The sequence below is a fragment of the Anabrus simplex genome, chromosome 8, assembly GCF_040414725.1.
Source record: "Anabrus simplex isolate iqAnaSimp1 chromosome 8, ASM4041472v1, whole genome shotgun sequence".
NCBI classification, from domain to species: Eukaryota; Metazoa; Arthropoda; class Insecta; order Orthoptera; family Tettigoniidae; genus Anabrus; species Anabrus simplex.
In genome coordinates, this window is record NC_090272.1 from 124,271,253 (window position 1) to 124,415,431 (window position 144,179).

Genomic DNA, 144,179 nt, shown 5'->3' on the forward strand with positions numbered 1-144,179 from the left:
ATCTCTAAAGAAAGATAAGATGCTATTGTCCTTTGTTGAAAGGTATGCCATTCATTATCCATCCGAGATCCTTTATTATTTGAGATTTCAGAGTTTATTATTTTAAATAATATTATATATATATTTTCAAGTAATTCCGGCACTTGTTGTTTATGAGTGTTATACCCATGATCCTATACTACAAACCTACAACCCTAGTTCCTTGGAGAAATCTACGAACCTATGATTACTTACCCTACACAGTCCATCGTTTGCCTGAACACCCTTGGCAGATATATCTCATTACATGCTGGTGCTGAGTTTAGTGAGAAAGAAAAAGTACAGTCAAGACCGTACCCAGGGGGTGGGTCAAAGGGGGTTCAAATAAAAATGGTGACAAATTTAAACAGCACATACGGGTTTTGAAATACAATAAATTAGACCTGAAAACAAGCATTTGCAAAAATTAAGCAATTTAAAATATCCTATAACTTCTGTGCCATCTTTAAATATTTCTCTCTGAATATAGTTAACAAATTTTCTGAAAAAAAAAACAACAAGCAATAAGCAAGAAAACATTAATGAATATGTTAATTTGACGGGATATGCGGACGGTTTGTTTTTAATGTTCTTAATGAATTTTTATGCCTCTTCTGGCAGGACCTAGTGTTTACAGTGCAGTACGTCCTCTGGTATAGGCTAGAGCAATTTTGTTACTTTCATAGATCTGTCTCTGTCTTATCCTTGGCTTTGACAATATGAAAGTGACTGAGGTACGAGCGATGCTAGTAATGCCTTTCCTTATGCAGCCAGTCCCTGCTATGAATGGTGTGAAAATGTTGCTCATAGGGTCAGTTGGTGCATGCATTTCAGTGGGCTTGGCAGACTGATCTGTAATTGCAATTCCTGGCTCGGTGAGGAAAGCAACGGGAAACTACCTCACTCCTCATTTCCCTAGTACGCCTCTTCAGTGATGCCTAGGCCATTTATGACAGCTGATGGTGGAGCTGTTGAGGATCCAACCAGCCTTAGGGCTGTGGACTGAACATATATACATAATTAATTTTGCACCATTATTTTAATATTTTCATTCCACACTAAGTTATTAATTCTCAAATGTTTTGCTTGGACATGTTATTAGCCGGCCCCGCGGTGTAGGAGAAACGTGCCTACCTCTTATCCGGACGCCCCGAATTCGATTCCCAGCCAGGTCGGGGATTTTTACCTGGATCTTAGGGCTGGTTCGAGGGCCATTCAGCCTACGTGATTACAATTGAGGAGCTACCTGACGGTGAGATGGCGGCCCCGGTCTAAAAAGTCAAAGTATAATGGCCAAGAGGATTCGTCGTGCAGACCACACGACACCTCATGATCTGCAGGCCACCGAGATCGGTAGCTGCAGTCGCTTAAGTGCGAGTATCCAGTATTCGGGAGATAGTGGATTCGAACCCCACTGTAGGCAGCCCCACACCAGGCAAATCCTGGGGCTGTATCTTCATTAAGGCCACGGCGCCGGTTCCTTCCGACTCCTAGCCCTTTCCTATCCTATCGTCGCCGTAAGACCTATCTGTGTCGGTGCGACGTAAAGCAACTTGTAAAAAAAAGAAAAGAAAGAAAGCAGGCCTTCGGACTGAGCAACGGTCGCTTGGTAGGGTTCTTCGGGGCTGTTCCGCTATGTTTTTTTTGGCACTTTATTAGCGTCATCACAAATAATGAAAACGGAAAACATGAAGTCTATTGTCTTAATATCATAAGTATTGGACAAGTGTCAAATCAAGTCATTACAGAGATACAGAAACAAGAAGGAACATAAAATAGGACGAACATAATGGCAGGTCGTTATGGAAGAGGGAGCAACAGAAAGAGGACACAAGTAAAAATGTGAAAACATGTTCTTATCTCTCTAAACATGGCTTGTCTTAATACTACAAACGTTGCAAGAGCCTACTTATAAATCGGAAGGGTTATGAGCCTAACCTTTATAATTGTTTTGTCTTCAGTGTTTGACACATTTGTTATCAATTCATGTGGATCACGTTTCCAGGTATACTTAAGAGATTCCTATTTTTTTCCTGACGTTTTCCCCAGTTATCTCGGGTCAGGGCTGATATGGATTAAGCTCTGTTTTGCGGCAGAATGATCTTCGTCTGTGTGGAGAGATGTATCCATTATTGCGTGTTTATGTGGTGGTTAGTAGCATATGTTGTGTATAGGCGACTTGCATTAAGGCGATCACAACTACCCAATCTCCGAGCTGGAGGAAATAATTAACCAAACGTGATTAAAATCCCCCGACCCGGTCAGAAATCGAACCTGGGGCCTTATGAAAGTAAGTGCACTACGCTATCATTTCAGCCAAGGATATGGGCTTAAAACATGTTCTTGATGATGATGATGATGATGATGATGCTTGTTGTTTAAAGGGGCCTAACATCTAGGTCATTGGCCCAAAACATTTTCCACGGCCGATAGTAAATAATTCAAATAACAGATTACTGTAGGTTTTGTAAACAAATATATCCGCTTTTAGCCTCAGATTTTACAGTGTCGTATTCGAATTCAGGGGCTGCCTGGCCGAGGCGGTAAAGGTGTGCTCGGTTCACGTGCGTTCAAATCTCCGTCGGGAAGTCGAAAATTTAAGAAGCGAGGTTTTCAGTTCTCGAGGTGCTAATGGCTCTGAGCCTACACCAAAAATGAGTACCAGGTTAATTCCTGGGAGCAAAAGAGTCCGGGCGTGGAGCTAACCACTCTACCTCATCAAGTGCCGAGGTTACGGATAGTGGAAGCATTTACCTTCCATCCCTCCAAGGGCCTTGTTTTGCTTCCTACTATATTTTGTTCCGAGCAATTTTCGCGCATTCATGCTTTTAAATGAAAATTAATTACCGGCACTTTTAAATAGGTCATGATAATCACTAAGAATTTTTCATCATTTCGAATTTTGGTCAGCGTAATCGCACTTGTAAAACCCTTACCGAAGTCAACCTGTTAACAAAAGGCCATTCCCTGACTCAGAAGCACGAAAATAAAGGCTCGCAATAAGAACGTCTAGCCGAAGAAAAATCCAACATACAGTATGTAAGACAGATTCAGAGCCATAGAAGAATTTGCTTTACGTCGCACCGACACAGATAGGTCTTATGGCGGCGATGGAATAGGAAAGGGCAAGGAGTAGGAAGGAAGCAGCCGTGGTCTTAATTAAAGGACAACCCCAGCATTTGCCTGGTGTGAAAATGGGAAACCACGGAATATCATCTTCAGGGCTGCCGACTGTGAGGTTCGAAACCACTATCTCCTGGTTGCAAGCTCACAGCTGCGCGTCCCTAACCGCACAACCAACTCGCCCGGTTAGAGCCATAGAAAAAAAAAGTGCTCACTTCGAACATTGATATAGGAATTAGAAAGATGTTCTTGAAGATTTTCGTCTGGAACGTGCCATTGTATGGAAGTGAAACATGGACGATAACCAGTTCAGAAAGAAAGACAATAAAAGCTTTTGAAATGTGGTTTTACAGAAGAATGCTGAAGGTGAGATGTATAGATCGAATCACGAATGACGATATACTGAATCGAACTGGTGAGAGGAGATCGATTTGGCTAAATATGACGAGAAGAAGAGATATTATTATAGGATCCATCGTAAGACACCCAGGACTTGCTCGGTTGGTTTTTGAGGGAAGTGTAGGCGGAAAGAACGGTAGGGGTAGACCAAGGTATGAATATGACAAGCAGATTAGAGCAGATGTAGGATATAGCAGTTACGTAGAAATTAAAAGGTTAGCACACAATAGCGTGGCATGGAGAGCTGGATCAAAACAGTCTATGGACTGTTGACTCAAACACAGGAATTTTTGCAAAATCCCAACAAATATTGGGCATATTTTTCCAGTATACTTACTTTTATGCTGGGGCTGTACCTTAATTAATGCAACGATTGTTTCCTTCCCACTGCTAGCCCTTTCCTATCCTATCGTCCTCGTAAGACTTCAAATGAAATAATTTCACACTTCTTTAATAGTGATGTTTTCACTCAATGTCAGTCAAGAAAAGAAAATAGCAATGAAATAATTCATGTTAAAATTTTAATAGGCGTGTTCAAATGATAATATCAAAGTATTTATTGCCTCACGGCCTAGAAAGCCAAGAATAACTGCCGAGAGGATTCGTCGTGCTGACCACACGACACCTCGTAATCTGCAGTCCTTGGGAATGAGCAGCGGTCGCTTGGTAGGCCAAGGCCCTTCAAGGGCCGTAGTGCCATGGGGTTTGGTTTGGTTTTATTTATTGCCTCAAATATTGATGTTAAGTGCATGTAGATATACTTTATGTGTGAATAAGTTCCTAGCAGTGTACAGTACATGTTTAATATTTTTACACAATATCTTTTCAGTTGTATATGCTCCTTTAGTTATTTTCTTGAATTTAAAATGGAAAATCTAGAAAAGCAAGCAGTTGTTACGTTGAGATGTTAACATCCAGTTCTCGAATCGAATATATCACTTCCATCGTAATACGTTACAAAAAAAAAAAAAAGCTACGTGATTTAATAATGACAGAAAATGCTAAATTTACTTTCTAGAATGCTAACTTTTTAGTTATGGTAAAATTTACCATGTAGAGTTATTAAATTTTCATTCAGATCAGTCCTATCCTGCCTTATTCTGTCTCTCAGTAGACGATCCGTGTACAATAAGACTGAAAACTTACGGCCTGCACGATTGCAGCGATTTTTTATTTTTTTTATTTTTAAGAAATTCGAAAACAATTTGTATGCATCCTGCTTTCGTGAACAAACGTACATACGCCGCAGTGTTGAGTAAAGGAAAGAGACAAGAGAATATTTCCTTCTCTCGGAACCACGTTCTGCCGCACAGATATACGTCAAAGAAGAAGAATTGTATACTATTTACCTATGAATCTGCTAACTGATGATGCCATTCTTTCATCACTCTGGTGAAGTTCTTTGCAGTTACAACAAGCAAGAACTACTGTCTTAGGTAACTAGCTTCACCTTGTTTTGACGCAACGATAGCACCTCTGCGTCTGCGCTTTGCACGGAAGTCGATCGACGCTTGAGGTCAAGAATTTATGAGTAGGAACTCAAAATATGAATGTCAACTAATGGTATAACATTCGTATGAATGAATAACTTGCCACTTAAACGAAATAATATTCTTAAACATACTTTAGAAGATGCTTTCATTATAATACAATCCCCTGTATTGTTTTTCTATTCCATAGATTATTACATTCTCTCCCTTTCAATGATAGTAGTATTGATAGAGTCTTGCTCCTTGAGTGAATGATTCCGGCCGATGACCTTCTATGTTAGGCCCCTTTAAACAACAAGCATCTGAGTGAATGATCAGCGTGGTGGCCTTAGATTCAGAGGATCTCAGTCGGGTCGGGGTTTTAGTCGTGACTTGTTAATTCCTACTATTTATTTATTTATTTATTTATTTATTTATTTATTTATTTATTTATTTATTTATTTATTTATTTATTTATTTATTTATTTATTTATTTATTTATTGATGCAAAAATATACAGACGTTCGTCCACAGAGTTCGAAACTCTTTCAACATGTCCTGGGAGCCTGGCCACATGGTGATTTATTACGCACCTCACGCCATAATGTAGCCAGATCAATGATAGCTAACGCTTTGAGAGGACAAGGTTATAACGTCTATGAAGTACACAGTCTCTCCAACAGAGGAAGCAACCGACGCGTTGACATTATTGCTTTTAAGCCATCCTGTTCTGAAGGTTTCATCATTGATCCAACAAATCGATTTGAGACCAACCAAAAACCAGCCAGAAGAGGTCGATGTGGAAAAAATAAGAATTTATGAATAAACGGTGGACTTCTATAAGCAAAGGTATAGGGTATAAGCTCTCATCCATCTCTGTAATCGGCTTGATGTTAGGTGCTCGAGAAAACCATACATACATTTTTTGTCAACTTTTGCAATACCTTTGGGCAGAATAGAGATTTATTCTATAACATCGCCATTACTGCTCTCAAGAAGTCCATCATGATCTTCAAGAACCATGCTTGCGGATCTCAGATAAATGTTTGACGTGCCTAACTCTTTTGCCTACCCTTAACTCCATACTATCTCGTGTATCTATCTGTACCTGTTATTATTGTTAAGGTACTCTTGTCCTTGGGCAACCTGCAGCTGTTGCAGGAAGATTGTATAATAAAAGAATATTTGCTCATAACTTCTAATATTATTAAGTATAAACACAAAAACCAAAAAAGCAATATATACAAAAATAAAAAGTAACAAACTGGATACAAAAATAAATCTGAGAAATAAATAAAAAATAGGTCCGCCTCTGTGGTGTAGTGGTCAGTGTGTTTAGCTGCCAACCCCGGAGGCCCGCGTTCGATTCCCGGCTCTGCCACGAAATTTGAGGGCTGGAACGGGGTCCACTTAGCCTCGGGAGGTCAACTGAGTAGAGTGGCGTTCGATTCCCTCCTCAGAAATCCTGGAAGTGGTTTTCCATGGTTTCTCACTTCTCCTCCAGGAAAATGCTGGGATGGTATCTAACCTAAGGCCACGGCCACTTCCTTCCTTCTTCCTTGTCTATTCCTTCCAAACTCCCCCCCCCCCACAAGGCCCCTGTTCAGCATAGCAGGTGAGGCCGCCTGGGCGAGGTACTGGTCATCCTCCCCAGTTGTATCCCCCGACCCAGAGTCTGAAGCTCCAGGACACTGAGCCCAAGGGAAAAACCGACCCTGGAGGGTAAACAGATGAAGAAGAAGAAAGAAGAAGAAGAAATAGTTCATCTATTACGTAGCAATAACAACAATAATAAAATAATGAACACAGTAAAAATAAGAATATAAACAAGGAAAAAACCAGCGTGGTACATTAACTTAATTACTTGTAATAAATGGTTACAAGATTTCAAGAAGTCAGATATTTCATCTTGAAATAAACCACTATTAAGAGGATATAATTTATTATACAGTGACATCATTCTATACAGAGCTGAATTTAAATGTTTGTTTGCATTAAATCTTGACAAGAAAAACAAGTTCCTAAATTTACCTGCCGGTTTTCTAGGTATGTATAATACAAGTTTGTTATTTTTATTTTTGTATACTTTTTTTTAGTTTTTGTGTTTATACTCAATGATCACAGAGTCCGACTCGTTGGCTGAATGGTCAGCGTACTGGCCTTCGGTTCAGAGAGTCCCGGGTTCGATTCCGGCCGGGTCGGGGATTTTAATCGCTTCTGATTAATTCTTCTGGCTCGGGGACTGGGTGTATATGTCCGTCCCAACACTCTCCTCATCATATTCAGACAACACACTACACTACCAACCACCACAGGAACACGCAATAGTGCTTACATCCCTCCATAGAGGGTTGGCGTCAGGAAGGGCATCCGGCCGTAAAACAGGGCCAAATCCACATGTGCGACGCAGTTCGCACCCGTGACCCCACAGGTGTGGGAAAAGCGGCAGGAAAGAAGAAGACTCAATGATCACAGAAGTAATGAGAAAATAATATTTTATTATACAATCTTCCTGCAACAGCTGCAGGTTGCCAAAGAACAAAGAGTACCTTAACAACAATAACAGATACAGATAGATACACGAGACAGTATGAAGTTAAGAGTAGGCAAAAGAGCGAGGCACATCAAACATTTATCTGAGGTCTTCCTGTATGTGATTGTGTTTGTTTGTGTCCGTGAAAATCTTGAAATACGGATGAAATGACGCTCGGAAATAGGATGTTTAATGCTGTGCTTACACTACAATCTGAGGCGTTAAAATGCTCACTGCATTTAAGAAGAGTCCATAAGAGTAAGGCTTCAGAAGTGGGAAATGACTGAACTTCATATGGAACCAACCACATCCACAGCCAGTGAATAGGATGGCCCTCCACCTATAATTATCAGTGAGCCATTATATAAAACCACAGGCACACAGTGTTCTATTAAACTTAAACTATACTGCACTAGAGTAGGTTTGAAACTGAAAAGAATAGTCAGAAAGTGTAATAAACAAAGAGCACTTACACTGACTGACAGAGCAAATGCAACACCAAGAAGGAGTGGTCAGAACTTTATGCCAATTGCAGGGTAGACTGACGTCACTGAGGTATGCTCATGATGTGAAATGCGCCGCTGTGCTGCGCACGTAGCGAACGATAAATGGGACACGGCGTTGGCGAATGGCCCACTTCGTACCGTGATTTCTCAGCCGACAGTCATTGTAGAACGTGTTGTCGTGTGCAACAGAACACGTGTATAGCTAAGAATGCCAGGCCGCCGTCAACGGAGGCATTTCCAGCAGACAGACGACTTTACGAGGGGTATGGTGATCGGGCTGAGAAGGGCAGGTTGGTCGCTTCGTCAAATCGCAGCCGATACCCATAGGGATGTGTCCACGGTGCAGCGCCTGTGGCGAAGATGGTTGGCGCAGGGACATGTGGCACGTGCGAGGGGTGCAGGCGCAGCCCGAGTGACGTCAGCACGCGAGGATCGGCGCATCCGCCGCCAAGCGGTGGCAGCCCCGCACGCCACGTCAACCGCCATTCTTCAGCATGTGCAAGACACCCTGGCTGTTCCAATATCGACCAGAACAATTTCCCGTCGATTGGTTGAAGGAGGCCTGCACTCCCGGCGTCCGCTCAGAAGACTACCATTGACTCCACAGCATAGACGTGCACGCCTGGCATGGTGCCGGGCTAGAGCGACTTGGATGAGGGAATGGCGGAACGTCGTGTTCTCCGATGAGTCACGCTTCTGTTCTGTCAGTGATAGTCACCGCAGACGAGTGTGGCGTCGGCGTGGAGAAATGTCAAATCCGGCAGTAACTGTGGAGCGCCCTACCGCTAGACAACGCGGCATCATGGTTTGGGGCGCTATTGCGTATGATTCCACGTCACCTCTAGTGCGTATTCAAGGCACGTTAAATGCCCACCGCTACGTGCAGCATGTGCTGCGGCCGGTGGCACTCCCGTACCTTCAGGGGCTGCCCAATGCTCTGTTTCAGCAGGATAATGCCCGCCCACACACTGCTCGCATCTCCCAACATGCTCTACGAGGTGTACAGATGCTTCCGTGGCCAGCGTACTCTCCGGATCTCTCACCGATCGAACACGTGTGGGATCTCATTGGACGCCGTTTGCAAACTCTGCCCCAGCCTCGTACGGACGACCAACTGTGGCAAATAGTTGACAGAGAATGGAAAACCATCCCTCAGGACACCATCCGCACTCTTACTGACTCTGTACCTCGACGTGTTTCTGCGTGCATCGCCGCTCGCGGTGGTCCTACATCCTACTAAGTCGATGCCGTGCGCATTGTGTAACCTGCATATCGGTTTGAAATAAACATCAATTATTCATCCGTGCCGTCTCTGTTTTTTCCCCAACTTTCATCCCTTTCGAACCACTCCTCCTTGGTGTTGCATTGTCACTGTCAGTCAGTGTATAATAAAGCAGAAAAATATCATTACTACTTTAAAAGAAAGTATTAATGCACTCAAACATGAGAAAATGAGCATTAATTTGACACTCAACTAAATAAAATGACAGGACTAGCTGAACAAGGTGATTTGAAAGCAAATTTCTTGATTGAACATATTCAAGCTTTTTGTAAACAGAAGTGCAAATTCAGAGAGAATACTACACTGACTGACAGTGACAATGCAACACCAAGGAGGAGTGGTTCGAAAGGGATGAAAGTTGGGGAAAAAACAGAGACGGCACGGATGAATAATTGATGTTTATTTCAAACCGATATGCAGGTTACACAATGCGCACGGCATCGACTCAGTAGGATGTAGGACCACCGCGAGCGGCGATGCACGCAGAAACACGTCGAGGTACAGAGTCAATAAGAGTGCGGATGGTGTCCTGAGGGATGGTTCTCCATTCTCTGTCAACTATTTGCCACAGTTGGTCGTCCGTATGAGGCTGGGGCAGAGTTTGCAAACGGCGTCCAATGAGATCCCACACGTGTTCGATTGGAGAGAGATCCGGAGAGTACGCTGGCCACGGAAGCATCTGTACACCTCGTAGAGCCTGTTGGGAGATGCGAGCAGTGTGTAGGCGGGCATTATCCTGCTGAAACAGAGCATTGGGCAGCCCCTGAAGGTACGGGAGTGCCACCGGCCGCAGCACATGCTGCACGTAGCGGTGGGCATTTAACGTGCCTTGAATACGCACTAGAGGTGACGTGGAATCATACGCAATAGCGCCCCAAAACATGATGCCGCGTTGTCTAGCGGTAGGGCGCTCCACAGTTACTGCCGGATTTGACCTTTCTCCACGCCGACGCCACACTCGCCTGCGGTGACTATCACTGACAGAACAGAAGCGTGACTCATCGGAGAACACGACGTTCCGCCATTCCCTCATCCAAGTCGCTCTAGCCCGGCACCATGCCAGGCGTGCACGTCTATGCTGTGGAGTCAATGGTAGTCTTCTGAGCGGACGCCGGGAGTGCAGGCCTCCTTCAACCAATCGACGGGAAATTGTTCTGGTCGATATTGGAACAGCCAGGGTGTCTTGCACATGCTGAAGAATGGCGGTTGACGTGGCGTGCGGGGCTGCCACCGCTTGGCGGCGGATGCGCCGATCCTCGCGTGCTGACGTCACTCGGGCTGCGCCTGCACCCCTCGCACGTGCCACATGTCCCTGCGCCAACCATCTTCGCCACAGGCGCTGCACCGTGGACACATCCCTATGGGTATCGGCTGCGATTTGACGAAGCGACCAACCTGCCCTTCTCAGCCCGATCACCATACCCCTCGTAAAGTCGTCTGTCTGCTGGAAATGCCTCCGTTGACGGCGGCCTGACATTCTTAGCTATACACGTGTCCTGTGGCACACGACAACACGTTCTACAATGGCTGTCGGCTGAGAAATCACGGTACGAAGTGGGCCATTCGCCAACGCCGTGTCCCATTTATCGTTCGCTACGTGCGCAGCACAGCGGCGCATTTCACATCATGAGCATACCTCAGTGATGTCAGTCTACCCTGCAATTGGCATAAAGTTCTGACCACTGCTTCTTGGTGTTGCATTTGCTCTGTCTGTCAGTCAGTGTATAAAGAACTGCATATCACTGTCCAACAAGTTATCCACAGGCTATAGGTTCCTAAAATATCTTAACATTTTGCATCTACCACACCAAAAACTTACTTTGGCCATTCCAGAGGAGAGACAGGAATTACTTCTTTGTTACGAGCACGTCTGATTGCAGAAAAGAAATCCTTACAGCACGATAATGAAAAGGTAGGTTCTCTCATCATAGATGAGATGGCAATAAAATCAAAGCTGGTCTATGACAGGAATTTGGATATGCTTCTTGCAATGACTGATGTGGAGAGAGATGCTGTCGCTATTGAAGACAAGCTTGCTAATAAATTGCTCTGCATTCTGTTCAAAGGTATTTCCACACATTACAGGATTCCTGTGTAAAATATTTCACACACAGCCTGATAGGAGATCAACTAGCCAAATTAACACGCGAGGCTTTACAGATTGTTTAAAACTGGATTCCAAGCCGTCCGAATTGTGACAGACAATGGTCAAGTGAATGTTTCCATGTTTCACTCCTTGTGTGGAAAAGAGGAAGACCTTGTACATCAAATTCCGAACCCATTACATCCCAGCAGGCCTATTTTTTTGAGTTTTGACCCTAGCCATACATTAAAATATGTAAGATCACAACACTTGAGGAGGAACTTTACAGCAAATAGTAACATAGTAACTGCAGAACATGTAAAAAAGCTGTATCACCTGCAAAAACGATTAGTAGTGAAACCTGTGTGGAACTTAATTAGGAAAGTAGTATACCCTCCAAATTTGGAAAAGATGAATGTTGCAAGGGCTAAAGTAATATTATCTATAGACACTATTGCTGGCCTAAGACGTTTGGAGAAAGTAAGCCCAGAAGAAATCGGTGACAGGAACAGCTTCAATGAAACCATAAATTTTCTTGAAATGTTTCAAACATGGCATGATATTCATGATTATTTGCACTACAACAAAAACAACAAAAAACAACATTCAGAACATTCTACGTAAGTATCATAATTAGCTATACATTAGCGAATTTCCACAAGCACTTGTCACAAAATCCATGCTAAACATAAAAAGACATTCAAAACTTATGTCTAAGAAAGGCGATCCCAGCGGGAGAACTGAAAACTAAATTCGGTGACCCCACTTCCCATTGCTCATTTCCCAGCCTTGTATAATGGCGTAAGCAACGATGTATCCCTTTCTTCCACCATAGTGTTATAAGCGATACGATTCTAAAATTTATAGGGGCTGGTATGTACATGAGATATCCCCTTGTACCGAAAGAAGCGGTTTTTTTTTTCCTTTACACAGCATTAAAAAAGTTGTTTACGGAAGAAAAGTGGAGGTATCACCTTCTTGCACCGAGGTCTTCAATTAAACATTAGAAATAGTACCCGAGCAAAACCAGGTATTACATCTACTGTAGTATTTCGATAATAATTAAAATTGCGTCTGATAAAATATTAAATGCGAGGAACCGGGCGAGTTGGCCGTGCGCGTAGAGGCGCGCGGCTGTGAGCTTGCATCCGGGAGATAGTAGGTTCGAATCCCACTATCGGCAGCCCTGAAAATGGTTTTCCGTGGTTTCCCATTTTCATACCAGGCAAATGCTGGGGTTGTACCTTAATTAAGGCCACGGCCGCTTCCTTCCAACTCCTAGGCCTTTCCTATCCCATCGTCGCCATAAGACCTATCTGTGTCGGCGCGACGTAAAGCCCCTAGCAAAAAAAAAAAATGCGAGGAACGTAAATTGCGTCTGATGAAATATTAAATGCGAGGAACGTAAATTGCGTCTGATGAAATATTAAATGCGAGGAACGTATAATACTAGGCACTCTTTCTTTTCTTGAGCGACTATATATATTATTCTATCACCCCCGCTTCCCTCGCCTTCCACTTTAAAACAGTTTCCCTCACAGAGTGAAAAGATCCAAAGAAAAGCGGCACGATTTGTTCTGGATGATTTCCGAGGACTTGGAAGTAAGGAGAAGAGCTATTCGACTAAGCGGTATGTTCCGAGCTGTCAGTGAACAGATGGCGTGGAATGGCATTTGTAAAGTTTGGGTGAAGCTTGTAAAGGTAGGAAATGTCATAATAGGAAGATAAAGCTGCAATTCAAGAGGACAAATTGGGGCAAATATTATTTTATAGGAAGAAGAATTAGAGTTTATTCATCAATGGAAATGTTCGATAAATGTCCAAGTTTTATGAAATAATTAAAAAAAGACTTTGTAAACAACTGACAGGGAATCTGCTACTCCCCTAGATGTGGATCAATTATCATTGATTCATTCATTCATTCATTCATTCATTCATTTATTCATTCATTCATTCATTCATTCATTGAGACATGGAAAAATAATTCCCTTCATCTTCGTACAAGATACAAATCGTAACTAAGAACGCACTTACCTGCACCTCGATTCCAATTCTCGCACTACGTTGTAATTCTGGGAGAATAGGGTCTACATATTCTGCGTCGTTCATCTGACCTGTCAAAATCAGCTGTAGTTTTTTTTAAGGAATGTTAAACGACGTTAAACGTGCAGCAAGGGGAAAAAAAAAGTTTTGAAATGCTCATTCCTTCACCAACGTCTATATGTCGTTGGTACGATGTAAAAATAACCAATGTGAAATCCTCCATTCTTCAGGAGAACAAAAAAACAGTTCAAGTGTAATATTATAAATCTGTCTTTCTCAGGAGTGACTTCCGTTAAATTTACATTCGCTACCCGTGGCTAATGTGTTTAAATGATCGGCGTTACAATTGCCTTTGTAGCTTTAGTTTAGCTACATTATATTTTATTAGAACAAAGGTTGAAATATTCGTTACTTTACACATTACCAGTGAACTGCCCGACTCGTTGGCTGAACGGTCAGCGTACTGGCCTTCGGTTCAGAGGGTCCCGGGTTCGATTCCCGGCCCGGTCGGTGATTTTAACCTTAACTGGTTAATTCCAATGGTACGGGGGCTGGGTGTATGTGTTGTCTTCATCATCATTTCATCCTCATCACGACGCGCAGGTCGCCTACGGGAGTCAAATAGAAAGACCTGCACCTGGCGAGCCGAACCCATCCTGGGATATCCCGGCACTAAAAGCCATACGACATTTCATTTACCAATGAACTACCAGAGATGAAGTGGCGAATAGCCTATGCTATTTTCGCTTTCTAATTGTTGAATTATGTCACATTCGCCATGTTATTCTCCCTTTTAACTCAATAGGAAAGTACTGGTAAAACATTATTATAGTCACAAGACTTGAAAACCAGCAATGCTCTTCACTAAGTATGCCTATTATTATCCTCCTTCGTAAACAGCAGCGTAAGGGCGGGCCAAAGAAAGAGAATTCTAGTTCTATCCAGCTATCCCCGTATATATTATTTATTTATTTATTTATTTATTTTTTATTTATTTATTTATTTATTTATTTATTTATTTATTTATTTATTTATTTATTTATTCGCTTTTAGCCCTTTCCTCTCTCAGCATTGCTAAAAACCATTCCGTGTTGGTGCGACGTGAAACAGGTAGCATACCGGGGGAGTTGACTATGCGGTTTGGGCCCTGAGCATGCATTCAGGAGATAGTGGGTTCGAGCCCCACAGTCGACAGCCCTAAATATAGTTTTCCGTGGTTTTCCATTCCCCTCCCTCCACCCTTGAAACAATAACCACCACACCTATTACTATCTATAGGTGGGGAAACATGAAAATAAATCCTAATATATCCTTATCCTAACCCTAATCATCTCCCCCTTTTCTCTCAAGGATGTTTCCTTTTAGGTGGTGCAAGACAGTTACAGGTTTAGCTAATATAACTTTAATTCTGAAAAGTCCATCTCCATGGCTAAATGTCTAGCGTGCTGGCCTTTGGGCGCAGGAGTCCCGGGTTCGATTTCCGGCAGGGTCGGGAATTTTAACCATAATTGGTTAATTCCTCTGGCACGGAGACTGGGTGTATGTGTCGTCTTCATCATCCATTTCATCCTCATCACGACACGCAGGTCACCTACGGGTATCAAATCAAAAGACCTGCACCTGGCGAGTCGAACTTGTCCTCGGACTCTCCCAGCACTAAAAGCCATACGCCATTTGATTTTCAATTCTGAAAACTTTAATTTTCTAGTGGAATTTTGGAACTTTGCTACATTGTTTAATTACAGCACCGTAACATATGCAGTAGTGCTTTTAGGCCTATAACGTAACACGAAGGACAATCTGAGACTATACTCCTATACTGTTCCGAGCAATATATACGATTGGATATTTCAAGAAATATTCAGTACATAGGCACCATGTTTTCCTCTTTAAATAGATCTTCCAGAGCGATTTCAATAAAAATTCCACTGAATATTCAACTAAGAGATTTCAAAAAACAAAACTCATCGGCAGGTACAAATTCCTAGAAATTTAATAACAGGTTCACTGGTTTTCAATGACGTTCGCCAGCTAGTTAACTACCCTCATTATCACGAAGTACCGGATGTGGAATGTTGGTTAATTTTCAGCAAGATCTTCATAATCAGAAGCAAAGCAACTACGGTAAATACGCGAATATGGTGTTCTCATTACTTTGTCGCATTTCGAAAGTGAATAGTAGAATTAAAACTGCAACAGAGGTTTACGAATATGACACATTCGGTACTCCAGCATGGCCACTTCAAGAAAAAAAAAAAACGACATATTCGTCAAAGTGCAAGGGTTCATTGTAGCCCTTCACCAACAGCAACAAATTCGACACATTGTAATGAGATTCGTGACCCATAACAGCATTGGAGAATATGAAAAATAAAATAAGAAGAAGAATTGTATTTTTGCATATTCTGTAGTTTAACATGGTGCCGACGGTTTGATTGTTCAAGTACCAACATAGGTTTCAAATAATTACCACCGAGCTCGATAGCTGCAGTCGCTTAAGTGCGGCCAGTGTCCAGTATTCGGGAGATAGTAGGTTCGAACCCCTCTGTCGGCAGCCCTGAAAATGGTTTGCCGTGGTTTCCCATTTTCACACCAGGAAAATGCTGGGGATGTACCTTAATTAAGACCACGGCCGCTTCCTTCGCACTCCTAGCCCTTCCCTGTTCCATCGTCGCCATAAGACCTATCTGTGTCGGTGTGACGTAAAGCAAATGGCAAAAAAAAAAAAAAAAAATACCTTCACATAATTTAGTATTAAAACACACTCTGATGGCTTTCCACTTGGATAGCTAAGGTTTTAATCCGGCCAGTCTCGGATTAGAGTGTCCATCTGAAAAATCGGTGACGTCGAAAAAGGTATCCGACCTTAAAACCCGGCCAAAACCCAAAATGAAACAGCGTGGCTGCAGCGATTCCAAAAATACCTAACGAAAGAATAACATTAAAAATACTATTGATGAGAGAATGAAATGGCTCTTAAACATATACATACATACATACATAGGCTACATACATACAAAAATAGATTCAAATAATTTTAGACGAGTAGGTCCTATACCTTTCAACAGTCAGTCTACAAGCCTCAGTGGATGGACTATTATAGGCGCCTCCACAATCCTTTCGAGCCCCACAGTCGACAGCCCTAAATATATTTTTCCGTGGTTTCCCATTTTCACAATACTACCCGCTCGACAAGGACTGTACCTTAATTTAAGGCCATGGACGCTTCTTTCCTAGTCCTAGCTCTGTCGTACCCCATCGTCGCCATGAGACCTTTCTGAGTCGATCCGACGTAAAACCGATAGAAAAAATACATTTAGCATAAAATAATGATTTTCTCACTTAGGGTTGTATAAAGTTTATGGAGTCTCTTTAGAACCTCTGAAAATCCTGTAGCCTAGCCCTGTAGCCTCGTCAGTTCCACATTTCACCTTTAAAATTGAGTCTAAATCATCACCACCTTCGTCTCTCTGTTTCTCCCACCCTTCATGATCTAGTAATTTTTTTTTTTTTTTTTTTTTTTTTTTGCTATTTGCTTTACGTCGCACTGACACAGATAGGTCTTATGGCGACGATGGGATAGGAAAGGCCTAGGAGTTGGAAGGAAGTGGCCGTGGCCTTAATTATGGTACAGCCCCGGCATTTGCCTGGTGTGAAAATGGGAAACCACGGGAAACCATCTTCAAGGCTGCCGACAGTGGGACTCGAACCCACTATCTCCCGATTACTGGATACTGGCCGCACTTAAGCGACTGCAGCTATCGAGCTCGGTGATCTAGTAATTTATGCTCCTCCATTCGCCTCATATGACCGCACCATCGAAGCCGGTTCATATGCACGGTTTCATTCATCGGGTTCATTCCGAACTTAGTCTTTATCTTCTTATAACGATTACCGCAGTGTTCTCCCTAGGACCTGCTGTTTTTACAGACCGCCCGGCTAACACAACCTAGATACGTGCTAGTTACATAATATTAATACATACGAGTCACTGGGTGCTCCAAATTAAAATGTAAATACTGTAAAATAATTTATTTAAGTGATAAAACTTCATTATTGTCAGCACAATTGCATCAATTACATCGGAGTTTAAATGTTTAGTTTGACTACCACGTAATGTGCGCGAGCGATGTCTGAATTAGCGTGAAATCGCATGCGAGCTCGATTCCTTTTACAGTTTGTTTTAAGTCGCACCGACACAGATAGGTCTTACGGCGACCATGGGATCGGAAAGGCCTGGGAGTGGAAAGGAAGCTGCCGTGGCCTTAATTAAGGTACAGCCTGTGAAGATGGGAAACCATGGAAAACCATCTTCAGGGCTGCCGACAGTGGGGTTCGAACAAGCTTGATACCGCACGAAGTCACACACCCATATGGCACTTCACAGCAACCGATGTTACATGATTATAAACGAGCGGTAGAACACTAGAAGTTTAAAATGCTTTTGTTATGTCTTGTTCGTGAAAATAACACTACAATAGTTCAATTTTGCATTCATGTTTACCTGTCTGATATTACAATTAATGTTCTGAGGGGGATCAAATGAGATTTTATCATATTCATTTTCTACGTAGTATTCCTCGCCCGGTTACTCATTCCTGCCACCCGGCTGACGAAAATTTCTGGGGAGAACATTGATTACCCTATCAGTGTTGCCATCTGTTTGTACCAATAATCATTCCCGCTGCTTCCATGTCTGTTTCTTGGAATTTATGGATACGATATCGTGAGTTCACCTGGCTTTCGCACTCGAATAGTAAAGTCGATCTGAAAATTGAGCGATGTAAGGATAACTTTGTTTGTGAGTTCACTTCTCTCTTACAAGATACAACTGTGAGCTCACTGCTTTAGCTTTGTTACACCTTGATTCGATTTCAATTACTATTTCGGGAGATGTGTTCGAATCCCACTGTCGGCAGCCCTGAATATGGTTTTCCGTGGTATCCCATTTTCACACCAGGCAAATGATGGGGCTGTACCTTAATTAAGGCCACGGCCACTTCCTTCCCATTCCTAGGCCTTTCCTCTCCCATCGTCGCAATACGACCTATCTGTGTCGGTGCGACGTAAAAAAAAAAGAAATTATTATTTCTTCCAGTTTTGTATTCCTTAACCGAAGTTAATTCCTTTTAGGTTTCTTCCCAACTGACATCGCTTCGGTCTTGGAAGTGGAATTTCGCACATCATACTCGTTGCATTTCTTTTCAAACTCCAAAATATTACATTGCAAGCTTCTAGCACAGTCTGTCATTAAGGCAAATTCGCCATCATAACATTACATTTCCAGTCAATTGAATCCCTCACTTCCATTTAAACCTTTTAGTAAATGATTTAAGTAAGTTATGGACAACAAGAGTGAATCCACAGTTCTGTCTGCAACTATTTTCGAACGTTCCCTCCGTGGATCAGTGGTAGAGCGTCGGCCTACCAATCCAAAGATCGCGGGTTCAAAACACGACAGTGGCAGTCGGGCTTTTGAAGGACGAAAATGAGTCCGTTCGACCACAAAATGCAAAACACCTTTGATATAGATCGGCGGTTTACTCTTCCAGATGGCAGAGTAAATGAGAACGTCAAAACTGACGTGCAGGTAGCGTAAATGGCGTCATATTAAAATTCCTGCTCATGATAGCTGAGGCAATAGATTATTATTATTATTATTATTATTATTATTATTATTATTATTATTATTATTATTATTATTATTATTATTATTATTATTATTATTATTATTAGCCAGTTTGAACCAAGAACTCATTCTAACATCAATTCTCACTGTTGCCTGATCGTCAACACAGATGACTATGTTTGAAACAATCGTAAAAACTATCACCAAAAATACTACTATCGTTTATAAAAATATTTCTAAAATAATCAAGAATGTAAGGTAATGGATGGACAGAAAGTTAATTCTAAAACCATTCAATTTTCCCAGTTCACTTGTTTAGATGTTCACAAAACCACAAGGAAGGAATTGTTTAGATATACGAAAGGTAGTCACTTTTCAGTACATTTTATTAAATTTAATTTACATATAAGATATTCTAGCTCTCGTATTTCAGCCTAACAAGTTCGAAAACAACTGTCATAAACAATGTCAAAATGATAATGTAACTTTAAAAAATCGTGTTAATTCCCTTTAACCACTTCTAAAAAGTATTCACTCTAAAAATATTTAAACAAATTTGGAATTAAAACTGGGCGTTAAAAATTCTAGAATTTGTAAACCCTCTTTCCATTCCAATTTAGACTGCGTTTGAACTGTTGAGCTAAATACGTTGCATGAATAGAAACAAAGTGCCACACAATTGTAGTTTCTTCAAAACCACAAAAATAGCTTTTCAAAACAACAAGAACATAGGAATAGGACTCGTTACACAGAGCATAATTCATTTTATATAGACGTGAGATATTATCTTCTATGGGGAAGGTACATTATTTTGTAATACAGACAGAACTGCAAGAAGAATCATATTAAAGTAAAGCGTCGTTCACATAGCCTATGTACTACATTAATGTGTTCAAAAGTGTATCGATCTTCAGCCCCTAAAATGTATCGCCTTTAAACAATTGTTACTGTCAAGTAGCATCTTTATAGCAAGTTTAAAATCAAGAAAAGATCAATTAAATAACCCTTGCTTACAAAATGTTAGACTACAGATCAAAAGTATGCGAATACCGATCGTGATACAATCCAATCAATAAACGAACCAAACAAAAATACCAAGATTTATACCAGAATGATCCACAAAATTTACGTTTCCATTAATAAGATATCTAAAAACTTAGTTATGACCTATTCAGATTAACTTCTATTTACATTTTAGAATACGCATGTACATTGAAGTGGGAACTTCAACGTATTAATATCGGATAATAAAAATGTACAAATGCCATGTTCTTTGGTACGAGACAGAATACAGATCTCTAAAGAAATAGATTATAAATATAATCTGACTGCAGCAATTAGATAATGGATAGACTCTGAATTCCGAAAAAAAATTATATTTTAATCACATTAGAAACTAGGGATTAGCGAATTATTTAAAATCGCTTTTCGTGGATGCATAAAATGGGCATCTGAGTTACCGGACAGCGTTTGCAAAAATTATTAAAATGGTCCATAACTGGTGCAGATAATTTATTTTTCCTGTTCTCCAGCAACATCCCTTCCAATGAGAAATCCCCACTCCTTCCTTCCCCTTTCCCCTCAATATCCCCACCACCATAGCTCTAGGTTCCCCACCCACTCCCCTTGCGCACAACAGCGCAGAATGATCACTCGTCTAGGCTAGAGCAAAAAACAAGTTTACGATACCATGAGTTGATCGCGCTGTCAGTGTATGGTCACCACTGTGTTTTAACACGTACTATTCGATATTGAAAAAAAATGGTTTGAAAAGAGGTTAATGAATTTGAGGCTCGTGTACTTACCGCTCGTTGCCATCTCTGATGAGTCGGGGGGGTCAGCTGTGTTGGTGAGTGAAGGAGTGAGTGAGTTGTATGCTCGCCGGCCGGCAGCGCTCACCGCTGGCCTCTCCCCCCTCCCCGGACTCGGTAGTGATCCCGATCCGCATTCATTTGTAGCGACCGTGACAGCACGAAGAAGAGGGAGTAAGTAGGGGAAATGAGATCCCCCAAAATCGAGAGTGGGAGCTCGCCGCTGCACGGCCACGGTCAAGGTGACGTCACGCTAACTTGGTTATATGGGGCAACAAGGGGGGGAACTCACCTGCTTGCTATTGGTGGAGATGTACCATTGCGTAACGGGGGATGGTGGCGGGTGGTTTGGAACTCTTGAATATTCATAAGGCTCCGGCTGAGACTGTCAAATATAGCAGGGTGCACGGGACACAGGCCATCACAAAGCCAGCACAACTGCGCTTCTGATCAGACATGGCCCTACTGATAACGTTCTCTCTGGCAGTCGCCGTCCTGGCGCTCTTCCTACTACTGGTTCGCGGACGGCGCAAGAGTCTGGCAGCTCCTGGTCCTACACCTTGGCCCTTGCTGGGTAGTCTCCACTTGCTTGGTCAATATGAGGTGCCATTCGAGGCGCTGTCAGCATTAGCACGCCAGTACGGAGAGGTTTACAGCATCACGTTGGGGTCCACCCCCTGTCTCGTTGTCAACAGCTTCCCTCGCATTAGAGAAGTACTCATCACGAAAGGGGCTCAATTCGGTGGGCGCCCTGACTTCATGCGTTTCCACGCGCTGTTCGGCGGGGACCGCAACAATTGTAAGTATCCTATTGTTGTTATTAATGTTATTGCTGATTTATTATTGTTATTGCTGATTTTTTAATATAAAGTTGTCAGTTGTCGATGTTTTACTGCTGCACTTCGATTTCATACCACATTCGATACATGTCAAATTTGCACTGGATTTAGGGAAAGACTTTTCTCTGGAATCAAAATTTCCCTGTATTATTTATCTCCTAATTATTCCATGATAATTAGTTTACGCATGATGAACTGATCTCATCCTAAAAATAGCAATGCAAGACGCAAAAATGTATCCATGTTATTATTATTATTATTATTATTATTATTATTTGCTGTGTGGGGAGGGGCTTTGGTGTTATAGCAATTCGGTTCTAGCCTTTAAACTCCTGATCAAGTCCTAAACCAAGCTTCAGTTCTTTGTTGGTGCTAGATAAACGTGGGAAGTTGGCGTTGAAAAAAAAAATTACCTTCGAGTTTTACATGACATTTGATATCATAATCATAACCATAAACCTTCAGTGTTTCATGGAATCCGAACCATACACTTGTGAGTCCTTGCTTCAGAATTGCCTTATTATTATTATTATTATTATTATTATTATTATTATTATTATTATTATTATTATTATTATTATTATTATTATTATTATCATTATTATTATTATTATTATTATTATTATTATTATTATTATTATTTGTTGTTGTTGTTGTTGGTGGTGGTGGTGTTGGTGTTGTTGTGAGATGCATAGTTTTACTGCTGTTCATTCATATTATTTGTTGCATTTCTGATGTGTAGAATCTGACATGTCCTGTAGATATTCTGGAACAGTGCTATGTATTGTTCATTCATATCTAGGATTGATATAAGTGGCTCGTGATTTGTATTAATAAGGTACTATCCCAGCCTTTGCTTACAATGAGGGTGAGGATGAAACTAAAGCTCAGAATAGTTTATGTCAGCACCAGGTTTCGAATTGCAAATCTTCTATGAACTGCGTTACGTTCCTTTTCAGTCGTGGAGTGTTCGGTTAGAAAGGTAGGTGAACAACGTTTCAGGTCCCATCCACCACCAATACAAATCTGCCATCAGTCCGAAGGCCGGCTGGATCCTAAAAATAGCATCACCGAATGCTATGCAAAATCCAAAATTCGGTTAGAAAGATAAGTGAACAACGTTTCAGGTCCCATCCACCACTAATACAAATCGGTCATAAGCCCGAAGGCGGCTGGATCCTAAAAACAGCACCACCGACTGCTATGCAAAATCCAAAACGAGGCGTGCAAGGCAAGATGAGTTGAGACGTAGTTTGCTATTGCTTACCTCACTGAGCCAGAAAGTGCAGAATAACTTGCCTCTGAGTACCGGCAGCATTTTCCTCAGCATCCAGACGCACAAGTCGTGCTCTGATTACTCAGCAACTACCATACTGTCACAGCTATATATATTTATACAATTTGCTTTACGTCGCATCGACATAAATAGGTCTTATGGCATCGATGGTATAGAAAAATTGATAGAAGTGGGAAGGGAGCGACCTTGGCCTTAATTAAGATACAACCCCAGCATTTTGCCTGGTATGAAAATGGGAAACCACGGAAAACCATATTCAGGGCTGCCGACAGTAGGGTTCGAACCCCACTATCTCCCGAATGCAAGCTGATAGCTACGCGACCCAAACCGCACAGCCAGGTATCATTCTATAATTATATCCCTGTTATACTGAACAACGTCCATTCAGTAGGAGATATTCAATTGATTTGCAATTTTCCTCCCCTGATGTCATCTCATATAATACTATCACTTCCGGATACCGATGCCTTGGGCCTTCGCGTATATCAACAATACTGACTAGGCCTGACGCAACTTTCTGAAGGCTATATTTAGTAGCACATGTTCTGCAGTTCGTGTGCGTGTCGGACAAAACATCTACACACTGAATCATGCCTACTGCAGTAAATTAGAACTAATGCACGTGGCCATCTTCCGACACGGGGAGCTTTCGAGACCTACATGTTTACAAACATCATCTCATTGTGGAATTTCAAGGACATCCCGCAATTTTGCGTAGCATAATAAGCAGGTTTAAGAAATAAACCTTTTGCATAACATGACATCACATCTCGAATGCATCTTATTTATACACACAGCTTAAGGAAAGTGTGCGCTGATACTGTTGTTGAAAGAATATCGTGCATGAACGATGTTTAACCTAGAAATGGTATAGTGGATTTATGCTCATTTCACTAGTATCATGGGGTGTTCACACACTTAAAATACCAATGACTAGGGGCGGTGCTTTTGCAATAGCAATATTATCCGAAATGCTTATAATGGCTTGAACTTTTGTATTTTCGTGACCTTGTAAATCATTTTTTCATGTGTTTTGTAAACGCGATAAAATTCAAAAATTCATTCAGAATGCGAAATTATACTAAAATGTGATACAAATGGAAAACCTAAGATGTTTTGAATAAAACTTTTGTATTCTTCTTCTGATAAAACTCGAGGAGTTCGTGCATCCTTAGAGTGCCGGTAAATGCTGTTGGCTATTAAGGAGAGTTTGCCTAAGCAGCTTTACACTGTATTTGGGGTAGATTGTAGACTCTGAAAGATATTTCAGAAAACACAATTTAATTTTAGGAGAACACGAGTGATAGTCTAGCTGATTGTTGTTTGAAGGGGCCCAACATCTAGGTCATCAGCCAAGTGATAGTCTAGAACGAAATGTTGAGGCTACATGAATGTTTAAAAGCTTTTTCAATTGAGCATTAATATTATCAAAAGACAGTACCTGTTTATTAGAATTAACTCAAATTGTACACGACGCGCAGGTCGCCTACAGCAGTCGAATCAAAAGACCTGCATCTGGCGAGCCGAACTTGTCCTCGGACACTCCCCGCACTAAAAGCCATACGCCATTTCTTCTTTTTTCAAAACGGTATCTTCTTTTCCTGCCTTTTTTTACAATTTATTGGGGTCGACACTTCCTGTGTATTTGTCCCAGATTTTCGCCCGATGCCCTTCCTGACGCCAACCCTGTGTGTGTGTGTGTGTGTGTGTGTGTGTGTGTGTGTGTGTGTGTGTGTGTGTGTGTGTGTGTGTGTGTGTGTGTGTGTGTGTGTGTGTGTGTGTGTGTGTGTGTGTGTGTGTGTCCTTTTCTTTGGTTGAATGGTCAGCGTGGTAACTTTTGGTTTGAATAGGGGGCATCGGGTTCGAATCTCAGCTGGGTCGGGGATTTTTAACTTCGTCTGGTTTATTTCTCTCGCTCGCAGGTTGTGTGCATTTGGTCATCTTAAATGTATTTAAGTTCAATTCATAATTAAAAATGAGAAAAATACAAAATTGTAGCCGGCTGCATAGCCGATAAAACCTAAAGCCAAATTAAAATACTGTAATAAAAACCCTATGTGGAGGGATATATTCCCTATTGCGTGTTTTTGTGGTGATTGGTAGTGTAGCGTATTGTGTATGGATGAAGAGAAATGTATTAAGACGAACACAAACACCCAGTCCCCGAGCTAGAAGAATTAACCAAACGCAGTTAAAATTCCCGGCTTATCAGGGATTCGAACCCGGTGCTCTCTGAACCGGGGGTCTGTACGCTGACCACTGAGCCAAGTATTCAAAGGGAACAACGGTGAATTACAAATGTAGGTATAAATGCTACAAAAAACAAAATATACAAATCGAAATGCAAAATTTCTAATTTCAAAACGTTAAAAATCGGTGACATTAGTCTATTTTCCTCTTTTCAGCAAGAAGATAGCTTAGATTCAAAATATTTTTATTGATATTTATTTTTTATTTAACTTCAAGATAATAACAAAAATCTTTAAAAAACTATTTCAAGACAGATCTTGTAGTAGAAAACAACTACCAGTTGGGGTTATAAGCTAACACTTTAATTCACCAGTAACTCCAGAATATTTTTAATTCAGAACATCGCAGAGCAGGACCTATGATTAAAACTAACTAACCCCATGGCACTACAGCCCTTGAAGGCAACGGTTGCAACACACTACTATACCATTTGAGGGCAAATATTTTGTAACAGGAAGAGAAACTTCCAATTATTTAACTTTAATTAACAAGCAGACGTCGCAGTTCGGTTCTGAAGGAAAGTAGGCTATATATAGGTCTGAACATTTTAAAAGTATTAGCGCAGAAAAGACAAATACCGGTTCTGTGGTTGAATGGTCAGTGTACTGGTCCTCGGTTCGGAGGACCCCGGGTTCGATTCTCGGCTGGGTCGGAGATATATACTGCCTATGGTTAATTCCTGTAGCTCCGGGGCTGGGTGTTTGTGATCGTCTTATTACACATCTTCATCTATATACAGTATGTCACGCCACAGTACAAACTACCACAGAAACACGCAATAGTAAATGCATCCCTCCACAGAAGGTTGGCGTCAGGAAGGACATCAGGCTGTAAAACTGGGACAAATCCACATCATTGGCCAGCTCCAATAAATTGAGGAAAAGGCTGAGCGGAATAAGAAGAAGAAGTCCAGAAAAGACTAATCATTTGTGTTCAACTTCTCTTCGATTGCCAGAATGCCTGAGTTTCGTTCTGAAAACAGGGGTTTCTTTAAATGTTCAGTAAATCTACTGGCATTCTTAAATGTCAACTGGCAGTGCCAGGATTCGATTCCACAACCCTGAACATAGAAGACGAACAAGTAACGAATTTTGGTACACAGCCGATCAGGAAACATTAATAGTATAAATTTCTTGTAATAGGCTAACAGTAGTTTAAAATGTTAGAATATCCATCCGTTCAAAAATACAAATACTGTGCCTATTTTGAAGGCATTGATTGATTGATTGATTGATTGATTGATTGATTGATTGATTGATTGATTGATTGATTGATTGATTGATTGATTGATTGATTGATTGATTTTGAAGCCTATCTTCCCTGGGACATGACTGGATTCATATAACAAATGTTTTCATATAATTTGTTTGTTAATTTGTAAGACCTGTTTTTAAGGGCTACTTTACTATATTTTTTACTGAAATATGCTTTTCCTTATTTTACATCTATGTATTCTTCGAATGCTTGTTTTGCCTTTGTTTCTTTGATTCAATTTTGGTGAAGTAATTTTAAAATATTGTTGGGTGTGAAGGGGGTGGTTTAAAAGCTAGCCTTTTTACTCGGACGATCAAGGCTAGGATCGAATTGCAGTCGATCCCGGTTTAGAAAAAGATTAATAACTGTATAGCATCAAGATATGTATTGGGTCAAAACAGAAAAAGAATCAGGCTGACCGCAATGATCCCCGGAATATGTGCAATAAACTTATTCAAGATGTCTAGTTTTAAAAACTCATTTCAGGGATGGCCTCAGATGAACTTCTGTTTATTGTCTACTTCATGAACTATTAATTGAGACAGAACCAAAATCCAGTTCGCCCTCCTTTGTTATAGACTCTAGCTGACTTCTAGCTGACAAGCTATGAAATCTGTTATTTCATAAATATGTATTTATTTATTTATTTATTTATTTATTTATTTATTTATTTATTTATTTATTTATTTATTTATTTATTTATTTATTTATTTATTACCTTTGTATGTGGCGAAGTTAGGGCTGACGGCCCTCTCTTACACTTATCATTCTCGTTTAGATACAGTTAATATTAACAGCGTTTTTCTTACGATGTTCCTAAAGTATTGGAACAAAATGTGGACAGAAGTTTCAAGAACGTTTAAGAGAAAGATTCCGACAACACTTTATTTTATTGAATGAGTGCCTTTGATTGATATTAAGTTAGATTCGCCTTCCATTCCATGCGTGGCCCCAAACAGCCATCCATTAGTGCTGAAACTAAGAATAAGAAACAATCAGCTAAGACTGGATGAAGTAAGAACTGAAAAATACTCTTCTTTGTTACAAAAAATTATAAGATTTTGAAATAAAAAGCATCCCGTGGTGTTGTGTAATTTGCCAGGTGATAGAAATCTCCCCAGTAAGGAGAAGCTGAGAATGGATCATTTTCTCTTCCGAATTCCTGTTAATGGGTTTGCATTCAGAACAGGCATGACCTCGATTGCCTTTACGAAAGTCACACACGTCAACAAGAAAACAGCATGAAAAGTTAAATCTTGTGCCAGTAGAAATTCGAACCAATCACCGATTCTGTTAACGATATTGGCTTTACGTGCCACTAACTACTTTTACGGTTTTCGGAGAGGCCGAGATGCCGGAATTTAGTCCCGCAGGAGTTCTTTTACGTGCCAGTAAATCTACCGACACGAGGCTAACGTATTTGAGCACCTTCAAATACCATCGGACGGAGCCAGGATCGAACTTGCCAAGTTGGGACAGAAGACCAGCGCCTCAACCGTCTGAGCCACTCAGCCCAGCAAATCGAAACCACGTTCTTCCGCGTGAGCTGAGCAGTCCGATCTTCGTATTATTATAATACACGGTTTCTCAACGCACAGATAAAATTATATATCGTCTTTACTTTTGGAGAAGTTAGGACTCTGCCCTTTCCTACCCATTATTACAATATGATTAAAATCCTACAAAAATTGAATAATTCACAATTGAGTAATAATAATACTACAAATAATAATAATAATAATAATAATAATAATAATAATAATAATAATAATAATAATAATTTAGTTTTACGTCCCACTAACTACGTTTACGATTTTTGCAAGAATTTTCTTCCGCTGGAGTTCGTTTACATACCGGTAAACCTACTAACACGAGGATGGTCTATTTGAGCACCTTTAAATACCACCGGGCTGAGCCAGGATTGAACCTGCCAACCTGGTCACAGAAGGACAGCGCTCAACCATACGAGCCTTACAGTCTGGTTCTCTGGTAGTACATTTTCAAATTAAGTGGACAGGTGGTCATTGTAAACAAAAATGAAAAGCATATTTTAAAAAGTAAAACGTAACATTGGTCACATCAAGTGTAGCCTACATAGTACTGATGTGCAGCTGAAATGGAAGACTTAAAATGCTGAAATGAAAATCCACAGCCTGTTTCCAGTCATTTTGTTGGGTCAGGAATGGAATGAAGCCCCCATCTAGCGGCGAGGATAGGAAATGTTGCCGGCTGCCGAAGCCTGCTGCACTTCTCTGGGGCAATGATAAATGACTGACAGATGAAATGAAATGTTAATGGAGAGTGTTGCTGGAATGAAAGATGACAGGGAAAACCGGAGTACCCGAAGAAAAACCTGCCCTGCCTCCGCTTGGTCCAGCACAAATTTCACATGGAGTGATCGCGATTTGAACCACGGTATCCAGTGGTGAGAGGCCGGCGTGCTGCCGCCTGAGCCGCGGAGGCTTTGAGGATAACACTCTCGGAAGCTATTCAACTGATTTCAGTAATTATTTCACCACCAGAAAGCTCATTTCTTTCATAATAATTATAGGCTAAAAATATGGTCGCTAGTAGGGCAAGTCACAAAGAGCGTGCGCCCAGGAAGGAATACACTGCCTTAATTGCTGGTCGCATTAAAAAAACAGAGGTCACGAAGTGTTCTTAGAATGCAGTTTTCTACAACAAAATTCATGTGTGTTTTCGTCCTAATTTTAACAATTTTCCAGGAGAAAATTAGTTTCTTTGTTAACGCGGATACTTTATCCCATAAAAACAAAAACGTAAATGTTAGTCTTATGAAAAAAGGAGCGCGCTTGTAGAAAATTTCCTATTTAAATATTCCTATATCCTTTCTTTGTTACTGTAAGTTAATAGTTTTCCAGAAAATTACTCTTTTACATGTTATAGGAGTATTTCTAGCACGCGAACCAATGCGCTTGCATGTCAGTGCAGTACAGTTTGGGTGGCTTAGTGTGAACATCATTATATGTATCCATTAGTATCCAAGTGTCCGACTCGTTGGCTGAACGGTCAGCGTACTGGCCTTCGGTTCAGAGGGTCCCGCGTTCGATTCCTGACCGGGTCGGAGATTTTAACCTTAATTGGTTAATTCCAATGGCTCGGGGGCTGGGTGTGTGTGGCGTAGGGCCCTCATCTTCACAGAGATGCAGGTCGCCTAATAGGCCGTCTACTAGAAAAAGACCTGCACCAATCCTCTCCGGAGGCCATATGCCATTATATATATATATATATATATATACAGTACCGGTCAGAAGTTTAGGACCACGTAAAGAAATCACGAAATGTCATCTAGAACCTAAAATTGTTCCATGAGATATCTGTAATTTTCTTTCTGAGCTCTCACATCGAATAGGATATATTTCGCCTGATTTCATTGAGTTAGTCCAAATACTGTGGAAGTTATGAATTTTTAACTCTTGGATGGTCACAACAAAAGATCAAACATTTTGATTATATAATGTACAGTACACTCTAATTCGTTGCAAGTATCACGGCCAAGATTTTTTTGTAGACTTAGAGATAGGTGGGGGCCATTTTAGTATAAATATGAAACTTCCGAAAATATGCGGCACCTTTTTTTTGCGTGTTTTATTTTTTCGAACCAGGGCCAAAATGGTTGATTTTTCTTTGCCTTTGTCATGTATGGCCTGAGGTCTCAGGACGAGCTATCGGCATGAAACTTATCTGCCCTGATAGTTCCATTTGCACTCTGCGGATGGCATCCAAGAACACATTTCTGATGACGATAGCTCACACTGAGACCTATGATAAGAACAAGGAAAAACTGACCATTTTAGAGCTGATTTGAAACAAAAAATGAAAGCACAAAAGTCGGTGCCGCATTTTTTCGGAATTTTTCTATTTATACCAAAATGACCCCCAACTATTGCTAAGTCTATAAAAGAATCTTGTTGGTGATACTTGAAGCCGATTAGAGTATATAGTATATAATATTTCCTAAAATGTTGACTTTCTGACGTGACCTTACAACAGTTAAGAATGTATAACTTATACACTACTTGGTGTAAATCACTGAAATCAGGCGACATATATCATATTATATGCGAGAGCTCAGGAAAAAAATACAGAGGTCTAGTAGCAAAATTTTAGATTGTAGATGGAACTTCATGATTTTTTAATGTGGTCCTAAACTTTTGACCGGTACTGTACATTATATTATAGTGATCCAAGTCATCATCGTTCACTACTGATTTACATTTAGGGCTGTCATGTAGGTGACAGATTCCCTAGCAGTAGTTATCCTAGTCTTAAGTGTTTTCAAACAAGTTAGAACGTATGGCACATCTCTCTCTCTTGGTCCAACAATCCTTATGATTCCTTACTCATTGACAGGAAGTTTGAGGCGGAAGGTGGGGAAGTCCAATCCTTCTCCCGTTTCTCTACGGGGTTGGGTATGAGATGAGATATCTGTCATGGCGTGTTTTCATGACCGGATGCCCTTCCTAACGTCAACCTCATCAGAGGAGTTAATGAGATGAAATGAATGACGTGATATACGATAGTAGGAAGGGAGAGGGTGAAATCCCGTGCCGGCACATGGCCTAATCCTGTTTAATAGCACCAAGGGGTCTGCTCAAGACTTAACGTCATCCGACGGAGGAATCACCATCAACACCGTCATATGCCCTCACTCCATATGAGCATTGCGGAGAGGTCTGGAATTTAATTCAGGCTTTTGGCACGCAATCTAGTGATTGGAAATTATATACTACCACCGATGAAAGAAAATACGGACCAAACCAAAGGAAATGCACATCTGGGAACCTTAAAAGAGAACACGCAGCCTAAGAAGTGCAGCTTCTGGAAAAAGTAATGTTTCCTGGCTACGGCCTTGGACACGCTAATTAATATAGCGGCCTTGGAAACACATGAAACATGACAGAGATGTTGATTAGAGATAAGTTACTATTAGACTGTTCATTATTGTTACTAATAGAGCACACATTTAATTCTGACTGGTTCACTACTACTACTGCTACTAAAATGTTTTCATTCCTCCCCTGAAGCGGGAGGCGGGTCTCTTAGACGGTGACGCCGTCTCACCAAAAATGAGTTCCAGATTAATTCCTGGGGACAAAGGCGAGGTTACGGATAGTGGAAGCTAGAAATAGACGTTCAACGTATTAGGTCGTGTTCGGCATACATAGTACGCATCGAAGATATATTAAGTTCCTTTCCAACAGAACAAGTATAGTTCACTGGGTAAGAGTATCCGGCGCGAAATCGGAAGAATGTGAGTTTGAAAGTTTATTCCGAGTACAATGCTGTCGTGAAAATTAAACATTCATTGATAGTGGAAGCCTTTAGCTTCAATTTCTCCAGTAGCCTTCATACCTATGCTTTACTATAATTAAGTTATAAAATACAACTCGTTAAATTATTATTTACTACTATTCCCTGTATGTTACCTAACAATAACTCTGTCCTAAACAACTCCGTGACATCAGCTTCCAGTACGTTAATGACCTCCCCCGGGGGAAAAAAAAGTTGCGACACCCCTGGATCTCTAAAAATATGTAGCAACTGAAGAGGCGTTACACAATAATAATAATAATAATAATAATAATAATAATAATAATAATAATAATAATAATCCGCTTGTGTGGTGTAGTGGTTAACGCTATTAGCTGCCACCCCCTGGAGGCACAGGTTCGATTCCCGGCTCTGCCACGAAATTTGAAAAGTGGTACGAGGGCTGAAACGGGGTACACTCAGCCTCGGAAGGTCAACTGAGTAGCCTAGAGGTGGGTTCGATTCCCACCTCAGCCATCTTCGAAGTGGTTTTCCGTGGTTTCCCACTTCTCCTCCAAACAAATGCTAGGATGGTACCTAACTTAAGGCTACGGCCACTTTCTTCCCTCTTCCTTGTCTATCCCTTCCAATCTTCCCATCCACCCACAAGATCGCTGTTCATCATAGCAAGTGAGGCTGCCTGGACAAGGTATTGGTCCTCCTCCCCAGTTGTATACCCCGTCGCAAAGTCTCACACTCCAGGACACTGCTCTTGGGGGTGATAGACGTGGGATCCCTCGCCGAGTCCGACGGAAAAACCAACCTTGGAGGGTAAACATATTAAGAAAGAAATAATAATAATAATAATAATAATAATAATAATAATTGATTTTATGTCGCACCACACAGGCAAGTCTGTATAATACTGTTATTGATTTTACGTCCTACTAACTACTTTTACGGTTTTCGGAGACGCCGAGGTGCCAGAATTTTGTAACGCAGGAGTTCTTTTACTTGCTAATAAATCTACCAAAACAAGGCTGACGTATTTGACACCTTCGAATACCACCGGACTGGGGTCAGAAGGCCAGCGCCTCAACCGTCTGAGCCACTCAGCCCGGGGCTGCATTGAAAGATGACAGGGAAAATCGGCGTACCCGGAGAAAAACCTGGCCCGCCTCCGCTGTGTCCAGCACAAATCTCACATGGAGTGACCGATATTTGAACCATGGAACCCAGCGGTGAGAGGCCAGAGTGCTGCCGCCTGAGCCACGAAAGCTCTTTTCAGCCTCACCTTGTTTACCCTGTAATATTCGTGTAGATATTTCATCTGATATTGCACTCTGGGGTATCATTAATTTCCTTCACCGGGTCACATTACCCCCCCACCCCCCACCCCAACTGAGGGCGAACTCGCTGTCTTGAGAAGAGAAAGACGATTATCGGCTGTACCACTGAAATAGGCGGCAGATTCCTTAGTACGAATGTTAAGGATGTATTTGTTGTTTTGTATGGCACATACTTTATTATAATATCTTTCAGGATAGACTTTCTTACAAATCTCGCTCTAGTGACCAGTCGCCTCATGCAACCAATAACTGTGTGTCAACTACTATTTATGTGTACACAGTAATGGCGTATAAATAAATAACTGGAGCTGTAGGAATGTAGTATATGAAGGAACGGGACTATGTTAAGTGAGATGTCGTAAGAAGACACTCGCACTGTGAGCGCCAGTCAGCCTGTCGTTTCTTTCTTAGAACTCTTCTCTTCCTTTCTCTGTTATCAACCTCGCTTTGCTACAACGGTTTCTTCTTACCCGTGGTTCCCACCAGCTGTTAGCTGCACCTGGCCTCCGTATTATTTCTAGTGTTGCTAACTTGGCTATATTTGCCAGCCTTTCAAAACTCAGCACCAAAAATACATGTTATACTGTATTATCCCTTTCACGAGACATCTGCGAGTATCTGCAAGCGCTTGCAGAAGATTTCGCAAACAAGAGTTTCGTTGAGCTTGCTTTATTTGTCCAACCCTTGTCCCGTTTTTCTACGGGGTGGGGTATGACGTGAGATGAATCTGTCGTAGCTGTTTTTCATGATCGGATGCCCTTCCTGACGCCAACCTCGTCAGAGAAATTAATGAGACAAAATGAATGACGTGATGTATGATAGTAGGAAGGGAAAGGGTGAAACCCGGTGCCGGCACCTAGCCTGCTGTTGTCGAATAGGACCAAGGGGTCTGCTCGAGGCTTAACGTCTCCATCCGACGGGCGATTATTTCCCAAAATTATATTTAGAAAATTCTAGCTATAATTTGTATCGCAACGAAATAACCTAGTAGGCACCATGGTCAGAGGTAATGAGTCTGCCTCGTACCTGGAGTGCTCGGGATCGATTTCCGGCCATGTCAGGGATTTTTACCTGGATTTGCGACCTGGTTCAAGGTCCACTCAACCTACATGAGAACAACTGAGATACACTGACGGTGAGGTAGCACCCCCGGTCTGGAAAACTAAGAATAACCAAACCAAAACCAAACCTCATAGAGCGCAACTTACCGGAGGGCTATGGCCTACCAAGCGACCGCTGCTCAGCCCGAAGACCTGCAGATTACGAGGTGTCATGTAGTTGGCATGACGAATCCTCTCGGCCGTTATTCTTGGCTCTCTAGACCGGAGGTTCCATTTCACCATCAGATGGCTCCTCATTTGTAATCACGTAAGCTGAATGGACCTCGAACCAGGTAAAAATCCCTAACCTGGCCGAGAATCGAAGCTGGAGCCTCTGGGTAAGAGGAAGGCACGCTACCTTTACACCGCGGGGCCGGCGCTAAGAAAAACAGCTAAGAAAATTAGTACGCTGACCATGCGTCACCTCCCAGTATGTAAGTTTTCAGGCTGAGCAGTGGTTGCTTGGCAAACCAAGGCTCATTAGGGCTGCAGCGCCATGGGGTTTGTTTTGGTTGTTTTATGATATAATTCAGACGTCATTTTACAATCGCTTGTCTTTCAGCTTTCCAGCTGTAAAATGAGTCCTTTTAAGCAAATGGTATCCGTAACTTACTGTAAGACCACACGAGGTTTTAAGTTGATAAGCGATTTCAGAGATACTGAGCTGAGGTAGATATACAAACGCATTGATGATGTAAGTGTTCTGATTTTGTTAGATACCGTGTTGGGTCACTAGTCCAGGGCTGATCGGATCCTCAAGAGAAGGATTTCAATCAGAGGAGATATAAAAAGTTTGTAGACTTCGAGAGTGCGAACCAAAAGTTCCCCTAAAAGGTACTTGGAGCCGGGTAAGAAATACCTTGGCAATCTCCCTCTTTAAATGACAGAGTGAAAGTTATAGCATTTCTCTTTCATATGAAATGTACAGTGCCGTAGTTGAAGAGGAAAGGACAGTCTTAATTACTGAACCATTACCCGCTTGAAACGTGAAAGTCCTTGCCGCAAAAGGGATTACAGAACTCGCCACTGATAACTATCTCCTTTCGTGTCGCCAAGTTTAGCCCTTTTGTTTTATACCAGCGGAGTCTCTGTCTGCAAGTAGTTTTCGTCGAGACAGCTTTGTTTGACCACAATGTCATAATGTTGTGGTCATCTGAACATTTGTTGTCGTTCTCTTGAGGATTAAGTCGTCTGTCTACAAACAAACTGTATTCTTGAAAACGTTAGCTTTTCATGGTAACTACTCTTAATGTTAAACAATACACTCGCTGTGGACGCAGGTAGAATTAGTTTATTTATATCTTACAAGCACTGTACGACCTGAAAGATGAGTGCGGAATGTTCCAGGAAGAATTGGATAGATTACTTGAAGAGAAGCGTGACATTGGTTCTTTATCATTCATGACATAAAATTATTTGTGTAAACAGATATTAGTAGGCTCTGCTCGACCTTAAGCTTCACACCTTTATTAGCACCCCGATTCCAATCCATCCTCAGACGAGCAGCGAGCGTGAGTTTGTCGACTGAATTTGTGACTAGATAAAAAAGAGGGTCCTATGGCTACTGGGAAATGTGGTAGATATGATACCACACTTGTTTTGTGTCTCTTTGCAGTCTTTAACTCCAATCTCTTTTTTACTTTTACTGGGTAGGGAAGGAATCGACTTTCATGTTAATTTTAAGTACAGACCAGCATTCTCTTGGTGTGAAAACGGGAAACTACGGAAAACAATTTTCAGAACTGCCGACATGGGGTTCGAACCCACTATCTACCGAATGCAAGTCCACGGCTACGTTACCTGAATTGGATACCCAACTTTATTGGGGTACTTCTTCTAGTTCTTTCTCCTCACAGAAAATTGGCGACCATCATGAGGTAATAATTCTTATTTTGCGCTTTCCACATTGTGGTCGTCGAACCACTGTCGGAGAATCCGTGCCCAGGATAATCTCCTCCGCCCACTTCCACGCTTCCCTTTTATCTTGCTTTCTGTGCTCAATAATGGATCAGGTTGTGTTCGTCGTTTCGGAACTTGTGACCAAAACAGGCGATTTTCCTTCGTTTTCAAGGGTTAAGACCTCGTATAATTTCCCTGTTCGATGGAGTACCCTACCCGTAGAATCTTTAGCATTCTTCGATACAGCCCTATTTTTTAAGCCTGCTCTGGCTTCATTAACGAAGCTTTTAGTGTCCAACCTTATACACCGTAAAGCAGTATCTCTTTACACAAACGAACATTTTGTCATCTTCCACCCAGATGATTCCGGAAGTTGTTCAGTTTCCCGGATAGGCCTATTCATTTTGATAATAAGCTAACTCAAGTTAGATTTACCTAGACCCTAGGATAAAGGTGGGCACAATTCGGCTCAATGCGCAAGAACTCCAGCTCAGGCGGGTAAAGGAGCAGAGTGTACAGCCTAGTAGCTGCTTGCACGGCTCTCAGTGACAACTAGCGAAAGGGTGCGTACAGATTTAAACTTTTAACAGCTTTATTGTGCCTAATGGCCCGGTGTATTCAATGCGTTAGACTGAAAATCCACAGCCTGTTTCCAGTTATTCGACCGGGTCAGGAATGGAACGAATGAAGCCCCATCTAGCAGCGATGATAGGAATTGTGCCGGCTGCCGAAGCCTGTCGCACTCCTCTGGGGCGATGATTAATGAATAACAGATGAAATGAAATGAAATTATATTGGTGTGTGTTGCTAGAATGAAATATGGCAGGGAAAACCGGAGTACCCGGAGAAAAACCTGTCCCGCCTCCGCTTTGTCCAGCACAAATCTCACATGGAGTGACCGGGATTTGAACCACGGAAGCCAGCGGTGAGAGGCCGGCGCGCTGCCGTCTGAGCCACGGAGGCTCTAATGCGTTAGATTATGGGGAGAAAACAAAAAATAATTTATTTTGTATACAAATGCCATGTGCTAAGTAAACACGTTTAATTGTATTCATTTTATTAGGAAACAAAATTAATTATTTTGGCATGTGATAATTAAATACTCCTTTGACATTGTCTATACTCAGAGAAATATTGTAGGCCAACGTAAAAGTTTGTTTAGGAATACAGCATAAACAATGAATGACAAACGAACTGTACGATTGTATTGCGTAAATATACTCAGCCAGGTACAATGCTGTGGCTTTGCTTGCGCCTTGACTCCGCATATCGCCATCTAGTCTTTACAGCACGAACTATTAGAAGTCAGCTGCTCTCGGCTCTTCCCGCGGTCATGGCGTTAGCTCAAGGACCGGGGCACTCATTGCACACCTATGACTTAGAGAGTAGAGTACATGGCCGAAGATAGTATTTTTCTTTATTAATCACAGGAACAGAGGCACTTTTGAGAAACATCTTGGTAATCCGTATACCATTAACATCGCTCCGGGTTTAAAAGGCATGCTGCTATGAAATAGTTCGTTCCTGAACATGAAAGGGATAGGGACTATTTGATGTGGAGCGATAAATGCATAACAATCGAACTGTAAAGAAACAAACCTAAACAAATAGGCTATGCTTTCCGTTATGATCATTTTCCTGAGAATTCAGACTCGTTATTGAGTATTGTCGTTAAAAGCGTGTTTAGTTTACCTGGAAGGATAAGGAGGCAAATCTCTATCAGAATATCGAGAAATTTAAAAACGAAAGTCACTCTTCTGTAGAGATATATGAGCATGTGTTTTACTTAACTTAGGTTCGAAAATAATATTATATGAATTTCTGGGAGCAAATGCCCCGAGCATAGAGATAGCTACTCTGGTCCATTTAGTGCTGAGGTTATACAACAATGATAGCGTGTTTTTATTTCTGTTTGAGTTGGTTTTACATTTCATTGCTTTTGAGAGATACCAGGTTGTTGTAATTTTGCTCCACAGGAGTTCTTCAATGTCCTAGAATCTGACAACACGGAGTTGTCGCATTTAAACCCCTTCAAATACCACATATTTTATCCAGGGTCGAACTCACTACATTGAGAAAATAATAATAATAATAATAATAATAATAATAATAATAATAATAATAATAATAATAATAATAATAATAATGTTATTGGTTTTACATCCCACTAACTACTTTTAAGGGTTTTCGAGACGCCGAGGTGCCCGAATTTTTCTCCCGCAGAAGTTTTTTAACGTGCCAGTAAATCTACCAACACGAGGCTGACGAACTTGAGTACTGTACCTTCAAGTACCACCGGACTGAGCCGAGATCGAACTCGCCAATTTAGCTCAGAAGGCCAGTGTTCTACCACGCGAGCTACCCCAGGCCGGCTTTGGGAAACATAAAGACAAACTAACCGACTGTGCCACTGGGGTTAGCTTGAAAAAAAAAAGTAAAAAGTGTTCCGATTTTATTTTGTTTTGTAAATAGTTCTCCAATTGAACATCTCTATTCTTCTTAAGGAAAAACTTCATGGAGTTTGAATAAACACTGTAATAGGCTCTGGTGGTTGTATTTTTTCATGTTGGTACTGACTTTAGCGAGTAGTATCTGTGATATATATGCATTCGTTACAGGTATTGGCTGACTCTCCGCTTTCACCTTTATACTTGATGATGTTGTTGGTTTTACATCCCGCTTACTACTTCTACGGTTTTCTGAGACGCCTGTGTGCCGGATTTTTGTCCCAAAGAAGTTATATTTGGTACAGATAGAACTACCGACAGGAGAATGGGCGGTATCAAACCAGCCAACGTTGGCTCAGAAGGTCAGCTTTTCCACCGTCTGGGCCTTTCAGCCTGGCAGCTTAGTACCTTTTCCAACTGTGCGCGATCCGTCATGGATGTTGTGGCCTATTTACTCCTCGGTTCCCATAGGGAATGGGACAATACATTGAATGAAATTCCTTACTTTCAAGTATTCTTGTAAACTTTCGTCATAGACACGTGGACTGTTCTTTCCACGTTCCTCAGTGGTGACTGGCACAGTACCAATTATAGTTGAGGAACGCGAGGAACCATATTCCGATCTTTGCTGCTAATGTAGGTCAAGTGGACGTTGCAGGTGTAGTCTACAGCTATGAGCAATTGGACTCTTACGCCATTCAGTGGTACCAGTGTATGCTGTATGATTGTAAATTGCACTGTTTCGAGCATCAAATATTTATCGTTTGAAAGAATAGTTCAGACTGTACCCGGGCTGTTCAGACTGTTGCACTCATTCTATCTCTACTAAATGTCGAGATTTGTGTAAATTAATAAGATACTTTCAAACTTTTAGAATATTACAACCTTTGCAAAATTTGGCTTAAGTGAATTTGAAATACTTGGCGTTTTTATTTGTTATAAAATATCTCCCTCGACATACACCACGTGCATCTGGTACGAAAATTGAGACGAAACTATGAGACACAAAATTAAATATCTCGAAAATATTTTTAGAAACAGCAAGAGTGACACACTGACAAGTTCGTTTAAGTCGCACGGATACAGACAGGTCTAGTTCTTATGGCGACGATGGGACAGGAAGGGGTCTAGGAGTGGGAAGAAAGCGATGGTGGCCTAAATTAAGGTACAGTCCCAGCATTTTCGTGTTGTGTAAATGGGAAACCACGGAAAGCCATCTTGAGGGCTGCCGACAGTGGAGTTCGAACCGACTATCTTCCGAATACTGGATACTGGCCGCACTTAAGCAACTGCAGGTATCGAGCTCGATAAATGTATATTTTAATAGAACATTAAGTGCAATACACATACTAAGTTAAATGTAAAGTGAAAAGGAAGTTCATTATTAAAACAAAGTTTTTAATGGAAATAATGAGAATTATTCTACAAATAACTCACACACCACACATACAGTAACAATATCCTCCACCACAATAACGAGCAGTTATCTACGCATGGCAGATGCCGCCCACCCTCATCGGAGGGTCTACCTTACAAGGGCTGCACTCGGCTAGAAATAGCCACACGAAATTATTATTAATCTACAAATGATATTTGATATAGTCCTTTTTTGCACCAATTTCTCTAGAGAAATTTTTCGAAGGCTCCAAGTTTTCAGAACCAGCATCAGCATAATACATAGACTATTTCCATTCATATTCCGTGATAGCATGGCAAACGTTTCTTAGAAGTACGAGTAGACCGGTGGTGGCTGTTACTTTAAGAAGTACAATTAAGCAACCATCCCTTACGCAAGGAGAGTTTCTAGCAACAGGTCCGAACGACATTTTTCAATAGTTATTACTGCCTTACTATCGTTGTAGTTGTTGTGGGGTTTAGGACAAAGTAACTTACAGCTCCATGTTCTTTCTGTGTATACAAGTTCTGCATAACTAGAAAGAAGACTGAAAGACGCTAAAAATGCGAATTTAATTTTTTTTTTACAGTTGGCTTTACATCGCACCGACACAGATAGGTCTTATGACGACGATGGGATCGGAAAGGGCTAGGAGTAAGAAGGAAGCTGACGTGGCCGTAATTAAAGTACAGCCCCCCAGCATTTGCCTGGTGTGAAAATGGGAAACCACTGAAAACCATGTTCAGGGCTGTCGTCACTGGGTTTCAAACTCACCGTCTCCTGAATGCAAGCTTACAGCTGCGCTCACCCTAACTCACTCGGTTGCTAAATTATGTCATGCAAATAGGCACCCAAATATGACAAAACAGACACTTATATAGGAAAACTTTGACGCTTTTCTTCCAGTATAATTGGGTAAGTCGTACAAGTGAAACTAAAACTGTAAGTAACAGTAAACTCGTGTGCTCATCCCGAGGTAGTGCAGCTCTTTTCAGGCACACCCCCAATGGATGTGAACCGCATGTACCATTTGAACCACATACCAGCCCTCCTGCCATTCTTAAATTTCTGGCAGTACCGGGAATCGAAGCCAGGCAGTAGATAATATATCTGTAATATCAGCAGCACCACTTAGTGACTTCTCTCCCAATCACGGAAGTTCTGAGCCTGGCGCGGTAAGACGAAGCCGTTATGGTAATGATTGGGGTTCGGAAGTTTATGACCTAAAGAAGTACAAAATATGCAAGCAAATATGCCCTAAAACCTAGCTAAATATGACCTAAAAAAAGTAAAATATGACTTAAGCATTTTAGGGATAGGTAACAAGTATTAGAGTATTACTAACATTGAACGTGTCAAAAAAGTGATAAGCGGTAATACAGAAGACCCATTTAATCATGCAAACTGACAGAGCTACAGCAGGTAAATTAACACTTTACACATTCATTCAGTATCATAGTCCTGAGAGGCAGTTCTCAAAAATGAAGTATTAGCATGCTTTTTTGGTATCGGTCGGCGTACGTTCGTACAGCAGCTCTTTCTCTGAATCATGTCTTCTAAACCTTCTACCTTTCTCTTTCGGGAAAATAAAGAAAAATACATCTACTAAAGTATTTTGAAATCCTCTTTGATTTTTTTTTTTTTTTTTTTTGCTATTGGCTTTACGTCGCACCGACACAGATATGTCTTATGGCGACGATGGGACAGGAAAGGGCTAGCACTGGGAAGGAAGCGGCCGTGGCCTTAATTAAGGTACAGCCCCAGCATTTGCCTGGCGTGAAAATGGGAAACCATGGAAAACCATCTTCAGGGCTGCCGACAGTGGGGTTCGAACCTACTATCTCCCGAATACTGGATACTGGCCGCACTTAAGCGACTGCAGCTATCGAGCTCAGTCCTGTGCTTGAAAATCGACGCAGATCACATGTAAGTTACCTTATTAAAACGACGCCTCAATTTGAATAAAAACTCTGAAAATATAACCAATTATGACCCTATATCACGAAAATGGACAAAATATGAGCAAGGCAATAAAAATGGCCTAAATGTGCACTTTTATGCAAAATGAAATTGCTTTCAAGGTGTCAGAGACCCACCATTCAGAGTGTTTCTTAGATTTCCGGTAACATGACCTCAGGAATTAAATATGACTTTTTCTAAACAACCGAACCTTAGTAATGAGGGTGGACGGCGTCTGCCGTGTATTAGAAACTGCGCGTTACGTGTTTTGGAGGATAGTTTCGTGTGCGAGTTGCAGGAATGTTGAGGACAGCACGGACACACAGTCCGCGAGCCAAGTCCCCCGACCCACCCGGCAATCGAACCCAGGGCCCCGAATGACAAGGCGCTAACCAGTCAGCCATGGAGTCGGACGGCCGTTATTGTGTGATTGTTTTAAACAACTCTAAATTGACCTTGCATTTGTGACCAAGAAACATAGTAAAACACTCTCCTTGATAATCGCTTAACGTGACTCAGATAACTATGCGAAGTCTACAAAACAGAGGATTTGCCGATGTAAGACAAAAAGAACATTCTGAAAATAATGTATTTGTAAGCAACATAGGTACTCACACCCAAAATAAGCAGCTTTGGGCATAACGAAACTTGCGTAAATCAACTCTAAATGACACACGACGTGCAAAATAACCAAAATCTCACGTTTTATAAAAAATAGGCCATTAGGCAAAATTATCTATTAGGCCTTTGCCCATTGCTGACCTATGATAATCTTACTGTGATTTTGGTTGATACAGTCGAACCTCGATATCTCGAAACTCCATTACTTGAATTTTCAGTATCTCGAAGTAACTTAAATTTCCCGGCCTTTTGTCCTATTCTTCACGTGTATTTATTTCTCTATTACTCCAAATTCGGTTACACGAATTTCTCGATCTCTCGAAACAAACATTTCCTTCCTTGAAGCAAAAAATACTCTGCAACTCAAATTTTGTGCAACATTAACTGTTTGTGAGGAACAGGATTTTTTTTTTTTTTTAGGGGCTTTACGTCGCGCCGACACAGATAGGTCTTAATGGCGACGATGGGATAGGAAAGGCCTAGGAGTTGAAAGGAAGCGGCCGTGGACTTAATTAAGGCACAGCCCCAGCATTTGCCTTGTGTGAAAATGGGGAACGACGGAAAACATCTTCAGGGCTGCCGACAGTGGGATTGGAACCCACTATCTCCCGGATGCAAGCTCACAGCCGCGCGCCTCTACCCGCACGGCCTACTCGCCCGGTGAGGAAGTTGTCAAGTAAAGAAAGGGTTAGCGTGATGCTGGGAGCTAATATGAGGGAACGGAAAAACTAAAACTTCTAATGATCGGAAAATCGGCGAAGCCTTGCTGTTTCTTGGGTGTGAATTAATTACCGTTCACGTATGAAAGCAACCTCCCAAGTCGCGGATGACAAGCTCCATTTACGAATCTCGGCTGCGTGGTGTTGACGAGAAGTTTCAACGTGAAGGGAGGAAAGATTAACAGTAACAAACAGAAGAGACTAACGGATTTTCTCCAAAGGTGTTAACCGAGGTATGTTTCTTGTCTTCTAAAAACTGACTATAATACGGGTTATAATTAAAGTGATGTCGTAAAATAGAGTGTGTTTGTATATTTTTAAATACCGTACTGATAAAAATAATGTATTCAGTATAAGCCCATAGATAAATGTGATTCCATTATGGGCTACACATGCTCAAAAACGGTATTCTCTATACCTCGAAATTTCGATATCTCGAAATAAAATTTAGCTTCCGAGGTGATCGAGATATCGAGATTTCACTGTAATTGTTCTTCTTCTTCTTCTTCTTCTTCTTCTTCTTCTTCTTCTTCTTCTTCTTCTTCTTCTTCTTCTTCTTCTTCTTCTTAAGCCGTCGTCTCCAAACGGAGGTAGACGATCTTGACGTTGCAGCCATGCCATGTGGATTTATTGAAATATCTCTCAGGGTCTTTAATGCAGTGGTTTCCCGTTGCCTTCTGCATCCTAATGCCGTTGACCAAACTGGTTCCTCCGCCTTTGGGAACAATTGCTTGCCCCCAGGACAATAGAGTACCCTTACCCATACCCGCTCATCCACTCTCAAAGAGACTGTTGGCACTTGGTATAGGGGATCTCCTTATACCGGGAGATAATCGGTCCCTTCATTCGTTAGCCGCCTGCATATAAAATATTATTTTTATATGTAGTCGTTGCCCCTCCTCTACCGCGGGGAGGTGAATGTCAGGATTTCACCGTCATTGAAACAAGGACCAAATGGCATTTCCTTGTTTCTCTGGTTCTGGTTTCTGTGATTCTTTGTTCTGGTTTGAGCATTTATAAATTATTGGAATTAGGACGAGCCGTGGGACTGAAGTTTTGTGTATTGTGTTGTGTTCTCGAGTCAAGCTGTCTTGGACGAGAAGAGCGGTTTCCAGTAAATCGAGGGCCACTTTCTGGTAGTTTTGTATGATCTCGTTCTGTTAAAGGTAATCGCCCACTACACCGCGCCGCGCCGCGCAGCGCAGCCGAGAAGAATTTTCCGTGGTCTGCTTCTTGTGAAATGAAATGGCTTAACGCCCACTGCAGGGAGCCGCGCCGCGCCGCGCGGAACAAGCTTGTGGAATTTCCGCACCAGAAGCCCCCAGGTTTCTGGAAGGGAACTTTTTCCTTTCGGCGCGCTTGTATGGGCGAGGGTAGAAGGAAGGATTAATGGAAAGAATGTGGTTTCGTGCCGTTTCGGCAGTCTTCGTGAGTCCTCGACTAGTGCCAGCACGCTCGTACCTTCACGCGGTTAGTGGTATTGTGCACTGTACGCCTTTCTCGGCGAAAGGTAATATTTTCTCGCTCTACATACGGCTTTTTTATTTGCTAGTTGCTTTACGTCGCACCGACACAGATAGGTCTTATGGCGACGATGGGACAGGAAAGGGCTAGGAGTGGGAAGGAAGCGGCCATGGCCTTAATAAAGGTACAGCCCCAGCATTTGCCTGGTGTGAAAATGGGAAACCACGGAAAACCCTTTTCAGGGCTGCCGACAGTGGGGTTCGAACCTACTATCTCCCGAACACTAGATACTGGCCGCACTTAAGCGACTGCAGCTCTCGAGCTCTGTACACACGGCTTAACTAGGTTCAATAGTTCATAGAATTTTTCTTGGGACATACGAAAGCAGTGGGAAAATTTACTTCGGTCCTTTAGTAGATCAGGAAATAAATGGTGAAACTCTCCGTTCGTTTCCATTTTCTCATAAATGTTGTGGGCCCAAACTTTTCTTTTGCGTTTTTCTTCTTCCTCATTTGCAAGTATCGCAACCGCAAATAATAAGTCCTCCTCGGAAATGGAACTCATATTTCTGTGTGAGCTGCACTTCCCCAACTGGAGAGAGGCGGCGCGGCGCGGTGAGGTGTGCTGTGTGGGCGAAGTCTCGGAAAATGGCCCGTGGAATGTTCCACAAGCTTGTTCCGCGCGGCGCGGCGCGGTTCCCTGCAGTGGGCGATTACCTTAAAACGACCTTCTCCTTTCACGAAATCATTCTGTACTCCTTTCGTGAATTGGAAACGGGGTTAGTGTTGTCCGTCCAGTCTAAAATTGCAGGTGGTTCGGGATTTAATAGTCGTCTTGTCCTTGATGTTAACATTGGCAAAACTAGTTAAGTGGTGCACTGATAGTGGGAACATTGCAGGGGTTCGTCTCTCCCTCCTGACAGAGAGCCCGCCCTGTGGTGAGCAGGTAGTCCAGGGGTGGCCATAAATAATATACAACCAATCCTTTACTGGCCGTCCTCAATGTGTTTACGACAGCACAGGTCTGACCATTGTAGAAATAAGAAATCCAAATCAACTCTTTTCTGACCCAAGCTCCTTTGATGTCACTCCTGTAAAGAGAACTATTCTTATGAACAAGACAGCGTAAGTTGTAAGCAGCGTTTGCAAATTCATTCCAGTCAAATACCCGTAACATGAAGTTTTGTACTGTCGAGATTTCGTATTTCCGTCAGTTTCTTTAGAATTTTAGAGTTACAAATCTTAAAATTCGATTATTTGAATATATCTTTCCTGTATCCTTTGTCCTTGCCCGGGGAATGAAAATTATCTTGTAATTCTTACATGCCCGCCACGCGAGTCATGACAAGTGATGTTGATAATTGCTATTTTAAGGGTTAATATGACGGGGTTATCATACTTTCTTCGAACTTATTAAACAATGGAATTGAGAAGTTCCAACTCTCCTGAGGATTGAAAGTATCGACAAAAGTAAGGAAAGTACTAAAAAGGGTGAGAAAATGAAAGACTATCACTAGGCCTCTTAAACCAAGTACCATTGCGATCATAAGAGAATAAGAGTTGACCAAAGGGGTTTGATTGATGAAAGAGAGAAGCCTTACATATTTAAGTGGAATAAATACCAGACTCAGGTGCAGGGCCGTGTCTTTAATCCGCTCTCACAACTTCCGGGCTTGTGGATGGGGGCGGGTGGACTTGGCAAGGTACTGATTGAAACCTCGAGATGGATCAGTATATAAAATCACTTAAAGTTGATGATCCATATTTTTAAATTTTCATTAAATAATCTAAGAAGAAAAATCCATTTGTCCTCAAAATAACGACTAGAGAACCTTTCCAGGGGACTTAGTACCACCACGAGTGAATTTATTTATTCCTCGAGGGAATAGGTACAGATCATGTGAGAAATAATAATAAGAAGAAGAAGAAGAAGAAGAAAAAATAAACCAGGCTTTAGAAAAAGGTAGGTCATGCGCGGAACAAATCTTCACCCTTAAAAGTATCATAAAACACAGATGCTGAGGCAGAACAGGTATGTGGTAGTTTTTGTGGACTTCCAAAGGCTTATGACTCAATCGACAGAAAAACCTTGATGTGAGTTCTAGAAGAATTTGGAGCAGACAACAAGACAAAAATATAATCAGGCAGATAATCAGCAGCTCTTACTCGAAAATAAAGTTCAGAGAGGAGATCTATGGGCCCTTCAAAATCAGAACTGGTGTAAGACGAGGAGGCGGACTCTCACCAATCATACTCAACTGCGTTCTGGAAAAGTTCGTTAGGGAATTGAAGAATGGAATTTCTGACAAAAAGACTTTCAAGATTGAGAGAGGTAAGGAGAGTATAAGTAGAGATTGTTTTTCATTCGCTGATGATATAGTGATACTCACCGGCGATATAGCAACATCTAAGGATTGAAGAAATCCAAATGATAGCAAAGAAGACTAGGCTTCAAATTTCTTTTGAGAAAACTGAGTTCATGGCCAACCAGAAGAGGCCCCTCAGCTTTTTAAGTTAGGTGAAGAAAAACTAAAGAGCTTTAAAGTATTTGGGAGAAAAATTGCAAGAGAATGGGTCGGAAAAGAATGTCATTAAAGAACCGGCGAGAAAAATGGAAATGACATTTCAACTGACGAGGAACACCTAGAACAAAGAGGTTATATCGTACGGGGCTAAACAAAGGCATCTAGATTGTTGTTGACCCTGAGTGCCTGTATGCAACAGAAACACTGTATATGGGCTTGAAGATGAAGCATCCGTGGCTCAGACGGCAGCGCGTCGGCCTCTCACCGCTGGATGCCGTGGTTCAAATCCCGGTCGCTCCATGTGAGATTTGTGCTGGACAAAGCGGAGGCAGGACAGGTTTTTCTCCGGGTACTCCGGTTTTCCCTGTCATCTTTCATTCCAGCAACACTCTCCATTCTCATTTCATAGCATTTATCAGTAATAAATCACTTTGGAAGTGGCGAACCCATCGTAGTAATAGCCTATATCTGCTTCATTCATTTCATCCCTAACCCGGTCAATGACTGGAAAACAGGTTGTAGGTTTTCATGGGCTTGAAGATATCAGGAAGAGAGAAAGAAAAATGCTCAGAAATATTTTAGGCCCAAGTATTAAAAAAATGGGAAGAAGAGACTCAAATCTAACAAAGCATTGCGTGGTTGCATTGCTGAGGCAGAGAAGGGTACAGTTCTATGGGCACTTGTTGAGAATGGACAATAACAAACTGACGAAGATAATCTTTGAATTCTTCAGGAAGGGGAAGACAGAGCTGAAATGGTTTCCAGAAGTGAGGTTGGACTTGATTAAGATGGATGTTATGGAAGATGATATCATGGACAGAAATCGACGTAAACAACTCATCAAAGAAGTTCCGCGGTTTCCACGGGACTGGGGAGACACTAGTGAGAAAAGGGAATATGTGTGTTTCAAGGCAGGTATGCTACACAAAAGCGCCTAGACTATACGACTCTAGGGAAGTGGTGGTGGTGGTGATTATTATTTTAAGAGGAAGTACAACTAAGCAACCATCCTCTATATAACACTAATCAGAGAGAAAAACTGGAAGGGACCCGACACTTCGAAAAATGAAGGTATCGGCCAAAGAAAGACAAGGTCCACGAAGGGCGTGAACATGAAAGATTCCCTAGTCCTCGCAAACCTAATAGCGCCGGGGTCGGAAAAGAACAAGAGTTGACCAAGGGAGGTCGGATAGGATAGATGAAAGTGAGGAGCCTGGTACAAGTATGTGGAAGCAATGCCAAGACTCAGCTAAGAGCCCCGTGGTCACCAACCCACGCTCCAAAATTCAGAGCACCTGGGTCTCCTTCTAGTCACCTTTTACAACAGGCAGGGTATAACGTGGATGTTATTCTACCGCCCCCACCCACAGGGGGAGGACTCTAGGGAAATCTTCGAAATTTGAACAATTTGAACATACGCAATGAGGTAAAGAAACTTTTACTATAAATGATCTATAGATTTGAGGGGTGTCTGTTCAAAAGTTGCTGTTTCCACCTTAAGAAAGTTGTGGGAAAAGCGCAAGAAACATGGAACGTTCCCCTTATCAGGTTGGTACAGCATTCAAGGAATTACAACTTTCTGGTCTGGATTGTTCATGGCAGTCGACAATGTTCAACTACTGTAATGCAAGTGGACGAAATACTGATTTATTTTTTCGAAGTGGAAATAGCACTTTCTGAACAGACACTGCTCATGTGTTCACCAATTACTGGATATATCTTCCGATGACCGTATAGATTATGAAACGGCTATATTTGAATTTAGACCCCCCCCCCCAAAAAAAAAACAGAATGAAAGCCTTATAAGTAAAATACGTTTTTATACCCGTGAAAGGACACAAACATATGCTTGGAAATTCTTTTCTTTTTTAATACTTTACTGTCCGACTTTATTCACGCCCTTTTAGAGGAACTTCTACTTTTCCAAGAACCAAGTACCAAAGGAATAAGTTCGTACGTTGTTCTTTTTACATAACTGTTAACATTGTTTATACTTTTTCTTCTTCTTCTTGATCTGTTTACTCTCCAGGTTCGGTTTTTCCCTCGGACTCAGCGAGAGATCCCACCTCTACCGCCTCAAGGGCAGTGTCCTGGAGCTTCAGACTCTGGGTCGGGGATATAACTGGGTAGGATGACCAGTATCTCGCCCAGGCACCTGCTATGCTGAACAGGGGCCTTGCGGGGGGGATGGGAAGATTGGAAGGGACAGACAAGGAAGAGGGAAGGAAGCGGCCATGGCCTTATGTTAAGTACCATGCCGGCATTTACCTGGAGAAGTGGGAAACCACGGAAAACCATTTCCAGGATGGCTGAGGTGGAAATCGAACCCACCTCTACTCAGTTGACCTCCCGAGGCTGAGTGGACCCCGTTCCAGCCCTCGTACCACTTTTCGAATTTCGTGGCAAAGCCGGGAATCGAACCCGAGCCTCCGGGGTTGGCAGCTAAACACACTAACCACTACACCACAAAGGCGGACGTTTATAATTTTTTACAAATATTAATGAGCAATAATAATTTGCCCTAACTATTTTTGAAAAGGAAAATCCACAGCCTGTTTCCAAATTTCAACCGGTCAGGGATAGATCGAATGAAGCCCCCGTCTAGCGGCGAGGATAGGAACTGTGCCGGCTGCCGAAGCCTGTCGCACTCCTCTGGGGCAACGGTTAATGACTGACAGATGAAATGAAATGATATTGGAGCGTGTTGCTGGAATGAAAGATGATAGGGAAAACCGGAGTACCCGGAGAAAAACCTGCCCCGCCTCCGCTTTGTCCAGTACATATCTCGCATGGAGTGACCGGGATTTGAACCACATAACCCAGCAGTAAGAGGCCGGCGCGCTGCCGCCTGAGCCACGGAAGCTTCCTAGCTGTTTTAAAGTATACAAACAGACAAATGAAACATGTAGGCCTAATATATAAATAGGCTTATTTTTCACACTCTGCAGGTATGGTTTATGGTCAAGATGACTACAGCAGAATGCACGCATGCGGTATAAGGCTGTTGATAACGCCGTGTCCTCTGAAAAATGTATTCTACGTTATAATACACTACGCTACAGTTACGTCGATCTAGATGGCCATGATAATAACCCTGAGTAGCACGGGGACTGAATGAAAGCGCTGCGCGACCAGTTTTAAAGGCCATTTCTTATGCAAGGCCCTCCCTGCCCCTCTCGGTGATGTAATTGCGAGCTTAACGTAACGGTGCAGGCCCTCAGCTGCCCTTGGCCCCCATACCGCCACTAACTAGGCTGCCTGGCTGTGTTCTCTCTGTCTCTCTTCAGACGTACATGTAATGAAAGTGAACCGTAATTCGACCTTTCTATACCGTAGATCACATTCCTTTCTTCACTGAGGTATAGTTTCCTTCCTTCCATTTCTCTACTCTACAAATACCTAAGAAAGTAACGGGTAACTTATATATTATAGTATTAACAACACACTAGGTGAAACTGTATTACGAAGACTGTTTTATTTTCCTGCATTATCTTCGTCTTCATGTCCGCCTCTATGGTGCAGTGGTTAGCGTGATTAGCTGCCACTCCCGGAGGCCAGGGTTCGATTCCCGACTCTGTCACTAAATTTGAAAAGTGGTACGAGTGCTGGAACAGGGTCCACTCAGCCTCGGGAGGTCAACTGAGTAGAGGGGGGTTCGATTCCTACCTCAGCCAACCTCGAAGTTGTTTTCCGTGGTTTCTCACTTCTCTAACAGTCAAATGCCGGGATGGTACCTAACTTAAGGCCACGGCCGCTTCCTTCCCTGCCTATCGCTTCCAGTCTTTCCATTCCCCTGTTCAGCATAGCAGGTAAAGTCACCTGAGCGAGACACTGATCCTTCTGCCCAGTTGTATCCCCGACCCAAAGTGTCACGCTCCAGAACAGTGCTCTTGAGACGTTAGAGGTGGGGACCGAAAGAAAAATCAACCCTGTAAAAACCAACCCTGGAGGGTAAATGGATTAAGAAAGAAAGAAAGAAAGAAAAATATCTTCGTCCTCATCACATATCTCTTCTGTCCCTCGGAGTGGGATCTGCCAGATACTTTCTATACTCATTCCTTCCTATCTTCAGAGAGCTGCCTGACTTGATGCAGAGTTTTTCCCTTCCTCTCTGCCACCTCTCCGACGTACTTAATAATAATAATAATAATAATAATAATAATAATAATAATAATAATAATAATAATAATAATAATAATAATAATAATAATAATAATAATAATGTCATTGTTTTTACGTCCTACTAACTACGTTTCCGATTTTCGGAGTCGCCGAGGTGCCAGAATTTAGTCCCGCAGGAGTTCTTTTACGTGCCAGTAAATCTACCAACATAAGGCTGCCGTATTTGAGCACCTTCAAATACCACCGGACTGAGCCAGGATCGATTCAGGGCGCCAACGCGCAATGGACCAGGAATCATATCTAACTGCACAAAAGTCGTTTTGGGAAGTTATTCGAAACAATATTTTACCCTGTGCATTTCGTCTACCGCTGTCTGAACGACACTAGCCTGAGTTAGTTTTGACTGTCACTGTTATAAATCAAGAACAAATAAACAATGAAATTGCGATGCGTCAGCCGCTTCCGATGGCGCGCCTCTTGATGCATTAGTTGACAAGGACCGAGCTCGATAGCTGCAGTCGCTTAATTGCGGCCAGTATCCAGTATTCGGGAGATAGTAGGTTCGAACCCCACTATCGGCAGCCTTGAAAATGGTTTTCCGTGGTTTCCCATTTTCACATCAGGCAAATGCTGGGGCTGTACCTTAAATAAGGCCACGGCCGCTTCCTTCCCATTCCTAGCCATTTCCTGTCTCATCGTCGCCATAAGACCTATCTGTGTCGGTGCGACGTAAAGCAACTAGCAAAAAAAAAAAAAAAAAAAGTTGACAAGGGACTCTCTTTGTGATATCACGGTGAAGAAGAAATGCATTGGTTTAATCTTGCTATTAGGTTGTCACAATGGATGATAACTTATATTTTTAATGTCTATAATAACTATCGGAATTATATTCATTGCGTTATACAGAGTCGGTAGTGACCAATGAAAAGGTAATGATCACTTCCAAATTCATTACATTCTCGTAAATTTATAGAAATATCTTGTAAGAATTCAAACCTATTTATGACCATAACATATAGCCTATAGTGTGTTCTTCAAATTCCATCCTTAACGTGTTGTGCATATTTGCGCCTTTTTGATAAATATAATATTGAGTACAGAAGTAACTCTGCAGGCACGGCGGTGTGTTGTGAAAAGACGGGAATTCTGCGAGTAGGTATTGCTTCTATAGAAGCGTTGTATGATTTTAAAGTGCACAAAAATGTTCTTGGCAGCTCTTATAAGGATATTTTAAGGTCTATAAAAATCTAAGTGCTTTTAAGTGTAAACTTGGTATGAAATGGAAGCAGTGCGGTAGAAAGAAAGGTCGTTTTCTTACCAAATGCAGGGCTGGATAAATGGAGTAGTACAATTACTTAATAAAGACGAGGGATTTGCAGCCGAGAAACCTGGGCCTTCAAGAATGGGAAGATCAAGGAAGCTTGTTATTGAAAGTGGAGATGAAATAAAACGCAGTAGAAGAGGAACCTCATAAAGAACTTGTATTGGCTCGGGAGGTATCACAGGTTCAGTGGTAAAAGGGATGCTGCAGGGACTGTTAAGGACGTTGTGTAATCATCACCGCAAAGGGCTACGAGATATAAGAAAGCTTTCAATTCGCCATCAGTGCCTCCCATGCGTCATAGCGCAGAAGAAGCTTTAGGTTTTTTTAAATAGATAATGAATTTTTAAAGAGACAGTATGTCAACATACGAGTTGGGGCAAAAGCAAGGAACAGTGACATTTATCCAACCTATAATGTTGTGAGAGAAACGAAACTGAAGTGCTCCCCTCCAAAGGCAGCTCTCAAGGTGATAGAGATCTCTGCTGAACTAACATTGCAGGCTCTTGTAGACCACAACATTCATCGACTTGCAAGTGTGCAAGCTGATGTTATAACACAATGTACCAGGCTAAGTGACTCAGACGGTTCAGGCGCTGGCCTTCTTATCCCAACTCGGCAGGTTCGATCCTGGCTCAGTCCGGTGGAATTTGAAGGTGCTCAAATCCGTCAGCCTCGTGTCGGTAGATTTACTGCCACGTAACAGAACACCTGCAGGACTAAATTCCGGCACCTCGGGGTCTTCGAAAACCGTAGTTAGTGGGACGTTAAGCCAATAACATTAACACAATGTATTAAAGATAATGATACGGCAAAAGCAGTGTTCAAGTGGGGCTGGGACGGTAGTAGTAATCAAAGTGTTTACAAACAAAAATTCCAGTCGGAAAATACATAGTTAAGTGACTCAGATATATTTGTTATTTCTTTGGTGCCTTTTCAGTTACATTCTGTTTCAAATGGGGACAAACGTAATGGGGTTCTGTGGCAAAATCCTCGTCCTTCCTCTCCAAGAGTTTTTCGTCCAATCAAGATTCTGTACGAAAAGGAGACATCAAACATAAGTAAGAGAGAAGTTCATTGCATTGAGGAACAAATACGATCTTTGGTTCCCACTAAAGTTGTTGCTGAAGGCGTGAATTTTAATGTAATTACTGACTTTGTCCTGACTATGGTTGATGGTAAAGTCTGCAAATTTTTGTGTGAAATTCCAGCACAAAAATGTTATGTATGTGGAGCTACAATATTCAGTTAAGATCGAAAAGAGATAATGTCAGCCATTTTGCATTTGGTTTTCCACCGCTGCATGCATACATTAGGTTTATTGAATCCCTTCTGCATATTGCCTACTGACTGATGTAAAAGCATGGCAGGTTAGAAAACCGGAAGGCGAAGTCGAAGTTGCTCTGAGGAAGCAGCAAATAGCAGCATGATTTCACTCTGAAATGGGTCTAATCGTTGATCAACCTAGATGCGGAGGAGCAGGAAATTCCAATGACGGGAATATTGCTCGAAGGTTCTTTCGTGACCCAGTCAAATCAGCTAGAATTACTGGAATCAGTGAAGAAATAATATAGTATGTACAAGAGTACCAATACAAGTCTAACAATAAAATGTCAAACATAAACCATTCCAAATAAAAACGACTTTTGTCCAGCTATATAGGATTCCTGGCCCACTGTGCAACGCCTCAAACGTCTGAGCCACTCAGCCCTGCTCCGACGTACTTGATGCAATCCCTTCTTTGGGGGGCAAGGCGTTTTCTGACCCCAAAAAACGATCTTAGGTGGCAGAGTGCCATTTTGCGCCCCCCCCCCCAAATGTCTCCTCCTATATATTAAATCCCCTTATAACGTGGAGTTTGGTAGTCTTAGGAGGCTGCTAAGGCGCTAAATTTGGAGAAGGTGGTAGATGGTTTTATGTCAAGAAATGAGATTAGAAAGCGGGCATTTCTTCTCTAGTTGCTTTACGTCGCACCGACACAGGTAGGTCTTATGGCGACGATGGGACAGGGAAGGGCTAGGAGTGGGAAGGAAGCGGCCGTGGCCTTAATTAAAGTACAGCCCCAGCATTTGCCTGGTGTGAAAATGGGAAACCACGGAAAACCACCTTCAGGGCTGCCGACAGTGGGGTTCGAACCTACTATCTCCCGAATACTGGATACTGGCCGCACTTAAGCGACTGCAGCTATCGAGCTCGGTGGGCATTTCTTCGGAGAACTACATTTGTCAATGTTGACTGTTCAGGCTGTACATCTTTTTTTTTTTTTGCTAGGGGCTTTACGTCGCACCGACACAGAAAGGTCTTATGGCGACGATGGGATAAAAAAAGGCCTAGGAGTTGGAAGGAAGCGGCCGTGGCCTTAATTAATGTACAGCCCCAGTATTTGCCTGGTGTGAAAATTCTTTTATTTTCGATTATTGTTTACACCTTCGTACATAAAACATGCCTTTAAAAAAATATTATTTATGAGTCAATTTCTATTTTTATGTTTACTTCTAAATATTATTGAAAACTCCCTACACAAGACTCGTTCTAAAATGTACTGTATTTGAGAAAAATGCTCTATTATTGTTCTTTGTTTGTTTGTGAATATTGTTAGTATATAGGAATGTTTGCATTAATAGCTGTTCCTCATTTCACATGCCTGTGTTCAATCCCCCCCCCCCCCTCCTCTCATTAATTACCCGAAGTCGACGCGCCTGATGCATTCATTTTTCCCGTCAGAGAGGTCTATGTATAACCCATCTTGCAGTTCCTTTCTTCTGACTTGTATCACCCACTTGCATCAGGAAAAGCTAAATGGTTTTACAAAATCACTATTTTTAAACATGTTTGCCTGTTGTTTTAAGGGGCCTAACTTCGAAGGTCATCGGACCTATTTTTAAACATAAGACCAGATAATTCCAAATAGTAATACATATTTCACATAGCAGTAATGGTGGTTTTTTTTTTTTTTTTTTACTGTATGTTGGTGGGTTTTAAGTTGCAAAGCAAGAATAATCGCAAGGGAAAGAGATCTGGCCTTTGGAAGTATGAGAATATTTGCTCAAATACGTCAGCCTTGTGTCGGTAGATTTACTGGCTCGTGAAAGATCTCCCGAGGGATTAAATTCTGGTACCTCGGACGGTAAAAGTAATTAGTAGGCCGTAAAAGCTAATAACATTATTATTAAACTATTATTTACCTAGCTATTAACATTTATAACAGTTACAGAGAGTTGCAAAGCATTCGGTTATGTGAGCTGCGCTGTGGTGTAAATCATATCATATTGGTTTGGCATCTCCAGGGAAGAAAAGTGGCTTTTCAATCTCTTTTTTTCTTTTTTTTTTCTTTTTTTTTTTTTTTTTACTGAGTCATGTTGCATTGTGAGGAATGCGGCAGGAAGGGCGCCGCGCCGGAGAAAGTGCGAGTGCCCAAGGTCATGGTCAGAGCCACGCGCTTACCAACTGGTTCCTAGTTCTCTTTCATGGTCAAAAGTTATCATACCGAGCTGGATAGCTGCAGTCGCTTAAGTGCGGCCAATATCCAGTATTCGGGAGATAGTGGGTTCGAGCCCCACTGTCAGCAGCCCTGAAAATGGTTTTCCGTGGTTTCCCATTTTCCCACCAGGCAAATGCTGGGGTTGTACCTTAACTAAGACCACGGCCACTTCCTTCCAACTCCTAGCCCCTCCCTGTCCCATCGTCGCCATAAGGCCTAACTGTGTAGGTGCGACGTAAAGCAAATAGAAAAAAAAAATATCATTGTTATTGTTGTTTCATTTAGGGTCACATTTGGTCATTAACATAATGACGAAGACGACCCATACACCCAACTCCCGTGCCAACGATATTAACCAATGATAGTTAAAATTCCCGACTGCCGGGAATCGAACCCGGGATCCCTGTGACCAAAGGCCAGCACGCTAAACATTTAGCCATGGAGCCGGAGGTGAATTGCAGCTTTTAGTTTTAGAAAAGAAGGTCCAGTTTTAGCGAATGAGAGTCAGAAAAGGAGCTGATTCTTCCAACTTCCATAAAACATAGTGAAATAATAGATTTCAAGGAAAGTAAACCTAAGCACTTCTGTCTGACAGGTGTGCTTGGTTCACCAGGACAAAAGTTTAACTGCCCATCAAGTACTCCGGAAATTTAGAAACGCGGTGGTCACTTCTGGTGTGGAATTCAACTCCGAGGTTCACTCACCTTGCTACAGAAATGAGCTAGCTAGTGGCTTTACGTCGCACCGACACAGATAGGTCTTATGGCGACGATGGGACAGAAAAGGGCTAGGAGTTGGAAGGAAGCGGCCGTTGCCTTAATTAAGGTACAGCCCCAGCATTTGTCTGGTGTGAATACGGGAAACCACGTAAAACCATATGCAGGGCTGCCGACAGAGGGATTCGAACCCACTATCTTCCGGATGCAAACTCACAGCTGCGCGGTCCCAACTGCATGGCCAACTCGCCCGGTACAGAAATGAGTATTAGATTAATTTCTGAACGGAAAAGTGGTCAGGACATGTAGTTAACTACTTTATTCTATTTAGAGTGAGATTAAGGATAGTGGACGGTTTTGCATTTCACTTCGCTGACTCATTTGGAGGACTTTTTAGATAGTGAGAAGCAAACAACCCTACTTTTCACCTTGCGGTCATTGTAGGACCACTTCGAACTATATGCCTATACTATAACCACATCCTTTTTTTTTATTTCCTTTAGAAGAAAAGCTTTTGGCTGATGACGTAACGAATAAAACAACTAGATACTAACCTCGTGCGTTCTTTCTTCCAGCATTGGCTTTGTGTGACTGGTCGGACCTGCAGAAGACCCGCCGGAGCATTGCCCGTCTCTATTGTTCTCCACGGTCAGCGTCATCGCACTACGACGTCTTGGATGCAGTGGGGACGGCCGAGGTGGGCGAGTTTATTCGTGAGCTGGCTCGATCCTCTACCCCAGGACAACCTTACCATGTCAAACCACTGATCCAGCTCGCCTGTGCGAACATGTTCACCCGTTACATGTGCAGTGCACGTTTCCCCTACGGAGATCCAGGTTTCCGTCAGATAGTACGCATTTTCGATGAGATCTTCTGGGAGATAAATCAAGGCTATGCAGTTGATTTTTTGCCCTGGTTAAAACCTGCCTATAGCTCACATATGAGGAAGATATCCCGCTGGGCTGCCGATATTCGTCAGTTCATCCTGGCACGAATTATTGCCGAGCATCGTCGAAGATCTGCAGAACTGGCTACCGAACTAGACGCTGACGCTAGCAACGATGAGCCTCGAGATTTCACAGACGCCCTTCTAAGACACCTTGAGACGGATCCTAACTTGAATTGGGAACATATTGTATTCGAGCTTGAAGACTTCCTCGGAGGACATTCCGCTATTGGTAACCTCACCATGTTGACACTCGCAGCTGCAGTTCGATATCCTCATGTGGCATCGCGTATACAGCAAGAAGTTGACCACGTCACGGAAGGCGGAGCTCGTCCATTAAGTATGTTTGATAAACCTAACATGCCTTATACCGAAGCTACCATCTTGGAGACACTGCGCACTGCCTCGTCACCAATCGTCCCACATGTCGCCACGCAGGACACAGATATAGCAGGTACGATTGCCTTATTTTGTTTTGTAGTTCTTAATCAGGAGAATTAAAACCTTTTTGATGATAATAATACTATTAATAATAGTATGCAGGCATTAAGTTAACGCCATGTGGCTGCCTGCTCGTCAATTTCGACCTTTTCGCTTCACTGCTGGCTGTTGAGTAAACCGAGTCACTCTTCGGTTTCTATGGCCGAATTTAATTAATTTCATCGGGTAAAGACCAATTGTGTCACCAGAGATATTTTGCATGCCGATATTGTACGATATGGAATGTCGAATGGACTATTTTTCCGACGTTCAGAAATCCGACTACGTTTGACGGGTTTGAACCCGCAATCTTGGGATCTGGAGGCCGACTCTTTGCCACTGATCCACAGAGTTAGTTATTATCTATCTTCTTGACTGAATGGTGAGCATATCAGCTTTTGGTTCAAAGGTTCTCGTGTTCTACTCCCGTCTGGGCCCGGTATTTTTGTCACTGAGTTCATTACATACAACCTAAAGATTAATATCGTGGTTCAATATGTTCCTCCACATAGGGTTGACGCCAGAAGGATATCCGACCGTAAGACTTGGTCCACCCGCCTGTCTGGTGTAGTGGTTAGTTTGATTAGCTGCCACCCCCGGAGGCCCCGGTTCGATTCCCGGCTACGCCACGAAATTTGAAAAGTGGTACGAGGGCTGGAACGGGGTCCACTCCGCCTCGGGAGGTCAACTGAGTAGAGGTGGGTTCGATTCCCACCTCAGCCATCCTGGAAGTGGTTTTCCGTGGTTTCCCACTTCTCCTCCAGGCAAATGCCGGGATGGTACCTAACTTAAGGCCACGGCCACTTCCTTCCCACTTCCTGGTCTATCCCTTCCAACCTTCCCATCCCCCCACAAGGCCCCTGTTCAGCATAGCAGGTGAGGCCGCCTGGGCGAGGTACTGGCCATCCTCCCCAGTTGTATCCCCCGACCCAGAGTCTGAAGCTCCAGGGCACTGCCCTTGAGGCGGTAGAGGTGGAACCCTCGCTGAGTCCGGGGGAAAAACCGAACCTGGAGGGTAAACAGATTACGAACGAACGAACGGCAATAAATGTTCATGCATTTAAAGACACTCTACATATCTACAGACTAAGAGCTTTCGTCAGAATGCTTTACGATGTCAATTGCTTCAGTCGTTTCTTCAAAACCGCGATAACAAAAATCAGCCTAGTGTTTTATGTATACAGATAACGGAAAAAGCGAAGATTTTTCAAGCCATGAGTGGCTACAGGAAATGATTTTATGATACAGTTTATATTTAAACTATGCATTTCCAAGTCCGTATGGTCCAAAAAAGAGATAGGTTAAAGAAATAAACAAATTAGGTGCTGGCACGCTTCGAACCCGAATCACTCACGTGAAAGGCAGAAATTTTGACCACTCTGCTAGCTGTGCTGCAGGTACTCGCACCGAAATTGCTAGCAGGTATGTAGGCTGTTAAATTTGAAAAGGCCATTTTGTCGTTAAACAAGGAAAAATGTCACGAACTCCCGGGCATGTATCGCACGTATCTGTTTATTTTTGGCATAGATCAACTTCCCAACCCTCGAACTAAACTGTTGATCCCATAGCTTTGGTTTAATAATAATGTTATTTGCTTTACGTCCCACTAACCACCTATCTGTGTCGGAGCGACGTAAAGCAAAAAAAAACTACTTTTACGGTTTTCGGAGACTCCGAGGTGCCGGAATTTAGTCCCGCAGGAGTTCTGTTACGTGCCAGTAAATCTACCGACACGAGGCTGACGTATTTGAGCACCTTCATATACGACCGGACCGAGCAGTTAGGGTCAGAAAGCCAGCGCCTCAACCGTCTGAGGCACTCAGCCCGGCTAGCCTTGGTTTCCTCTTGTAACTAGTAACAGGATAATTGCTTGATTTTTAAAAATAAAGGCTTAGACTTCATTTCATTTTTGTCGTATTGACAGTATTTTTCTCGAGGTGTGCACTGGATAGTAAAAGGAAGCAAAGATATCTGAACAGACTATGCAGGCCCCTGGCTGAGTGGAAGGTAAAGACTCCACTAACCGTAGCCTTGGAATTTACTGGATAATAATAATGATTCCCTCTTGTTTTTGGCTCCTTGGCTGAATGGTAAGCGTATTGGAATTCGGTTCAGACGGCCCCGGCTTCGATTCTCTGCTGGGTGAGGGATTTTAACTGCGTATGTTTAAGTCGCTTGGCTCGGGGACGTGTTGTTTGTATTCGTCTTAATATACTGTACTTTTCTTCATCTACATACATCACATTACCAACCAGTACAGAAACATGCAACCACTATGAATGCATCCGCTCCACATAGGTTTAGCGTCAGGAAAGGCACCTGGTCGGTAAACTTAGCCAAAGCCACATCAATTTCCAACCGCAATAAATTGGAAATAAGGTCAAGAAGAAGAAGAAGAAGAAGAAGAAGAAGAAGAAGAAGAAGAAGAAGAAGAAGAAGAAGAAGAAGAAGAAGAAGCTATTTCCTCTCGTAGAAAGTCTCTGGCTTCTTAACAAGGCTGCTGAATTTCGAATCCCGGCTAATGCATGTGGAATTTTTAAAATGAAAAGTAACGTCTTAGTGATTTGGATTCAACGTAAAAAAATTTGCTATTTGTTTTACGTCGCACCGACACAGATAGGTCTTATGGCGACGATGGGATAGGAAGGGCCTAGGAAGTGGAAGGAAGCGGCCGTGGCCTTAATTAATGTACAGCCCCGGCATTTGCCTGGTGTGAAAATGGGAAACCACGGAAAACCATCTTCAGGGCTGCCGACAGTGGGGCTCGAATCCACTATCTCCCTATTACTGGATACTGGCCGCACTTAAGCGACTGCAGCTATCGAGCTCGGTCAACGTAAAAATGGAGGCCTCGTGGTTATAATCACGATTTCAATATTCTCGTAAAGTTATAAGCTTTGCTTGCTTTAAGAGATATTTTAGATACAGGCGGATGATAGCCGAATTGTGGAAGTGGTTTGCTCTCAAGGAAAACTACCTGGCCATGATTGCCGAGGCGGCTGTGCGTGGGTCCGTGCTTCTTTTAAGAAACCATTTCTATTCCAAAACATAAAAATTATACAATGCTGTATTTTATGGAAAAACCGTTGAGGGTCAGTTTCCTAAATAAAGTATTATATAGGGCATATAGCCTATATCTGAAATAAGAATAAGACCAATCACTTAATTGATCACAAAAATAATAATTATCATTATAAGAAACCGCGAAATATAGAATTACTGTTAACCATTAGTCTATGAATTATCAGCGACTGCGAAATATGATAAAATAATTACTGTTAACAAGTGTGAAAAGTGACTTATGAAGAAATTGCCAAACCCTGAATTCTTTGACCTAGATTTTTCATTTCTTAATCGTGGGCTCATATTTAGAATGCCCATGAAATACGCGATATTGATATAGTAAGATTGCATGTTTTAAACACAATCCTATTGATAAATGAATAAATTAAGTGTATTTTTAGCTGTAAAGAGGACCGCGGAAAAATTCCATCACACCGGGAAGTAAATTACTGTTTACAGACATTCCCAGTTGGTGTGGAAAGTTTGTTTCGTTAATCGCCATTATCCGTCATTACTGCTTTACTGTCAGATAGCACTTAAGGGCACGAATACTCACTGAGCGACTGTCTCCTAACAACGGTGTGTATACTTCCTTCACTGTTTTCTGAATGACGACTATTTTTTCATGCCCTGCAGTAATAATCTTTTCGGCTACAAAGATACCATCAAAAAACTCTTGCATGTATTCATAAACAAGACGTTTCTTTAATTTTTCAGAATAATTATTCTAACTACTGCATTGTATACGCGCTAATTCACACACTCTACCAGAGGAACGGAAAGCTGAAGAAGATTACTTACTGTAGTTCCACCCTAAGTCTCAGCAATCTTCCTGTTTTTTAAATGTGTCTTCTCCATTCTTTTACACTTTTTGGAGAGTTCTGTAGAGTGAGTCCGATTGCTAGTAACTTACTCCTTACACTATAATCACTCTTATTCTACGCCTAGAAGTATAAGAAACCCCTAAGGTTAAAAAAAAACAAAGATGATACATTCGGCGTTGAATATTCACAATGGATTACTTTGAGTATGGTTTCCACAATTTGGCATTTTCAATCTGATATATACCCGTACCGTACAACTACGAAACGGATAATATTACAATTACTACGAAACGGTTAATATTACAATTACTACGAAAGTGATAATATTACAATTACTACGAAACGGTTAATATTACAATTACTACGAAACGGATAATATTACAATTACTACGAAACGGTTAATATTACAATTACTACGAAACGGTTAATATTACAATTACTACGAAACGGATAATATTACAATTACTACGAAACGGATAATATTACAATTACTACGAAACGGTTAATATTACAATTACTACGAAACGGATAATATTACAATTACTACGAAACGGTTAATATTACAATTACTACGAAACGGTTAATATTACAATTACTACGAAACGGATAATATTACAATTACTACGAAACGGTTAATATTACAATTACTACGAAACGGTTAATATTACAATTACTACGAAACGGATAATATTACAATTACTACGAAACGGTTAATATTACAATTACTACGAAACGGATAATATTACAATTACTACGAAACGGTTAATATTACAATTACTACGAAACGGATAATATTACAATTACTACGAAACGGATAATATTACAATTACTACGAAACGGTTAATATTACAATTACTACGAAACGGTTAATATTACAATTACTACGAAACGGTTAATATTACAATTACTACGAAACGGTTAATATTACAATTACTACGAAACGGATAATATTACAATTACTACGAAACGGTTAATATTACAATTACTACGAAACGGTTAATATTACAATTACTACGAAACGGATAATATTACAATTACTACGAAACGGTTAATATTACAATTACTACGAAACGGATAATATTACAATTACTACGAAACGGTTAATATTACAATTACTACGAAACGGTTAATATTACAATTACTACGAAACGGATAATATTACAATTACTACGAAACGGTTAATATTACAATTACTACGAAACGGATAATATTACAATTACTACGAAACGGATAATATTACAATTACTACGAAACGGATAATATTACAATTACTACGAAACGGTTAATATTACAATTACTACGAAACGGTTAATATTACAATTACTACGAAACGGATAATATTACAATTACTACGAAACGGTTAATATTACAATTACTACGAAACGGTTAATATTACAATTACTACGAAACGGTTAATATTACAATTACTACGAAACGGTTAATATTACAATTACTACGAAACGGATAATATTACAATTACTACGAAACGGTTAATATTACAATTACTACGAAACGGTTAATATTACAATTACTACGAAACGGATAATATTACAATTACTACGAAACGGATAATATTACAATTACTACGAAACGGTTAATATTACAATTACAATTTTCGTCAGCACTTTATGATAAACTCGTGTCCTCTTATTTTCGAGATGATGCAACTCTATTCAGACACACTCTCAGAGGAGGTGAACTCCATGCACCCTTTCCAACCATCTACCAGCCATCCTACCATTTTTAAATCTCTGACAGTACTAGGAATCGAACCTAAACCTCCGACGACTATTTTTTCATGCCCTGCAGTAATAATCTTTTTGGCTACAAAGATACCATGTATTAATAAACAAGATGTTTCTTTAATTTTTCAGAATAATTATTCTAACTACTGCATTGTATACGCGCTAAGTCACACACTCTACCACAGGAACATAATAACATTAAACTTGAACGCATGACATTTTTGAGATGCTGGCATTTACAATGAACGGCCCAAACGTAAGTATTAGCCAATGAAAAAAAAGAGAACAAGTGATTATCTATAGTCTGTTGCTGACATCTGACTTAAAATAACTTCTTGTGGCCAGAGAGCGAAATAGGTTATGTTCGTTCGTAATCTGTTTACCCTCCAGGGTCGGTTTTTCCCCTCGGACTCAGCGAGGGATCCCACCTCTACCGCCTCAAGGGCAGTGTCCTGGAGATTCAGACTTTGGGTCAGAGATACAACTGGGGAGAATGACCAGTACCTCGCCCAGGCGGCCTCACCTGCTATGCTGAACAGGGGCCTTGTGGAGGGATGGGAACATTGGATGGGACAGGCAAGGAAGAGGGAAGGAAGCGGCCGTCGCCTTAAGTTAGGTACCATCCCGGCATTTGTCTGGAGGAGAAGTGGAAAACCACTTCCAGGATGGCTGAGGTGGGAATCGAACCCACCTCTACTCAGTTGACCTCCCGAGGCTGAGTTGACCCCTTTCCAGCCCTCGTACAAACTTCGTGGCAGAGCCGGGAATCGAACCCGGACCTCCGGGGGTGGCAGCTAATCACGCTAACCACTACACCACAGAGGCAATAGGTTATGTACGTAACATAAACTACAACTTATTTTTAACATAATGACTGGGGGTCATCGAAAATTTTGTGTAACGTGACGTAACAAACTGTGTGACATCCATTTATTAATCATCAATGATCTGCATTTAGCTCGGTTGTCCAGGTGGCAGATTCCCTTTCCATTGTTTACCTCGCTTTTTCTTAAATATTTTCAAAGAACTTGGAAATTGATCGATCATCATCATCATCATCATCATCATCATCATCATCATCATCATCGTGTGTTTACCCTCCAGGGTCGGCTTTTCCCTCGGACACAGCAAGGGATCCCACCTCTACCGCCTCAAGGGCTGTGTCCCGGAGCTTCAGACTCTTGGTCGGGGATACAACTGGGGAGAATGACCAGTACCTCGCCCAGGCGGCCTCACCTGCTATGCTGAAAAGGGGCCTTGTGTAGGAATGGGAAGATTGGAAGGGATAGGCAAGGAAGAGGGAAGGAAGCGGCCGTGGTCTTATGTTAGGAACCATCCCGGCATTCGCCTGAAGGAGAAGTGGGAAACCACGGAAAACCACTTCTAGGATGGCTGAGGTGGGAATCGAAGCCACCTCTACTGAGTTGACCTCCCGAGGCTGAGTGGACCCCGTTCCAGCCCTCATAACACTTTTCAAATCTCGTGGCAGAGCCGGAAATCGAACTCGGCCTCCGGGGGTGGCAGCTATTCACGCTAACCACTACACCACAGAGGCGGACTGATCGAACATTTCACTTGATATAGGCTATATATATATTGCTAGTTTCTTTACGTCGCACCGACACAGATAGGTCTTATGGAAGGAAGCGGCCGTGGCCTTAATTAAGGTACATCCCCAGCATTTGCCTGGTGTGAAAATGGGAAACCACGGAAAACCATTTTCAGGACTGCCGACAATGGGGTTCGAACCTACTATCTCCCGAATACTGGATACTGGGCGCACTTAAGCGATTGCAGCTATCGAGCTCGGTGATAATTTATTCCAATCCCTTACTCCTCGTCCTATAAATGAATATTTGCCCCAATCTGTCCTCTTGAAATCCAATTTCATCTTCTTCTACTTTTAAAAGCTCCAATGAAGCTTAATCTTCTACTTATGTCATTCCACGCCAACTCAGCGCTGACAGCTCGAAACATACCACACAGCCGAGCATCTCGTCTCCTTACTTCCAAGTCTTCCTAGCCGAAAGTTTGCAACATTTAAGTTACACTATTCCTTTGTCGGATATCATAATACTCATAACACCACATCGTGCTGCTTACCTTTGAATTTTTTTACAGTTCTCGTATCAAGTAGTCCGGGTGAGGGTTCCATACATTGGAGCCATACTTTAACTGCGGTCTTACCAGACTTACACGCCCTCTGCGTTACTTACAATATAAAAGTCGAACATTCAAAACCTGGATTCAAGAGATCTGTTGGTTTTACAATTATGTCTCTGTGAGCGTTCTAAATAGCCAATAAAATGAGTCAATTTTCACTTGTTTATTGCCAGTTTATGTTTATTTCCTTTTTTTAATTCCATGGTGCGCGGGGGTCTAACCCCAAGTAAAGCCCTTCCCCTGGCTACGCCCCTTGACATGCAGGCAACCTAAATGGTATCAAATAAAACGTCTGTAATATGGTAGCTGAGACCATTCGATTATTATTATTATTATTATTATTATTATTATTATTATTATTATTATTATTATTATTATTATTATTATTATTTCCGACACGTTGGCTGAATAGTCAGCGTACTGGCCTTCGGTTCAGTGGGTCCCGGGTTCGATTCCCGGCCGGGTCGGGGATTTTAACCTTCATTGGTTAATTCCAGTGGCTCGGGGGCTGGGTGTTTGTGCTGTCCCCAACATCCCTGCAACTCACACACCACACATAACACAACCCTCCACCACAATAACACGCAGTTTCCTACACATGGAAGATGCCGCCCACCCTCATCAGAGGGTCTGCCTTACAAGGGCTGCACCCGGCTAGAAATAGCCACACGAAATTATATTATTATTATTATTATTATTATTATTATTATTATTATTATTATTATTATCATCTTCTGTTGATCAGTGGTAGAGTGTCGGCCTCCGGATCCCAAGATAGCGGGTTCAAACCTGGCAGATATAGTCGTATTTTTGAAGGGCGGAAAAAAGGAAATTCGACACTCCATGTCGTACGATGTCAGCATGTAAATGATCTCTGGCGACACATTTAGTGTTCACCAGACAAAATTCATTAAAACTTAGCCATAACCGCCCAAGAGAGATTCGGTTTACTCTGCGATCTAGTAGGCCTGGAGTAAAACAGAACGTCGAAATTGACGAGCAGACAGCCAGATGGCGTCAAATTAAAATACTTACACTCTGTAGCTGAGGCTGTACGATTATTATTTATTTATGTATTTATTTATTTATTTATTTATTTATTTATTTATTTATTTATTTATTTATTTATTTATTTATTTATTTATTTATTGCGGTATCTAATTGTACGCGGTATGTTTCAGGTTATGCAGTGACCAAAGGTACGGTGGTGTTTCTCAACAACTATGAACTAAACACGAGTCCCGACTACTGGATTGAACCACACCGCTTCATGCCTGAGAGGTTTCTGTCACCCGCAGGCATTGTGACCAAGCCCGAGCACTTCATACCTTTCAGCACAGGGAAGCGCAGCTGTGTGGGGCAGCGCCTTGTACAGAGCTGCACTTTTCTTATGGTAGGAGCCACGTTACAACACTTCAACATCGCCGCTGCTCCCGGCGAAAGTATGCGCACAATCCCAGCGTGCGTAGCCGTGCCGCCAGACACGTTCCCCTTCGTGTTCACTCCGCGACACAACGCAGCCTGATCGTGACCGCCTGCACTCTCTGGGCTATGTAGCAGGTTGCTGGCATCCTCCACACAGCCGCGGCACCATTTCACGATCGCAAATTTCACTCCCACCGTCCGGAAATATTACATTTGAGAGCAACTACTCAATGAGGAGCCCATAGGACTTATTTTCCTGTCAGGGGCAAGCAAGGTGCCTCTAGTTGATACATATTAACAGATGGATTGAATATTTATAATAATTGTGCTGTCAAAAATGTCTAACAGTTCTGATAGGACTGAAACTACTAAATAATTATTACGGAGGGAATCTTGCTCCTCGCAGGCGCATATGTATGGGTATAACGATACTCAGGACTATTCACTTAAGTACTTAGAGAGCTCATTCCTAGGGTTATTTGAATAAAAGGGATAAGACAAGAATTCAGCTTGCTGGTCTAAGCGGCTCAAATGTTAATGTGCTCGCTTTCTGAGCCCAAGCACGGGAGTTCAATCCCAGCTTAGACCGATGGTATATATAACGCCAGTCTCGTGTCGGCAAATTTACCAGCATAATAATGAAAGAACTCCTGCAAGACAAAATTTCCGACAACACGGTGTCTCCTGAAACCGTGAATGTAACCAGGAGTACGTAAAACCAATAACATTATAAGATAATGGATATTTTTCTTTCTTTCTTTCTTTATTCGTTTACCATCTATGGTTGGTTTTCCCTTGGACTCAGCGAAGAATCCCGCCTCTACCGCCTCAAGGGCAGTATCCTGAAGCGTGAGACTTTAGGTCGGGAGGCACAGCTGTGGTGGAGGACCAGTACCTCGCCCAGGTGGCCTCACCTGCTATGTTTGTGGGAGGATGGGAAGGTCGGAAGGGATAGACAAGTCAGAGGAAACGGCCGTGGCCTTAACTTAGGTACCATCCCGGCATTTACCTGGAGAAGAAGTGAGAAATCACTTCGAGGATGGCTAAGGCGGGAATCGAGTCATCCTCTACTCAGTTGACCTCCCGATGTTGAATGGATCCCTTTCCAGCCCTCTACCACTTTTCAAACTTCGTGGCAGAGCCAGGAATCGAACTCGGACCTCCGAGGGTGGCAGCTAATCACACTAACCACTACACCACGGAGGCGGACAATGTCTATTTTTACGAATTAAAATTTCAGATTACTGAAAAATATTGCTTTCTGCAGTTTCAAAGGACAATTGATTAAATAATACCGTATTTATTGGATTTTAAAATTTTTAGTTTTTTTTATTTTCAACTCCTTTTACATGTTTTGTTTAGAATTTCAAATAAACGAACAAGTTTAGAAATTACTTAGCATTTGTTCAAAATGTAATGATATTATTATCTCGACGAAATTAAATGTTTATGGTCTTTTAAAGTGACCATAATTCTTAAGGTCAAAATTCTTCTGCATGTCGGCACGAACAATGTCGAGAAGGGTGGATTTACCTGTCATTTGATAATCCGGCTAGTTCTACGGTGATATAAATTGCGATTTTGCGAACGCAAGGCCGACTTTTCGAGACTAGAAGAATTCTATTGATGACCACTTGTTTGGTCTGTATCACAAAAATGTAACCGTACTTTATTTCAAATGATCCCAGGATTAGTCCCAGTGAGAGTTGATATTTATCTGAATCGTCCAGTTGTTATAACATATGAAGCTAAAAGGAAGTATCATTTTAATATAAAATTCCCTTTTCTCGTTCACGAAACCTGATCTGATTAAGAACTACCAACTGTGGTTAAGTATTAATTGATAGATTTCTGAAGGGTGTCTTCTCATTTATCATATTAGCTATTTGATATTCCGTTTTGATTGGTAGTTTTTAAAATAGAGTGCCACTTTTATAACTTCAACCACGTCAAAATCACTTTTTTATTATTAATAAGTACTGAAAAACAATATAAGCCAATCATTCTTAAGTTATGTAAAGTCACCTCTGCTAAATGTTTTTGATCAGTCAGTAACAGCAATGTTAATACATTTTCTTCTGTTCATTTTTTACCAAAATAAGGAATTTTCATTAACTTTTATTGAATTTCTGTTAGTGTTCCTAACGTTGGTGTACCTGAAATTGTTAATGCCAAGTAAAATGATAGGGTAAGATGTTTTCAGTGGCCAGGTATAGTATATCGAATCCACGTATTAGTACTGAATTATCTGGATTTAGAGTTGATTAAATCTTCCCATTGTTGCATTGAATGATGTGAGAGGTTCTTGATAATCATATGAACATTTTAATTGTATCATTAATCGTGCTCGTAAAATAATGATTAGGACGTTCCAATGTAAAGGTTAGGTCAACTCTTTGACTTGGCACTAGTATTTACGAAGGGACGAATGATGAGAAAAGGGAGATATTCAGCAGATCCTCCATTTATTGGTACCTCAAAGTGTTGCAGTTTAGAATTCACCTGCAACGGCTTTCTATCAGTTGTGTGTTGAAGATAAAGTGAGTAAATTTCAACGAATGTACGTACCTTAAATTAACTGTGAGATAATGATAAGACTGTATATTGTGCGAAAACTCGATTTATACTTGTGTTAATATTGCTTTAATAAGGTCGGGTCGCTGGTTCGAATTCCGTTCCTCTTTGAAAAACATGAAGTTTTTATGATATCAAGTCTATTCAGTTATCAGTTATTTTGTTCGAACCACTTCGATGTAATGATGTATTAATACTTTACTTCTATAAGAATGTAATTTTGATTTCAGTATTCCTAAACTATTAATGTGTAATGAGCGAACTGCTATGGTCTTCCATAATGTATAATATTTACTACAGAGTAGCATATGCTCTGAAAATCGGATACTGTACTGTTAATCCTTTGAAGTTTTACGTCGAACTCTATTTAATGTTATTCGGATTACGCAATAATCGGTGGAACGATATCCTTTTACGGATCCGGTGAATCAGTGGCTTCGCTACTTGTCTTTGTTGTTAGAGGTTGCGGACTCGATTTCAGATTTTGGTAGAAATGTTCGACGTGCAACTTATGCAAACAAGAGTGACTGAGAAATGTATCTGTAATCCTAGTCCATGTAAGCAAAAATGCATTTAATACGTTTGCACTCGGCTTGCAGAGTTCTACAAATCAGCTATCAAAGGATTAATATGTGCAGTGACATATGTGCATCTTTGTTTTCAGTCTGCTGGTCAGCTCTCTGTTTAACAGTTAAGTCTTTATTGTATAATTACTTACTAAACGATCTATTTCTAATGACATGTTCAAAAGACTGCCTCTGTTGTCACATTGCTCGCTTGGTAAGGCTGTCTCATCTTGCATTTTGTATACGTATGTATGTAAATAGATAAACATAGACTATTATGTTAGTTTGTATAGGTCATATTTTGTACCAAACCTCCACAAAGGTGCTCATTGCGAGGTGCAATAAGGATATTTTGAAATGGTGCTTTGTTGTTCCATCCTCTTGTTGACAGAGCATCGGTGAGTTCTCTAATTATAACAATCTTATCACGATAATTTATTTTTGGATGCTTTTAAAGGCCAACTATGACAGCTGATGGCAGAGCTATTGAGGATCCCATCAGCGGCATCGCTGACGAACTGAACAGACAACACATAATTGAATGATATCATCTTGAAAATGAAACGTATTTATTACTATTAATTAATTAATTAATTAATTAATTAATTAATTAATTAATTAATTCATTCATTCATAAGCAATTCAAAAACAGTGATACTTTTGTAAATTATGACTCCGTCTTCTGTACATCTTCATGATGTCCTGGCTTTAAATATCAAGCCGAATTCTTTATCTTTTGGTCGTAATCACTAGCTTGCCACATGAAATTTGATGTGCATAAAAAATTCCATAACACAGCCCAATAATGAATACTGTCCATCCAGATGGCCTGCAGATATAAGAGTGCCACGTGGTCAGCGTGAAGACATGTTCAGCCTATTGCTTGGCTTTTGTGACCACATTCGCTGCTTCTCATACCGCACAGCCGTAAAATCAACAGTAGTGTTACAGCTGGGCAGCTCGGAGCAGTTAGTTGATGATGATCAAATATACCGATAGTTCTATTTTAAAGTTACGGTAGATAAAACACTTTATACCGAAAATGTGATGTTGATAATACAAACATAATTTCTGGCTCTACACATCTATTTTAATAACACATACAGTTATAAACATATCAAAATATTAGGATTTTAACAGTTTTGTATCGTTTATAATTGAAGCTAAAATTTAGTATGAAATCTTGGTCATCAATATACAGTATTTATAAATATTCAGGCTATTAATGTAATATTTTATTACAACAAACGTGGGTTCTGCCAGATTTCTGTTCAGAATCGCTCATTTTATCATGCTATGCACAGTCTATGTGACAACGGCAGGAGTGTCTGATGTCTTATTTGATCACCCTACCATGCTTCAGTTCAATCGGACTGGTTCAACACAGAGTCGATTGATTGCCTGTGGTCTGAAAATAATTTGACAGTTCTATGTCATATTATATTCTCATTATTTTAAAATATTAGCCTGACATGACTGCACTGGACACCACTTCATTCAAACATATTTAATTAAATAAAATTCAACACTTTTTGTGCTTGTAGGGTTGTCCAGATGTTCACAGCCTAAGTCGCAGAAAATGGTATTAGTTTCTTCTTCGGGAAATTTATAGAGAACTGCTGTTTCCCTCCACCAATATAGAAGCCCTACGTTTCAAAATCATCACGTAAGTGCATCGTCAAGCGAGATTAAAGACATTTTGTAAACCACTACTCACATAGGTGAGCGTAATAGAGCGTCAAGAGCCCTAACTTCGTCAATTTATCAAGAAATAAATGCATCAATTAAATAAATAAATAAACATCAAAAAGTTATTTCACTGACTTTTCTCCTACAGTATGTACGGACAGTCCGAGGAAAATTTCTAGTGCGAAGGATTCGGTTTAGAGCCGTGAGGACGGATAAATTTATAAATATTTTAATTAACGATCGATTTAAGAGAATCTGTCCTCTAAATCTAAGGCTAATATTCACAAAAATCACACTGTAAAGGATGATTGGTGTCTCTATGGTTAGAAGAGACATAGCTCGTAAATTAATCGTCCCGGTGGTGTCCTGAATAACTTTTATAAATTTGAAAATTAAAAACACAACTTACACAACTGCTAAATATCTTATTAATCACTAATTATTTTGAAGATCCTCAGTAATTCACTGTTACAGTTTCCTTTTAATCCCGAGATGAAGTACTGTAAATTGTGCAAACCTGTTTGGTAACCTGGTGTATTCGTCAAATAAGTATTATCAACTTCTCCTTGCAGCTGATTCGGAAAGTTATATAAAAAGTCAATTTTATCTCCACTAACTTCAAGGTTCTGCACCATGTGGAAGTATTTTCAGTTCTGTTCTCATTTTTAAAGGATTAGCTAGTTTTTTCCACTTTTGAATTCAGTATAAAAATGAAAAGTTACATGCTCTGTCCTCAAGTCGCGATGAGCCCAACCCTAGCCTGTATGTAATTAAAATGTTCTGACAGGTGTCAGCATTATTTTGTATGCAGATGTTATATATAAACCTGGTGGACTAGACCCGTTTCACTGTAACGGTCGTTAAATGTGTTGAAACAATGTTTTTATAGATGAATTATATATATATATACATAATTATATTTGTTGGTAAGTCTATTTTATCACAAAAGCTGTTTTATAAGTGTTTTTGGAGCTTCATGCTGCTATTTTGTACTAAACATTTGTAACTTAAGTGTTAAAAACAATAAACACTTTCCTTACAATTTATTGTATGTTATTCAAAATTTCTCGATTCACCTTGTCCTTTAATAAGTGTTCCTAATTATCTTACATTGCATCTCGAAACCTTAGAAGGAAAGCCTCCAAGGTACTGATATTCAAGTCAGCTGAGTTCGACAAAAGCTCACTCTCGTACTGCTTCCCATACGAAAATACTCCAAAATCTCAATGATATTAACAGGGACACCTGCTATCACTTAAGCAATATCTACTTGCTAGCGATTAAAGAGCTGAGTATGTAGTTCTTCTCCCTGTCCTTCACTCTCCCCACTTCGTTTTATCCAAGTTTATATCCTGATTTCTGGACGGCTCACCCAATGTGTCGGTATACTCAATTAGATCCAATTTTCGTATACCCCTTGATTAATTTTCTTTTTCCTCTTGTCTCTTTAACTTTCTTTATATTCTTATCATATTCTCTGTCGTCCTCCACTTTAGACTTCAGTCTCTCTTCTACCCATCTCAATTCTATTATTCTTTACCTTTCTTCCATTGTTCCCGAGTTTATTGTTCATGAACATCACTCCGCCCTTTTCTTTCATTAGTCTGATGACCACGATAAAATCAAACTTGGAGCAATAATGGTGACATGAATGAGCCATCTGGCGACGAATAAGAGGAGTATTCTATCAATACAGCAAGATTCATTCATTAAAATTGTGTTATATTTCCTTTGATCAGAAAAGTCGTGATCGATCAAGTTCTCTCATGAGGACGCGGAACGCGAAAAACAAAAACTTTTTATTAATTTGGGCCGTGAAAGCATCAGTCTAAATAATAGTAATAATAACAACAATATAATAAGAAAACATGTATAATTGGCTTCATAGAGTAATAGTATTAACACGAAATGTGAGTAAGGTTGAATGGAAGCAGTAACTGCACCTATCTATACGCAGGGAAATAGGAAGGATTTTACCAACTATCGAGGTATTTCCTTGATCAGTATACGAGGCAAGGTGTTCACTGGTATTTTGGAAGGGACGACGACGTCGTCTAAATAGTAGTAGACGTAGTTGAATTTGACGTCTGAAAGGACCCTATCTAGTAGTCTAGTAAGTACAGCAGCTCCAGTGAACAAACCGAAAGGTGGAGAGTACTATAAATGAAACCCACTGTGGTTTCAGACCACAGTAGGGCTGGCAGGACCAGATTTTCAGTACGCGCCAGAATGAAAAATGCTTCAAGAGGAACAGACAAATATATTTCTGTTTCGTATATTTAAATACGGCATATGACACAGTACTAAGGGGGAAAATATGTTATCTGTACTGGGAGAGTACGGGATTAGGGGTAGGTACTAGAAACAGGCAATCAATTTATATTGATAATCGGGCCGCAGTGAGAATTGATGGTGGAATGAATTCGAGGTTCAACGTAGTTACAGGGGTTAGACAAGGCTGTAATCTTTCACCTTCGCTGTTCATAGCACTCACATAACTGTATGGAAATGTACTAAGCAGTTTGGCTTTTGCCGATACTTGGTTTTAATGGCAGACTGTGCTGAAAGCCTGCAATACTTGAAAAGAGGTGTAGCGAGTATAGTGTGAAAATTAGTATTTCCAAGAATAAAATTATGTCAGTAGGGAAGAAACCTAAGAGTACTGAATACCAGGAAGGGAATATGAAACTAGAACTGGTGGATATTAGAATGTATCCAGAATGGTAGTACCGGTACTTTAAGTAAAACTGAATCATGGTGCAGCAAAACAAATGCAGTGAGCTCGCAGTTGCGATCAACGGTATTGTGTAAGAAAGGAAAATAATTCTCGGATAAAGCTATTTTTATTGTACATCGGCCTATTTTCAGACAAATTTTTCTGTACGGGAGTGAGAGTTGGTTGGATTCAGGGTATCTTATTCATAAATTAGATGTAACAAATATGAAAGGAATGAACAATGATAGCTGGTACAAGCAGATGGGAACAATGGTAGGAGGGTAGTCAAAACTAGTATATAAATGTTAAGTTAGAAATAAACTCGACGGATAAAGGGTGTCGTCCTAATTGCGAACAAGTAGGTACCTGAAGGGGATGATTTGGGTTTGACACACATTAATGAGTCCGGATTGCGAACAAGTGGGTACCTAAAGGGGATGATTTAGGTTTGACACACACTAATGAGTCGAGACTGTGACGAGGTATAAAGCAGAGGCGCTTAAGCGAGAATATAATGAGCAAGAATATATCATTTTATATATGTCACGCTGCCTATCAAGGTGGATTGTGGCAGCAGTATGCATCACTAGAGGCACCTACAGTCTTCTGAAGTTCTTTAGAAAGCCGCTTTAATTATTACCAGGGAGATTTGAATTTATTCACAAACAAGCTCTGGCAATAAAGAAAGCGGCCAGAAAAATTAACCCTCAGTGGGTACACCCAGTTCTGGTACACACAATTGGAATACTGGGTAATACACTAAAGGGTTAAAAGCATGTAAGAAAACACCCACTTGTTTCCAAATAAACTGACTATTTCACTTCTTATGTATTATTTTGAATAATAATAATAATAATACCGGGCGAGTTGGCCGTGCAGTTAGGGGCGCGCGGCTGTGAGCTTGCATCCGGGAGATAGTGGGTTCGAATCCCACTGTCGGCAGCCCTGAATATGGTTTTCCGTGGTTTCCCATTTTCACACCAGGAAAATGCTGGGGCTGTACCTTAATTAAGGCCACGGCCGCTTCCTTCCAACTCCTAGGCCTTTCCTATCCCATCGTCGCCATAAGACCTATCTGTGTCGGTGCGACGTAAAGCCACTAGCAAAAAAGAAATAATAATAATAACAATAATCTATTAATAATACAACTCTCATTAATCCACCATAAACAATTACGCCTCTAGTTATGTTATACAATAAAAAGATAATCTTCTAAATGGTAAGATTACCTCAAACTAAATTATTAAGCATTTTCAATAAGAAAAATATTTTTTTAAATGTGGTTAGGTTATCTAAAACATCCCAATGTATCAGTTAATGTTAATACTACTAGAACAAAAATTACATATGAGACTGTTTTGAAAATTGTATCTGTTTTATGTATCTCACGTCAACACTAATCTCTTGTTCACAATCTGGACAGGGTATATTTAGTTGTTCGGAATCTGGACGGTTTTTTTGTTCGCAATCTGGAGTGTTCGCAATCAAGACACAACCGGATAAAGCCGTAGGCATATGCCGGCTTCGTTAGTATGTTCATGCCCGACTCGTTGGCTGAATGGTCAGCGTACTGGCCTTCGGTTCAGAGGGTCCCGGGTTCGATTCCCGGCCGGGTTGTGGATTTTAACCTTCATTGGTTAATTCCAATGGGCCAGGGCTGGGTGTTTGTGCTGTCCCCAACATCCCTGCAACTCACACACCACACATAAACACGCAGTTACCTACACATGGCAGATGCCGCCCACCCTCATCGGAGGGTCTGCTTTACAAGGGTTGCACTCGGCTAGAAATAGCCACACGAAATTATTATAGTATGTTCATATAGTAAGCAATTAGAGGCACTTAGAGGAAGACAGGGCCAAGATTTCTCAAGCACTATTTCTATGGCGGTATTCCTTAAAAATCTTCCCATTGTATCCATTGATAATTATGCCTATTCGTTTCTCGTTCATTCGTTTCATTTCTCTTCATTTCTTTCGTATTAGTTAGCTTAGTTAGTTAGTTTCTCGTGATGGAGATTTCCCAAACAATATTTCTGGTGACTTCCGAGAATTCCCGTTTTTGTTCGTGGGGTAAACAGATATTGAGAATTGAGAAGATAATTCTGTCGACCACACCAGCTTCAATATAATGCACTGAGAGAAAACTGGCTTGTTTAAAATACAAATAGGCAATTACACTCCAAATAGGTAAAACCCCCTGAAATAGGCATTTATAGGCACAAAAAAACCAACGAAATCTAGATTTAAAAAAACCTAAAAAGGATTTATATTTCAAAAGCCTATGTTTCTGAATACAGGAATAAAATAGGTAAATTCCCATCTCTACTGATAACTCACACAATCAATTCACGTGACCGCTCCACACACTGAACTATTCAACACATATCACTCGACAAGAAAATAACATAGCACTAATTCAACACAACCGTTAAACAAAGACAACTCTCCACGTCAACCCTACTACACTCGACCAACACTAACTCCAACACTCCTGAACGGCAACACAAGCATAATACAGTGGGGGGAGGGGGGGTCAAAATAAAACTGGCACGGAGAATATTTACAGGACTGACGCGAAATTGACCCTTGTTAATGAACTGCCCGTCATAGGAAATGCTGGAAACCGTGATTTCGATGCACCAATCAATTGCTGTCACATGTCTGCGCGTGCGCATCTCCCGAGGACGTCGCTGTGTCATTAGAGCCCGGATTATATGTAATTAGCTAATTACATATTCTGTCACTATATACACTTAAGAAAATGGAAATTGCAACACCATGAAGGCATTGGTCGTTTGTGTTGATTTTCAAGATATGGAACGATGCCGTGTAGGTATGTAAACGATCAAAGTTTCACACGCATTGGTTTGTTGCTACAGGTCTCCCCACGTGATTGGTAGCGGGGGAATCAACTTCAGTATACGCACTCTGGTGTAGCGTAGTTGACTTCCAGTCTGTGCAGTGAAGTGTTCCCCGTCAAACATGCCTCGACGACAGAGAAGTGCACGCTATCAACGACTGTCGCCGTTTGAGAGAGCTCAGATAATTGGGCTGTGTGAGGCTGGATTATCGCTAAGGACTGTCGCTGCACGTGTTGGCCGACAGGCATCTACGGTACAACGTGTATGGCAGCAGTGGTCAAATGAAGGTACCCACACTCGTAGACCTGGCACAGGCCTAACGCGACAGACAACTGTGAGAGAGGATCGCCGCATCATTCGGGTGGCTCCGATGGAACCTCATGCAACAGCAGCGCAAATTCGAGCAGCTGTGGTACCCCACGTTACACAACAAACAGTTGGTAATTGCCTGCGTGCAACTGGCTTACGAGCCAGTGTCCCTGTAGAAGGTGTTTCATTGACCCCACAACACCGATGTGTAAGGCTGGCCTGGTGTCGAGAAAGATGGACATGGCTCGACGAATGGCACAGGGTCGTCTTTAGTGATGAATCGCACCTCTGTCTTGCCCGCAGTGATCGCCGTAATCGTGTGCGCCGACGTACCCGGGAGAGGGGCCGCCCAGATCTTATTATCAAGAGGCACACAGGGTCAACACAGGGTCAGCACCAAGCATTATTGTCTGGGGAGCTATTGGCTTTAATGTGAAATCACAATTAGTGCTTGTTCAGGCACTATGACTGCTCGACAGTACGTTGATAGGGTATTCAATCCAGTGGTTGTCCCTATGATGGCGATCATTGCTAATGGGATGTATCAGCATGACAATGCCCGGGTTCACACTGCACGCATATCCAGAGAAGCTCTCCACGACATCACAACCTTAGAATGGCCTGCCAGATCCCCGGACCTCAGTCCTATTGATCATGTGTGGGACATGATGGGTCGACAACTGGTCAACCGTCCTCAGCCACCCACAACTCTGGAACAACTGACCCGTGCAGTGCAGCAAGCATGGGCCACAATTCTTCAGGAAGCGATCCTGGGCCTTATTGACTCCATGCCTCGACGAATTCATCAATGTATTGCAGCTCGTGGTGGGTACATCCTGTACTGATTGTTGTCCAAACTTGCGGTCAGAGGGACCTGCAAGTGTAATAATCGAATCACAACCCAACACTCGTCCTGCATGTTCAATTGCAGCAATGTAGTACCACTCCTTTAGGGTGTTGCAGTTCCCATTTTCTTCAGTGTATGTTGCACCAAGAGAAGCTAAAATGTCGGCGAATCACACTAAAAGCATAATAAATTGTTTTGATAAGTATTACATATTATAATACTTTGAAGAATATTGCGCATCTGAGGGAGCCTCCGTGGCTCAGGTGGCAGCGCGCTGGCCTCTCACCGCTGAGTTCCGCACTTCAAATCCCCGTCACTCCATGTGAGATTTGTGCTGGACAAAGTGGAGACGGGACAGGTTTTTCTCCGGGTACTCCGGTTTTCCCTGTCGTATTTCATTCCAGCAACACTCTCCAATGTCATTTCATTTAATCTGTCATTCATTAATCATTGCCCCAGAGGAGTGCGACAGACTTCGGCAGCCGGCACAATTCCTATCCTCGCCGCTAGATAGGGCTTCATTCATTCCATTCCTGACCCGGTCGAATGATGGAAACATGCTGTGGATTGGGCATCTGAAAGAAAACACAGTTCTTTTTTCACTAATTTTACATCGATTTAACTTTTTAATTAAACACTTGAAAATAGGTTAAAAAGTCTGTACACCGAGATCGATAGCTGCGGTCGTTCAAGTGCGGCCAGTATCCAGTATTCGGGAGATAGTAGGCTTAGCTGGGTTGAGATTTTTATCTTTAAAATGTTATTAAATTTCCCTTTGGGAAAAATCAAACGATTATAAATATGCCTTCATTAAAAAGGCGTGTGTCTTGAGGATGGTTGGCCAGTAGCACTTCCTCTTAAAACAATACCCCCTGTGGGTGGAGGCGGTAGAATGACACCCACGGTATCCACTGCCTGTCGTAAGAGACGACAAAAGGGGCTCCAAGGGATTTTAACTGTGGAGCGTGGGTTGGCGACCACGGGGCCTTTAGCTGAGTTCTGGCATTGCTTCCACTTACCTGTACCAGGCTCCTCATTTTCATCTATCCTATCCGACCTCCCTTGGTCAACTCTTGTTCTTTTCCGACCCCGATGGTATTAGATAATTCGAGGCCTAGAGAGTATTTAATTTTCACGCCCTTCGTGGCCCTTATCTTTCTTTTTTCAAAGTGTCGGATCCGTTCTATTTTTTCCTTCTGATTAGTGTTATACAGCTGATGGTCGTCTTGTTATACTTCCTCTTAAAATAATAATCACCACCACAACCACCACTCTTAAAACAATAACCACCACTACCAAAATGTGTGTAACAACCGTGCAGGCAGCGATATGAAGTATTGATGGATTGCCATGACATACGGTTTCATGGCCTGTGGAGCTCTCTTTTACAGATCCATGGCCTGTGCAGCGCTCAAGGTACTATTTTGAAAATACCACAGTTATTTTTTGTTAGTGGTTTAACGTCGCATTAACACATCGAAGGTTTTCGGCGAAGCAAGAATGGAAAAGGGCTAGGATTGGGAATGAAGTGCGTGCCCTTAATTAAGGTACAGTCTCAGCATTTACCTGGTGTGAAAATGGGAAACAATGAAAAACCATCTTCAGGGCTGCCGACAGTGGGTTCGAACTCACTATCTTCCGAATGCAAACTTGCTCGGTTAGATTTTATTCTACATAGGGCCCCATCCTCACACGCTCAGGGCGAAAGTCCTTCACCAGACCTCGCCAGACGCTGTAAGACATTTCCTTTTTACAACTTGACGTCGCACCAACACAAATAGATCTTATGGCAACGACGTTCGCCATTTTAGGATCTTCCATAACCCTCGCATTTCCGGTCGATCTCCACTCAATATTTCTTGCTTGCAGTTTTTTTACTGACTTCCTCCCTTTCAAGGCTATAAGGAGCTGGAACAAAAGTAGTCAACGGTGGCCAACACAGGAAATAAACACTATAGTGTTGGCTCTTTCAATATGAAGACAGTTCTGCTCTTTCGTCAGTGGCTACGGCACATTCCATGACAAATCGGTCAGCAAAGAAAGTGCGTGTGTGGTTTTTTTAATTTTGAAGTTGTATCTTAGAAAAATAAACTGACTGGAGAAATTCATTTCTGTGCAATATCAATTTCCTCTGTTCAGCAATTGAATATAACTATTACGAACGTACTATTAAAGATAGGACATTGATTTCTTTATAGTTATAAAGATAATGCACTATCGAATACAATAATAACTGTCTTAGGAATGTAGTTATTTATTAACATGTTATGCAGTCATTGTTGTTGTTGTTTGAGTCATCAGTCCATAGACTGGTTTGATGCAGCTCTTCATGCCATCCTATCCTGTGTTAACCTTTTCATTTCTACGTAACTACTGCATCCTACATCTGCTCTAATCTGCTTGTCATATTCATACCTTGGTCTACCCATACCGTTCTTACCACCTACACTTCCTTCAAAAAACAACTGAACAAGTCCTGGGTATCTTAGGATGTGTCCTATCATTCTATCTCTTCTCGTCAAATTTAGCCGAATCGATCTCCTCTCACCAATTCGATTCAGTATCACTTCATTTGTGATTCGATCTATCCATCTCACCTTCAGCATTTCAAAAGCTTCTATCCTCTATTCTTTCTGAGCTAGTTATCGTCCATGTTTCAATTCCATACACGAAAGTCTTCAAAAACATCTTTCTAATTGCTATATCAATGTTTGAAGTTAGCAAATTTCTTTTCTTAAGAAAGCTCTTCCTTGCTTGTGCTAATCTGCATTTTATGTCCTCCTTACTTCTGCCATCGTTAGTTATTTGACTACCCAAGTAACAATATTCATCTACTTTCTTTAAGACTTCATCTCCTAATTTAATATTTCCTGCATCATCTGCCTTCGTTCGGCTGCACTCCATTACTTTTGTTTTGGACTTATTTATTTTCATCTTGTACTCCTTACCCAAGACTTCATCCATACCATTTAGCAGCTTCTCGAGATCTTCTGCAGTCTCAGATAAAATAAAAATATCATCGGCAAATCTCAAGGTTTTGATTTCCTCTCCTTGGATTGTGATTCCCTTTCCAAATTTCTCTTTGATTTCCTTTACTGCCTGTTGTACGTAAACGTTGAAAAGGAGGGAGGACAAACTGCAGCCTTGCCTCACTCCTTTCTGGATTGCTGCTTCTTTTTCAAAGCCCTCGATTCTTATCACTGCAGACTGATTTTTATACAGATTGTTGATAATTCTTCGTTCTCGGTATCTGATCCCAATCACCTTCAGAATCTTAAATAGCTTGGTCCAATCGACATTATCGAATGCCTTTTCTAGATCTACGAATGCCATGTACGTGGGCTTGTCCTTCTTGATTCGATCCTCTAATATCAGACGTAAAGACAGGATTGTTTCACGTGTTCCTACGTTTCTTCTGAAGCCAAACTGATCTTCTCCCAACTCAGCTTCAACTTGTTTTTCCATTCTTTTGTAAACAATACGTGTTAAAATTTTGCAGGCATGAGATACTAAACTAATGGTGTGATAGTTTTCACACCTGTCAGCACCGGCTTTCTTGGGAATAGGTATAACAACATTCTGCCGAAAATCGGATGGGACTTCTCCTGTCTCATACATCTTACACAGTAAATGGAATAACCTTGCCAAGCTGGTTTCTCCTAAGGCAGTCAGTAATTCAGAGGGAATGCCATCAATTCCAGGTGCCTTGTTCCTATTTAGGTCGCTCACAGCTCTGCCAAACTCTGACCTCAAAATTGAGTCTCCCATTTCATCAGCATCAACAGCCTCTTCTTGTTCCAGAACCAAATTATCTACATCTTCACCTTGATACAACTATTGGATATGTTCCTGCCATCTTTCTGCTTTGTCTTCTTTCCCTAGAAGTTGCTTTCCATCTGAGCTCTTAATATTCATACACCTAGATTTCCTTTCTCCAAAGGTTTCCTTGATCTTCCCGTATGCAGCATCTACCTTTCCTAGGACCATACAATCTTCGACATCCTTGCACTTCCTCTTTAGTCAGTCTTCATTAGCTACCTTGAACTTTCTGTCCACTTCATTCTTTAATCGCTTGTATTCTTTTCTGCCCTCTTCATTTCTAGCATTCTTGTATTTTTGTCGATCATCAATCAGGTCTAGTATCTCCTGAGTTAGCCAATGATTCTTAGTTGATCTTTTCTTCCTTCCTAACATTTCTTAAGAAGCCCTGCTGACTTCATTTTTCATGACTATCCACTCTTCCTCTATTGTGTTTCCTTCAGCCTTTTCATTTAGTCCGTTTGCAACATGTTCCTCGAAACAATCCCTCACACTCTTTTCTTTTAACTTGTCTAGATCCCATCCTTTTGCATTCCTTCCTTTCTTCAATTTTTTCAGGTTCAGATGGCATTTCATGACCAACAAGTTGTGGTCAGAGTCCACGTCTGCTCCTGGGTAAGTTTTGCAATCCAACACCTGGTTTCTGAATCTCTGCCTAATCATAATGAAGTCTATTTGATACCTTCCAGTGTCTCCAGGTCTAGTCCACGTATAAAGCCGTCGTTTGTGGTGTTTGAACCAAGTATTGGCAAGGACTAAATTATGATCAGTGCAGAATTCAACCAGCCGACTTCATCTGTCATTCCTTTGTCCCAAACCAAATTCTCCTACTGTATTACCTTCTCTTCCTTGGCCTACCACTGCATTCCAGTCTCCCATCACAATTAGATTCTCGTCACCTTTTACATATTGTATTAAATCTTCTATCCCTTCATATGTTCTTTCGATTTCCTCATCATCTGCTGAGCTAGTAGGCATATAGACCTGCACTGTTGTGGTGGGCATTGGTTTGGTGTCTATCTTAACGACAATAATTCTTTCACTATGCTGGTCATAGTAGCTTAACCGCTGAGCTATTTTCTTATTCATTATTAAACCAACTCCTGTATTTCCTCAGTTTGATTTTGTGTTGATAATTCTGTAGTCACCTGATCAAAAATCCTGCTTTTCCTGCCAACTACATCTAACTTTAGTCTATCCATCTCCCTTTTCAGATTCTCTAACCTACCACAACGATTCAAACTTCTAACATTCCACGCTCCGACTCGCAGAATGTCAGTATCCATCTTCCTGATGATCGCCCCCTTTCGTGTAGTCCCCACCCGGAGATCCGAATGGGGGACTAGTTTACCTCCCGAATATTTTAACCGGGAGGAAGCCATCATCAGTACATCATGCATACAGAGAGAGAGCTGCATGTCCTCGGGAGTTAATTACGGCTGTATTTTCCCGTTGCTTTCAGCCGTGTAGCAGTATTAACACAGCTAAGCCATGTTGAGTATTATTACAAGGCCATATCAGTTGGAAGATTTCGCACAAGTTACTTTCACTGCTCTCACCGTGTATTATTCTGGTCTCCGATACTGTCTAGTTACCAATTTTATATCCTCAAACAAAATATTAAAAACTATTTCGAAATTCACTACAGTTTCCTCTTCAATGCAGGAGACGCGCTGTGTTCACAAAACTTCGGAGGTCTTCCTATAATACAGTATTGTATGGAAATGAATGTACACTATTTGTTGGAAACTAGCGCCTGAACGTATGCAACCCTACACGATTTGTAATCTCTGTGCACTTCAGTTGAACACGCACTGCGTTGGTATTCGCTTGTTGAGTAGCTACGTGTTTCTTACGGGAACTCACCTTCACACCATGGTATATATATATATTAAGTATTCAGCCCGAAGGCTGTCTTGATCCTCAACACCTCTGGCGTCAACTGTCATTGATGACCTTTGCGTCAATGAAGAGGAATACTAGGGAAATGAGTAGTGAGGTAGTATCCCGTTGCTTTCCTAACCGAGCTAGATGTTTATATTACATATCAGTCTGCTAAGACCACTGAAATTCACGCACCAAACGATCCTATGAGCGACATTGTCACACCACTATTAACAGGGACTGGCTGCATAAGGAATGGTATTACTAGCATCGCTCATACCTCAGTCACTTCCATATTGTCAAAATCAATGATGAGACTGAGGACAAGTCAATGAAAGTAAAAAATTGATCTAGCCCACACCACAAGACATAGTGCACCGTTAACACCAGCAAAGGCACTCACCATAGTAATTCTTTATTCATTTTTTGTTCATATATCCCTCTCGGCACTATCAGTTCTTAGTATACAGGTTTATTTTGCAACCGAAAATAAAAGCACTGATGTATTCAGGTATTCTTCTCCAATGTGGAATAAAATTAACATTGTAATAATTCTCTCAATAATATCGTGAACAACAAACATGCTTTTTATATATCTTTTTTTTTTAAATTTCGTGCGGCCACTTCTAGCCGAGTGCAGCCCTTGTAAGGCAGACCCTCCAATCAGGGTCAGCGGCATCTACCATGTGTAGTGAACTGCGTGTTATTGTGGTGGAGGATAGTGTTATGTGTGGTGTGTGAGTTGCAGGGATGTTGGGGACAGCACAAACACCCATCCCCCGGGCCACTGGAATTAAACAATGAAGGTTAAAATCTCCTACCCCACCGGTAATCGAACTCGGGACACTCTGAACCGAAGGCCAGTACGCTGATCATTCAGCCAACGAGTCGGACTATATATCTTTTAAAAGCCTATATGTGAAAATAGAACCTCATATAATTTTCTATCTTTAAAGATAATTCAAATATGGACCTCAGAAACAGCAAAAATATTATACTATAAATTTAACGAATTTTTCTGAAAATGCAAATACAGTTAGGAAAATCTTATTTGCATAATCTTTATGAAGCTTTTATTCTTAAAATTTTGGTAATTTTTTAAAGAATCTAAGTTCATGTTTACAGTTTTTTGGTCCTACTTGACGTGGAATCTCCCATATTTCATTCATTGCACAGAACGACCTTTCGTATTCTGATGCAGAAGCAGGAATTGTATGAATAAACTGTAGTAATATCTCCAAGTCTTTGTTTTCATTATTTGTGTCAATGTCAAGGGGTAGTTGGACGATTTCGCACAAGTTACTTTCACTGCTCTCACCATGTATTATTCTGGTTTCCGATAGATACTGTCTAGTTACCAATTTTATATCCTCAAACAAAACTTCCAATCTGCGATCAGTCTTGGCTACTGAACTTAAATGAGATGCCTCGCCAACATTCTCGACTAATCTAAAATTCAGATTTTAACCAGACTTCTTAAAATCTGTTTTCTTTTGATGTGTACAAGTTTATTGTTAGAATCTATTTTGAACACCTATGAAGACTTTAAACTCCACAGTTCCCTTGTTGAGTATTTTGAATATTTTCAAATATATCTTTTGTTTTACTAATCTCTTGAATAAGTGTGTTCAGAATATTTCGGGAGACAGTATAGCGTACAGATGTGATTACTTTTCTGGTACGCTAAAGCAAAAATATTTTCCCGCAGTACAGCGTACGGATCCGTATCGGCTCAGCTGATAACCTTATTCTTTCAGAAATCGAACATAACCTTCCTTCTTTGATTGGCGGCGGGAGGAGCCGATACACGTAGACTGTTTCCCACGGTGACATAGGCACGCGACATAGGAAAGCGGTAAGTTGCAGACAGTGTGAATCATATCTTTCCCCTTATACGGAGGACACTGCGTGCGATCAAGGCCAATGCTGGCGTATCTCGCATGACCTACTTCCAGCTAGACACAATGTCGACTGAAGGTGAATTGTTGTCTAGCCGACTACAGTCTTGGTTGTCTAGCCGGCGAGGCAAGGTTCATGCCTTGAAACAAGTCCCTGAGTCACGCTGTTAAACTAGGAAAGAGCAAGAACGCATGTATTCTTAGGCATTCTAAAACAATACGTCATCATCATCATCATCATCATCTGTTTATCCTCCAGGTTCGGCTTTTCCCTCGGACTCAGCGAGGGATCCCACCTCTACCGCCTCAAGGGCAGTGTCCTGGAGCTTCAGACTCTTGGTCGGGGGATACAACTGGGGAGTATGACCAGTACTTCGCCCAGGCGGCCTCACCTGCTATGGTGAACAGGGGCCTTGTAGGGGGATGGGAAGATTGGAAGGGATAGGCAAGGATGAGGGAAGGAAGCGGCCGTGGCCTTAAGTTAGGTACCATCCCGGCATTCGCCTGGAGGTGAAGTGGGAAACCACGGAAAAGCACTTCGAGGATGGCTGAGGTGGGAATCGAACCCACCTCTACTCAGTTGACCTCCCGAGGCTGAGTGGACCCCGTTCCAGCCCTCGTACCACTTTTCAAATTTCGTGGCAGAGCCAGGAATCGAACCCGGACCTCCGGGGGTGGCAGCTAATCACTCTAACCACTACACCACAGAGGCTGCTAAAACAATACGTACATAGCAAAAATTAAACTAGTCTAAGTTTGGTAAAGGAAATAGACTTGCAGTTCCAAAAGGGGCACACTACTAAGAAATGTGGTAAATAAATAAATAATACATGTATTATGCATACATCCGTCTGTTTCTGCTTCTTGACTGATTGAGTTTTTTTCTCATTTATAGCTGTGGCAGTGGGTGGTTCTGAGTAATGACTAGACCGACGATTTATAGGCCCTATGCAGTACAAATGTCCAAATTATGCAAGCAACTATGTACTAAAAATCTTTGAAATATGCAGTTAAACCATAAAGTTTATCGTGTATCGGCTTCTCATGCCGCCAATCAAAGAAAGAAGTCCTTGTCCGATTCCTGAACAAGTAAACAGTTTTAAACAATAACATTTAATAATATAATATATGTCCGACTCGTTGGCTGAACGGTCAGCGTACTGGCCTTCGGTTCAGAGGGTCCCGGGTTCGATTCCCGGCCGGGTCGGGGATTTTAACCTTAATTGGTTAATTCCAATGGCACGGGGGCTGGGTGTGTTTGTTGTCTTCATCATCATTTCATCCTCATCACGACGCGCAGGTCGCCTACGGGAGTAAAATAGAAAGACCTGCACCTGGCGAGCCGAACCCGTCCTGGGATATCCCGGCACTAAAAGCCATACGACATTTCATTATAATATATGAACCGTTTCTTTCCCAAGCGATGTAAGCCGAAAATTGTCATTTTGTATTAATAAAACAATAATCAATTCTTTTACAAGTTGCTTTATGTCGTACCGACACAGATAGGTCTTATGACGACGATGGGACAGGAATGGGTTAGGCGTGGGAAGGAAGCGGCCGTGGCCTTACTTAAGGTACAGCCCTAGCATTTGCCTGGTGGGAAAATGGGAAACCACAGAAAACCCATCTTCAGGGCTGCCGACAGTGGAGTTCGAACCCACCATCTCCCGAATACTGGATACTGGTCGCACTTAAATCAATTCTTTAACGAGTCCTTTATACACTGACAAAGTGCTGTATGTCGAAGTTCGAAAATTACGCACATGGAAGCAGCACAAACTTGGCGTGGTGAAAGAATTGACTCAACGTTCCAGGACCTTTTGCTGTACGTCCAGCGCACGTGGTCCTTATTCTTATTTTATTTGCCATTTTGGAACATTCGAGACTTTCCTTTTATGTTTTTTGAATTGCCTAGTAATATTGATGTTCTCTCGTTCAAATCCAGTTTGATTAGCTACGATGTTATTAATGATTACTCTTATAACCATATCGAAAATTTGTCTGACTGAAATGTAATAAAAAGGGGAACAAATATTAAAATATGATTCCAAAAATATTTTGTCACCGATTTGGAGTAGAAAAGTACTGGCTTCGAAATTTTGTCTTAGCAATTTTATATTGCTTTTGTATTGATTCCTGTTTTATAAAGCAACTCTTTGAAAATAAATTATTTTTTCATCGGGCATGCAAATTTGACAAGTTTTGTGTCCAAAACCTTTATCCAGGTTTGTCAATATGATTCCCAGAATTTACTGTGAGATCAAACACAAACCTTTACATATCTCAACACTGCAAAATGGACTTACACCACTTGGGAAATCAACAGCTCAAATGAGTAAAGATCTAGGAGATAGAGAATGAGATACTCGAAAAATTTTAACAGTACTAACTTTTTCTGTGAAAAAAAACTTTTTAATCATAAATTTACAACATTATTTTGAAGAACTTTTTCCATACTTCAGGTTTATTTCCAAGTTTTTTGACGTGAAGGAATGCCGTTTTTCAGTAAATGCAGTGCGAGCCTCCGTCGAGTTGCCGGTTATTCTCTATGCCGTTTCTGGGCAAGTGTATTAGCCGCCTGATGCATATAGCTATGTCATGGTGTCAGCTAGTCAGTGATATGCTTCCGTACAGCTTAATTGCTTCTTATACAACTATAACTGGTCGTTTTAGTGCGTTTCACGGTTTCTGAATTACAGTGTGATGTAGAATTTTCAATGCATTTCACATCGAAATTTTGAAGATTTATGAGGCTGAATTGCAGAGAGGGAACCGGAATATCATTACACGCTACAGCGCTTGTCTACAGGCTGAGGAGTACATTTTAAACATTTACTGTAACATCATTTTATTTTTTAACCTGATTATCCATTCTTCGAAGTTGAAGTGTTTTCTACGGGCGTACAGGAACGGTGTGACGGCGATCGCTCTCTCGTTTAGCGACACGCGCCATGCACGAAGGACGACAACCGTTGCGGGACTCACCCTGTACCCGAATGCTGAAATCGAAAGTTGAACATCATAGCTTGCACTGAGACAAACTCAAAAAGAGGAACTCTTGAAAGTTCCCCAACATTTAATCAAGATTTTTAAGAAAAATGTTATTGGTTTTACGTCCCATTTACTACTTTTACGGTTTTCGGAGACGCCGAGGTACCAGAATTTAGTCCCGCAGGAGTTCTTTTACGTAACAGTAGATCTACCGACACGAGGCTAACATATTCGAGCACCTTCAAAGACCACCGGACTGAGCCAGGATCGAACTTGCCAAGTTGGGGCAGAAGGCCAGCGCCTCAACTGTCTGAGCCACTCACAGACCGGCTATCCAGAGTTCCTCTATCCCTACAGTATTGAAGCCACTTTCTGATGTACAGTCGTTGAAAAAAGAATGAGTTCCTCATAGGTACATTATTTTTCTCAGAAACAATTGAACCTATAGATATGTTTGTTGCGCGTTTCCACAGGGCTTGTATCAATATCAATATTGTGTCAGTATTGGAAGTGAATTGTGTTTTGATAATAATTAACTCTGATAAAATATTACAGGTGAGGAACATACAATGCGCTCATTCTCTTTATGAGCCATGATTTTCTCTAGCATGCCGTTCTGGCCTCTTCACAAAATCTTTAGTTTGGTATCCACGTCTATCACCACTGCCATGAAATCCAGGGGAGACAGACCGCTAGTCACTGGCCTCTCAGTGGCCCGAGGCGGAAATACAAGTAATGTGCTGCCATAAACACCAGACACTCCAACAGACCAAACTTCTAGAGTATATCCTCTGGACAGAAGGACCTAGCAAATAGTCTAGCAAATACATATTATCTTTCTAGTCTGCAGATATATAAATTTGCTTAGGGGCCGATGACCTAGATTTTAGACCTCTTTAAACAACAAGCATCACCATTACTATCTATAAATTTGCTAAGATAGAGATTAAATGTACATATTGCATTAAAAAGTGGTACATAATTTTCCCAACCCTGTTCATTCTTTTCAGGTTCACATGTACTGTATCGTGAATGTTAAAAATCCAACCTTTTCCGATTTCAGATTCAAAACATGAGAAAAACCTACACCTCAGCCAAAAATCGTTGAACAACTTTGACCGCTGCAGGAGAACACTAAGAACCGCTGCGACCCTGGAGCGAATAATAATAATAATAATAATAATAATAATAATAATAATAATAATAATAATAATAATAATAATAATAATAATAATAATAATAATAATAATAATAATAATAATAATAATAATAATAATAATACAGGTGTTCTTCAAGGAGATGGACTTTCTCCTCTTCTGTTTAACTTGGTTTTAGATAAAGTCATCAGAGAGTGAGAAAAATATATCACAGGCATAACCATCGGGACTGGTGGGAACAAAATTAAAGTGAAATGCTTGGCTTTCGCAGATGACCTAGCTATCATCACTAAGAACAAGGAGGAAACTAGGTATGCTATCGAGACATTACATAGAATAGCATCACAGGCGGGCCTTCACATATCATTCGAGAAAACCAATTATATGCAGAATTTTCAGCAAAAGTGCAGGAAAGATCAAATTGAAACGGCATATGGGACAATTTCACAGGTATCTTATTTTAAATACCTTGGAGAAATAATTCTTCCTTCGGGATTAGACAGTTTGGCCAGGACAGAAAGCGCCTCACAACTTCAGAGGGCATTTAAGCTGACATGGGATCACTACAACAAACGAGTAACGTTACGTAATACTAAATTGAAACATTACAAAATAGTTATTCTACCGGAAGCTCTTTACGCATCAGAAACCTTAACTTTAGGAGGACATTCTAAAAGTGCAGATATTGAAAAACAAGAACGTAAAATTCTTAGAAACATTTTCGGCCCCATAAAAAAATTGAATTTGGATCAAAAAGCGAACTGCAGACCTCTATGGCTACACAGATAGTTTCATCAATACTGTACGGCGGGGACGTTCCAAATATTTTGGACCGGGCGAGTTGGCCGTGCGGTTAGAGGCGTGCGGCTGTGAGCTTGCATCCGGAAGATAATGGGTTCGAATCCCACTGTCGGCAGCTCTGAATATGGTTTTCCGTGGTTTCCCATTTTCACACCAGGCAAATGTACCTTAATTAAGGCGACGGTCGCTTCCTTCCAGCCTTTCCTATCCCATCGTCGTCACAAGACCTATCTGTATCGGTGCGACGTAAAGAAATTAGCAAAAAAAGATATTTTGGACACATTTTTAAGGTTGGATAATAACAGACTCACAAAAAGGTTATTCAATGTAATAAATTCTCAAACGAGGAGAACAAATTGGCTGGAGGAAACAAGAGGAGACCTGAATTAATTGAACATCGGGGGAGAAATCATGAAAAATCGCCAAGTCTTCAGGACCTCAGTAAACAAACACACATTTGTGGTCAAAACTAGCAACAGGACTGGTACAAAGTGGTCAGAAAAACTGAAGAGGCAACACAGTGAGTTCATGAAGAGATTTTGGGAGAATAGGAAGGTCAAAGTCATCAAGCCAATGAACAAGTTCCAACGCGCTCTGTGAATGGGCATAAAGAAACAAATAATAATAATAATAATAATAATAATAATAATAATAATAATAATAATAATAATAATAATAATAATAATAATAATAATAATAATAATAATTCAGTTTCAACTTACATTCTCTTCGCAGATCTGGCAATATACCACTTGGCCATCAGTGGTGAAATATGTATCGCTGCAGGTTGCTAACCACTTCTTTACTATTAAACATTCTTGCGAGCTTTTTTTTTCCTTAAGCATCACCGCGATGTTCCTCCACTGACCGTTGGAAGAACTATGAATTTGTTTGCATGCTGTTTCTTGTCCGCGGGGCTGGAATCGAGTTATTTTTAACCCATTCCGAAGAACATTAGAGCTGCTAATTTCCTGTATCTGATTGGTAAGCTAATGTGAAATTACAGACTTCCCAGAAACCATTAGCCACCTTCCGTGAAACAAGCAGTAGGACAGTCCAGTGCCTGAAGTTTGACACAAAGGCATTCCAGTGTGCCATACATTGTAATTGACAAGGGCCATGAATTCCTTGACCATGTTTTCATACGGATCTTTCTCAATTGAATAAACGTGCTAAATTGTAAATTTGTATGAAAAATGGTAAAATCGACTATTATAAAAGTATATAACTCAACATCTGTACGTATGTCTTAATCGAGAGCAACTGGATTGCGGTTTCGGTGTTGCTTACAAGACTTTCAGAGGAATGTGTCCATGTATAGAATATTGGACTGTGCGAAAATAAGCTATTTCTGATAAACAATTCGAACAAAATGACTCCAGTAGACAATTGTATCGGCTTACACTGCCTAAACCATGAAATATATCCACGAACTCTAATACAGTATATTATGCAGAAGTATGTAGAGCATAAAACGTTTTACAAAAAATAATCGCTAAGATCTTTAAAAGCTCGATCACAATTAATGTTTTTATGTTTATTAATGGTAGAAATCCTGCGCTAGGTAGGGGAAGAGCATTCTACAACTCGAGAACTGCTGGAGAAATATTTATGTGGTTTTCGTTGTTGCCTAGGTCAGTGGTATTCAAACTTTTTGGTTGGCGTACCCCCAAAATCCAACGGTATTACCTTCGTACCCCCAAAGTACGAGTATAGTGCGATTGTATCAGAAATGACAAATGATTGTTGATGGATGTAAAATAATATTAATAATAGCCTAATCATCATCATTATCATCCGCAGCTTCTTCCGCTTGCTCAGAGGTCCTTGCACCCACTGAGGCAAGAAAGAGTTGTGGCCAGTGATTTGAGGTCGCATGCCCTTCCTGACACCACGGGATTTTCAACAGAAAATTCCACCCGAGCCCACCAGGAATCAAACCAGGGTCACCGGGATGACAGGCAAGCAGCGAGCCGCTACACCACCCTGTTCCCCAATGATGATAATGCAATATCGTCGCTGGGCTAAGAAAACGTCGTAACTCCTCCGAAGTAAAGTTTTCATAAGAAGCCCAAAAACTGAGCGATTAATAATGGCTAAAAAACAGTTCTTGATATTTGCATTGCTTACGGATAGCCCAATTATTCGATCATTGGAGTCTTCTGCGCCCTTCTCAGGCAACGCGGCAAGTCTTCGCAAGACAAATGGAGAAACGTAGTTTCCTCTTGAGTGGAATTACGATGTTTTCATTGCCTACCGCCAACGGCCGTAGCCGTGTTGAAACACCGGATCCCCTGAGATCTCCGAAGTTAAGCAACATTGGGCGTGGTCAGGACTTGGATGGGTTGCCATGCGCTGTTGGTGGGGGGTAAGGGAATGGGGGAGCGGAAAGGAACTGGCCACCCTACCGCACGTAAACTCCGGCTCAGGAACACCTCTGTGGAGGTTCGGACCTGCCTTCGGGCAGAATAACCCTTACCTACCATTGCCTACCGAGAGTATATATATATATATATATATATATATACGTTATATGCCTTTGCTGGCGAGATGTAGTGTTTACAGTGCATTATGTCTTCTGGTATGGGCTATATCAAATTTGTTACTTTCATTGACCTGTCTCAATCTCATCCTTGGCTTTGACAATATGAAAGTGACTGAGGTATGAGTGATGATAGTAATACCGTACCATTGCTTATGCAGCCAGTCCCTGTTATGAATGGTGTGAAAATATCGCTCATAGGGTCGGTTGGTGCATACATTTCAGTGGGCTTGGCAGACTGATTTGTAATAGCAGCAGCAGCAGCAGCAGCAGCTGGCTCGGTGAGGAAAGCAACGGGAAACTACCTCACTCCTCATTTCCCTAGTGCGCCTCTTCAGTGACGCCTAGGTTATTTATGACAGCTCTTGGCGGAGCTGCAGAGGATCAAACCAGCCTTCCGGCTGAATACCCAACTTACACATACAATTATTAATGCAACAATTACTATTGAACTATATACACTCCTGCATAAAAAATAAAGTGAATGAGTGGATTCCGAAACAAAATATTTAAAAAAGAGCAATGCAGCATACGTAAGCATTTTTACATACCTAGTCAATGGGAGATACAAACTGACGCATAGGTTAAAGAATGAATTGTTCAGAAATGTTCCTGTGTAGTGGTAGACAAAAACACATCAAAACAAGATTTTATTGAAAATGAGCAGACTCAACACTTTTCTGAAGTGCTTACCGAAAACAGTTAGAAGCTAGGATAAAATTGCGTGCCCCTTGAGACGACCACGCGTACCTCTGGTGGTACGCGTACCACACTTTGAAACCACTGGCCTAGGGGATCTCCCAGGGAACGTTTTCATATATCAAATAGGCCAATTTAACTGTGATGAAATGAAACCAAGTAGAAACTATGTCTGTGAATAACTCGAACAAGGCGACAGTACGAGAACACTTTCTCGGTTTACACTGTCTGAACCATTAAGTATATCTACAAACTAGATGGGTAGAAACTGTAAAGCATAAAAAGTTCCATAAAAAAGATCCCGAGGACCACATATATATATTTAAAAGGTCGTCTAGTGTAACAGTTTTTATGTTTCTTAACAGTAGAAACCCTCGCAAGGTATGGGAAGACTATTCGCGACGTTCGATTTAACGCTGCCTAAACCGTCATAACTCGAGAACCACTGGGCAAATTTTTATGCGGTTTTCATTGTTGCCTAGAAAACCTCCAGAGAAAGGTCTTCTTCTTCTTCTTCTTTTTCTTCTTCTTTATCTGTTTACACTCCAGGGGCGGTTTTTCCCTCGGACTCAGCGAAGGATCCCACCTCCACCGCCTCAAGGGTAGTGTCCTGGAGTTTCAGACTCTGGGTCGAGGGATACAGGATGAGCAGTACCTCGACCAGGCGGCCTCACCTGCTATGCTGAACAGGGGCCTTGCGGGGGGATGTGAATATTGGAAGGGATAGACAAGGAAGAGGGAAGGAAGCGGCCGTGGCCTTAAGTTAGGGACCATCCCGGCATTTGCCTGGAGGAGAAGTGGGAAACCAAGGAAAACCACTTCGAGGATGGCTGAGGTGGGAATCAAACCCACCTCTACTCAGTTGACCTCCCGAGGCTGAGTGGACCCCGTTCCAGTCCTCGTACCACTTTTTTCAAATTCCTTGGCAGAGCAGGGAATCGAACCCGGGCCTCTGGGGATGGCAGCTAATCACGGTAACCACTACCCCACAGAGGCGTTCGAGAAAGGTTTTCATGTGTTAAATATTGAACTGTGATGAAATGAAGCCGAGCAGTAACACTTTCTGCGAAACAACTCGAAGAAAGAATTTACTCAAGACACTTACTTGGCTGGAAGAAGATAACCGAAGAAACAGCAGTTTTGAAAACTGAATGGAGATTCAACCCCCCCCCCCCCACTGCAGCCTGGTTGAGTGGGTGGTGGGAACGAGTCTCAGTTGGTCAAAAAGTTGTTGCGACGGGTACTGTGTCATGCTTTTGTAAACTATGAAGGAATGATGATGATGATGATGATGATGATGATTCGTATTGACTGTGAAGCGGTTGTAAATTCCAGACAACTGACCTACAAATTAGATGACCAGAATGACCTGGTGGCTGCGACACCTTCAGTGTACATACAATATATATCAAAAGGGTGGGAGTACCAGATCTCGATTCCATTGATGAAATGAAATGGCGTATGGCTTTTAGTGCCGGGAGTGTCCGAGGACATGTTCGGCTCGCCAGGTGCAGGTCTTTTGATTTGACACCCGTAGGTGACCTGCGCGTCGTGATGAGGATGAAATGATGATGAAGACGACACATACACCCAGCCCTCGAGCCGGCGAAATTAACCAATGATGGTTAAAATTCCCGACCCTACCGGGAATCGAACCCGGGACCCCTCTGACCAAACGCCAGCACGCTAACCATATAGCCATGAAGCCGGACGATTCCATTGATAACATTAATTTATCAAAAAGGCTGCACTACCAACAACGCCTGAGAAAAGAGTTGAGGAAGAGATCCAGACTGGAGTATCCAGGTCAACTCGTTCACAAGAAAGGAGACATGAAGGGGAGGAGAGAAGAGATAACGTGCGGAGATGTGCTGATCGGCAATGACAACATGAAGAGAATCGACTGGCCCTTAGCGAGAGTGACAGGGGTGTTCGTTGGGAAGGACAATGTAGTACGAGTAGTGAAGGTGAAAACTGCTGCTGGAGAATTCATCCGGCCAATACAACAAATCTATCCCCCTTAGAGATGTGTTTCTCTCACATAAGCCCAGGTAAAGGCGCAACATTAGATGTTACCCCCAAAAATACATAGGTAGCTGGTACAAGGTTTCCAGATCTTGGTACCCACTTACAAGGTGCCAAAGTTACCTGGATAGGCAGGAAAGTGAACATCTCTGCATGTTTTCTTCAGTGAAAGAACTTGGAAACTGTATTTAAAATTTTGTTTAATATATCTTGTTAATTCAAGAATAACTTTGATTTTTTCTTCTTCTTTATCTGTTTACCCTCCAGGGTCGGTTTTTCCCTCGGACTCAGCGAGGGATCCCACCCCTACCGTCTCAAGGACAGTGTCCTGGAGCTTCAGACACTGGGTCGGGGGATACAACCGGGGAGGATGACCAGTACCTCGCCCAGGCGGCCTCACCTGTTATGCGGAACAGAGACCTTGCGGGCAGATGGGAAGATTGGAAGGGATATACAAGGAAGAAGGAAGGAATCGGCCGTGGCCTTCAGTTAGGTACCATCCCAGCATTTGCCTGGAGGAGAAGTGGGAAACCACGGAAACCACTTCCAGGATGGCTGAGGTGGGAATCAAACCCACCTGTACTCAGTTGACTTCCCGAGGCTGAGTGGACCCCGTTCCAGCCATCGTACCATTTTTCAAATTTCGTGGCAGAGCGAGGATTCGAACCCGGGCCTCCGGAGGTGGCAGCTAATCACACTAACCACTGCACCACAGAAGTGGACATAATTTTGAATTGACAGTGCAAAATCAAAAGAGGGCGTGATTATCTCAGTGGCTTAGCTGCTGGCTTCCTACCCGGAAGGCTGAAGTTTGAATCCCGGTCGATTCTGGGTCCAGATTTTCATCTCAAGAATCACGTGGTGCCAGGAAGGTCATTCGGTCCTAAACCCCCAGCCTAAATCAAAATGAGCCTAAGTGGCTCCAGCGACCCCAGAAATAGCTGGAATAAGCTGAAGAAAGTTAAGTGTAAAATCAAAGGTGCGAGGATGTTGCGTCTGGACACCCCCTGTGGGTGGGGGCAGTAGAATAACACCCACGGTATCCCCTGCCTGTCGTAAGAGGCGACTAAAAGGGGCCTTAGGGGCTCTGAACTTTGGAGCGTGGGCTGGCGATCACGGGGCCCTCAGCTGAGTCCTGGCATTGCTTCCACTTACTTGTGTCAGGCTCCTCACTTTCATCTATCCTATCCGACCTCTCTTGGTCAACTCTTGTTCTTTTCCGACCCCGAAGCTATTAGGTTTGCGAGGGCTAGGGAGTCTTTCATTTTCACGCCCTTCGTGGCCCTTGTCTTCCTTTGGCCGATATCTTCATTTTTCGAAGTGTCGGATCCCTTCCATTTTTCCGTCTGATTAGTGTTATATAGAGGATGGTTGCCTAGTTGTACTTCCTCTTAAAACATAATCACCACCACTGTTGCGTCTGGACAAGCAGCGATGTTGTTGTGAATCAAGAAGGCGGTGAACTTGTACGTTAAGTTTTGAAACGAAGACGAATGTTACTATTGTGCTTTGTGATTCCAGTAAAAGTTAACTGAATCTTTAAATATACGGTTGAGAATTTAGGGAAGGAGTGAACGGGTAGTTTCATTGCTGTTCCAACAGACGTTCAGAAAACACCTTCTCGGCTTAGGCTGCCTAATCCGTTAAAGATGTTCACAAACCTCATGCATAAGAACTGCAGAGCACACGCATTCTACATACGAAAGAAGTACGGAGGTCCAAATACCTATATTTAAAAGATCGCTCACAATAACAGCTGTTAAAGTAGAAACCCTGTGCTCCATGACTAAATGGTTACCGTGCTGCCCTTTGGTCACAGGGGTCCCGGGTTCGATTCCCGGGAGGGTCGGGAATTTTAGCCATAATTGGTTAATTTCTCTGGCGCGGTGACAGGGTGTATGTGTCGTCTTCATCATCATTTAATCCTCATCACGACGTGCAGGTCGCCTAGGGGAGTCGAATCAAAAGACCTGCATCTGAACTTGTCCTCGGACACTCCCGGCACTAAAGCCATAAGCCATTTCATTCCTGAGACTCGGATTAACACTGTTTAAATCGTTAAAGATATCCACAAACTACTCGCATGTACGTAAGGACTATACGAGTATAAAATGTTCTATGAAAATTCCACGAAACAACATGCGTATAAGGAAGCGCTCAGCTCAATAGCTACGATTTCGCCGTGTGAACCAAATTAGTTCGCAAATTTTCGCTTTAAAACGATGATAGGGACAGCGTCGTTATTTTCAAGCAAGTTAAGACGATGACAAAAGCTAATATTATTAAAGAGCAAATAATATCATTCCAGCTATATATTCGGAAATATAATAGTTCATCACTGAGTGACAAGTGGTGGTGGTGGTGGTGATTATTGTTTTAAGACTAAATACAACTCGGTAATCATCCTATATTAAGAGGAAATTATAAGAAGTCCGACACTTCGAAAAATGAAGGTATCAACAAAAGAAAGGGAAGAGCCATGAAGGGCGTGAAAATGAAAGACTCCCTAGGCCTCGAAAACCTAATACCGTCGGCGTCGGTAAAGAACAAGAATTGACCAAGGAAGGTTGTATAGGAAAGATGAAGATGAGGAGCCTGACGCAAGTAAGTGGGAGCAATGCCAGACTCAGGTAGGGGAACCGTGGTCGCCAACCCACGCTCCCAAGTTGAGAGCCCCTCGTCCCCCTTTTAGTCACCTCTTATGATAGAACAGGGGATACCGTGGATGCTGTTCTATTGGCCCTTTTTTGTGATTGACAAGTAAATACAAATAAAAACAATTGTGTATACACTGACTTAGCAAATGTCATGGGATAGTCACCTAACAGCGTGCGGGGCCTCCTCGGGCCCTGCAAACTGCAGTGAGACGCCGTGGAAGTGAGTCGACAAGTCCCTGGTAGTCCTCTGGACGCAGCTGACACCAAAATAGTTTGCAGAGCGGCCGCCAACGCAAGTCTGTTCGTGGGTGCAGGATCCATGGTACGGAGCCTGCGTTCCAGGACATCCCAGATATGCTCGATAGGGTTCATATCGGGGCTCCTGGGTGGCCATGGCAGTCGTTGCACTTCCGCTGCATGTTTCTGGAACCATTCCCGGGCGACGTGGGAGCGATGTGGCGGCGCGTTATCATCTTAAAACACCGCAGAACCGTCTGGGCGCTGGAAGGCCAAAAAGGGTGGAGATGGTCTCTGAGCTGCTCAACATACCGCGTACCATTCAAAGTCTCTTCCAGAACAACTAGGGGGCCCATTCTATACCAGGAAAATGCACCCCAGACCATAACAGAGACACCAGCGCCCTGGACCACACCTTCGAGGCAGGCGGGATCCATCGCTTCATGTGGTCTGTGCCATACACGGTGCCTCCCATCGGCATGGTGCAGTTGAAATCGTGATTCGTCCGACCATACCACATTACGCCATTGTTCCAGTGTGCATCCCTGGTGACTGGCGACAAATGCGCGTCGTTGTGTTCGATGACGTTGGGTTAACAGGGGCACCCGTGTGCGGCGCCGGCTCCCATACCCCATAGAACCCATGTCCCTACAGATTGTCCACTGGGAGACGTGTCTAGCACGGCCTGTGTTGAATTGGGCCGTGATATGTTGCACGGTTACCCGTCTGTCACCATTGACAATCCGTCTCAGATGTCGCCGGTCACGGTCATCGAGGGTGGCTGGACGGCCGGTCGTTCGTCTGTTATGGACGGTGACACCCGCATTCAACCGTTCACGATACACCCTGGATACGGTTGATCGTGTGAAGCCGAATTCCCGCACCACTTCCGAAATCGCACTTCCCATCCATCGGGCACCGACCACTATACCCAGTTCGAACGGTGTCAGCTCACGACGACGTTCCATGTTACACCTATCACATGTATAGCCACTGCTCACAAGGTCTCCTATACAACTGCTGCTGGCACAGGGGGCGTGTGGTGCGCAAACAACGCACCTGCGCATCATTGCTCCGCTATCTCATGACATTTGCTCAGTCAGTGTATATAACACTGGTCAACACTGAAGTATTATCTCCCACAAAAAATTTCATCTAACTTCTAGGGAACGATGACTTAGATGTTAGGCCCCTTTTAAACAACAAGCATCATCATCTAACTTCTGACAGTCAAGTTTTACTCAAGGTGTGTTCATATCCTTTCGACTGCAATAGCTACATTATTCTATTTCACTTTGTGGTGTTTTTAAGTAACTCAAGGGGCACAATCACTTGGAATCGCAAAACCTGGTCAACGCAGGTGGAGCCGTGAATAAAAGCTAGTTCCTTAATACAGAGCGATATTTACGAGCGAATCTGTAGATTCCTGCAGCCTACTGGTGGAAGGCGTGGGGACAACCCGATGACTCAAAGCTGATGTAATGGGTGTGTATGTATGCGTATTTGCTCCTCACTTCGTCAGTTATTTTTTGCCGATGACCTAGCTACTGACTACTCAACATTGTATTTTCGTGTGTAACAGATTCTTAAAGCACGAATTTGCTGGAAGAAAAAGAAGGGAATTTCGTGACGAGTTTCCCAGTGTGCGAGAAACTAACTAAATTCAAACGTATGGGCTCAGTGTTAAATCAAAAACCTGTTAGGGAACCAACAATGCTTACTGATAAAAAACTCCAGGATATTCAAGAAAGACTAAAGCAATCGTCGAGGAATTTCTTAAGGACATTTGCCCAACAAGCTTATTTTTCGTATTTTCTTGCAAAGAGGGCAAAGAAAAAACAAGTTTAGACCGCGTAAAGTAACCGAAACGCAAGTTTAAGCCGAAGATATCCTACCGTTACAATATACTACTGCGATTGGTTTCTTCATTTGGTAGGCGTACTGTTTTCTAGTTGCTTTACGTCGCACCGACACAGATAGGTCTTATGGAGACGATGGGACTGGGAAGGGCTAGGAGTGGGAAGGAAGCGGCCGTAATTAAGGTACAGCCCCAGCATTTTCCTGGTGTGAAAATGGGAAACCACGGAAAACTATCTTCAGGGCTGCCGACAGTAGGGTTCGAAAATACTATCTCCCGAATACTGGATATTGGCCGCACTTAAGCGACTGCAGCTATCGAGCTCGGTCGTACTGTTTTCTGATGAGGTGTGGTTCAAATACATAAAGTATTATTAGCCCCGTGAAAACCCAAGATTAGTTCATTAAACTCCACTTCACGCCCCAAAAATGAGTGTTTGGTGCGCCATGCAATAATATGGTTTGACATTTTAGATAAATTTCATTATTCCATAGCAGTTGATTTTATTACGGGAAGGCCCGCAGCTAGTGTCATCCGCAGCGCTTGCGATATCCGGTGGTTGTGCGCGAGACCCAAATAAGTTAGTATGTATCTCTGTTATTATTATTGCTTCCACGGTGAACATTCATGAGACACAGGAGCACAGGAATTATATTTCTACATTCTTTTGTGATTGACAAGTAAATACAAATAAAACACAGTAAACAATAGCTACATTTTTCTGATCCATTCTGTGATGCTTTAAAGTTAGGCATCGTCAATCGAGATCGAAATGCCTTCGGAGCCAGTGGCGCAAAGGTATAGCGCATCTTTCTGGACAGGTTATATTGCTACACGATACGCGTGAACTCATGTGAGGGGACAGTAGTGTGTTTCCGCCTTTATCTTCACACCACACGACGTTCAAGTTTAGTCGCTTAATGTTGCATTTACTCTGGAAGAGAGTTCAGCACAGCGTAGGCCATCGACGCCAACAAGTTTTAAACCTTCTTGGGAAGAAGAGTGTTTGATACTTCAAGAAAATAACACAAAAAATGTTTAATATGTAATAAAATATTGAAACATATTAAAAATTTTAATCTGCAGCGCCGTTGTTCTTTGTGTCACGCCTACAAATATGATGAATATGAAGGGCGGGAAAGGATAGCGTTACTAGAAAAACTTATAAACAACACATTTGAGGATGTAAGTACATTTCATATTACCCAACTCAACTCTATTTATATTACAATGTTTGATAATTCCTCAGAAATTACTTATTTATGTACCGGTATGTATTTCATTGCTGTTGTTTATTTGGTAACATTTCCGAGCGGCAAGTACAGTACTGCCACGGTATGCAACCCGCCTGGTCCTCTGCTCTCTTGTCACGTGACTGACAGCCGTCCCGAGCGGAGCAAGTAACACCGGCTTCCTAGAGTAACTGCGTGATGACGTCTGTAAAGTAACTCAAGGGGCACAATCACTGCGAATCTGGTTGACGTGGATGGAGCCGTGGGTAAAAGTTACTTCCTTAATACAGGGCGATATTTACGAGCTGTGTATATATAACTTTGGTCAGCACTGTCTGTCTATATCGTGATCATAGCCACGAAACTTCCAGTTTTACATGGAATTCGAATCATAGGGACGCGACTCTTCATCTGAAACATCCCAAATGTACTGGCCAGGATTTCTGTCTATCAAAGATGTGTGGAAGCGTTCAAGCAATTTGAATACAGATACATGCCTCAAACTAACATGAAACTTCTAATTGAATTGGTTTGTTATCTTCGTTTGACAGAAACCCTTGTAAAACGAGTATTCACTTTGATACATAACTTTTAGGCTGAAAGAGGGTTTAAAATGAAGGTTGAAATGATGAAGGCAATGTCTGTACTAAAATACAGTTCTGGCATCTGCTGTGAAATGTTTTATGAACAGATTAAAGGGGACTTGTGTGCTTTGCAGAAAATGCAGAAGATTGCAATTGTGTTAAATGAAACTGAACTAAATACACCGCCGGAAAAAATTGGTACACCCTCTTAGAGTTTTCCAATTCACTCAAGATTTATTGTTGAAACAGTGCATATGGAGTATATGAAATGAGTACATTAATAGATCAATAGCTCAAGCGGTACAAAGGTACCAGGTGTCGATCCATGCTGCAACACCCATATTAGTACGTGGTGTATCCTCCACGGGCGGCAATTCAAGTGCTGATTTTGGCATCCGTTCGATCATACAGATGACGAATACTGACTTAGGATACATTATTCCACGCATGTTCGACCTGTTCACATGGTTCTGTAAGAGTTGTGGCTTGACGTGTCGCACGTGTCAGTTGTCGTTCCATCATATCCCACACGTACTCGATGGGAGACAAGTCCGGAGATAGTGCTGGCCAGGGAAGTCTGCACGTTTTGCAGAGCACGTTGAGTTTCACGCGCAGTGTATGGGCGAGCATTATCCTGTTGGAACAACACATCACCTTCCTGTTGCAAGAATAGCAAAAGAACGGGTCTTACAACATTCTGCACGTACCGAGCGCTGGTCACGTTCCCTCCACAAACAACAAAGGTGAACGAGGCCTGGGGTTGGGCCAGTGTGTCTTGGACGAATGCTCTCTACGAGAGAGCACTCGCCAGGTCTACGTCGTAGGCGCAAACGATCATCACTTGCGTGCAGACAGAATCTGCTTTCATCGCTGAAGACCACGACCCGCCATTCCATCTTCCCAGTGATCCTCTGACGGCACCAGTCGATCCGTGCACGTCGATGCTGTGGCGTGAGTAGAAGACGGGCTAGAGGTGTGCGTGCCCGTAGTCCCTCTGCTAGTAACCGGTTGGCAACAGTTCGTGTTGACACTTCTGGGCTCGCAAACCCTTTAATCTGTACTGTGGTAGCTGTATGATCTGCCACTAGCACAATACGGCGATCTTGGCGGACGTCTGTGCTGCGTGAACGTCCAGAACCTCGTCTACGAGTGTGAGAATATTCACGTGACTATTGCAATCAGCATCGTTGCACAACTGACGCAGCACGTCCAACTTGTGTGGCAATTCTGTGAAAAGACCAATCTGTCACTCGGAAAGCCACAATTTGACCCCTGTCAAACTCGCTCATGTGGCTGTAGGAAGCACGAGTGCGTCTCCGTGGCATGGTCCCTGTTTTCTTTACACGTTTACAACACACTGAGCCGTCCGGCACCATGGCTAAATGGTTAGCGTACTGGCCTTTGGTCCAGAGGGTCCCGAGTTCGATTCCCGGTCGGGTCGTGGATTTTAACTTTCATTGGATAATTCCGATTGCTCGGGGGCTGGGTATGTGTGTGTGCCGTATTCATCACTATAGTTCATACTAGGTAGGGTCCCATTCTCATAGACGAGCAGGTCGCCTGTACAGCGTCAACTCGAAGACCTGCACCAGGCCTCTTTGGAGGCCACACGCCATAAATATCACACTGAGCCTTATGGCTGTAAATATTCCCTATTAAAGGGTACACGCAGATGTCGCTCTGGCAGCTATGTCACTACGCTATCTGTTGGCAGATGACGTTGAAACCATTATCAGTACATCTACTATCCCCCAGGTGGCATCTGCCGTCATCGGATCAAAATCGATGTCGTCTTTCCAGGTGTACTATTTTTTTTTGGCAGTTTATATTCTTGTAGAATGCCATCTTTGTCTATAGGCCCTACTACGTACATTTTTATAATGTGAACAATATGTAATACATAAATATAAGAAAATAACTAAGTTATTATTTTTGTGTAATAACGTATAGTAATGATATAAATCGTTTTTACAATACTTTACCTAGCCCGCCTACCATCACCACAAAGTACTTAGTTTCCCGCTTTGGTATTTCAGAAATATGAACGCCCTATCGTAAGAGTAATTATTGGCAGGAACTATGTTCAGATATAACATTTTCTCAATAATTCTACACTTGCATTAGTGTGAAAGCTATATTAGCAGAATGGGCACATCGGTCTTAGCTTATTTACGTCAAATAAGGAATTAATGAAAGAACTAACCTTTGCAATCGTTCTACACGCTACGATAAATGCAATTAATTATCAATTATACATGAAAGGGAAACTACTAACAATAATTTGGGATATGCAAAATGTTTTATAGTAGAACTTGATTATTCAGTTTTCAAAGATTGTTATAAATATTGACAAACGCCTACCATATCCCTTATTCAAACACGGTAAGCTCTCATGACCCCTTGATTTACAGTTTATCATTTCTCTCACACACATTTCCTTTCATTGTACTCCTCCGATACTCTGACCACCTAAAATTGAAGATTTTCTTGCACAATCCTTAACAGGCACGGTTTCATTTGGTACATCAAAAATCAAATGTTCCTCCGGAAATGCAAACTGTTTCCTGCTGAAGACGCATTGTTGACATTGACAAGAGTCCGATTGTGAACATCCCTTTTAAAAAGGGAGTAATGTTTTCAATAAACTCCCCAAGGAAATTAAATTGTTGTCAGGCTCCGTATCTAAGAACACACTAAATTTTACTTAGCTTAATTTTCGTATTCTTCAAGTGAAATTTGACTGATTTCAGGAATATCATGAATGCAAGTTTATCTTATGTAAATTTAGTATCATGTACTGGTAGATGACTTAAGTATATCTGTGACGTATCAAATTTTGAACGAATGATACTGCAAATAAAGTATTTTGAATTTGAATTGACTCTATTAGTAATTATCTTTACCATCAAGGGACGGCGATTATTCATATAATGTTAATGAAATATCATCAATTCAAACACATTTATCATTTTAACCAATTCTAATGGGTAATTATGAATTAAGTATAATGCCCAGATTTATCAATTGTACCTTAAAATATATACTTCTTTTTTCAGAATTTACGAGGGCTACGAGAAGATAACTCCATAAGCTCCCTCCATCATCTGTCCTTGAGATAACTTGTCTAGAACATGCACTACATTTGTTACTTGGAATGATTGAAGGAGATGACATGTTATTTGTCCGACTTTCATTCAATCATATTTCACTTGTGAGGTAACCAGTGTATCGTGCCGTTATGGCTTTGTCCTTCAATTGCTCTATGTTCAAAAGTGTTCTTTTTTTACCTCATAATAATTTTTTTGCCGTGTGTAATAAATAAGAGGGCAGAGTTGTCCATAGAGTACCTGTCTGTTAGCGTCAGCTGGCCTTGCTAGGGACTCAACAATACTAGCAGTTTCAAGGGCAGGAGGTGCTGCACCAATTTCAGGGTCGCAAGGTCTTATTGTCCTGCCTGGTAGTTAGGGGTGCCCAAACACTCGCCACTTTCCCTTTCTTTAATTCATTCGTTCGAATATTCCTCCCATATTCCTCTTCGAAGCAAGTGCACAGACGGTTTTGACACATTGTCTTTAAGGTGGCACTAATCTAAGTTTGGTTGAAAAAATAATTATCACAATTCACTGTATGCCACCGATTGAAGCTAAGGCTAACTATTTGATTTTATTAATATAACTTTTCTGGAAAACTATTAAAGATATCAAAATTGTTGCTAAAATTTTGCATATGTTTTTCGATGGACATTTCCCGCAACGTTCATTTTCATAAAAATAAGATTTATTTATTTATTTATTTATTGGTTATAGAATGTCCCGGTGAGCTAGTGGCTCAAGGACGGACTGCCCTTTACAATCACAGCTTGGCAGCTTTTAGTTTCAGTTAACAGATAAGGCATAGGTCTACATTTATAACAAGCAACTGGATCAATTAGCCTGGAATGAATAGATTATGTTTAAAGTCCCTGCCATGTAAGCTTATGCACTAAGGGTACAACCTTACTCTTTCTCTTCCGTCAGTACTGAAGGTAGTGATTTATACTTATTTTCTAACTGTTGGGTTCGATTCAGTGTCGATAACCGTACAGTTTAAGGACTCTACTTGCCAAAAAGACGTCTTACAGTTACTGTTAATCTTGCAGTTTGACACTATGTAGTCATGATTTTTTCGTGACTTGCGAGTTTAAACGTACTGCCACTGCCGTCTTGTGAAAATCACTAGTGTCAGATTTGCGGGTAGGCCTGTAAGTAAAGAATAGTTTCTTTTTCTTTAGTATTGTAGATCTGTTTGCCGGCCCCGTGGTGTAGGGGTAGCGTGCCTGCCTCTCACCCGGAGGCCCCGCCTTCGATTCACGGCCAGGTCAGGGATTTTTCTCTCGACCTGAGGGCTGGTTCGAGGTCCACTCAGCCTACATGATTAGAATTGAGGATCTATATGCCGGTGAGATGGCGGCCCGGGTCTCGAAAGCCTAGAATACACATGGCCCCCCGTAATCTGCAGGCCTTCGGGCTGAGCAGCGGTCGCTGGGCAGGCGGCCAAAGCTCTTCCAAGGACGTCAAGTGCCGTAGGGTTTGGTTTTTTGTTTGGTTTTATTGTAAATATGTTTGGGTAATACCAGGTAATCAGAACTGTGGCATTTTCGAATAATGCATTTAATAACGAAGCTGGTGTTAAATGACAAACGCAGCATTTTATTAATATACTCTTATTTCGTGAAATTCGTATATATAGAATTCAATTAGGATGTATAAAAAGCAAGAGAAATCTGCAAGAATACCTCCGAAAAGGAAAGCAACGTTACCTCTTCTATAAAGATCAATTCAGTTGAAATAGAAAGAAATTTTGTTATCAACCTAATCTAACTTATATAAGCTTGTCTCGTCACGACTTTTGTGCAGTTTGCAGACTTAGCCTTTGTGTATTCTTATTGACTTGCCGCATATGTGCATGTAATGAATAACTGAATGAATAACCTTTATTTTCTCTAGATCTGTACAGTAAAAAAAATTAATGGAGAAAAATAAAACCTAATTACAAATAAAAGATTTGTTACATCTAAGGATACTTCTTACGGAGCGTGTGGCCACCTGTGTATGTAATGTATTTGCTTGTGTGTATTATTACAGCGTGGTTTAACTTCAGTCCCATAAGTAATGGCAAATTTCAAGAAGGGAGCTGAATTATTTACACAAGGCAAACACCGAAGAATAGGGTTATTGTAACGTGTATATAAAAACATAGGCAGAAATATATAACATTCAATTGAGTGAGGGTGAGAGAGAGTGTTATTTTCTTAATTCTTAATTCAGCTAGAAAACTGACGTAATTATGAATATCTTGATTCGTCATTTACTTGGGCAATGGAACCTCCATTACTGTTACAACGAGGTTGGTTTGTTGATGGTTATGTCTCGTGATTTCAATATTCACCTAGTCAAGTTCACAGCAGTGATGAGCCGTTCACAAAAAGACAATAGGTCGGCGATTTTTGCTTTTTAGTGTACAGCCTTATGTTCCGAGTTCTATATAAGTTGTCCACTGCCATCATTAGCTATGAACTCTCGAGTGGGGATGAGGGAGCGACATTCTAAATGGCACACTCGCAAATGATTTTGTTAACTGCGAAGTATAGTGTTTATTTACAGAAAGAAATTCAAGGAACTATGTGCTGGAGAGAGATATATTACTGACAGTAAGGCCTGTCATACTAGTTAAACTCGACTGTTCTAGCTGAATACATAAGAATACAATCTAGGCTATTTATTTATGTCAACAAAATAAACATTTAATTCAAAAACAGTCAGTTGACTCACCAAAAGAGGATCCTATATCATACCAGCCGGCAGTAATCAAAGTTACCAATCCACTTGTCTAAATGGTCAGTACCATACCGTGTCTTTCTCCTATCATTCTCATCATCATCATCATCTGTTTACCCTCCAGGTTCGGTTTTTCCCTCGGACTTAGCGAGGGATCCCACCTCTACCGCCTCAAGGGCAGTGTCCTGGAGCTTCAGACTCTTGGTCGGGGGATACAACTGGGGAGTATGACCAGTACCTCGCCCAGGCGGCCTCACCTGCTATGCTGAACAGGGGCCTTGTGGAGGGATGGGAAGATTGGAAGGGATAGACAAGGATGAGGGAAGGAAGCAGCCGTGGCCTTAAGTTAGGTACCATCCCGGCATTCGCCCGGAGGAGAAGTGGGAAACCACGGAAAACCACTTCCAGGATGGCTGAGGTGGGAATCGAACACACCTCTACTCAGTTGACCTCCCGAGGCTGAGTGGGCCCCGTTCCAGCCCTCGTACCACTTTTCAAATTTCGTAGCAGAGCCGGGAATCGAACCCGGGCCTCCGGGGGTGGCAGCTAATCACGCTAACCACTACACCACAGAGGCGGACCTCCTATCATTCTTCGAAACAAAAATCAAGGCCACTTTTTTATTGTCAACACTGTCTGTCTTTTTGTGTGCATAGCAAACTGCTATATTTTTTAGCCTCTTTTGAGTCGTAATAGAACGCAAATACTTCTTTAATGAGTGAATCCGTGAAGTGCACTTTCATTTAAAACGGAACCTAAGTGCATTAAAGTTGAACCTTCAAGTGAGATACGCGGCAGGTGAAGCGCAACATGTGTGTTTACATCTCTTGCTCCCCTCCATTCTCCAGACTTGAAAATATACCTAACTTAACCTAACCTGTCCTAACCTAACCTAACTAAAACAATAAAAGGAACACTTTCTGCTTTGTAAAACCTTACAATGCCGAATTGGATTTTTACTACAATATCGATACTCTTACTCCATGACTCCGTTACGTGACTGTGGCACCATCCATGTAGACTGTTACACGATACACATATAATACCACATGAATTAAATGAAACATTCTAAGATCGTTTGTCTACTGACGTTCAAAGATATCCGAATATCAATGTGCGCTTTAAGATTTGCGGAATTAGGAGGAAAGGAAGAGGTAGGAAAGGCGAATGTAGAGTAGAGCATAGGAAAGGAAAGGTGGAACAGGAGCATGGGAGGGAGAAAAAGGAGGAAGAAGTAATTTCTGCAATCGTTAGGAAAGATGGGAAGACCAGGAGGGGAGGGGATCGAATGAGGTGGGTAGGGTCGAGGCTCTGGTCATAGGGGGATTCCATTATTAGACATGTGGGGAACGTGTGTGAAGCAAAGGGAACCATAGTAGAGTGTAATCCAGGAATTAGGTTAAGGTAGATGTTGAGGAAAGTAGAAGAGAAGGAGGAGGGAAAGGAGAAGGTGGTAGTTTTTCACGTTGGTACCAACAATGTAAGGCAACCGGTTATAAGTACCAATATAGTTCGGGATGTGTGGGATCTGGTAAATGCAGCACGGGTGAAGGCTAGGTTTACACTAGCTATTGCAGCAATTTACTTGCGCGGAGCAACTTGCTGCGCCAATTGCAAGTCTAAATTCCTCAGCAAGCTGTTAGCAATTTCTTGGGCAAGACGCTTGCAGCCAGTCATGTGCTAGCAGTGTGAAGGGCAAGTCGTGAGCTTCCGCAAGTTACTTGCTGGAATAAAATCCGATCCTATTTCGTGCAAGTAGAAGGCGCAAGTTGGTAAGTAGATGATTACATTTCACACGTTTATTTCTCTGTGTATTGTAATTTAATCTAGAAAACGTAATTAAATTCATGCAAGCACCAGACCACTCAATTGTCCATGAAAGACACTGGTGAATTAATACAAAAATCGAGAGCTTCTCAGAAATTTGGGATGTACACAGAAGCGAATTGAAAGACAAAATTAAGACACCCATTGCTCTCATTACCAATGCGGAGGACTTTAACACGTCACCAAAAAAACTACTGAGAGAATAGCGCAACTTGAAAACACAGTTTTCCCAGGAAGTGAAAAAAGTTGTAAAAATAACAAGTGACTCCTCGGGGATACTAGCCGAGTCTCGGTGGCCGTATTTTTCAGGTATGAAATTAATAGAGAATAGCATAGTAACGATTTCGGACATAGTGTGTTCCTTCAAAGGTAACATTCCGTAATAATAAATTATTATTAAAAATGTGTCCACATGCTACGAATGTAAAGTTGCCAAAGCGTAGAGAGTTTAAACAGTTGAATTAGAAAGTGAAGTAATATTTTCTAGCAGTGTTTTACCGAGCAGATTTGTATCTCTTTGTCGTTTAACATGGGTATTGGATGGGCATATTTATTGTGAGTGTGATCTCTAGGAGAAAATCATGCAGAAACCTTGTCAGGTAGCACATTTCCACTTCGTTCTAATTAACTTCAATAAACATTATACATAGAAAACACACAAAAATTTTGAAAGCTATCCGCATTCTTTAATCTAAATTCTTGCAGCAGATTATTGTAGGCTCCATACCGTGGTCTCCTGAGTATCCAGTCCCTAACCCAAACCTTCCTAACTCTCCTCTTTTCCCTTATTGATAAGAATAAAGAGAGCTCCAGCACATTCGATCTGCCTGTATGTCGCCATTTTGGTTGACTGGCACTGAAAGCATATGTAAACAGTACCTGCAATTTATTGCTGCTAGATACTTGTGAAAAACTTGTGCAAGTAATTTGCTTAGTTTTCTTGCATGAAGTGTAAACCCAACAGCAAGTGCCTTGCAACAATTTGCAGCAATAACTTGGGCAAGTTATTTGCTAGTGTAAGCCTAGCCTAAAAAAAACAAAAAAACAAAAAAAACCAACGGAGATTGTTATCACAGGAATATTGTGTGTAAGGTGTGGGCTGGGGGGGAGATACTGTCTGGAAACAATCAGGGATCTAAATAAGACTATGGAGTGGGTAACGCTAAGAAAGACAGCAAATAATGCTCATCCAATAAATCGATGTAGGAAAAGCCACAGAGAATATCATAATTTATTTAGCAAGCTACACGCAGGCGAGGAAAGATTTTTGCTCGTATAATAGAATATCTTTGGAAACTAGTGGATTAACGTCGCTCAGACAAATAGACGGATTTTGGCGACGGGAAGTTGGGAAAGGTCTACGATTAGGAAGGTACCAGTCATGGCCTTAATTAAGGTAGAGCCCCGGCATTTACAGGTTATATTAATTGAGTCGATTCTGAAAAACGATGGTTTCCTTATTAACAAAAAATCCACAGACTAAAATTGTGAATCGAAAGAATTATCGAGGTTCGCTGCACGTAGTTTTGGAACAATGTTTATCTGTGCACTGGGCTGACACTAATGATTTCCCAAATTTCTGGTTCGAAACAACAATACTTAAGTAGCCTACACGGAGTTGATGATGATCAATTATTAGAGTAAGCAGTGCTTTATTTTTCTGCTGGTACGCAACGGTACGCAGTAATCGGCACCCTCTTAAGTTTGATAATAAGAACTGCTATTACCGAGCTCGATAGCTGCAGTCGCTTAAGTGCGGCCAGTATCCAGTATTCGGGAGATACTAGGTTCGAACCCCACTGTCGGCAGCCCTGAAAATGGTTTTCCGTGGTTTCCCATTTTCACACCAGGCAAATGCTGGGGCTGTACCTTAATTAAGGCTACGGCCGCTTCCTTCCCACTCCTAGCCCTTCCCTGTCCCATTGTCGCCGTAAGACCTATCTGTGTCGGTGCGACGTAAAGCAACTATCAAAAAAAAAGAACTGCGATTTATTGACTGGGAAATGTATTCCAACAGATGGTAATACATTCACGAATTGGATTTTTTGTTTTGATTTTCGTAAGTTGGTAACATGTCCTCGTGTTTCATAGACTTCATAGGTTGGTAACAGAGCCGGAAACAGGAAACTGGGTTCACTTCCGATTGTTTCCAATGTCAGATAATCAGTTCTATATCCGCTCTACAAAATGCAGGTATTCACGTGTGTTTTGAATGAATATACTGTAAGTTAAATCAGTGCAGTCATTGTACAAAATGAGTAAAATGAGTTAATGTAAATGAGTAAAATAAAGGCGGCCATACACGAGCGGGATTTCCTCAAGGTTCGGCCTGAACAGTCCAATCCTTGAGGAATTCCCCAACGTGTGTGGCGGCGTCCTTGAGGCCGCGCTGGGTGCGGGAGATCAAAAAATACCGAACAAAATTCAATTTTTTTCCGCCTTGAGGCCAAGCAGGCCGGATTTTCCCAGTCTCCTGCTGCGTGTATGTGTTGACGGCAGTAGGCCTTGAGGATTTGTGAAGTGAAGTGATTGTCGGGAGTGTCCTATATCGTCATGTCTCGAGAAATGTTAACAGCAAAATGAACCTTGCTTGTGGCAAAGTAAAGCAAAGTCACCTCCGTACAGGCCATGAAGGCCCTTGGAGGAGTGGAAGGTAAAGGCTTCCACCATTGTTAACCTCGGCACGTAGAGTGGTTAGCCCTACGCCCGGCCGCCTTTGCCCCCAGGAATTAACCTGGTACTCATTTTTGGTGTAGGCTGAGTGAACCTCAGGGCCGTATGCACCTCCGGAAGTGGAACTCTCGTTTCTTAAATTTTACGACTTCCTGACGGGGATTGGAACCCACGTCCTTCCGGGCGAACCGAGCACGCCTTTACCGCCTCGACCAGGCATTGCTTGTGGCAAGTGAGTTCAAAAAATTACCATGATGAAAACTATTTGCAACACCACATGAACGACCAACCACCACCAGTCAACAGAACTGTTGTGTTGACCTGGAGTTGAACCTTAAGAAAATCCCCAAGGCCTTTTCCTTGAGGATTTCCTTGAGAAAATCCTCTCCGTCTATGGGCGAGGGTTCGGTTGAGGAAATCCCCAAGAAAATCCTGGAGGCTTTTTCCTTGAGGATTCCTGTACGTGTATGACTAGCTTAAGGAAGCTGAAGAAGCAGAAATTGTCAAATAATCATGTGATCCCGTAAAACACAAAACTAGCACGAAAATACAGGTGGTGAAGAGGATTACTAAGACCGAAGATCCACGGGGTCAAAAGGAAGCAGATTCTGATGATGACTGGCCAGAACGTTGGACAGTTTTGCAATAAGTGGCTCTTGCGAGAGAAAGGAATGGATGGTGACGACGAGGGTATATCGGAGTGCGGGGTATTTTAGAAGTGTCCGACTCCTTGTTTGAAAGGTCAGCTTTGAGGCCTTCGGTTTAGAGTCACGGGTTCGATTCCAGGCCGAGTCGGAGATTTTAATCGCGTCTCATTAATTCTTCTGGCTAGGGGACTGGGTGTTTGTCTTTGTCATAACACTGTCCTCTTCATAGCCTATTCAGAAAACACACCACACTACCAATCACTGCAGAAACACGCAATAGTCAATACATCCCTCCGCATAGGGTTGACGTCAAGAAGGGCATCCGGCCGTAAAACATCGCGAAATCCGCAGGTGCGACATAGTTCACACCCGTGACCCAACACGTGTGGGAAAAGTGGTAGAAGAAGAGAAGAAGGAGAAGAAGAAGGGTATGTTAGAAATGTGGAAGTTGTAATAACAACTGAGAGGAAAAGAGTATTGAGAGTAGTGACTTTCATGTTGAGATTAATGTTGATCCTAGCCTTGGAACTAAATCACCACCAATATCAGTTGTCCCTCTTTTACTTACTTCCACGTATGTTCAACTTAGTCCGGCCCCACGGTGTAGGGGGCAACGCGTCCTCCTGTCACCCGGCGGCCCCGGGTTCGATTCCCGGCCGGGTCAGGGTTTTTAATTGTAATGATTATTATCCCTGGCCTGGGGACTGGGTGTTTGTGACGTCCTTAAAAACTTCCTTTCCTCACACACAACATTCCACACTACCGCCATTCCAATTGCAATCAGGTTCATACAATATGGTGCCAGTAGGGGCAAAAGATCCACATGGGTCGACGCCTGGAACAAACAGCATTTAAAAAAATGTTCAACTGGCTCACCTATGACCCCTCCGGGTATAATAATTTCGTGTGGCTATTTCTAGCAGAGTGCAGGCCTTGTAAGGCAGACCCTCCGATGAGGGTGGGCGGCATCTGCCATGTGTAAGTAACTGCGTGTTGTTGTGGTGGAGGATAGTGTTATGTGTGGTGTGTGAGTTGTAGGGATGTTGGGGACAGCACAAACACCCAGCCCTGAGCTATTGGAATTAACCAATGAAGGTTAAAATCCCCGACCCGGCCGGGAATCGAACCCGGGACTCTCTGAACCGAAGGCCAGTACGTTGACCATTCAGCCAACGAGTCGGACACCCCTCCGGGTGGGAGCGGTAGAATAATACCCACGGTAATCCCTGCCTGTCGTAAGTGGTGACTAAATGGGGCCCCGGGGGCTCTGAACTTTGGAGCGTAGGTTGGCGACTACGGGGCCCTTAGCTGATTCCTGGCATTGCTTCGACTTATTTGTGTCCGGCTCCTCTCTTTCATCTATCCTTTTCGACCTCCCTTGGTGAACTCTGTTGTAACCAAGGTTGAGATTTACAAAACACAACTTTATTATTCGCTTCAAATGCAAAATACACTATTTACACAAATAAAACTGAAATTTAACTTGAAGCAAAATGAATTAGGAATCTTGAGAAAGAGTCTATCTTTTGTACACTATATACAAGTTTGCAGTATTTACATCCACTACTATCTAGAAAAGATAGTCCTTGTGATAAGAAAAGTCGATAGTCGAAAACTATCCGAAGTACTGACATAAATGTTTTGGAAAGTCCTTCCTTGCTGAGTTCATAAAAGCAAGTTCAATGTAGGAAGAATTCTTACTTGGCGAAACCAAGGGAGCTTGCATTAATTAGGGAAATATTACGGTATGTAATAGTATGACTGGATATGGGCAGCGGAATAGGCCAGAGGAGCGGTGACCAGAGGTGAGACCTCGTACTGCCAGAAATTCAGTCCACCTGGCCGAAGCACATTTTCAAGAGGAGTAGCCTCCGTGCTCGACGTAGGGTGTATTCTGGAGCTGGACACCGGGGCAAGTGGGCATCAGGACAGGCTGGGAGTTCCTCTTTATAGTACACACACTACGGTTCAGGCACGCGCACTGAGGGCTGCGCGTCGAGGCTAGAAGAATGACACTTGGCGCGCGTGTAGCTGGCTGGCGAAGCGAGAAGGGAGCGCCGGACATACAACAAACTCTTTTCCGACCCCAACGCTATTAGGTTTCCAAGGGCTAGGGAGTCTTTCATTTTCAAGCCCTTCGTGGCCCTTGTCTTTCTTTGGCCGATATCTTCATTTTTCGAAGTGTCGGACCCCTTCCATTGTTTCTCTTTGATTAGTGTTATTCCTTATTAACAAAAAATTCTAGTTGTACATCCTTTTAAAACAATAATCACCACCACCAGCGTAATAGGCAACGAAAAGGGGTCCCAGATGATCGTAACTTGGGAGCTTGGGTTGGCGACCATGGGGCCCTTAGCTGAGTCCTGGCATTGCTTCTAATTACTTGTTCCAGACTCCTCACTTGCATCTATTTTATCCTCCACCCTTCGTCAAGTCTTGTTCTTTTCCGACCCAGACGGTATTGTTTCAAGGCCTAGGAGTCTTCATTTTCACGCCCTTCGTGGCCTTTATCTTTCTTTGACGGATACCTTCATTTTCCTTCCATATTTCCTTCTAATTACTGTTAATAGATGATGGTTGCCCAGTCGTACTTCCTCTCACCTATGAGGCCAATATGATGAACGTTCAAACTATTCTTAATTAATTTTATGCAACAGCAATCTCTGAAATTTCCTCAGTATACATTACTGACACATAACTGACACCTTGTAATCTCATCGAAAGTACAGCAGTATAAAACAACAGGCCTGGTCAACTTGCTTTTTGGCGTGATCTACCTTTTCCTGTTAAGACCATCCGCAAGCAAGTATATTAAACAGAACGAGTCTCTCTTCTACAACAAAAAGCCAGGAGGTGATTCGGGAAAGATAAGGAAGATAACAAAGTCAAGATAGATGTATAGTCCAATTCACTACCGTTTTTCTTTTACTATAGCTGTATGCTACTGTAAGCAACAGTCAGTCCTTAGTAAGACTCATAACGTACGGTACGCAATTTTAGTGGAAGTGTGAATAGTGGTTGTGTACGAGACCTTCCGCCAGAGGCAACGCAACACGATGCGCGTTTCTCCTCCAGCTTTTATTAACTGTAATTAACAAACAGTAGTAGCATGGTGGACCATACTTCTTGGCTTACTATCCCCCTTATAGTCACCCACCTGTGTTGTGCCCATAGAGGAAAGACTCACCCTCTGTTTACCCACAGGTTCAAAAAGGACTTCATAAGATATAGAGATAATAATAATAATAATAATAATAATAATAATAATAATAATAATAATAATAATAATAATAATAATAATAAGATATAAAGATAAATCATACACTTAGACTAATATAAAATATCATAATCTGTAAGTGAATAAATGATTTAAGATAGCAATTGCTTTTAAAGACAGGTACAATGATATGAGAAGATTGCTGTTTCATCAGGCTTCAAAAATGAGGCATGTACTGTGACAGGACCAGTCGCAAAAATATTTCAAAGTGTAGATCCGTGAAATGGGAGCGATGTTTTTTCTTCCTTGGTTTTAAATATGGAACCGCAGATGCACACAAATCCAGAACTTCACTATGTTTTCTTCTTCTTGTTTCCGAATTTGGCCAAATGTGGACCGCGTGAAACTTAATGCTTTCTGACCAGCCTCCTTCTTTTCTCTTCCCAGAACTTCTTCATTCGTTCACTCCTTATTTTTCTCTGCTCCTCAGATATTACAAATTTGGGCCTGTTCTTCCGCTGCTCTTCATGGAATTTGTGGTCATCTACTCGAGTTCTGAACTTCTTTCTGTTGAGGATCAATTCTGATGTTATTTTAATTTATTCTGCGTCCTTCTTAACCTCCTCCACCCATTTCGTTGTCCTCCTCAATCCAACTATATATTTAAATATCCTTTTAGTCAGACGGTTGTCATTCATTCTGACGAGATGTTTTCTAATATTGCTATATTTCTCTCGAGAAATATATTTCCAAAATTCTCCTTCTGATGACTGAACCTTTAAGAACAGATTACACGGAAGAGTTATTATATCTCATTCTCAAGAGATACATTATCTGTGGAGAAAATCATACTGATTTTCAACTTGTGTTTTCTAACCTCACTCTTCGGTAAAAAGTAACAGCTGTTTGCTGTGGAGAGTGTTGAAGTGCTATCCCAAGTTCCCCATTTTTAGGTATTGCCACTGAGACGATACAAATTAGACAACATTATGTCTTTTCCCATCCTTCATGAAGATGACAAGTCCTATTCCTTTTAGAGAAATTCATTTTTATATCACTGATACAACGGTTATTGTTGTTGCAAGACATATTGCTAGTGTTAAACATGTAGGCCTACTGTATAAAAGGAAATTCAATAACTCGACTTTAGGAAATTCGAATATTTCTCGCTCACACAATTTTTAGCTATCGACCAAAATCAGGTAATGTCGCGACTAATTGGTCGATTGCGATCGACGGGTTGGCTAGACCCAGTGATTAATTTCGGTCGGAACGCGCCGAACTACATTCCGACACCTCCCAGGGAATTTGCTTTTTTCGGAATGTTTTTAAACCATTAAAACAATAAAAAGCTACTGGAACAAATATGTTTATACATGCTTCGTACTGTTTTATCACAATTTTTTCAAATATCGCAGCTTGTGACTTTTATGGGAGAGGTGGGGTGGGGGGCGTATTGTTGAAAAGGGGGCGAAATGTGTGAGTATGCGCTCCGGCACCTAAAATTTTAGAAATAAATCACTGGCTAGACCTGCAATGCAACAAATTTTCTATCAAGGAACTGGTCATCCTATACATAGAGATCCTTAATAAAAGTGTTGGATGCTGCGCGTAGAATTTCACTCGTCTTTGACATGGATTGAATGTCGAAGCAGGATGCGTTGAATTGGTGTGGTGGGCGGGCCATAGACAGAGAGGGACGACCGGATGCAGCAAGATGCGAGGAAGTCTGTGTGCAGAACAAAATGAGGGGAGAGTTGCAAACAGCCAGGTGTGCAGTAGTAATTTTCCCATGTCTTTTGATGGAATTTCTTAATCAATAAGGAAGTGGCATTCAGACAATGAGAAACCTGAGAAGTTATCTAGATTTGTATATTTATCTGCTTAATGGAAAACATCACCTTTGAAGTTAAATTTCCGTCCATATTTTATCATGAGCTGATCATTACCCTTCTTCCTGGCCTTATCTCAGTCACTTTGGGTCAGCATTATTTGTGGATTAAGCTTAGTTTTATGGTCCGGTGCCTTTTCTGATTCCAACCCTATGTGGAGGGACGAATTCACTTACGCGCGTTTCCGTAGTGGTTGGTACAGTGATGTGTTGTGTGTAAATGGTAATATGTATTCAAACAAACACAAACACCCAGTTCCCGACCTAAAGAAATTAAGCAGATCCCCAGTCCAGCGGAGAATTGAACCCGAGGCTTTCTCAATCAATCAATCAATCAATCAATCAATCAATCAATCAATCAATCAATCAATCAATCAATCAATCAATCAATCAATCAAAGAACTGCATATAAGGCTGTCGTTCAGGTGGCATATTCTGTATCAATTAAATAATAATGTTATTGGTTTTACATCCCACTAACTATGCCGAGATGCCAGAATTTAGTCCTGCAGGAATTCTTTTACGTGGCAGTAAATTTACCGACACGAGGCTGACGTATTTGTGTTGCTCCAATTTGTCCTCTTGAACTCTAACCTTGTCCTAATACTAACATTATTTCACGCCATCTCTCTACCGCCAGCTCGTAACATACCGCTTAATCGAGCAGCTCGTCTCCTGACTCACAATACAGTATAACATCATCCCTGAACCGAAGGCCTCTACGCTGACCATTCAGCCTTGTAATCAATCAATCAATCAATCAATCAATCAATCAATCAATCAATCAATCAATCAATCAATCAATCACCACTAATCTGCATTTAGGGCATGGCCTGCCTATCCGTTGTTTACCAGGTATTTTCTTAATAATTTCAACTAATTATAAACATATGTAATTGTGAGGGAAATTTCTCAGTTCTTTGCTCAGGGAACGCCGGCCCCGTGGTGTAGGGGTAGTGTGCCTGCCTCTTACCCGGAGGCTCTGGGTTCGATTCTCGGCCAGGTCAGGGTTTTTTACCTGTATCCAAGGGCTGGCTCGAGGTCCACTCAGCCTATTTTATTCTATTTTATTTTAGTTAATTTTATTACTTTCCAATGTATGAGATACCATTACGACAAACAATACCATACATAAATATATTAATTGAACTACGTATATAATATTAAGGTTGTAGAGGAAATAATATTTAGCCTAGAGTGTAGCTTACATAGTCTACAAATGGGGAGTGTACAAATAATTTCTCAGACTCTGAAAGGAACTTTCTTTTTTTGCTAGGGGCTTTACGTCGCACCGACACAGATAGGTCTTATGGCGACGATGGGATAGGAAAGGCCTAGGAGTTGGAAGGAAGCGGCCGTGGCCTTAATTAAGGTTCAGCCCCAACATTTGCCTGGTATGAAAATGGGAAACCACGGAAAACCATCTTCAGGGCTGCCGATGGTGGGATTCGAACCTACTATCTCCCGGATGAAAGGAACCTTTCAACACGTCCTGTACTACTTGTTTACTTAGACCGAAGATGGCACAGAAGTCACAAAGGAATTCGGGAACTGTTTCCCTGTAGCCCTCCAGAAGCTCTATAAAGGTACCGTGTGAAGTATTTTTGGTTGTACATGTTGTTGAAATAATTCGCCGCGGGCTTTTTTTTTTTTTTTTTTTTTTTCAGCTAGCAACGGCTAATCTTGATCTGTTTCAAATCGAGCTGTGGGATCAATGATGAAGCCTACTGTAATCTAGTTTTCTTACCATTTGCCAGGATGTAAGCTTTGTGAGTACTTTAATGCAATGGGCTGTCAAGAAGGGCCGATCTCTGTGGCGCAGTCGGTTAGTTATTGTTCTTCTGTTCCCCAGTTTGCGAGTTCGATTCCGACGGAGATCAGTGGCATTTGAAGATGTTGAAATGCGACAATCCCGTATCGTTAGCCTCTGGCACGTTAAGTAACTACTGTGGGACAATATTCTATCACTTTGGCATCTCTTAAAATATATACCATTATTATTATTATTATTATTATTATTATTATTATTATTATTATTATTATTATTATTATTGTTATTATTATTATTATTATTATTACGTGATACTTGTTGACATTTAAGAACTTCAGTTCCTTCTGAGCAGCATCAAGGAAGTAAAATTAATGGTACCGAGCTCGATAATTGCAGTCTCTTAAGTGCGGCGAGTATCCAGTGTTCAGGAGATAGTGGGTTCGAATACCACTGTCGGCAGTCCTAAAGGTGGTTTTCCGTGGTTTCCCATTTTCACACCAGACAAATGCTAGGGCTGTACCTTAATTAAGGTCACAACCGCTCCCTTCTCATTCCTAGCCCTTTCCTGTAATATCGTCGCCATAAGACCTATCTGTGTCGGTGGGCCGTAAAAGCAACTTGTAAAAAGATAATAATAATAATAATAATAATAATAATAATAATAATAATAATAATAATAAAATTAACAGGCAAAAAATCACCAACGTTGTTGTCACTCTCGACGACAACACTATCGAAAGCTACATTTCTTGTAGCTAGGGATCCAAGAATGGAATCCAGATGTAGACATCAAAACCAGAATCAGCACTGCACAGAGTCTTATTCTTATTCTTCTACCGCTTTTCCCACACCTGTCGGGTCGCGGGTACGATCTGTGTCGCAAAGTGAATTTGGCCCTGTTTTACTGTCGGATGCCCTTCCTGACGCCAACCCTATGTGGAGAAATGTAACGTGTTTCTGTGGTCGTTGATACTGTAGTGTGGTGGGGCGATGACTTTAGATGTTACGCCCCTTTAAACAACAAGCACCATCATAGTGTGGTATGTTGTCTGAATATGATGAGGAGTGTGTTGGGACAGGCACAAACACCCAGTCCCCGAGCCAGAAGAATTAATCAAACGCGATTATAACTCCCGACCCGTCCGGGAAGTGAACGCGGTACCCTCTGAACCAAAGGCCTTAACCTTGCCCGTTCAGCCACGGATGGCACTGCATAAAGTGTTTGTCTGAAACTAAAATATCTTGTGTGCAACCGTGACTTCCGATTCGGAATTCGTAGGCGTGTCGTGAAGTGCTATGTTACCAGCGCTGCTTTACAGTATCGAATGATGGACACTAAGGATAAGGATGAACCGCCTGCAGGCCTTTAAAATGTGAATGTATCACTCATTATTCAAGATCCCACGGGTAGACCACGTCACCAAGGAGATGCTCCATGTTGCCGGAAAATCATGTGGAGTCATAAAGTTCGCAAAAGGCAGGAAAGCAGCTCATTTCGGTCGGATCTTCTTGAAAGAAAAATACAGCCTGTTAAAAATCATCACAAAAGGCAAGACAGAAGGGAAACGCGGGCGTGGGTGGACAATATGTTTACGTGTACGTGCGACTGTCAGCCCTGTTCTAGCCCCCTTCGGTATTTCATAGAAGGGGTGAGTGAGTGAAGCCGGTGATCTCCCAGCCGGTCCGAAGTCATGTGCCGATCTCTCCTTGTATTGTGCTTTTGTCTGGTATCTACGTGGACTTTGCGGAAGGCGAAACTCGAATGTTCCCGTTCCGGCCGAACCCCGAAGATTCTAGTACTCCATCCCTAGGGATATAACAGGAGAGTCACCGCGAACAGGTGTCAGAGTGTGGAGGGAATGTTGTCATGGTCTATTTTTTGAGACTTGTCGCCATTGATATTATTGTAACAGTGTGTTGGAAAGTAATGTTAAAGCGTTGCTATTGTATAGTAGTTGAGTTGGTGCTGTGTTATTGTCCAGTGATATGGTGTGTTGAGTAGTTTGGTGTTTTTGGAGAAGTGAGTTCATTGAGTTGAGTTGATTGAATGAGTTATTGGCCTTGTCTGGAGTCGAGCCAAATATACAATCATCGTGCTGCATAACAGTCAAGAGATTTGTGTTCGAACCCAACTACATGACACTGTTGAGCGAAGAGAGGGTGTATACATAGAGAAGTGAAAGGAGAGCTGTCAATCAAGATTACGAAAGCTGGAGACCTGGGACGAGAGACTTTGTGGATAGTCCCTGACTGTGAACTGTTGTCATTCATTTTCAAGCACAATACGTGTGTGTGGTGTGGTGTGTGTGTGTGCGCGCGCTAATTGGGCCATCCTCCATTAAATTAGATCAATAAAACAGACAGTATGTTATTCGTAACAATATTAACCTGGGCGCGGAACTTCCGACAGTGGTTTGATATGAACGATACAGCAACTCTGATACGGGAAACACAAAATAAGAAAAAAAGATGATGGTCTTCAATTTTCGGTAGCCTGCCTAATGGTCATGATCGTTAAGGCGTTGAGTCTTCACAGTCTGACACCGTGGTTAGCTGGTTCGAGTCCTATTGATGCAAAGAGTCACCATCAAAACGTTGTCCGGCTGGGAAGGAGCGGTATACACTCCCTAATCACAAGATTGCTTGGTTTTAATTCCAGACCTCTCCGCAGTGTTCACATAGACCAATAAGCGTCAACTCAATGCCCTATGACGTCATAAGAGAGCGATCTCTGTGACTGAAGACAACATTGGCAGTGCATTAATGATAATTCAGGTTCATATCTGAACAAATTAACCTGAAACTAGTGTTAATATTTACTAAACCGTGCGTTCATTTCAAAACGTTCCACCTTGAATGAATTTTCTTTCCTTCTTTCTTTCTTTCTTTCTTAATCCGCTTACGCTCCAGGGTTGATTTATCCCTCGGACTAAGCGAGGGATCCCACCTCTACTGCCTTAAGGGCAGTAGGAAAACTTGGATTAAAGAGAGAAAAACCGAGCTCGATAGCTGCAGTCACTTAAGTGCGGCCAGTATCCAGTATTCGGGAGATAGTAGGTTCGAACCCCACTGTCGGCAGCCCTGAAAATGGTTATCCGTGGTTTCCCATTTTCACACCAGGCAAATGCTGGGGCTGTACCTTAATTAAGGCCACGGCCGCTTCCTTCCCACTCCTAGCTCTATCCTGTCCCATCGTCGCCATAAGACCTATCTGTGTCGGTGCGACGTAAAGCAACTATCAAAAAAAAAAGAGAGAGAGAGAGAGAAAGAGAGAGAGAGAGAGAAAAGAAGCTCACAGCAAAAGAATGAATGAAACTCGTGAACAGAGAAAGGCAACAAACACATCTAAGTACTTTTCATAGTCCTAAGTGGGCTTATTCGCAAATAATAATAATAATAATAATAATAATAATAATAATAATAATAATAATAATAATAATAATAATAATCTTGCAATATAAAATACCTTGTGTCGAAACATACTTTCCTCACCTAAACCCACAATACCCGATCAATTCTAAGTTCCCTGAAGCCACCCTGGCTCAATTTTGGTTTTAGTTGGGGGTTTAAGAAGTCTCATAAATCATTCGGACGGAGATTCTCCCCAAAGGCCTTCTATGGAAATATGTGCCACATAAAATATAACAACATTGATTATGGTAACGTCTCCTGACTCTATGGAAATCAATCAATCAATCAATCAATCAATCAATCAATCAATCAATCAATCAATCAATCAATCAATCAATCAATCAATCAATCAATCAATCAATCAATCAGTCAATCAACTATACATACCATCGCAACAGCAATATACATTTATAGCCTCAAGATACGGGAAGTACGCGAACTTTTCTTGATACCAAGTTCCGATTCAGCACTAGGGAGCTCAAGTATCAAGAAGAGGTTCGCATACTATACCTACCTATATTTGCTAGCTATGGATCAAGGATTAGAAAAAGTAAGGTTAGAATATATAATCCGAGACCGTTATTTCCATAGCTATGGGATCTGCTGCTGTTTCATGTGGAATTTGAACTACAGAGAAATGAATTTGATTTTTGAAATCCCACATATCGTGGCTGGGATTCGAACTGCGGCCACCTAGGTGAAAGGTCAGTGTCGATGTCATTTGGCTATCACGTGTCCTGCAGAGAACTACTGATGCGATTCTGTATGATAAATGTAGTAATATTATGGCCAAGATTGCCTTGATGTATTCGCCTTCGTTATCCCTATTGTAAAACGTTGAACGGCATTGGTAATAGAAACATTTATGTGTCCTAGGAATAACAATGATTTCTAGTACAGTACATAAACAACTGATGATGCAACGCGGCTCAAGTCCTATCATACGGTCATCTAATATGGTTACATTATACTACTCACCCTCTTTTGTTAACATTGTCAATAATAGTAGCTTTATCAAGAAAATGTTTTGGCACCCCTTAAAGCACGCCTCATTCATAACTGTGATCAGAAGCTAGTGGTCTTCTGGAAGCATAGTCAATAATACCGGTACTGTAGTAGCTTTATCAAGAAAATGTTTTGGCGCCTGTAAAGCACGACTTCATTTGTAACTGTGATCAGAAACTAGTGGTTTCGAGTGCTGCTATGTATGAGAGAAATAGGTAACTCCCTGATGTTGCAATGTACCTGTATTAGTATCTTGTAAAACGGCCAGCAGAGTTATTTGACTTGAAATTTTACAGGACACTGAAGGTAATTTTAATTCTGTTGACATCAAAAACTGCTAACTTGAAGGACTCCTGGGCATCTCCAAAAGAAAAGAAAAAAAAAAAGTGAAGTGAAAGACAGATGAAACAGTAACTGTCCCCCTTGCAGAACTGCGTAAGGTGGCGAATGAGAGAATGGAATGTATCCTGTGCTTTAGCTGTAGCCGGTGTCATGAATTCAGGGTAATGGAACGTCAGATATGAACGAATTTACTGTAAGTACCGGTACTTTACTAAAGGCAACAGGTGACCGTATGAGAAGATAATCTTTAAAAACAGATTCTTGACATGTATTGTTGCAGGAAGTACAGTATGTCCGCCTCTGTGGTCTAGTGGTTAGCGTGATTAGCTGCCACCTCCGGAGGCCCGGGTTCGATTCCCTGCTCTGCCAGTTGTATCCCCCGACCAAGAGTCTAAAGCTCCAGGACAATGCTCTTGAGGCGGTAGAGGTGGAATCCCTCGCTGAGTCCGAGGGAAAAGCCGACCCTGGAGGGTAAACAGATGATGATGATGATGATGATGATGATGATGATGATGATGATGATGATGATGATGATGATGAAGTACAGCATATTCCTTTTAAATGCTAAATACTAGAAGAAGTGTCTCCCAAGAGCGGAATACGCTTCTAAACTGGAATATCTTCATATTTTGTGAGGGAGGTAGTCGAACGAATATCTCCAACGTGTCTGCTACGTTTCACAATGATTCTTGTGCTTGTAATTCGCAGCCTTTTGCAAGTAAGTTTTGATACTGTTATCACATAATCCTCTTTTTATTAATACTTCGCTTACATATCATACCTTATTTTAGATTCTTCTTCTCCTTCTTCCTTATCTGTTTACCCTCCAGGGTCGGTTTTCCCCTCGAACTCAAGGGCAGTGTCCTGGAGTTTCAGATTCTGGGTCGGGGATACAACTGGGGAGAAAGACCAGTACCTCGCCCGGGTGGTCGCACCTGCCATGCTGAGCAGGGGCCTTGCGGGGGGATGGGAAGATTTGAAGGGACAGACAAGGATGAGGGAAGGAAGCGACCGTCGCCTTAAGTTAGATATCATCCCGGCATTTGCTTGAAGGAGAAATGGGAAATCACGGAAAACCACTTCCAGGACGGCTGAGGTGGGAATCGAACCCATCTCTACTCAGTTGACCTCCCGAGGCTGAGTGGACCCCGTTCCAGCCCTCGTACCACTTTTGAAATTTCGTGGCAGGACCGGGAATCGAATCTGGGCCTCCGGGGGTGGTAGCTAATCACACTAACCACTGCACCACAGAGGCGGACATTTTAGATTTTTTGAGGTTCGCTATTTTGGTTTCGCTCATAAATGTTACTGTAACATGACCAGCTAAATTGATAATGCCAATAAAGCGATGCTAGTAAAGTGGAATACCATGGTAATCCACTTCGTGTATAATATACCGAATTTCTAGACAATCCGTAATCAAACCGCATACAAATGTAGAAATTACAGGATAATTTGATTAAAGCACTTTTTGTGTGTGTGTGCCGGGCTGAGTGGCTCAGACGGCTGAGGCGCTGGCCTTCTGACCTCAACTTGGCAGGTTTGATCCTAGCTCAGTCTGGTGGTATTTGAAGGTGCTCAGATTCTTAACCTCTTGTATAATATTGTTGCAGGAAGTACAGCATATGCCTTTTAAACACTAAATACTAGAAGAAGTATCGGTGGATTTACTGGCACGTAAAAGAACTCCTGCGGGACTAAAGTTCGGTACCTCGAAGTCACCGAAAACCGTAAAAGAGTAGTTAGTGAGACGTAATGCCAATAACTATTATTATTATTATTATTATTATTATTATTATTATTATTATTATTATTATTATTATTATTATTATTATTATTATTATTATTATTTCCTTTTTTCTTCTTGATAGCCTTCCTCATTATCTTTTTCCATTTAGTGAGTTTATCGTCCAGGTTTGGTTTCTCCCGGGAGGAATCTCACCTCTACCGCTTGGAGCGTAAGGCATTTGGTCGGGGATACAACTAGGAAGGAGGACCAGTAGCTCTCACAGGCCTATGCTGAACAGGCGCCTTTTGGGCGATGGGAATATTGGAAGCGATAGACAGAGAAGAGGGAAGGAAGCGAGCATGGCCTGAATTTATGGAAGGCAACAACCCGAAACTTGCCTGGAAAAGAAGTGGGAAACCACGGAAAACCACTTCAAGGCTGGCTAGTGTGGGAATTGAACCCCGTCTACTGAGTTGACGTCCGGAGGCTGAGTGGACCCCGTTCCAATCCTCGTACGACTTTTCAAATTTCGTGGCAGACCCAGGAACCGAACCCGGGACTCCGTGGCGGCAGCTAATCACACTAATCACTACATCACAGAAGCGGAATTCCTCACTATCATTTGATCTGAAATTCTGTATTTAATTTAAAACAGTAGTATCAATGGAACTTTAAAAAAATTGCCTTTATACTTATTTTAGCTTCTGCTTCCGGTACAGTGTGTGTTTAGAGATGAGGAACTTTCATTGCAAACTTGTTTGGCAGTGCCTATTTGATGGCGCAGACTCCAACTATAGCTGCAAAATGTTTCGCATTAACGAGAATATCTTGTGAATGGCAATATCTTTGGCGAAAGTGAATTGCAGTCATTTGAAATTGAAAGGAATGGTGAAATTAGAGGTGAACAAAATCAGAATACAGTATCATCTCCAGTGATTAGTCCACAGTAAATCTTTCCTATTTTCAAGACGTTTGTTCAAAGGAAAATGTAACGGAGAGGACTGCCATCTGATTAATCACTGTAGGCTAAAAATATGTAATGGATCATTTTGAACTATTTTATGATTACTTAACCTTGAAATGTATTGCGATTATTTTAAAAAGTTTGATTTTGAATTGCTTCACATCTGAATTGTTGCGACTGTATACCTCATTAGTCATTATTTACAACATTCGAGTTTGAAACTTAATTACAAAATAATTTTGCTGATTTCGACCGTTTTTGTTATTTCTGAAACATTGTCTTCTACCTTATCTGCCATTTTTCTTACACCTTGGTTAGGTCACGAGTACGTACTGAGTCGCGCATGTGGACTTGTCTCTGTTTTACGGCTGGATACCCTCCCTATAGCCAGACTTATATAGAATTTTGTATTTATTTATACTGAGCGAGTTCGCTGAGTGGTAGGAGCTACGTAGCTGTAAACTTGCATTTGGTAACTGGTGGTTTCTAATCACACCACCGGCAGTCCTTGTCCCATTTCCCATTTACACACGCTGTAAATTAAGGCCATGCCTGCTTCTCTCCCAGTCCTACTCCGTTCCTATCCTACCGTCTACGAAAACCTATCTGACTCAGATAGTGTGATATGAAACGTCTAGGGGGAGAGGGTGGGGGAGTATCGTGTTCAATGTTGCGTGTTTCTGTAGCTGCTGGTTCTGTAATGTGTTGTGTGTGTCTGAGGAAGAGCATATTGAAACAAACACAAGCGACCACTCTCCAAGTTAGGGGAATTAACCAGACGCGACTAAAAACCACGACTCACCGAGCGAGCTGGCCGTGCGACTAGGGTCGCGCAACCGCGAGCTTGCATTCGGGAGATAGTGGATTCGAACCGCACTGTGGCCAGCCCTGAAGATGGTTTTCCTTGGTTTCCCATTTTCACTCCAGGCGAATGCTGGTGATGTACCTTAATTAAGGCCACGGGTGCTTCCTTCCAACTCCTAGCTATTTCCTATCCCATCGTCCCCATAAGACCTATCTGTGTCGATGCGACATAAAACCGATTGTAAAAATAAAATAAACATTCATGACCTGACCAGGGATCGATCCAGGGGCCTCCTGAACCGAAGGGTGCAAGGCTATGACAATTCAAGGAAGGAGTTGGACAAAACTCCCCCAGCCTATCTCAAGTATTTCTGTGATCACTGGAGCCACCCAGGTCGGATGCCCTTCTTGACGCCACACGTTTCTAACCTGGGATTCGAAACTTTGCCGTCCGGCTAGAAAGCTGCTGAACTAATCACGCTCACCATTTAATTTCAAAGACGTGAAATATTTGGTACAACTCCTCTACCCTGATTTTCGGTCAGGTATATTAAATTAAACGACATACAGTAGTAGATACAAAGTATCTATCGCAAAGCACAGGACTCTCCAAATTGTCGCGACACCTCGGCTAGGAATTCCTCGTCTCATCGGCCTGGCTGCGCAAAATGCCTTAATTTCCACAAAGTCTGTGCAAACATCGTTTTTACCATAACCAGACCACATCAGTTCTGAGGTACACGGCGGAAATTCTAGTTCAAAGTCTCCGCAAATGAAAGTATCTTCTCAAACAAGTTGTCAAATACCCTTACTTAATAAGGGCCGCTTTCAAAATATGTCAGTGCTGCTTGAAACATTAGTACTAATTGTGACGGCGCCATTCCTTTTCAGAGCATGGCACCAACAGACTCTCAACCCTTTAGCAAGTGAAGCTCGAGATTTACGAGGTCCTAAGCCTCAGTATTGCTTACGGTTAACTGTCAGTTTATCTTCAATAGTAGCGCTGGTAACGGGCCAGTTGTGGGCAGAGCGAATATCCGACACGCTTTCATTCGGAGCCTCTGATTCAATTGCGATTGACTTATGGCGTGGAAATGTTAAATTATAGGGCCTGAAACCCATCAGATTCTGATACTGTTATTTTTGTGCCAATTATATTACCTGGAATTTAAAAAAAACAGTATTGCAATAAACTCCGGGTTATTCCAGCTAGTGAAGGGCTAAACATGCACGAAAACTCGAAAAACACATAAGTTAATCCAATTTAATAAACATACATGGAATAACTTAACTGTTCTTGCACATATTATTGTACCAGTGATGAGAACTTATACTGCCCTATTTTAAGTTGAGCCATTGTAGAATTACATCTAAGTCTTCAGTAAGTTCATGTAGACTTTTTTTAAAAAAAAAACTTTTACGTTTTGAGGGTCCACCGCTATTACTGTACCGCACAAAATCTTTCAGTTTTCCTTTTCTTAAAATTGCGGACAGTTTATATTCCTATTTTCTAATCTGGCGCCAACTTAACCATCGATTCTCCCTTCTCTTGAATTTCCTTTCTCCCCCTATAACTTCCCATTTTTTACTTTGTTAAATCAGGATTTTTTTAAAAATTTTCTACCGTGACGAGATAAAACTGAAGATCGTGCAGACTGATTAACAATAGAAATGCTCAATTTTCTCAGAGACGCTGAACCGATAACAATGAATACGGTACTTTACTGTCATGTGGCTCGGGATTTATTGTTATCATAAAATCTACCATGCATTTCCAAATACAGTAGAGACAATAAGCGACACTTCCGGATTTAGCCTTGTTAAAATGGGAGACAAGTCGCAAGTGGCGCTCCTAGTGGTTTGAATTGAAAATTCGCGCTAAATTCATATCAATGGAAATGTATATACGGAAATGGATAAATAAATTACGTCTACAAAGAAGGTGTTACAAAGATATTAACTTCAAAGTTGCTAAGGCAATTCTGGATAAATGAATGAAGAATTATTTAACAGGTTATTATTTAAAGACTGAAATTAGACATATAATCAAGATGTGAAATGGACTGCTGTGAAAAGGCTTGATTTTTCATTTATGCATTACTTTTTTAACTTTAGAATTCCTGCCTGAACGTTCACGGCTAGATTTTCTTTTTTTTTCTCATTTAAAGGCATTGTATCATCATATTAAAACACTTATCAACAAAAAAATCGGCATATTCCTTACACACATGATACAATGATTTTACATTTATGAGCTGGACAATTTTCCTTTTAACTTGAAGCCTACTAACTGAAAGAAAATCTACAAATATAGCCTCAAAAACATTCAAACTTTCCCTATAAGCAATACTTGTCATAATGCCATTACATTAGGGTAAAGCAAATTTGCATCATCATATTGTTTCAACAAAATATGTACATTTCTTAAATCACTTATATTTTCTTCAGTGCTTGACAACGCATTACAGCATTCCAAATGGGGTAACTTGGAACACAACCAACCACACTCATATGCATATGTATTTTCCTTAATTAAATCAAACCCACAGATCACACCTACAACAACACATCGGTATTGAAGGTTAACTGCTGCACTATACAATAAAATATGCGTATTGTATTTTAAGCCAGTTAAAATATAGGTCGAGCAGGTCATGATTATGAAGTACTATAAAAATCCCTTTGTTGCTGGAAGAATATATATGCAAACACAATATTACTCACATTTTCCCGTCACGATGGAAACGGTAGAAAGACTGCGCACTCTTCTCTACTTCATAGTTACTGCAGGCAAATACAGCACATACCTTTCCCCTTATGTTGAGAGGAGATATCAAGGAATGACACACGCTACTATTTAATTATGTCAACTCGCTAAAAACTCACAAATAACACCAAAAACTTTACACACAAATACACGTGCTTTTATGACAGAATCAGTAGTTCTCAGGTCAATCCGCTAGAGAGAGCTCTAATAGCTGTCCCTCGATATCTCGCAGAGTGTCGCGTATTGTCTCTACTGTATTTGGCATTTCTTAACAACTCAACTTCGAGAATGCCTAGTTCAAAAGCAGGAAAGATAATGTGCAGTGTATATATAACCCTTTATTCAGGAAACTGACTCTCAACGGGTTTGCCATAAGACACAGTATTGGCAATTTTTATGTATTGGATAGTTCTTTAAAAGAAGCACGAAACCACGCACAGCCGTCTTGGCAATCATGGCTAGGTAGCTTTCCTTGAGGGCAAACCTCTTCAACAACTCGGCCATCGTCCTCGGTACGCTACCTCTTGCACCCACTAACAATCCGTAGACGGTGACCCCCCTGTGGGTGGGGGCGGTAGAATAACACCCACGGTATCCCCTGCCTGTCGTAAGAGGCGACTAAAAGGGTCCCCAAGGGCTCTGAACTTTGGAGCGTGGGTTGGCGACCACGGGGCCCTTAGCTGAGTCCTGGCATTGCTTCCACTTACTTGTGTCAGGCTCCTCACTTTCATCTATCCTATCCGACCAGCTTTGGTAAACTTTTGTTCTTTTCCGACCCCGACGCTATTATGTTTGCGAGGGCTAGGGAGTCTTTCATTTTCACGCCCTTCGTGGCCCTTGTCTTTCTTTGGCCGATATCTTCATTTTTCGAAGTGTCGGATCCCTTCCAATTTTCCGTCTGATTAGTGTTATATAGAGGATGGTTGCCTAGTTGTACTTCCTCTTAAAACAATAATCACCACCACCACCACCGTAGACGGTGACGGAGTTCACATGATATTTCTCCATGATACTGGAACGTAGATTGCCTGCTTCTCTGCTCGTGCGGCTGTTTATTGCCTGATTTTAGACGCACTGTTAGGCCCAATATTACAGAACTATCTATCTCTCTGTTTAACGATGGCTAGAATATCTACTCTTCTCGTGCTACCGTTTTCACCTAATATATTCATTCGGAAGAGAGTGGGTTCCAACCCACAGTCGGCACCCCTGAAGATGGTTTTCCATGTTTTTGCCATTTTCACACAAAGAAAATGCCGGTGCTGTACCTTATATTAAGGTCGCTTGCTTCCCACTCCTAGCCCTTTCCTATCCCCTCGTCACCATAAGACCTATCTGTGTCGGTGCGACGTAAAGCAAATTATTAAAATGTTCCATCCATCCATCCATCCATCCATCCATCCATCCATCCATCCATCCATCCATCCATCCATCCATCCATCCATCCATCCATCCATCCATCCATCATGGAATGGAATGGAATGGCGTAGGCTATGGCTTTTAGTGCCGGGAGTGTCCGAGGACAAGTTCGGCTCGCCAGATGCAGGTCTTTTGATTTGACGCTCGTACGCGACCTGCGCTTCGTGATGATCGAAGGTGAAATGATGATGAAGACGACAGACACATATACCCAGACCCCGTGCCAGCGGAATTAACCAATTATGGTTAAAATCCCTGACCCTGCCGGGAATCGAACCCGGGACCCCTGTGACCAAAAGCCAGCACGCTAACCATTTAGCCATGGAGCCAGACCCTTACATACATACTGAACCCGAGTGATTTGATTTATGAAATAATATGTGGTACATTTATTGAAGTACAGAAAGTTTATTCCCTACGAGCTGTGTTGAAATATAATTTGGGGGACCCGACAGACTGGAGCCGTGAGGCTTAACCTGGCACAACAGAATTTAGCTGCTTCACAGCAGAGAGCCCATTAGTTTGGCGACCAGGAAAAATACAAGTCCACAAATAAGTCATGGTCAGAAAGAGAAGGGGGTAGTTTGAGACAGTGGAAGCTTGCCACACGTGCAGTGCGCTGGGATATTTTGGGCGAACGGAAACTTCCGCGACGTCACGAATTCCAGGAAAGGTTGAATGGAAAAGTACAGCGGTTTCGACGACATTCGCTAGCCTAGGTTCGTGCAGGTGGAAACTTAAATCACGTGTCCACTGGTAGGCCAATCACGAAAATTTAGATGGAGACTCAGGGATACCATCTTAAGAGATGGGGGATGAGACACCAATGTAACTTCGAAAGTAATCAGTAATAAATTATTGTGAGTACACGGATCAATGTAATGAACTTATTAGATGTCACGCATGGAAAAATAATCGATAATTATGGGCAAATTAAATAAATTGAAGGATGGATTTCTTGGAAACCAGACAGTTTGAATGTCATTGGCTGGACGAAAACCACGTTGTAAGGGACGCTTCCAAAGGCGCGAAATGTGAGGAGCTAAATGCACCCGTATCTCCTAAATCTATGATCGTCAAGAGTTCATATTTAATCCAGCAAATATGCTAGCGGAGTGGATTAATTTGATATAAATTTTAACGTCCAATTCGGAGTGCAAGTGCCGATATTAAAAATCCACCCCCTCCATCATGGATATGACGTCAGTTAATGCGCTAGGGAAAGTTTTGTCAATATATACGAGCGCATGGAACACTCATTACCCCAGTCTTACCAGTCGTAGCAGTCTGAGCAGTTGTGCTAGTCTTACTTGTCTTGAAAATAAACTTCGGAGCGGAAGTACCGTCCGCGCTTGACTTGAAATTGTACTTCGAAGCTGAACGACCGTCCGCAGCTGAATTCAAATTTGTCGTGCTTACAGTAATTCAACATGTATTGGTGCGAGCATCCGCCGGGACTTATAAAGTGTGACCGCGCTCGAAAACTGTGAACTGAAATTAGTTAACTTAGGACAGTGGGGGCCAGTTACAAAAATCGTAGTGAAGTTAATTAATTTCATTGCAAGAGTGACTAATATAAAATTCAACTGCACAGCATTAAGTGCAAGAATAGAATACTGTTTGACGAACAGTACCTGGGAAATAATAGCCTGTACTTAGGAGGATCGAACCGCTATCATGAACACTTCAAGAGGGAAACCTGCGTCGGGCGTATCGCGTCGGAAAACATAACTCGTGCCGGGCGAATAATTCGACATCTCGTACGTGTCAATGTCCTTTGTGCGGTAATTGGACGAAGCTTAAAACAGTGTAATATAATAAATCTTGGGTCTAGGGTATTAATTTGTTTTGTAAAAGTCAACTTTTCAGTGTTAACATTGTCAATGGTGAAGTAGTGTGATAGGTAGAGTATTAGTGTAAAAATGGTAATGTGCCAGGAAGTCACTTGTGGAATTACGCCATCAAGAATGGACGAGTAGTACGGCGGATAGGGGCCGAAAGGAGCCTCTCATCTGTTAAGCTGCAATGGATTACCAATAACTAAGATGAGTACCAAAAATGTAAATAATATTTGGGAAATGTTAGCGTGATTGGGAAAATGGGAATAATTTGGTTAGAATTGGTTACCTTCTGTAACAAGATGGGTCGCTTAACGATCCCATCCTAAATTTGTAGCACGGACAGGATTAAGTAGTAACAACGTAAATAATCGGGTCTTTTTCTTTTTAAGTATTCGGTTTGTTGTAGATGTAAATTTTGTAGATATAGGGTAGTACGTTAAGTCATGCATGCATTCATATTTTCTTTGTAGTCATGAATATTTTTACATTGGAATTTGTTATCATAGTCTAATAGACCCGATCTGTGCTTTTCTGTTAGTCATTTTGACGAGTTATGTAATGACGTTGAAGGAAAGTCCAGCCTTGTCATGCCAGCTGTGTTTTGTTGTTGATCAGTGTGTTCAGAATTTCAAAGTGTTGTTAAATTTGTGAGAAGCGATATTAATAATAATAATAATTCAAGAAATATTGGAAGTTTAGTGAGCAGTGCGTAATAATAAAATTCAAGTGATAAGATGTTGAGTTTATCGGGAATCATTTAATGACGGGATGTCGTTTTTAATTCGGAATTAAAGTGTGTGATAATTTAATTTGCTCAATTAATAATATTGAAATTTAATATCGGTGCTAATAATCCGTACATGTTAATGAACGTGTGGTTTAAATTACGGTCCAATATTTTTACGAATAAATGTCGTGTCTTAAATTTGCATTTCAGTAGCCGGAACACGTAGGACTAATGTTACGAAACCATGATGGTCAAATTTTGGTAAATATAATTTCAAAATGTTACGATTATTTGTGGAAAACGAACTAAGGTGTAGATCAAAATGAGACAGAAAAATGTTAAAGAATCTGCAGTCAGATAATAAAAGGTCGTACGATGTCAGAAGTGGAATAAATAAGTCAGTTGATAATTCTGTGAGAAATACTGTAAATGAATCAAGGAATATTGAGATAGAAAGGGATATAAATTCCGTATGAGAAACACTTAGCATATTGAAATTAGTGTAAAATGTACGGGCAGTGTCACAGAGAAATACTGAATTACGTAGCGGGTAGAATTCGAACCCGTGACAGCAGGTACGAAATAAATAGACTGCGTAGCTATTCGTTGAGGTACAACGGATTTAAGGATAATGAGAGATTCAGACTCCACATAAATGATAGTATAGTGTAATCATTGTAATGACGAGTGATGACAATCATGATGGCGTGATGATAATAATAAATATTGCAGATAAAGGATTGGACCACCTTAATTAAATGAGCGTTGATAAAGATGTTAAACGGGAATCTAAATGGTAATATGCAACCGATAATAATAATAACAACGTTAGGACGATGATAAATCATCGCGGTCAGATTAATAATAATTATCATAATAATAATAGTAATGACGTCTTTTGGTTGATCATTGATTAATTGTAATCGCGACCGATATCTTAATGCATTTTGGCGGAAGTGACCGGTTCAGTAATAATAATAAAATCTTGAGTGACAGTAATAATAATAGTAATGATAATAATAATAATAATAATAATAATAATTTCAAGGATGATAATTTCGTGGATAAATAAATATTCTGACGATAGTGGATTAAATAAGTGGTGATAACATCCCTCTATTCGAGTAGTTTGAATAATAAGAATAATAAATATTATAGTCATTTTGTTACCTCGTTATCGTACGGTTTCCGCACGAGACAAGTTACAGTAATATTTTGTGTGTTTGTTTACTTCGCTTGCGATGCGAGGGGAGGTCTTCGGCACGGTATTTCCCACCGCTTCTCGTTATCTCATCTGTAGCAGTAGTCTACTGGGGTAACTTTGTAACATTTCAGATCATGTGTAAATAAAATATAAATGCTAATTCAGTGGTATGGCATCAGCTGGACATCGTAAGATAGGAACTGTCCGTGTAAATACATTTTCATAATTCACGAGAACATTACCCAGTCCGAGTACCGGTCTCGGAAAAATGTATATAGCCGGGGTACGTCATCTTGGTTAAATCGAGAAGCCGACCGTAACATGGGTTATGCTCGGGCTCCCGATAGAAGGAAGCTATATCCTTGAACAACGGTTCGATTCAAACGTAATCGATCCATAAGTTATACCCCATTTGTAATTTCTTTCAGGAGCAACCCAGCAACATATTGATACCACTTGCGGTATAGCAAGTGATTTGTTTATGTAACGTGTGTGAAAATTTAAATATCATTGCCAAATGTATCAAAGTTTCGTACGTCGGATGGCGTAATAAACTGCTCTTCTAGCTATTATTTCAAAGGAAACCATTCTCAATCTTTTTATTGTAGTTAGATGATACCCTTTTTAAAGTTAACTGTCACTTCCTAGTCCTATCATGGAGTCCTTAAATTCAAGTTTACAATCGAGCTTTCCCCACTTTAATTTTAATTGCCCCGTTCATTCCCGTGTTCATTGATGCCTCTATATTTATATTTGATGACTTAAATAATGAACCGACACCCCTGAGATAAATGCTAGTCTGGGACTCGGGAGGTGGACGGGTGCAATACATACATACATACATAGACCTACATGTACATCGTCGGTAGACTCATGCCTTTTAGCATTTAGTCTACAAGCATCTGTGAATTAATTAAGTGCCTCCACAATTCTCCCTTGGTAAACGGCTCTATGGCATCGTTTACTTCCACTCCTCTTACCACTAAATCATTAGAAAGTGATTATAACCATGTCGCCCTTGTCTCCCTCTATTTCTCTTATCATCCATAGCCGAGTCCATTGTTCTCCTAGTTAACCTACCCTCCTCCATTCGCCTCACATTACCGCGTCACCGAAGCCAGTTTATACGTACAGCTTCATCCATCAAGTTTATTCCTTAGACTTTATCTCCCCATTCTGAGTATCCTCCTACTATTGTTCACACCTTTTTGTACCAGCAATCATTTTCACTGCCTTCAGGTCTGTTACTTGTAACTTGTGAATAAAATATCCTGAGTCCACCCGGCTGAAAATTTGTTTGTTTGTTTGTTTGTTTGTTTGTTTGTTTGTTTGTTTGTTTGTTTGTTTGTTTGTTTGTTTGCAAGTTGCTTTACGTCGCACTGACACAGATAGGTCTTATGGCGACGATGGGACAGGAAAGGGCTAGGAATGCGAAGGAAATTTAAAACAATGGAAATGAACTACCTTCGCGAGAGGAGAGAAAGTAGGAATGAAGTAATCTTCGCAGAGTGGCGCAATCTAACGGAGACATTTGGAACTGTTCCTCGGTAGGGGACTTGCTAGTCTCGTGCAACTCCCTGACACCGATACTGGCGAGCATGCTACCTGATGCTATACAGGCTTAGGCTCGCCCCTGCTGAGGTATATTACGCCGCGTTGTCCGCTAGGGAGTTGCCGTAGGAAAGAAAACCCCACTGAGTTTGATTCGAAGCCAGCAGCGGTTGTTGGTCCGTTACGAAGCATTTGTACAGTGAATGACCGAAGATGATTGATTTTAACATGCTTTCGAATATATGTTAGGTTTATATACCTAGAATATTAGAAGAAAAGACGACAAATGAAGCGCAAAATTATTGGGAGTTGTGCAACCCTGCAACAATACCACGCACTGCACCTGATAATCAGTACAAAAGCAGCACTTCGCTCGATTATATCCTCACCACGGAGTATTACAGAATTCTGCTGCACATTTACCCTCTATTTCACGAGGAGAGTAGCCTTCACTTTTGCTATGGGAATATTCGCCGTCATTTATGACTTCGAACTAGGTATTTTGCTCTGGATACCATCTTTCCTGTCAGATAACTTCAGAGAAGGGACCGTTTTCTTGTTTAACCCATTACAATGACTTATTTATTTAGTTTATTCCAACACTTGTATACACTTGTATACATAAATTCCTACATTTACAGGGATCTACATAAACAGATATGTCAACAGAGCACTGGGGAGTCATAATATATTATCTAAGTTGTCCAGGCACTTTATAGCTTGTTCAGAAGCTCTCGAGTAGTCTTCTGCAGATCCTGAAAATTATCTCTTCAATCTACCCATGTTGACTCCAACTGCACATTTGTACAAATATTGTAACATCCTATCGCTCACTAGTCTCCGTCAAAAAGTCTCAGCTATCATGGTGTATAAAGCTAACGCGTAAGTTGATACACTCCAATACTTCCTGTAAAACTAATTCAGATATCCGTATGTACCACACCAGAAGTGCTTCAAAATTAATTTTACCCAAATATATATTTGTAAATTTGGTACAAATTAATTATGGAATTTCTCTGTACATACTTTAATAGCCTTCCTGAATACATAGAGAGACATGCACATTGTTTACTCTTAAGCGTAAACCATTTCACTACCTCATGTTAGACACGGTTTGTATATCATTCAGATTATATCTGCTGTTTAACTGAATGTGTGTACTGCACCATTACGAGATTAGGTTCAGGTGCCCCTTGAAGGAATAAATGAAAAAGAGTTTTACGAATAAAACACTCTGTGTTTTATCGAACTAGTTGACCCACATATACACACTACACACAATTATATTGGAGAATGGGTAACAACAGTTCCCTAAGTAGAGGCTATTTACAAAGTCTTTAGTGAACTAAGGTTATGTTGAATAGAGAATCCCACCTTCCAATACTTATTTGTTTTATATTGCTAGTCTATGTATTTATGTAACATAATCCAGCTTAAAATCTAATTACAATATTAAAAATCCATGTTTCATTCCTATTATGGAACATCTTCAGCTAAAAAGGATACAAAAATTGGCATAAACGAAATACAAACACTTATGATGATGGTGATGATGATAATAATAAGATAAAATGTTCCTACATGTTGGGTTAAAACCTCAATAAGTCAATGTTCGAGTTTGAGATAAAATCTGACGCAAGGGATCTTCTTTTTTTTTTCAAAATCTGGAGAATTATGTACTTTTAGTATCTTGAAGATAGACTTAAAATGTAAAATTTTAAAATACGATGATCTGGGGAAACTCCTAAAGAACAACCGAAGTTGAGGTTGATTTTTTTTTAAGTTTTAAGATGTTGAACGGAGTCTCCCAGCCAGTCCTGCTATGTTTACTTCTTCCCTTACGCCGAACCGTCAGCTGACTGAGTATGTATGTGTAATACACATAAATAACCTTAGTTGAGTTGATGCCAATACGGGACAAAAATGAGATTTATAAGTTGTAAGTCTTTAGTGCTCACACAGCAGGTAGTCAAGCTCTTTGGTATTACCTGAGACGGCGATAATCCTGAATGACAAGTCTCACAATTAGTTGGCTGCGCACGCTCAGTCACTTCACACAGCAGCTGCACGCAGACAGGCTCGAACACACAATCTGTTAACAATCACTACGCTCAACGACTGTTCCTTGGTTCGACTCCAGATGAGACCGGTAACTCATACAGTCAACGCAGTCAATTCAGTTAATTCACAGACAACGTATCCACCATTAACTGAACCCGATACTACACAACTCCTCACAACAACGACAGTTTACACTACTCACACTAACTGTTCCACACACTAACACCACGTCGGTACAAATACAGTACTCCACTCAATACTACAAGGCAGTACGCACACAGTACTTCACGCAGTACTCCAACAACACTGAAGATTATACCAAACCTAAAGCTGATGTATGTAGGGTCGACGCAGAAGCTCCCCATGTTGAACCAGAAAGTTTATGTGGTATGCCGTTTCTTGCTCTTAACTTAGTAGCGCTGTTAGAGAGATATTTGTTGAAAGACAATGCCCTGCCAAGAGTTATTCCAAAGTACTTGAGATTGGTGTTGTCGGATAGAGGAGTACCATTGAGTGAAACATCAAGTTTAGTATATGCTTGCTATTGTCTATGTGGAGAGAGCAGGTCTCTGTTTTGCTGGTGCTTGGTGTTGAGCACCTCTTCCTGAAGCACTTCATTAGAGTTGCAAGATCTCTATTTAAGTTTGCCTCTATCACTTTCTTACAAGTGTGTTGAGTAACTAATGTTAAATCGCCAGCATTTTCAAATTTTCGAGAGATGGTGTTAGGAACTTCTGCAATATACTGGCAGACAACTTGCGTAGATAGCAGTGTTCGTTAAGGGAGACCACTGTTTAGAATTTTGACTTTGCTGTGCCTGTTATGTATTACTACCAGGAGTGATCTGTTTGTTGACATGCAATTTATTAACTGGGACACAATTAACACCCCGTCAACTTGAAGGATTTATCCACAACAGCTTACCTCCAGACTGTGTCGTATGCAACAGTTAGATTTACAAACACAGCTCCACTTTTCAATCGCTTATCAAAGCTTTGTTCAATATGTGTCGTTAGGGCGAGAACTTGGTCTCTGCAACGCCGACGAGGCCTAAAAACCTGCTTCTTCAACTGGAAGGATTCTAAACATCACAGAACTTATCGTATTATAGATGAGATGTTCCAAAAGTTTATAGTAGACACTCAGTAATGCGTTGGGTCTGTAGCTTTCTGGACCATTCTCAGGTTTGCCTTGTTTTAGGATGGTTTAATATCTGGAGGAAGCTGTCCTGCGAACAAGATGTTAGATAAGAACTGACGCAGCCATTTCCGTAAATTCTTCCCACAATGTGTCAGAAGTACTAGGTATATATTATCGAAACATGGCGCTTTCTAATTCTTCACTCCTTTCAATGCTTCCAACAGCTCATTATCAGTAAACGGCTTAGAAAGATCAGGTGCTGCACTGTCATGTCTTGTAATGTAGGTGGATGATAATATTACTTTTCATAACACTCTACCTTAATTTTGAAAGTAAAACATATCTACCCCGTTCAGTCTTCACCTCGATCGTTGGCTCATCAGTTCTGAAGGATTGAGAACAAAATTTTTGGTTGTCGAAGTGGCTATATACCGGGTTGTTCACCAGCACCTTATTTTTTCGGAGGTAGGTAACCCAACTAACGCGTGTATCACAGTCATCCGAAAAACATTAGTACCTGCTCTTTTACAGCCTTAGTACAAAGGTACTGTTTATATAATGATCACGAATATGCTAGAAATTATCAGAGGCAGTGTTATTTCTATTATATAAACTATAATGAATGTGTAAAACGACCACAGCTGCGAATAACACTATCTTATGTTTGGACAGAAAGTGTCTATAAGGACAACAACGTGCTAGGTATACACCACCCCTCGCGTTAGCTAAGGTGGCTGAATTACGCATCACTGCTTTTGTATCAGCCAAGCTGTCTGGTAATAGGTTCGATTGCCAGGTTGGTATACATTTTCTTCGATTAACGCCGTTTACAGTGAGTAATATGGCCACATGTCATCCTGTTCCAAAGAGTGAATTTTTATTTGGTCCTGAAAAGGGGCGTTTTTATCCGATGTTACATAGCCAGGTTGGACCACGACATGATGGTCTGTAGATAGGAAGTAGGGTACTGTAACAGTTCACCACCATGCTAATAGGCATGTCATGAGACCCAGGAAATAATCTATGCCGTTTTCCGCGTCATTCTACGACATATTTGGTCGTAATGAGCATTTTTGCCCGGAGGGCGAAGGTCTAGTTACGCGTACGGAGAGAAAGAGAGCTCAGTACAGTGGAACCTTGGAATCGCGCTCTCTTTTCGCAGAGAGAAAAGAGAACAGCTCCGCCAAGCGCAGAGAAAATTTAAGTCAGAAGGCGAAGTATATTTACAGTGTTTTAACCCATGAACTGGAGTCTCTCAGCAATTTCCCTGTAGATTCACGAGTGCCAACTCATAATGTTCACTTGCTAATAAAACAACAACAACAACAACAATAATAATAATAATAATAATAATAATAATAATAATAATAATTTTATACAAACTTGATAAATTTACGGGTAAGAACTCATGGGAATCAGTGGAATTTATGCAATTTAATGATGTCAGAAGATGTCCTACTTAATGAACGTATCGTTAAATGACGCACCTTAGGCTGATATGCGTAATGGAAAACAGATGTTAGGGGCGCGCCTCTCGACGGAATCAAGGGAGTCCCCGAATGATAATCGCTGGCGCGAGATTTTTCAAAAGGAAACTTATAAGATTACGAGAAATTCAGCGAAGCGATCTGCATGAAACTCAATCAGTCGAAAGTAGAATTTTAGAGATACAAAATTACTACTCATACGACTATGAGAGATCATTATTAACAAACCGATTTTTTGCAAGTGGGCGGAGTCGACCACCTCCCCTGCCGGCGAGCCAGATCACTATAAAACGAAATACGAAACCAGATCCACCATGCATACTAACGCAGTCTTTACATATTCGTGGTTGAAACTTCGTC

The 144,179-nt window shown here is 41.5% G+C and overlaps 1 protein-coding gene across 1 annotated transcript; it reads left to right on the forward strand.

The window, feature by feature from the left end:
- Nucleotides 1–21,352: 21,352 nt before the first annotated feature.
- Nucleotides 21,353–67,674, forward strand: spo (spook). The gene is made up of 3 exons (XM_067153152.2): nucleotides 21,353–21,695; nucleotides 57,504–58,328; nucleotides 67,331–67,674. Exons 1-3 carry the CDS (start codon nucleotides 21,353–21,355, stop codon nucleotides 67,672–67,674), a joined length of 1,512 nt encoding a protein of 503 aa, XP_067009253.2.
- Nucleotides 67,675–144,179: the final 76,505 nt, after the last annotated feature.

Coding starts and splice junctions, on each gene's coding strand:
- spo (XM_067153152.2), top strand. CDS start 21,353: ATGGCCCTACTGATAACGTTCTCTCTGGCAGTCGCCGTCCTGGCGCTC. Junction 21,696..57,503: donor CGGCGGGGACCGCAACAATT/GTAAGTATCCTA, acceptor TCTTTCTTCCAG/CATTGGCTTTGTGTGACTGG. Junction 58,329..67,330: donor GCAGGACACAGATATAGCAG/GTACGATTGCCT, acceptor GGTATGTTTCAG/GTTATGCAGTGACCAAAGGT.